A 125,444-nucleotide genomic window follows, 5' to 3' on the forward strand; every position below is an offset into this window, starting at 1 on the left:
ACATCATAGCATGCGCATCTCCTGTGACTGTCACTTGGTACACACAGACAGACTGGCACAGAAAAGTGTGGCAGGTCTGATTTGTGGTGGCAGATTTAAGAGTGTACATGTGTGACCCAACAGAGGAAAGGCAAACGTAGTGCTGGCTGGCAGAGAAGAGCTGGTGTACTCACAGTCTAGAAGCTTTCTGTGAGATAGGGCTTCAAGGAGAAGCACAGCACCAGGGAATTCACAGCTATCGCAGTCCGTGCGGCAGGTTAAGGGTACGTATTGCAGACATCTCTGCAGACACTGCTGCAACAGTAGAATCTAACAGGGTGGTTCAATAGCAATGTGACCTGTCATTGACAGATGCTTTTCCTCTTGCGTCTGACACATTAATCAACGCTTACAAACTTACGTAAACTGCATTTTTTTTATTGCTTCTATCTGAATGGTGGCGTGGCCCTTCTGGAGCATGGGAATGAATATAAAGCATCTCTTACTTGCTCTGATTTGAGCTCTGCTATTGCATTTAGGGCATCTCCTGCTGAGCTCACCATTCTGCAGTCTGGAGGAGTGGGTGTCTGTGGATCTGATATAACCACCAGCAACAGAAGAAACATCTCCTGAGGCTTGTGGAGTTGTTCCTGTTTATGGTAGGACCGAGTTTGCCCAACAAGGGACCAGTCAGTATGCACAAAACCCCTTGATGGTGGAACATTTTGTTACACTTCTTGTGACGTATTTTAAGGGGAATATTGCATAGAGCTATGTGTATTGGTTAAAGTTTATTTCAGCTCATTCACATGTCTCTGACTCACAATTCATTCCATTCGTACAGGCTTTTGAGTCTTACATATCCCTAAGCCCTGCAAGTGGAACTTGTGCCTTAGGTATACCCCACACTGTACCAACATTAACTCAAAGAAGTAATAATTCATAAAATAATTTTCCCAGGTAAGTCTTGTAAAAAACTTCCTCATGAGAGATAAGAGATGAGGTCATTCTACATGAGGCAACCCACTGGAATGGCTTTTTAGACACTGATTGTCCTGGAACTTCCTATTCATCCTTCTCCTTGTCCAGATATTTTGTTCTCTAGTTGCAAGAGGACTTTCTGTGGGCAAAACAGATGGAAACGGGTAAGTTCTATTGGTATTGTGCCGGCTCTGCAACAAATTCCTCCTAGCTCCCTGATATTTCTCAAATTATTACTAGTAGTCTTGTGATACATTCTGATAAAACCAGAAATGGCAAATAACTAGAGGCACCCAAAAGTTCTGTTGCCAGACCATGCCACTAACCCTAAAATGGCCATGTCTCTTCCAGAGAGAACAGACAGAAATGTCTTCTGTCTCTGACTTTGAATTGCTGAATCAGTCACCTCGTACTTTAACTGATGACAACCAAGGATAGCTTGGATCCAAACTCCTTTTTATTGGGGCCAGGATTATGTGAGGATTTGGTAAAGAGGTTCTTCTGGCTTTGATGCTTTTGTGGCTTTTGTGGGAAATAGCAACTGTGAAGTTAAAAACGGACAGCTTAGAAATAAACATTTCTGCTGTTGTAATGCATCCCTTTATTTTCTAAGAATGCTCGCTGGATTCTGTCATTGCATACAAGGATATTCCCACAAATTATTGATAACTGAAGTACCTTTGATAAGAGAAACCTCTGCCTTGCTATGCTAGGCAGGATGAGTCTGTCAGTGTTGGCAGTTCAATTGAAATTGATTCAGTGATTTCTCTGGTAAACACATGTGGACTTTTTTTGGGGGGGTGGGGGTGGGAGGGAAGGGTATGTGTAGAATGTTCCTTCCTATAATTGGCAGCTCTCAGGAAACAAGCACCACCAGATAAGTTTTCACCTGGGCAGAGGATCTCCAAGAATAATCCTGCAAGCTGCAGGAAGTAGGGTTCGATTCATCTGTGGTACTTTCCCTTCTGAATCAGCACTAACCCTTATGCCGCTATGATATCACAGGCTATCTGCCTTTGGAAGCGCTGAGTATTTTTAAGCATTCTATCAGCAAAGTGCTGACTATTGCTGGGGATTACAGATTCTGTGAAACATTTTGTAAGATAACTTCTGGCATCTTGCCACTTGTTATATGGAAAATATGTTGTATTATCTTCCATGTGTGTGTGGGTGTAAGGGTGCTCCCAGTGTCCTGGCCCCCAGCCTGCAAAGACTAACACATATTTTATTCAGAATGAAGTTAAGCAATACATAATGAACTTGTTCAGGCGCAGAGCCGAGATCTGTCACTCTAGACATGTTCCATATCCTCTAGGACTTCTTGAAAGACAGCATCTTTCTCGACGTTCAGAGTACGCTACTATGAAAACTGCACTGCAAGTTGACTGTGTGAGACTTTTATATATATATATATAATGTTATTTTTTTCTGCAGTAAGTTTTTGCTGAAGGGCTGGTCCTGCCCTAGGAGTCTGAAGTCCTTTGACTGGGACTGGGGTGGTCAAACCAGGGTGGTCAAACTGGTCCCAGACCCACGTATGCACACAGGATATGGAGGGGCTGCTGCCTGCCACATATCAGATATTTGATGTAACCCTTCTTCCTTCCCTTCTTAACCAGCCCTGGAAAGCTCTGCAGAGGCACCGAGTGAAGGATGGGGTGTAGCAGGTTGGGGTTAAGGCTGTCAGGGCACCAGGAGTAGCAGAGAAAGGTCCTGGTAGTTGGAGGTTTGGGTGTAACACGTCAAGTAAGGAGAGAGCCCTTGAGACAATCCACTTCCCATCACCATGCCCGGGAAGGATGGGGGTATTGCCAGGGAAACCAGAGCACACGTCCTCTTGTGACTGAGCAGATTTCCATGGCACAAAGAGAGATAAGACAGTGAAGGGCACATCCTCCCACATCCAGCCTGGAAGAAGCCAGGATGGATGGTGCAGACAAGGCTCTCTCCTTCACCACCCTCGCCAGCAATGAGACTGGGACTGACGGCCACCTCTGAGCAGAGAGGTCTGTGGCCCCATGGGGCTCCTCCTGCCACAACCCCGAGGGGAGCTCTGTGCGGAGCTGCGAGGGGAGCAATGGAGCAATCTGAGCATCCCTGAGGGGAGCCCTGCAGGAAGCCATGAGATGATCCCCAAGGTAAGCTCTGAGGTAAGCTGCGAGGTGATCCCTGAGGGAGGATTCTTGCGGGGACAATCGGGGGAAGCCAAGAGGGGATTCCTGAGGGGAGCCTTATGGGGAGAAAGGTGAGCATCCCTGATGGGCGCCTAAGGTGGAGTCAACGGAGGATCACCAAGAGCAGCCCTACAGGGACCCATAAGGGGAATCCTGTGGGGAGCCATTCCCTCGGGGAGCCCTGTAGGGAGCCCGGCAAGGATCCCCAAGGGCAGCCTCCAGGGGAGCCAAGAGAGAAGCCATGAGGCGATCCCCAAGGAGAGCACCATGGGGAGCGTTGAGGACAGCCCTGCGAGGAGCCACAGGGGGGTCCCTGTAGAGAGACCCCAGCCCTGTAGCCAATGGGAGCATGGGCGGGGTAGGGCGAGGCCTGGGCTGCAGCCAATGGGAGCGGGGGTGGGGCAGGGGGCGGGGCGAGGTGCGGGCTGCAGCCAATGGGAGCGCGGGTGGGGCAGGGGGCGGGGCGGGGCGCGGGCTGCAGCCAATGGGGGCGGGCGGCGGCGGCGGCGCGCGCCGCTCTTAAGGCGTCCCCGCGCGCTGTCAGCGGCAGAGCGGGCGCGGGCTCGAGGCGCGGGTATGGCCGCCCTCAACGGCGCTGTGGAGAACGGGCAGCCCGACAGGAAGGTGCCTCTGCCTCTGCCGCGGCCGCTGCGGGGCTTGGAGGTGAAGTACGTTAAGGTGAGCTGGTGAGGGGAGGTGGGCAGCGGGCTGTGCTTGGTGCAGGCAGAGTGCTGGTGGGGTGTTATTCTTTCTAACAGAGAATTTTTTCTCTTATTGTCATTTTTCTTATATTTTCTCTTTTTCTGCACCCCATGACAATAAGTGTGTGGGGTGTAATTGCGGCTGGGTGACTGCAGTGGGCAGGCGATGTGACACTTCTAGGGAAGCTGCAGGTGCCCTGAACCCTAAAGTCCAAGGAACCAACTTTTAGGAAAAAAGAAATGGAAATATTTGTGGAGCTGCTCATTTCATTTCTCAATGGCTGTGTGGTGGCAGACCTGTAAGAGCTGTGGTTCTGTGGTGGCCTGTCCCCTCCCGCACACCCTGCTGCTCCCCAGCACTCGTAGACCTGCGTGGTAAATGTTTTTGGCATCACATTAGTGCCCAGCAAAGTTGGCTTTGGATGGAGGCAGAGGCAGAAAGAAGCTTATTGATGTAGAAGCCACTTGCCTGGGTTTTGCTTGTGTCCTGGATGTGGTGTGAAGCTCCCTTGTAGCAGGAGGGGGCTCGGCACCAAGGGCTGGATTTGTGCCCTGGTGATGCAGGGAGCATGGAGGAGATGCTGTGTCCTGCAGGACTGGGCCTTGTGAAAGGGCTCTGTGATAAGAATGAGGCCACCTCACAGCTCCTGAAGAGGAGTGGTGGTCACACAGGTCTTGCTGTCCCAATAGAGCTCCTCCATGGCCACCCTGCAGGAAGAGAAATCAGTCAGTAAGCCCGTGCAAACATGCAACTCTGCTATCCATTGAGCTTCTCTTTAAACAACCTTTAAACAGTTGCCCCTTACCTTTTGGGTTTAACTGAAGGCTCCTGAACCTGGTAACTGTGTCCCAGAGGTGAGGCTGGTGTTGGTGCAGTGCTGAGTGCTGCTGCAGAAATCCCTGATCCCTAACGCAGCCATAGCTCTGCAATAGTGGAGTCTTTTTGTCCTGCAACAGCCTGACCCACTGTCTTGTGCAGTAGGGAAAATATCCCAGCTGGTTACGCTGCTAGGCAGCCTTGACTGCCATAATTTGAAGTATGTGGCTAGACTAAAAGAGCTGGAGGGACTGGATGAGCATATTGATTACTGTTAGATTTCTGAATTCAGTATTAAAGAAAAATGCAAAGCTCAAAGTTCACTCTCTTGCCGTGAGGAGGAAACAGCGATAGCTTATCCAGTGAGGGATTGATTTGAATTATGCATCTGAAGTACTAAAACAGATTAGTAATTAGTAGTAATCACTGGACTAGATTAACTTTTAACATCCCTATTTTATCTACTTTTTCTTCATAAGATAAACTTCTCATTTAGCTGCAAATTGGATCTGCAGCCGCTGATTGCGGAATGGCGTAATGCTGCACAAGCAGCACTTCGCTGTGTCCAAAATGGACACGGCCATTCGAGTTCTTAAACATCCAAATGTTCTGGGGTTTGTTATTTTTTATTGTTGTGAACAGTTTTAAATACTCCTTTGGGATCCGATCCTGCAGCCGTGTGTGCTAAAACATGTGTGTTTTTATTCTCTGGTTTTTCCAGAGACTCTGTGCACTAAAGGTATTGAGGTAGTCTCTTAAAAGTGGAAACCAATGTTAAAGGTGTGAATTTGACACTTGATCTGATGCTCCCAGTGCATCTGAGAAAATGAGCAGCAGTTTTCATGAAAATGTGAGGGGGTTTCTACAAGCTCTGAGTTTCACCAGATGTTTACAGCTGACGGCACAGTTTCCTCTGCTTAGTGGAGATTTCTGTTTTCAGTTCTACCAGTTACGGGGAAGAGGAAGAATTCTCAACAAAGATCTTATATAGAGCAGCTTAGTGTTTGTCATGGATGTGTGATGGAAATGATCTGTCCACAATCCGGTGTCTAGAATGCTGGGTATGAAGCATGAATGGCTGATATGCTTTTCTGTGTGATTTCAACTCCTGGCACCAAAGGCTCGGGCTTTGTGGTGTGATTCTCAGAATTGTGCCAGCGTATATGTTACATTTAAAACAGCTTGATCCTGTCACTCTTGTGTTTTACTGCTGCTTACAGGAACATTGCTTTCCCATCCCAAACCTTTTGCATAGTGTTAATGTTGAATGTGGAGGGAAAACAGTATCTTTCCCCAGTCCTTAGTTTGTGACCATATACCTGATGCTGTAGTTTTAAAGGTCCTGTTGTATCTCCCACATTTATAATGTGACTTTCTTTGTTAGTGAAACAAAGGAAAACTGAAGTTAAAATGTGTAAATGTTAAAATGCAGTGCTTGGATAACAGATTTTGAGGATATTAGTGTCAGGTTAATCTTTCTAATGTTATATCTTCTTGGGATTTCACATGGCAACATTTTTGGCAAAATTTTCTTTTCGTGGCCTCTTTGAAACAGGTGGGTCCAAAAGTTCAGCTTCTATGCCAACTACATCTGCTTTTTGCAGAAATAGCAAGGAGAGAAAACTATGACCCAAAGCAGTGGGAATTCCAAATGCAAGGGATGCAACATTAATCTCCTCGTGGTGTGTAGACACTCATAAACAAGATTGCAAGTGTGGATGACTTCCAAGTACAAGAACTAGCTTCCAGCCGCTAACGGGCTACTAATAAAGATTACTTCATCTAATCTTACTTAAAGTATGTTTATAAAATATAACACTGCCAAGTTAGATCAGTGTGGATAAGATGCATGTTGAATCAATTAATTGTATATAGGTATTAATGCTCTGTTTACAGTGAGTAACAACACTCTAGTATTTAATGCATTTTCAGTTACGCAACACTGGGACTGTTTGTTCTTGCTCTGGAAATGCAGTATTTTGAAACACTTTAAATCTTGTCACAGACAACTCCAAGTGACATGGGAGGTTTGATCTGGCCTGTGACAAGCCATGATGTGGTGGGACTGAGCCAGCTCTTGCCCTCCTCTGGTCACGGCTTGGGGGGAAGTCATGAAAGTAGCCCAGGGCAGGATATGAATAACCAAGTAATATTGTACACTGATGTTTCATTTGTAGCCTGTAACAAGAGGCTCCTTTTGCCTGAACCATAGAAGTTTCTCTTGGTGTCTGCTTGCTGTTCCCATGGAGATGTTTTTTAGACTATCTGTTTCTCATTGCCAGATTATGGTGTTATAGTGTGTGGGCCCCATCCTCTGTCATCTTGGTCAAAACTGACTGGGTGTATGAAGGCTGTTTTGTCTTTTCTCTGGCTGTACTGCTAGTTTGGATACTGTCTGTATCGCAAACAGTCTTGCTGGGAGAGGGACTGAACATGCTGGACTCTGTCATCAGTGGTAACAGAAAAGCCTCAGGGTCTTTGAGGAGTACTTGTGGCTTTTTGCTTTGTCTCCATCACTTTTTTTTCTCCACCCCATCCCACTCCCCTTGCTATCTCTTCAGATATTTATCAACAATGAATGGCATGAGTCTACAAGTGGAAAGAAGTTTGCCACCTACAACCCTTCAACACTAGAGAAAATTTGTGACATTGAGGAAGGAGACAAGGTAAGTGTCATTGGAAAGGCAATGTGAAAGATAGGAAGTCACTTGGAAACTGTTGTAGAGAAGCACACAGAGGGAAAGCTGGCTTTTTAATGATAACATGCATCTCGCCAGGCTGTGAGCTGGAGGTTCAGGACACTAGATGTGCTGCTCAGGCATTACAAGGGTGGGTGTAGTCAACTCTGTATGATTCATCAGAGTCGCTTTCCCTGGTAGGAACTGCCTACAAATGCTGGAAGAGGAATGTTCCTTTCTTACAACTGGAAAGAAGCGGGTGCTCTGAGGAAATATGGTATATGCACATTGCTGATAGAACTTGGTCCTTCTATTGGGAAGGCTTATATATGAGCTGCTTGGCAGCCTATTGGAGATGCTGAACTGAAATTTACCCTTTTTTAAACACAATCCGTAAATTTAAGTTCAGTCATGCAAACACTAACCACTTTCTGCTGGAGATGTGGTGCTGCTTCTACCTGGTATCATGGGTTCTGGCCCCCTGCACAAATGTGGCATCTCTGCTAAAAACAAAATAGCATCTCAGAACTTCAGTAGCTCCTGTCCCTGATGTGCTGTAGATTAGCCTGGGACATAACTATTTTGGTAACAATCCAAGGTGAGGAACAATCGGGCATGATGCCTTTTGTCCAAAACAGCTCATGTATGGGCCAACTGGCCTGATCTGTAGGAAGGAGCTGGCCCAAGAGCTGGCTTTCTGCAACGTATCATGGGGAGGTGATTCACAGCTTCTCTGCTGTATCAGGGCTTTGCCTGTTCTTTGCTGTGGGCAGTAAGTGACAGGCAGTATGGGCATTTCTCCTTGTACTGTGATATCTTTTTCTTGGCATCTAAGCTTGTCCAACACTTCTGAGGCTGAATGCCCGATTTCCAGACAGGTTGCTGCCTTGAGGGTCCTTTCCTAATAGGTGTGATGCTAGTTGAGCTGGGGCAACGTGGTGTTATACAGTGTAGAGAGTGAAGCCTGACCATTCTGGAGATGGAAGAAAAATTGCTTGGCAGTGCAAGTCTCCGGCCTGCATCCAAATAGTGTGTAAGGCAGCAGTTCTTTTTGGATGATGCTAAAGCAGCCAGCCTCTGAGACCTATTGCCACGGGGGATCTATGCATTCGTCAGACAATTACAGATTGAGGCAGAACCAAACATTATGTGTGATTTCTTTTTACTAACTGAGTAGGACACAACTGTGTTTAATTGCAGTGGCATGTAAACAGTGGAATTGAAGCTAACTCTGATGCAACTGTATTTTGCTAGGCAGAAACCATGACGTTGTTATTGTTCCCTGGGCTAAGAGTCTCTTCAAGCAGTTACAGAGCATTACATGAGTATTCCAAGCCTGCTTCTTAATGACTTGGTTAAAAAAAAATGTTATGCAGAACTAAAAGGCCAATTTTGCGGCTTACCTCCTTGAGGCTTGTCCCTGCCTGAATTCAAGGATGGCTTTCAGCTTCCAGCTTGCAAGAGAGTCACTGTAAACCCTTCCTTGGGGCCAATCAATGGAGATTTCTGCCCATGGATAGTCAGTGTAAGTAGCTGACTCCTTGGTGCATAGAATAATTGCAGGCAGGAATGTAAGTTAGCTGTGTCTTGGGTGATGAGAGCCACTTCCACCCTTTTACATGACTTTTTTTTTTAAAAAAAAAAAGGCTTTCTTTTGCTGTGAGTAGGTTTTTGCAGGGGATGGAGCGGGGTCAGACCTGGATCTGAGTCTGGATTAGTTAGGAGGCAGAATAATGTGTGAGAAGCATCCTAAACTAGCTGTTTGCCTACTGGTGACACTTGACCATGTCCCACTGTGCTCTGGCAAACTGAGTCCCTGACACTTCCTCTGTTCTGGCTGAATATTCCCAAATAGGTCAGTAATTCCAGTCTGGTGGAGTTACTACAGAAAGTGGTGAGTTTTCCAGTGTCTTGTCCCCATATGCCATTATGCTTGTTTGTGCTGGTTGGTACCACTACAGGAGTGGCAGTTTCTGGTACTGGCTCTGGCTTCAGCTGTGCTGTGCCAGGTTTGTCTCTGCCTTCAGAGCAGGCTGGGAGCAGGACTCCACTTCCCTAGCCCTGAACAAAAACTTGCCCCTCCCTGGCTGTGCAGAGTGTTTTGCTTAGGCTGCACGTGAGGGGTGGGAATTTGGCAGCTGGTATCTTGGCGATGACAATTTAGTCTAGTGCTGAAACTTGGCCAAATCTTTGAGGCTAGGAGCAAAGGTTTTGTTGTTTGTTCTTTAGCTACAGAATTTAAGACAGAATTGCCCTTGATGCTTTATCCCACAACTATCCCAGTCTTGTGTGGAAAAAGCACTGAAAATAAAACGGCAAATGCTTCCACTGTATGCCTGAAGGCTTTTTGCCTCCCCAATAATGGCTTAGCATCTGAGTCTTTGCCAAGTTTGTAACAGAAGGAATAACTTCCTTCATTGGACTTCTGCCCCCAGTGAATAGTGCAGCCCCGGCATGTCCTCCCTGGTGTCTTGGTGTTACTAGGTGAAGGCAAAAATACTTTGGCATCATTGCTATTTCTCTGGTGTCGTTGGTAACACTTGAAGATGGGCTTTTATTCTTCTAGGAGCTTGCTAATATTCGGCAAGGACAAGCAGGGCTTTTTTTGCAGGTATCTTTTCTAATCACAGATCCAGTGGCATGATGGTCTCCACTGTGCTCTACAGCTGAGGGAGGAGAGAGGAAAAGGGGCAGGGCGGATATGAAGCAGTGATGAGCAGGACTTGAGGCAGGTGAGGAAGGTGGTGGAGGTAGCTTAGAACAAAGAGCAGTGTGAGTTTGTTCAGGGGAAAATGGTATGTGGTTGTGTAACTGGGGGTTGTATCATAATGCAAACAGCCAGGGTGGGTATGAAGGTTTGCAGGCATTTCCCAATGCTGCAGTGCTTGACTTTACAATCTTAATATTCTGTTAGCAGAGCTTTTTATATAATAGTCAATAAATCTGTATAGAGCAGAACTGAGCACCAGGATACACAGGCATCCTTGTGGTTTTGTATACCAGTGTCCCTGGCACCTTGACAGTTACGAGTCTGTCACGCATTGTGCCTACCTATTGCAACATGCCTGCAATGAACATGCCATTCAGACTCCCCTAATGCCTAGTCATAACAGGATGGATTAAGAATGGCATTTCAGCCTTCCTGAAGAATTTCCTTGTTTTTGCTGGTCTCTCAGGCCTGTTGAGGCTGTGCAGGCTCACAAGATCTCACTTGGTGCTGCTACCTCTGAGGGTGTTCTGGGAAAGCCTTTATTTTTATGTGATAATGACTGCAGTCTCCAAGCCACTGTGTGTACTCAGCATCTCTGAGAAAAGAGACAAGACAACATGTATTTCCATGAGCCTGCAACAGAGCTTAGATGCCTCTGTTTAGTGGATGGGGAAGGTCTAGAAATGCACTGAAGTCCTCTGCCTGCACAGCCATCTGATCCCTGTTCCTGTGGGTGCCAGGGTGGTGGGAGGTCCCTTGGTACCAAGGGCATGCTGTGTTGCGGCCTCCACCACTGCAGACCCAATGCTCTGCACATCAGTGCTGCCAACCTCATCACAGAAGATAACTGAGGGAAGACTTGTTTAAATCTGACACTTCCTGTTTGTTTTTGTTTACTTTGTTGCCTGAAATATTACCTTCTTTCAGCTTGAGTCTTCATTCCATTGGGCAGGATGGGGAGGACCTAAGTGAGCAGTGGTTTGTGGTGCCTTCTGGTCTTTGTGATGTGCCAGGTTGAATCCAGATGAACTCGACCAAAGCAAACCATTCTGAAGGCCCGTTCTGCCTTTGGGTGATGGGCCAGGCAGGGATGTGCCTGCCTAAGCACAGTGGCTGCTCATTACCTCTGCCTCACCAGCACCCTTCCTTGACCAGAGCCATTCATAACCCCTTGTAATGGTACAAGTTATCTTCCAATGGCTTCCCCATCAATGCCTTTCCAAAAGGGTGGGGCTCTCTTCCTGGCAGCATAGGTCAAACTGTTTTAAAGTTTTGAAATCTTGTGAGGAAAACAATCCAAATTCAGTGTTAGGTGCCATTTCAGTGGATAATAACTTGCCTTTTCTCCATGAACTTTTGTAAGAAGGCAATGTGTCTTCCCATAATGTTTTCTTGTTTAAGCACCATACATTCCCCATGAGGGGAGAATGGCCAAACCTGGATCAGTGCTGACACTTAACTTGTAATTGTACCTGGACACAGCTTGAGATAAGACCTAAATGAGAGCAACTGGTGAAGTGCTATAGGGAACAATCAAGGCCCAAAACCCTCCCTCCTTTTCTACTCCCCTTGATCCACATATTGTGGTGAGGTGCAAGCTCTCCCGTAAGCTGAAACGAGGCATGGGCTGTGCCAAACATTACATAGCGCAGGATTCTGTCCAAAGCCTGGGCAAAGTATGCTTTATGCATGCTTGGGGTATGGTCTTGGCCTTGTGGGTGCTGATGGCAATGTTCCCGTTGACTTCACTGGGTCAGATGGTTGCCTTGGCTTCACTTTTTTTTTTTAATCAATGTATGTGGGAAGAAGGGAGGGGTGAGGACATACTGTGGCCAGTGCAAATGCATGAAGCTTCTCTGGGGTTGGTGGTGTGGGAATAGAGGGAGTTCTTTGCCCATCTGAATAGTGACTTGAGTAAGCAGAGAGTTAGATTTGGCCCAGAGCATGATAAAGCAGTTGGGAGAGGAAAGGAGAGTGGAACTAAGTCTGTAGGTGAAATGCCTTTTTTCACCTCTTTCAAACTCTTCCCGTCTGGCAGAAATGTTCTGGAAGTGTGATCCAGGGTCCAAGGGAGCTTTTTTAGTATTAACTGTTACTGGCACAGGTTCCAATGGGACTTAATGGTGGGATCTGAGCTGTGATTGTTCCCCTGGATAAAATGGTGATCTCTCTCGTGGGGGACTTTCCTTCCCACTCTTGTCAGAGGAGGGTGATTCATGTGGGCCAACGGCCTGTCCCACGTAGCAAAGCTGTAATGGGAACAGGATTGGGATTCTGTTTCTCCATCCTACCCCAGTGTCCTTTACATCCTGTATCAGCAGGAATGTGATTCTGGGTTATCTTATAAACAAATCAGTTGTATAAAATTACCTTTGAAAGACCCTATTGGTACTCTGACCTCAAGGTTGTTTGTCACCCCAGGCTTAACCCAGAACTTATTGCAGACTTGGATCCAAATCCAGGAGTAAAATGGAAGTGGTTTTGTCAGACAACTTGGGTTTTAGCCACCATAGCATCATCAAGAAGCAGCCCGATGGGATTTCTGTGCTGCTGTCCTTGTGATCCAAGGTTTTCTTGTGTGCCTGTGTGTTCTAGCCTGATGTGGATAAAGCAGTGGAAGCAGCAAAGGCAGCGTTCCAGAGGGGGTCTCCATGGAGACAGATGGATGCCCTAAGCAGAGGACGACTCCTACACAAACTGGCTGATCTTCTTGAGCGAGACAGAGTCATACTGGCGGTAAGTCCTGTATGCAGTGGTAAACCAGCGATGGCTGGCTGATAATTTGGCTTCATCCCTCCTATTTTGCTGTATCCAAATCTACCTAATGTTTTTCTTTTCTTTCCACTTACAAAGGGCAGAAGAGTCTGTACAGGAGTCCTAGCTTATTTTTCTCCTTCTGCAGGATGATTTTAGAGGTCTTGGAAGAAGGCTGCTAATTCTTCTTTATAGTTGACTTCTAAACCTTTAGTTATTGAAGTGGTTACAGGTATTAAACTTACATTTTCAAAGCAATAAATATTCTTAGTTTAACAGTCATCATTGTTCATAACTGTCTCCCAGCTCTTACCTTAAAAAAACAAACACACACCAAAACAACCAACCAAGCCATCAACAGACAAACCTAATGCCATCAACAAAACCCAAACCAAACAGCAACAAAAAGAACCCACAAATGGCCCTCGCCCCCTCCCCCTGACCCACCACAACTATCTCAGTCCTTCTTTGTTGCGAAAATGTAAGGCCAATTCAACTTATTTGCAAATAGCTTCCCCTGAAATGGGGGGCTGGAAAGAGTGTTTCTCTTGCTGGATGTCATCCAAAGTTTAAAATGTGTGTGAAGGAGAACTGTTTCTTTCCCTACTGAATGTACTGCCTCAGGAAAATCTCTTTATAGCCATGAAGCTGTGTTAACTTAGACTTCTACACTGAAGAACCATTCCTAATGATTCCCCATCCTGTCCTGAAGGAGTCCTTCTGGTGCAGAACAAGGGGAGTAGGACCCCAGCTGAAATGTGCTGCAGCTGGTGGAAGCCTTTAACTCTATGGGCCTTGATCATCTTTCTAAGCTGTATGCCCACAGATCCTAGCATCTCTTGGCTTAGAGCTATTGTCCATCCATACCAAAGTTCTTGGACCTGAGCACTCACCAGTTCAGCACTGCACTTCTGCTCTGCTTGTCTTCAGGGCAATGGCATTTATGACATTTGGAGCTGTTAGATGTGTAAGGTCCTGAGCTAATGTCCCACTAGAGTCAGTAGGACTAAACATACATGGGATGTGCTTAGGACACTGTACTTGCATGACTATTTTGAGCTTGGTCTCTTTCCCCAACAGTGTCTCTTAACCACATGACAAGTCCAGTTTCAGCAGGACAAAACCAAAACATTCAGGTCTGAAGGCAGTTCTGGCCAGCAAATAAAAGGAAAAATATATGTGTGTATGTGAATACACCCTGTTCATTTTCTGCTCATTTTGATGTGACTTCAGAGGACCCTCCTTTTTCTATAAACCAGGACACTCATTTCAAGCTTACTGCTGTCCCTCTGATCTGGGAGGGCTTGTTTGGCATTGTTGTTTTCACTGCAGAAAACCAGCCATAGCTGCCTTGGCTGCATGCTAAGTAATGACTTATAAAAATCAGTCATGTTAGCAGACACTGTGGATAACAATTCTAGCCATTCCAAGGGGAATGTCTGTTCAAGCGCTGTTTGGACACTGATGTCTGTGGAAGATGACAGGGTATGACTTCATATATAAACAAAGATGTTTCAATCTACCAAGGGATAGTACTTCCTTTATGGATGTGCTGGCCATTTGCACCACTATCCCATTTAATGACCTGAGTACAGAACAAAGCATTCACTGAGCTAATGTCCAGAACAGTGGGAAGGACACAGGCTGAGACTGGACTTCATTTAGAGCTGCTTAGCATCAGTGCAGCTTTAGTGAAGCAACTTCTCCCTTGTTTTAGTCTCGGTGCAGATCTGAGCCCAAAGGTTACTTTACCAGAACTCTGTAAAAAATGTGTTTTCTATCATCCCGTGGACAAAAGAAGCTTTTCAGAGGTTGGTTTTAGGGCTATGAAGTAAAAAAAAAAATAGATTTCCAAATAAAAGGAAAGTGGGTCTTACTGATTTCAGTTACGCCATCTGGAATCCACAACATCTGTGTCTGAGGGTCAGTTATGGTGAAGTCATGACACTTGCATCATTTCTGAAGAGTGCCCCAGACCGCAGCCCTGTTTCCCATCTTCTAGGGGCTTCCAGAAGATGCACTTCCATTGCAGTCACGGAAGAAGGCAACTTGTTGTATGCATCTGGGTTATCCGGTCTAGGCTCCCTCCTACCTTATTTGTATTAACAAGCTCTCATTCCTTAACTATAGGGGGAGAGACGGAAACTCCAAGGCAAAATAAAATTGAGAAGGAGTTTCTCTGAAAGTTTTTGTTGTTGTTGTTGTTGTTTTTTAAGAAAAAAAGCATTAACTTGTCTGACAGTGCATGCAATTTGTTTTTTCAGACTCTGGAAACAATGGACACAGGAAAACCTTTTCTGCAGGCATATTTCATTGACCTGGAAGGTTGTATAAAGACACTCCGATATTATGCTGGATGGGCTGACAAAATTCAGGGGAGAACTATCCCAGTGGGTAAGTTACTTCAGGTGCAGTCTCAGAGTTGAGATGGGATCAGCCTCGAGGGGGGCAGGAGGGAGGCTGATTGGAAAAAGGTGAATGGAAAGGCCAGTTTCCGAAGCACTCCAGAACAGCCTGCATTTCCTTTCTGTCTCAGAATGCATTTTAATTAGACGTGTCTAGGAATGGGGCATCCAGAGCTTCTCTGGGAAACCTGTTCCAGTGCCTCACCATCCTCATAGTCTGGAATTATTTCCTTCTAGCTAATCTAAATCTATTCTCTTTCAGTTTGAAACCATTACCCCTTGTCCCATTGCTACATGTCCCTACAAAAAGTCCTTCTCCAGCTTTCTTCTTGGCCTCCTTTAGGGTAACGTGAAGCTTTTTCTTGCCTGGATGCTTCTCATTGGTCCTGATTTGAGATCACTTCCAAAAACTGTAATTGGAAATATTTGTGTTTTCTGTCAGGTCTTCCCAATCAAGCTAGGATTTTGGCAAGAATGACTTTGTAAGGAAAACATCCTTCCCGCTTTCTCTTCATAAGAGTGATAGTAGTATTTTAAGATTAATGGCATTACTCTGCTCTCAGAGTTTCATCTTTTTGTGATTTCTTACAAGTAATTCCTGTTACACTAAATATGGTTCCTGCACAAAATGGTTTTAAAAACTTTCCCCCTCAGGGAAAGATTCTTTCCGTGAGACATAATCTGAATTAAATTTGTGCTTGTTCTTCAAGTGTGGAAGGGAGTTATCTTCCACCTTAGCCTGACACAGGCTAAGACGAAATTGCAGAAGATATTGAACCACTGGTTTTAAAATGCTCCATTGTGAATGTGAGCAGTGTTTGGCTTTTATGCTAACACCAGGCCTATTCTCAAACAGCTCTTCATCCACCTGGAATGTCCCAGAGACATGAGTTAAGATGAACAGCTATAGGGTTCTTTGTCTAACGTGGTTTTAGCCATGTCCGCCAACCTGTTACAGTGTAATTGTCTTACACTCTTTCTGTGGAAACAAGGATTTTTGACTGTTTAGTCTTCCTTTATTCTTTTGTCTTGCAGATGAAAACTTCGTCTGTTTCACCAGGCACGAACCGATGGGTGTCTGTGGAGCTATAACTCCAGTAAGTAGTGGTGATGGTTCTCTGCATCTCCCTCAGAGCTGAAGTGTGTGTGCACTCCACATCTTACACTGCAGCCATTTGCTTCCTACTTAAGGACAGCTGTTCTGCAGGGAACTCCCATCTCAGTTGCCTTTTGTAGTTTCTTGTTTTACCCCCATGCCAATTGCCCTTAGCAACATAAAGTCCTCTGCAATAGAAGGGTGGGTCTCCTAATCAGATGCTCGGTTCCTCTGTAAGGCTGACCAGTCACCAGGGATCAGTCAGAGCTCTCTAACTCCTGCACTGCTGGGACAATCATCTTGTCCTTATGCGTGCTAGTTTTTTGCTGCCTAGTGCTGATACACAGTTTTGAGTTTTAAGTCATATCCATTATTAATAACTCCTGGCTGCTCTGTGATTAAATTTCACTGAATAGAGTTTTCTTTTCCTCGAGGTCTCATTCTCTGCTGAAGGGACAGTGTGGCTAGTTCTTGGAATACCTCCAGTTTTAGTGTGTGTTCCTTGCTCTGTTTAAACAGACAGCCAGGAAGGCTTTACAGCTGTATGGGAGACATAGTTTGTTCCTGTCTGGTTGTAAAATGCTTTGAATGTGGTATGCTGCAGGCCATGAGGCAAATGGAGCTGTGCCAAAATAGTCTGTTTGGATACTTGGATCAATAAGAGTCTGAAAGAAATGCATGTAGGGTATTGTATTTGCTGGACCCTACAAATAGCCAGTCTGAACCAATTCCCAAAGATACCTGGGGAAATTTTGCTTTTTCCTTCAGCAGGACTGAGCTTATATCCCTATGATAGTCTATTTAGCAATGTCAGAGTCAGGCGAAGTCAGATGTGGTCGGTACTAGTTATCAGGTGCTTGGCTTGATGACTTCTGCACAACTTTTCTGGCTAAACAAGCAATGTGACTGCTTGTGTGCAACTCAAATTTGTGTCTTAAGATCAAAACACCAGGTTCCTCGCACTGATCACCAATTAAAAGATATCTCCCTGTCACACTTAAGCCATCTTTGGCACTCAGCAATCCTCTTGGAAAACCTACATATAGAACTCTTTGAGGGGCCACTATAAAAGAAAATAGTGGGACTTCTAATATTTCAGGTTTACCCTACTTCAGCAACAAATATGACAGAAAGTACAGAACCAAATTTGACTCAAGTTCAACACTGTGTTTGTAAAAAGCATGATTGGGGTCAACAAAACCACATCTGTTGTCAGTTCGCTTCAGGACATGGTCTAGTAGGCACGGTGGTGTTGGGCTGATGGTTGGATTTGATGATCTTAGAGGTCTTTTCCAACCTTAACGATTCTATGATTCATGTAGAACAAATCTCCTCCAATTTTTTTTCCAGTTTGATCTCTACCACCAGCAGTCTGTGGGTTTATATATTCCTACTCGATTTAAAGAGATTCTGTCACTATTCTGCATGTCTTTCTAGACCAATTAACAGTCCTGTATTTTTCCTGTGACTTGACTATATTTAAACCAATGTTCTTAGTAAGGGAAGTTCTGAACGAAGTGCAGCATATGATTTAGTTTTATCACAAGGTGCTAGCGTGAGACAGCCCTGGAATCCTTTACTATTACTTTCTCCAGCCGTCCTGCAACAGGAAGCTCCTCATGGAGTTATGTCATGCTCTGGAAGTGTAGAAAAGTAGTGCAGGTGTGGATGGCTCAAGCTGCAAAGGCAGGCCTTCAAGAAGGATTAGGAGAAAAAGACAAATGGGCAAATCATGGGATGTGGCCATTTGAGAAGATCACTGAAACAAAACAGGTCTAGGAAAGAGGGAGAAGCATGTTGAAAAATAGCGCATTACCCTAAATTCTTTGTCTCAGGGCTGCTGGGTTAGAACAAAACCCATCTCCTAAAAGCAACACTGCTAATTTATTTGTAAGTGTGAATTTGTGGATTCCTAACATATTTGGCTTCTCTGTTGATGGCCGAAGGCCCTTGGCTTGAATCTTGACAAGAAGTCTCCTCACTGTTGGCTTGCTTCCATTATCCCTAAAGCAGCATTAATTATTTTTAATGAAGAAATCCTTTCTGCTGCCAAATGACCTTTCCGAGATTCAGTGTGAGCTAGATTTTCCACTTCTTGCTTAGTCTCCAAGATCTACAAATAATGCATGACTATGAAAGAGATTAGCACAGAGGAAACTGATGTGGACTGGTTTCTAATTCCAAATAAGAAAACTAATTGGAAAGGAGCAATTTACAATTTGAAGAGAGTGTAAGACCTCCCTTGGATTTCCATGACTGAAAAACCCACTGCTGTTTCCTAGTTATAAACCTGGAATTGAATGATATTGTATAACTCCTAATTACTCAGCCAATACCTAACACAGAAAAATTAGTTTTTTCAGTGAGGAACTGCATCCTCTTAATTCCCACACATAAGGACATTGTGCAAAAGTGATGTATCAGAACGCTGCCTCCAACGCGTTTTCTCCGAGTACCCAAAATTCTGTACCAAGTGTGAATGAGGTCACATCATGCACAGGTTTGTCCAACTTGCAGGATTAGCTTGAGGACTGCCAGCAATATTTGGGATCTCGGGGGGAAAATCAAGGTAGTGATATTCCATAGTCCAAGCAAATGTGGGATCATAAGCAGTCACTTATGTTTGTGGCTGTCCTCCCAGTTGCTTCTTTCTCCCTAAGCTCTGTGAAGGTGGAGGTAGTGCTGTGTGGAAGTAAGTAGGTGACTGTGCTGGGTTGATCTGACCACCCTTGTGTTCTTGCAGTGGAACTTCCCATTGCTAATGCTGGTTTGGAAGATGGCACCAGCGCTGTGCTGTGGAAACACTTTGGTTATTAAGCCAGCTGAACAGACTCCTCTCACGTCATTGTACATTGGCTCGCTGATCAAGGAGGTAAGGAAATCTGAACACCATATCTAGGTACTGTTCTTTAAAGTCACAAGCAAGACTGTATTTTGGATCGGCTGTGTAGGTTTTTAGGTTTTAAAAATGTTAAAGCCTCACAGAGGAAAGGGGGAACAACCTCTTCAATCTTCTCTTTCAAAGGCTTTCATGACTGGAAGTGGCTAGCTGGGAGGTAGCTTTCCCAGGAAGCAGCAGAGAGGAAAAACGGTGCTTTATTCTTCTGACTTGTCTTCCCCTCTCCCAAACAAGGAAAAGTGTACAGCTCAGTTTTATTAGACAATGGGACAAAAAAGAGTGCAATCAGATGGCAGTGTTGTGTTTATACCATTTTTAAGTGGCATAATTCAACCAAGATAGAGTGCCACGGGAAACAATTCTTCATGATTTATGCGGTTTGTGGAATAATTTAGCGATATACGGTTTTTAAAGCCAACTCAGTAGTGACATAAAAGGAAGATGACAGGCCGGGATTTCAAAACACTGGTTTAGGGCTTGTCGGGTAGGACCTATTAATCATGCAGAAGTGGTGGAAGATACTGTGCATCTTCCAGGATGGGTCAGAATGTCAGCTTCCTATATAGGTATGCGACTAGTTGTGAGGAAAACTAAAAGGATTGTAGATAAGCTTTTGCCTCTCAGCTAGAAAAGTCTGTTTGCTAGGCTCAGTCTAATGAAAATGACAGTTTTGTCTGTTCTTGTCTTAGTCTGGAAGAAAATAGAAGGTTATGTTAATAATTGACAGGGCTCCTCCATCAGAAAAGGCAGTGCAAAAATACTGCCAGTTATGTATCTCCTGCAGTTAATTGTTTTAATAAAATTACACGAGATGAGTGAGCATAGAGTCCAGTTTTCATGACTTGTAGTTAGCCCTGCCACAGCACTGCTTTTTTCACTCTGTCTGACATATGGCTCCCCAAACACAGGATAGTATTCCATCCAAAAAACATTTCAGTTCTGGTGAAATTTATTTTTGAGCTGATATTCTAAGCTGCCTGTTTCTCACAGTTGTCCTTCAAGGAAGCAGTGTAATTAGAGCAGAATTATTTTATTTTATGATACTCCTTTCTCCACTCAAAATCAGCTAAATTCTTTGCAGTTTTTCAGAAGAATAGGTTAAACTTTTTTCTTTATTTTTTTTTTTACATCTTTAAAAGAATGCAGAAGATGTTAAGACACAAACAAAGCTATATGTTAGGCTCAATGAAAAAACTTTGGGCCAACCAAAATATTTTGGCTTTCATTTTTGCTGAAAAACAAAAAACTTTTCAACTCAGGGTGATCTAAACCAATTTTTTCCTTCCCTGTGGCTTTGCTGCTGACTCCAAGCACCATTACTGGCGTGCAGTGTTTTCTTGAGAACTCATTAGCCAAAATGCAAACTCTATTAAACTCACTTTTATCATTGTCATGTCCGTAGAAAAAAATCAGACTGCCATTCTAATTTATGAGAAGAAAAAAAATATTATTAAGATAATTTTTTGCAAGATAGTACATGAGCAATTACCTCCATTTTTTCCCTATCAGGAAGGAGCAACTGTATTTATGAAGATTTTGTATTAAAAAGCCACAAGAATTGAAGTGCACGTTTAATATGAGGGACTTCCATTGTTAGAAATGGCAGAGAAAACAACCTTGTGCAATCAGTAGTAGGGGAGGGATGACCTAGAAGAGCATAATCCTTGAAACTCTTGTTGCGGGAAGTAAAAACAGACCTGTAAGTCCCACACTTCTCCTCACACTAGAATTTCACCTAAAGTTTTGCCATTTGTCTCTTTTGGCAAAATTATTGGTTGGCTAATCTAGATTGTAAATGTGGTGGAAACTGGCATAAGTCTGTTACCATCTGCTCCTGTACTCCCATTTTATTAGCCCCATCATCTAGTGAGCTTTTACTGACTTCTTAATCCATCTGGCCCCTGAAGAACCACAAATGTCAACCTTTGTTCAAAACAAACTTTCATTCAGTTCCACCTTGGCTCCAGCTGCACTGCAGTAGCCGGGGGCCAAGTTTGGCCAAAAGACTCACTCTCATTTGACTTGAATCTGGGACTTCTCCAAGAATTCTTACTGAAACTCGGCATTTCCTAAGCATGGCTATTAGTTTCACCCACGTCTACTCCAGCTGGTAGCACACAGACGTGTTACTGGAGAGTCTGGAAAACAATGATGTATCTGGTATGGGCTCCTTGTCTGCGACTTGAAATTCTTAATTGCAAGGAACATAGTGCAACTATTTCAAGCCTCCTGAGAACTGAACTGCACTTTCAGGAGTGCAGATCAGCTCCAGAGTACTCTAAATCTCTCTACAGAGCTGTATTTAACCTCTCTTTAGGTGGGTTTCCCTCCAGGTGTGGTGAACATTGTGCCAGGCTACGGCCCCACAGCTGGAGCTGCAATTTCTACCCATCACAACATTGATAAAATTGCTTTTACTGGATCAACAAAGGTAAGAGATGGATTTCTACTAAAACACCTCCTGTTCTTCTTTGCATTGTCTTCTAAAACTGTCATTCACATAAGACTGGACCAATGAAACGTCAGTAGTTTCTGTAGTGCAAACACTGTTTTCCATCACATTCCATGTGACAGGATTTGTCAGAAGTGTTTGGGATTTGTCTAATTCAGGTCCTTGCGCTTGTGATAATCCTACATCTCTGTAAGCTGGGTTTTGCCAAACCACCAGGTTTCTGTAAGAATTGTAAGTAATAGATGCTCTGACTTAAGGTAAGACAGTCTCCAGGAGGGGCTGACAGTGACTTTACATCAGGTCATTGACCTGGTCGAGCTTCTGGGCAAGTTTGCCCGCCAGTCCTGCCCTGCAGACGTGTGCAACTAGAAAACATGTCAGTCAGAGCCCTGAACAATTCTTCCTCAGCTTTAGTTACCTCTGAGGAAGGAGGACTTAAATAAAAACATGGCCCTTGCCCGAGGCTTCCTCTGCTGACGTGGATGAGATTAACATTTGAGCTTCTTTTGCGACTTGCACCTTCTATTCATTTTTTTCCTGTAAACAGCTGCAGCTGCCTTGATAAGGAGAGGGGTGGAAGCGAGACTTCTGCAGTAACAGAAACCTACACCTGCCCTCTTCTGTACCTACATGGGTGAAAGGAGGGCATGGCTTGGCTGTGTCCACTGAATTGAGCACAGCTGTGCCATGCAGACAAATTTGCCTCAAGCAATCACTGCTGCAAATCCTCAAACAAAAGCTTGTCTAGAAATGGGAATGGCTTTCCACTCACTGCTCTAGACTTTTCTTGCAGTGTCTGTGCCTCCCCCTGAAAAGGGGCAGTATCTAAAGAACAGAATTGCAGACACCAGTGGGTGAAATGTAATCTCTTCCATTTTATCTCCTTGAGTAACATTATTCTTGCTGGGCATTTGCCAAGTTCGTCCATTCTCATACATATCCTTATAATTACAGTGTAATCTAATTGCATAATGATGACAAATTACCTTGAATGGTATTCTTGGTCATAAAGGTAACTTGCTGGACCCTCAAGAGCTGCTGAATTTAACAACAGTACCATCTAGTGGCTTTGTGTACATACTAACTGCTTCCCTTATCCCGTAGGAAAAGGTCTGTTAAGCCTCCTTTTCTGTATAGGATCATGGGAACAAACATGAACTCAATTAAAAGTTCACAATGAGGTCCTACTCTCCTGATAGTTGGTCTAATCTAGGAGTTTTCCCAGATACATGCTTGTCTCCAAATCCTAGATCAGAAACTTGTAGCCCAGATTAGGTGCTGGCTGTGTGAAAACAATAGAAGTTACAGACTCATCCAGCCCACATGGAACTGTTTGGGTTTTTAATGAAAAAGGAGTATCCAGTGGATTAGGGGCAGAAGGAAAATCTCAGCTGCTGGAGCCTGTAGGCAAAAAACTCCTGTAGGCAAAAAAAACACTGTAATTGTCTTCCTGATCCATGGGTGTGCAGGAAACACCAAGGGAGACAGATTCTTTGCTAATGCATATGTAATTTAGAAGTGTTTTCTTCCCCCTCCACCCATCTGTGAGTTCAGCTGCATCTCTGCAGTATTTGCAGCATAATGCTACTGTTTCTGATCCAGGAAGTGAAGCTAATTCAAAATACATTTTGACTTAGTTTTTAAGCCCCAGCTTGGGCTCGGTGCCAGCCTGGTAATACTCATCTTAAACTCCATGAGAATTTTCCCATTTAGATTTCTTCCTTTCCCTTAGTTTGTTAACTTACTCCTCTTTGGCCAACTAGTGTGTAGTAGAGCTTCTTGTGAAGTTATGTGTGTCTGCAGAATCACTTATTTCTGTTGTCTCTAGGACGAGGTCACTGAGTGAGTAGAGGTGATCTGTACTGCTGGGTTCAGGAATCTCATTGGAGTTACAAAGGCAAACCCTGACAAATGCAGACCTATACCTACCAGCCAGCTGCCACACACTTTCCTTGCTCACACCTCCACCACAGAGCAACAGTATTTTTAGGTAGAAATGAAGTTAAGATTGCCATGTGCAAAGGTAAAATACAAGAAAACCAGTTACAAAATGAGGACATTCAAATGTTAGGTCACACTTACAAAAACAAAAATAACCCCCAAAACCTGCCTTAACAATTGAAACTCCTAAATAGTTTTATCACTTACTGTTTCTAACACAATTAGATTACTAAATGATCCTGAACCTTGATTAATGCTCTTGTGAGGAATTCTGTTTTTTAAAATGGGAAGAGAAATCACTGGTTTGGTGTTACCAGTATAAAAAAGAAATAGAAGAGTCAGTCAGAATTGAGGAAAAACATTTAATATGAAGTAATTTTTTTGGGGGGAAGGGGAACTCTTAGGTTGACATGACTTTGATTAAATTCTGGAAGCAAAGTAAGTCCTTCCCTTGGGTGGCCAGATAAATCCCACCAGATGGTCAGAGCAGGTTCCTGGGCAGAAAGTGCCACAGCAGAGCTGGACAGAGTTTGTTGACACCCTCAGGTATTGCCTTGGAAGGAACGTGTCTCAGCTACTCCTGCATGTGGAGCACCTCAACCTAGGCTGCTAGAAAGAAGTAGTTTTCTCACAAATGTTAAAAATCTCTGTATGGCTTTCTGGTATGATAATGGTAACAGTTAGGAGCCTGTCTTGGAAAGGTCTACTCTAAGAAGTTGAATTCCCAGTTGTTAAAACTCGTAAACCTTGGAACCCTCATTGATTGCCCCTGTTGCTCACTAGCCTGCACTTGGTGGGAAGTGTCTTGTTCTGCAGCTCTGGGTAGCAGATAACTTCATGATATGGTTTCTGTAGCTCTCTCACACAGCCCTTTCGATCTGACTAAACCAGATGTTAATTCTGGACCTGGTTTTAACCCAACACTTCTCAGTACTTGGAAACTCTAACCATTTAAGAAAGTTATCCCAGACTTCTACCTGCTTCAGCCACCCACCAGGCTCTTCCGCCACTGTTAGCATCACATTTGACACACTGAGTGAAGACTTTCAGAGGAAACAGCTCATGTCCTCTTTGTCTCTCAATGCTACAGGTTGGAAAACTGATCAAGGAAGCTGCTTCTAAAAGCAACCTCAAAAGGGTGACGTTAGAGCTTGGAGGGAAAAACCCTTGCATTGTGTGTGCAGATGCCGACTGTAAGTATTGATTGCTGTGTTTGTCTGCTGTAAGATGCTGAGTATGGTGCTTTTGTGTGCCTCTGCTGTCCTTTGGCAGCTGACAGGACTGGTGTTTGTCACTACATCTACCCCAAAGGCTGGAGGAACCCCCCTGTCCAAGAGCAGGATGCCATTCTGCTTCACTGGAGCTCTTGCCCAGCACAGGGACCATTCCCATTGCAAAAGAGGATACCATTATAGTGTTGCCTTCCCTGGGGATGGCTGCAGTTGCAGCATTGTTTGTTTTTTTTTACTGAAACTGGTCTTCAGGTACCAGTGCGTGGTATCTAGGAATCCACATCTGAATTCCCACAGCAAGAAAAACTGGTTACTGCCCTCAGTGAGTCCTTGTGGAGGAAAGTATCAGCGGCTATGGCAAGCTAGAGCTTAAGACAAGAGGCAGGAAGTGTGGTGGAAGTAATAAGAAATCTGGTTTGGGGGTGGTATGAGGCCTTCTGGGTATCTTCAGTGGGTGTGGACCCCTGTCAGCATTATTTAGTCTTTCAAAAGAGAAAGGAAAAAACAAGTCTGGAAATGCTGGAAGGCTGAAACTGTGCATGTGGTAATGCTTTTCCCTCCTGGGCCATGTTGCAGTGGACTTGGCAGTGGAATGTGCCCATCAAGGCGTGTTCTTCAACCAAGGGCAGTGCTGCACAGCTGCCTCGCGAGTGTTTGTGGAGGAGCAGATATATCCAGAGTTTGTTAAGCGCAGCGTGGAGTATGCCAAGAAGCGACTCGTTGGAGACCCCTTTGATGCCAGAACTGAACAAGGGCCGCAGGTAACTGTGTGCCTGAGAACAGTTGTTGTTTGATTTTTGGTTATGTTCTTGTTTAACTTTTCTTGTCTAAATATTAGTGTGAATGTGGTTCCAGCAGAAGTGCCGACGGGTGAGTAATGCATCATGGCTTTATTTTTTTTTCTCTATTTTAAATACCAATTCATCACAACTGTTGAAATGTTGCGTTGTAATTTTTTTTAAACATAAATGTATTTAATTCACTTCTTATCCAGTTTTATGGAAGGGGCTGTCTCCCTGGTACAGTAATATGAAGCATATTGCAGTGAGCAATAGCAATGCATAGGAGTGCAGCTGCAGAAACAGCCGTTAAGCTACTTGGCTGCGTTGGTGATGACAAGTAGTTAGAGCCCAGGGACTCCTGAGTCCCCACTTTCCCTTTCTTTCTCTGTCCCTTTTCTGATTATTTGGAGAGGTTTCAGCTGAATTAGGAGGAAGAACTGTGCCAAGCCGCTGTCACGACCAGTTTTGTCAATGCTTCCAGAGCCTTCCTCTTATTTTTAACTTTCAAAGCAATCGAAGTTGTAGTGGAGAGCTCCGGAGGAAGACAATCCTTGCATCAGATCTTGTAACAGGGCCACTGTTTGCTTCCAAAAGTAAAGGGGAAATCCCAAAAATCTATAGCCTGTGTCTCCCGTTCTTAGTATTGCACTGTGAGTTTTCCTACTAGCCCTCAGAGAAGGGATGTCTGTGGGGACATCTGCCTCCCCTTATCTGGATCTAGGCCCATTTACACATCATTCATACATGGCAAAACCTCATTGCATGTTCTCGTGCATGGGGAATAAGATGATGTTCATGCTGGGGCTACATCTATCCCTGTAACTTGCCTAGAAAGAGATTTCAAACTGCTCAGCAGTTTTAGTACAATAATCCCATGCTGGAACTTGCTTCAGCAGAAATAAGATGGCCCTCAAACTGCTTCAGAGTTGGCACTTAGTTTCTGTTAAATGCTCTCAGTTTTTCAGGTTGGTTTGTATTAAGGTAATACCACCCTAAACCTTATCCACCAATAGCAGTAAATGAGCTGCATATATAGTTAGTCTCACTAACTATATGAGATCACGTCACTTGGATCACGTTCACTTGGCTGCTCTGACAGTGACCACTGATACCATGAGAAGAGCCTCTGAAATCATAGGGAGTCATGAGGTTTTAAAGGGTGAAACACTGCAGAGAGCAGAACACGTAGAACTGGGCTGCGTGTTTCAGTTTATCCATGCTCCCAGCTCTTGCCATGCTGTCAGAGCACAGTATTCTGGTGTCGCTGCTGTGGCTTAAGGGAGACTTTTTGCATACAGAGCTATAATCAAGGGTAAAAGTAAGTAGGAGTAGTAGTGTCTGGTCAGATTTTAAATATGGCCTATCTGCCCTCTTTCCCTCTCCTGGTTTACCTGTTACACTTGCAGGAGAGATAGCATACCCGCACACACACACCTGAACTTCTCTGCATGCAACTGTCAAACCCAGGATGGGAAGGTGTTGAGAGAGTGGGAGGAAGCTGTTAATCCCAAAGCTTTCATGTGGCTGCCAGTGCAAAGGAACAACCAGTTCCTCTGCAACTATCGTTGCTTTTTCTCTGGAACCTGTGCCGTTAAGATGCAACACACAGGACTTCAAGCAAAAGAGAGAAATGATGCAGTTTCACAAGGGCTTAAAATACCTCCAAAAGTAGCAAAGATTCACACCTGCCCACAAGTTACTGTTCAAATGTGAAGCTTCCAGATAAAATTTTTCCTCTGTTCCTGAAGTAACCTGCTCTGCTGTGAGAGTTTATTTTATCTTGAACTGATGGTTAAGGGAAGAATCACTGAGAAAAAATAATCTTTCATCCTCTTCTTCATCTCCCCCCATCAGGCCTCAATTGCTCAGTCCCAGGTCATTGCTTTCTTTCTCCTTCTGTGTGGGTCAGGGTGAACATACAGAACAATGTTGCAAAAATGGCCACATGCTGCTGTTCTGAGATGATCGCTGGCTAAGAGGCAAATGCGTGGGAAGGAGTTGGAGCCAGCCTCTAGGCTGACAGTGATTGTAGCCCATGATATTTTTGGTCCTACATCAGCTCCAAACACTTGTAGCCAGACAACAGGACCTGCAAGAGTTCAGGAAGTGTGAACTAGAAGAGCCTCTGCAGTCCAGGCTTTGAGCTACTGCCCCATGAAACTTGAGCTGCACCATGGCTGAGCGTAGTGCTCTAAAGTAGCTGCTGGGACAGCCTGGAGCAGGACACAATGAGGGGACATACAACAGTCTTCCACAAGAACTTAAAATTGATGTAAGCTACTACTGGAAAAGTGTTTCTATCTGATGTTGCTTGTTCCTGTATTCCACTGCACTTATGAACTGGATTTGGGGATCTGACTTTTTCAGGTTGAATGCAGTGTTTTTGGAAGTGAGAAAGAAAGGTTTTACTCAGGCCGGTTCCCTGATGTGGGCTACTGTGCACTTGCATGGATGCTTATGGCCTGGGTGTGGGGAAAAGACTGTCAGCTGCAGTACTGAGTTACGCTGAGTATATATGAGTAACTGCACTTCTCTCATCAAAATTGGGTCAAATTTAAACAGTATTAAATTTAAACAGGAACAAGGCGTGCTTCTGATGAGACTTCTCCAAAACTCACATGTGTCTGACTATTGGCTGGCTGGAATTCAAAGGACACCACAAGTAACCCGAGGGGTGATCAGTACTGTCTGAGTAAGGTGCCAACCTCAAATGCAGATCAAGGGCATTTCTTCAACTTTAGATTCCTGTGAGCTGTATCACAGGAAGTAATAAAGTAAATCTGCACGTATGGCAAACTGGTTAACCCATGCATTGTACAACTGTGAGCAGCAAACTGCATTAGATAAACATTAAGAACCTGGTGGGCTAGAACAAGATTTAGATTATAACAAGACCAGACTCATCATGTCACTATGAACGACAAATACTGGCATCTGGGGTCTCTAAGGCCTGATCTACAGAAAGAAAATAAGCACTAAGACTGCCCTGTGGCTCGTGCTAGACAGAAGTTATTCAGCCTCAAACCTATTCTTTGATTTTTAAAATGGTGAATATTTTCCTTAAACTGTAGATGTTTGTGTACTTTAAGATTAAAGCATGAAAGTAAAATACGTAAGTAGGAAGAGTTTGTGTCCAACAGTGTGTTGGACACAGTTGTGGGGCTATTACATAGGATTACAAATGCTAGGCTTGGAAGAAGAAAAAATGCTTCTTGCAGTCTTGACTTGAAGCAAGATGTGAAGATCTGGGGGTTCTCAGATTTTCAGCATTGTGGTGATCCTTAGAAGCTTTCCTCTCCTTTGAATTAGATAGACAAATAGTAGAATTTGCCCTGCCAGATCATGTGTTTTTAATAGAAGTCAATGCTTGAACCATAAATAATAGTAGAGTAGGGGACAGAATTTAAACAAGCCTTGCAAGCTCTAGTTACAATGACAAACAGTTCCACCCTTGCATGTCATTTTTACAAATGTTTTCTTTCCCCAGTGTCTTTTCATCTAACTATAGTTTGCCTTGCAACAAGTTACAGCTGTATAAATATCCTTGTTTTGTTTTCTGTGATGTGAAGTGGATGAACTAGATTAGTCTGGATCACAGACGTGCCAGGATGGAAAGCACTTGCAGATATTTTCAAATTATTTACATTTGGCAACTAAGCAACCAGACAAATAGACGATATGTGTGACACCTGCCAAACTTAGTATGTGACACCATATCCTACATTTCCTCGTGCAGTAACGTATATCAAGTGTTTTCTTGGGTAGCATCTTAATGATGCTACCCAATGAGAAAATATGAGTTCTTAGTACAAGCTGTCCATGGTGCATGTGATACGCACATCTGTGTGGCAGGAGATGTACTGTTCTCTCTTTTCACTGTGTACCAGAAGTACTCCAAGGACACCTTCCTGAAGCTTTGATATTTGTCTAAAAGCATGAAAACTTGGATTGCGTGTGGCCAGGATTAACTAGGGACAGGATATAGTCTGTAATCTGGAGGAGTCAAGTATGGAACACTCCACGTAAACAGTCCCGACTGGCAACTGGCCTTGCTGAAATAAAAACAGATGCTTAAGGAAGGGTACGGAACCAGTACAAGCATCTGGAGATACCTGGCATTCAGAATAACCTTCCAGGCTGCCAGGGTACCTTGAACCAGTGGGAGGAGTCTTCTATTTGATTTTATGAATTCGTCAAGGTTTTTGTTAGTTTTACTTTTCTAAAACGTCCCTGTAGGCCTTTTACCATCTGTAGTTTGCTGTGATGTGATGCTTTGTCGCTTAATTATGCATCAAGCAAATAGCCACATCTGTCTGTTTGAAACCTCGTAGTATCTGCAGTACACGGCTGTATGTGGAGCACAAAAGAAGGATCGTCACTGATCAGAAGTGCTATGGCCTTCTGCACCTCCTCCCAGCACTGTGCCTGTCGTGTATGTGATTTCTCCTCCAAGTCCTGGTGCAGGGCTGCACAGCTGTGTGACTGCAGGGTCCTGTGTCTGGACAGGCCTTTCCCCACCTCTACTGAAACCCCTAGTTTAAAGGCTACTAATGCAACAGTACTTACTGTTTGAGATTACTGCATATTTAGATGTGAGTGGGGAGTAGTTGGACAAGGCTGATAGTTAAAAGAGAGGATATGGCTCTCAGTCCAGAGAACCAAAAAATGCTGGGATGGTACCAGTCTTTAAGATGTGTGAAAAGCAATTCTGATTTTAAAAGTATGGCTTCAGTGCAGTTGTTGTTCCAAAGTTGTTGTTTGAGGCTGTTCATGCATGGATGTGTGGAAAGAGATGGAGGCACAGAGCCCTCTAGGTTCCTCCAGCTGTTTTCTGATAGCTGAGGGTGAAGCTGCACATAACAGCGAGGTCAACTTAATAGTTTATGTACTGTGAGTCTCCCTCCCTTGCTCTGACTCTCTTGCTGGTCACATCCCTTGCCGAGCTGTTTGAGGTTGCTAGCCCAGCAAAACTCTTCTGAAGCTGTTCTCATGGTGCTCCTGAGCTAAATCAGTGCAGAGATCAAACTGTCACATGTAACTTCACCTCTGTTTTGTGTAGCTCAGGGCTATACCCACATCCTGTCTTTCAGCCTGCTTATTGCTTGACTGTTATATCATAGGATGAGATATAAACTTACTTAGTCTGACAGCGCCCTGCAAAGATGCCTCCAGGCCACATACCGTGATTCTGTTCTCTAGAGCAGTGGTAGTAAAGGTGCTGCTGGCTTTCTTTTACTTTTGTATCTGACAGATTGACCAAAAGCAGTTTGATAAAATCCTGGAGCTGATAGAAAGTGGGAAGAAAGAAGGGGCTAAGCTGGAGTGTGGGGGTCTTGCCATTGAAGACAGAGGCCTGTTTATAAAACCCACTGTGTTTTCGGAGGTCACGGACAACATGCGTATCGCCAAAGAAGAGGTACGGTACAAGTCACCTGAACATTTATATGTGCTTACTGCTGTAAATGGGAAAGAAAAGAAGTGTGGTTGTGGTTTGAAGTGAAAGCTTGAGAGGAGAAAAGAAATTTCACTAATTTCACTTATTTCAGTGTCATAACAATTGCCTAATGCTGAAATCCATTCCACCAATGAGTTATCTGCAAGGTGAGCTTCAATTTGGAGTGTATGTGCATAGTGGGCATGGGGGGAGATTGTGAGAGAAGGAGGAGAGCAGAGCAGGCAAAAAAAACCTGTCAAAATGTTTTAGCAGCAATTTCTGTGCAATTCACTGGTGTCTGTTTGTCAGCCCTTTCAAAGCCTTGCTGCTTTTCCCCATTTTATTTGGTTTTCCAAAAGGGAAGTAGCCCTGCGAGTGTAGTCAGTGAACAATAACAAACCCAGATGAAAACCTAGTAGATAATGCTACCTTAAAGCTTTTGCGTCTTATTTCAGGACAACCTGATTTAATGCAAAATACAAGCACGTGCTGTCATGGCTCAGCCTGGACAATCCAGTTATAACTGGGGTAAGACTCTGGGTCTCCCCATAAAATTTATGAGTTCAGTACCCACTGGGCTAAGTGAAGGCAAAACAATGCCAAACGATTGGTCCAAAAAGGACTTTATTTGTACAGGTGTTCTTAGGAATAAGATTGACACTGGCTTGCTAAATCTGTGTTAAGGGAAAAGAAAGAATGTGAGGAAAAGGGGAGAGAAAAGTGCAAGGACACCACCTGGTCTCCTGTCCTCCTTTCTCCCAGGATTCCTTACCTAGATACAGCTGCTATTAACGCTGCTTCTGAATAAGAAGCAGTGGTGATCGAGAGGTTTCTCTCTGAATCCTTGACTTTAAATATAAATAACAATAAAAATAACTGAAACTGTGGCAGGCTGGAACAGTCCTATGTATACATGTTTGAAGGTTTTCTGAAGATGGAGTTAAGCTCTCCGTCAGAGAGGGATAGTTGTGGGTGCTTTTACACACCTCCAATTGAGAGGACTTGAAATTGCACACGTGTGGAACACGCTGATGCAGAGTGGCAGAGGACAGTATAATGTATGTTCTAGCTCCACTACTCTGTAAAAAAGGAGTTGTTTTATCACGAGAAGGTGGGTCAAGAACTCTAAGACCTAGAGATGGTGAGAAGGGAAGGAGTGGCACTGCTATACTGCCACTGAAGATCTTCTGTCATGTAACTTTTGCACTTGAAATAATCCCAGATTCTGTTCTCATGGTGAAATCCCCTGGGGCTGACCTTTTTTTTCCCTATACGAGAACAGAGTTGAAGCCAGCAAAATGCAGATCTATTACTCTGGCTTTCATTATTCATATGCAGGAAAATTGAACGAGCTGCATGTGATTAGATCCTGTGATATTCCTTTGAAATACAAGTTAATCTACTTTTCATCATGTTCTGTAATGGAAAATAAGTAGTTGCCAAAGTCCAGCTGGCATTTGTATTCTATAATTTAGTCTAGTGCTTTTTATGGGTTTGCTTACTGTTCACTCCTGGCAAAATGTTTAGATGTCTCAGATCTGCCACAGAATCTCTAAGGAACCTGGGAAAGATATCAGTCAGTCTGGCATGAGTTACATTCTAAAAATAGAGGGAATAAGCAGAAAAATCCCATGACAGGCACTTATTTAATGAATGGACTCCAAATCCCAAGTCATGATTCACAAAGCTTATCCAGTTTCATTAATTTGCAGTTTTGTTGCAAATACATGTTCATCCTTTGCCTGGGATCAAGGCTTCAGTTCAGTACCTGGATATTCCAGACCCAAGAAAGTTAGAAACACTTGCATGAACTTAAAGGCCAGGCAAAGTGCTTAGCCTGGTCCTCAGGGTGGCACAAGTGACATCGTGTCTCAGCTTTGGTGGGGGTTTATTGTGCTGCAAGACCACGCAGGCCAGGAAAGTGCCTCACCTCTGGTACTGGATTTGATGAGAGACTCCATCAGAAGGCATTGTGTGTGCCAGCTGCCTTTGTCCTGGCCACCTGGGAAACCAAGGTTGTGGTCAAACACATGCATGGTACATGCACTGCATACAATGACCAAATTGGAGTAAAAACCAAGGAAGAAAACTTGCAAGGCTTGGAATTTATTATTTCTTGAGTACACTCGACTTCTGAGGCCAAAAGGAGAGTCATAAATGGAGTAAGGATGAATCATTGGAAACTTGTCCAAATCTAACTCTGCTTATTTTGATTGTTATAAATGATGCGTTAGTTTCTGGAGCTTAGCCTGTATTAACTACTCCAGCACATCACCGTGCTTCCTTTGAAGTCTCTGTAATTATTATTTTTTATGAGACACTATCAGTGACTTCTATAAGGCTCAGATATAGCATTTTACATATTGATTTCAAACAAAGCATCTGAATCTGATTACTTAAAAAGTACCATCATTAGCAAAAGCTTTCCTGTTACTAATTTTAAATTGATATGTGCAGATTTTTGGGCCAGTTCAGCCAATTATGAAGTTCAAGAGTATCGAAGAGGTCATAAAAAGAGCAAACAGTACTGAGTATGGACTCACGGCTGCCGTGTTCACAAAGAATCTGGACAGAGCACTAACGCTAGCTTCTGCGTTGCAATCAGGAACTGTCTGGTAAGCAGCGTGGGACCTGAGCGTAGGCTGGGATTTTGCTTCATGGGAGGGGGAAGAGACATATGATTTGGAATAGCTTTTAAGTGCTGGAGGTAAGATGTATTAGTAGTCTGTTTAATTCTTGATATTCTGCTCAGAAGCAACATCCATTCAGCAAAATAAGGTGGTAAAGACCATACAGTCTGGTGCAAAATGGACTGTTTATTCTGTTGGTGTAGTTCTTTATCTGCAAAACTCGGAAAACGTAGGGGTTATAGTAAGCAGAAAACCACAATTCTTAAGATCTTTAGGTGGCACCAGATGGGGTTTTAGCTGCACAAATCAGTATGGACAGTAGATGGCATCACACCACTGACAGAAAAATCAGTAGCTGGGTTTGTTTACAATATTTCTTACATTAGAATAATTTTAAAGATGGAATCCTGATTTTTTTTTCCCCAATAAAGATGAGAATTTGATCTGATGTCTTATTTTGATGGATAAAGAATTGATTTCAAGAGTTGACGCTCGAAGAATCTGTCTCTGAGTAATACTTCAGGAAAATGGGATGATAGGCTGTGTTGTAGATACATGAAGGAGCAGCCCTTCAGCACCCAGCCACACCTGTCTCAACTCAGCCACTTGATCTTACTGAGAGGCTGAGGAGTTATCTACATTAGCTTTTCCTACTTAGTGTCTACAGAAATGGGGCTAGTGCTTTTGATTTACTGTGACGCAATAGTCTAATGCAGTCTAACTTTTTTTTACACCTTGAAGTGCATGGTGGGGCCTGCTTGTGAGCATTTAGATGGCTTTCTGAGTAAACATGTTCATTTCAGAATGGGATTCATTAAACCAGGGAATAAGTTGGACTGTTTATTTTAGGCACGTCTCTGAACACTGCATAAATTCCAGCCCAAGCATGAATGTCTTAGTCATCAGAGACTATGAAGTGAGATGTGGCTCTGACTAAGTACTACTCAAATGTTTTCTGTTTCTGTAGCAGAATAAGATTTTATTGCTAAAATCTGATTTCTCAAGTGAGTGAACTGTTTAAAAAGGAAACTGACAGATTTCAGCCTTTTTTGTACTGTTGTTCTTGTCATCATCTTGCTTCTCCTTGGTTTTGAATTGTCTTTTTACAATTGATGTTTTTATTGCAGGATCAACTGTTACAATGCGCTCTATGCACAGGCTCCTTTTGGTGGCTTTAAAATGTCAGGCAATGGCAGAGAACTGTAAGTTTTGCTCAATATTTTGTTTATATGTGCATGGTGAATGCAATAACAATTGTGAATGTCAAAATACTGTTGTATTTGCTTTTAAACTACCAGGCTTCAGTACGCTGCACAGGGCGGTGCTGAGCCAGTACAGCGTGGATGTAAAGCACAGATGTGAGAACGTGAGCAGTGCCTTCAGGAATACTTTCATCTGCTTTATAAGCTCTTAATAACTCCAGTTCAGTCAGTTCCACTTGCAAGCATTCCGCCTGACTGGTTAGGTTTTTAGATCAAGGGGGAAGTAAGGCATCTTGGCTGGGGACAGTGGTATCCACCCTAAACCTCCATCTTTATATGCTGGTATCTGGGCCTCCCTTGTCTGCTGTATCATTGTGCCTAGTTGGACCTCTTACCGCCTCTGACTTTCTAATGTTGGAGCTAGAACAACAAGAACAACCTCCAAGATAATTCTACCTCCCACCTTCCAAGCTTGCTACTAACTTGCAGAAAGACCCTCTGTCCCTTTTCCCCAGTCTGACCTGTTGCAAGGCTTCCAGCTCTCATTAGTTATTAACCCAGCAATTTTTAAACCAAGGTCACCGTATAAGTTAGAAGTAGAGCTGAGAAATTAGCTTAAATCTTTTTTACACCATTCAGAAGACTCTTCAGAGGATTCTAGTGCATGTTTTCTTTCATAAGCCAGATTTATTTCCAGGGACTATTTCGAGTAGCTGTTCTAGTACATCTGCTGCTCTGAGACATTCAGATGCCTCACTTGCTAAGCATGGCAAATGAATGAATCCTCAAATAGGGCACATATATTGAGACCTTATCGTTTACTTTGCGTGACTGCCTGGCTAATTAAAGGATGTCAGGGGCTTATCCCTTGGGCAAGGCATGGGAATAGAGCCAGTTTCCACCAACCAAGACAATGCAGTGGTAGGATTTGTCATCAGTATGCATTTCTGGAGCAATTGTGCCCTCTTGATTATATGGTATCTTGTAGATAGAAGCTTACCTTCAGTAAAAAAGTAACTTTAATTACTGCCTAAGCACTGATAATTATTTTTATGTGGATGTTTCTTCTATGGGTTCTCACAATAGCACTCAGTTTTCACGAGGCAGAGTGTCTCAAGGTGTCATCTCATGGGTTACTGTGACCAGAAGCATTCCTTGTTTCTTTTACAACAGGGTGTAGTTGTGTGTACTTATGTGCATGTATTTAGCGATTATTAGAAGTGGTGGGCCAAACTGATAGCTGGTCTAAATTATTTCAGATCTGTTTTTAATGGCCTGATGTCATCTACAGCAACTGTCAATCAGTAGCTAACATCGAAATCTCTTATCTCAGGAAAGTACACATTAACGTGTTAATATTGTTTGTCCCTTTCCCTTATCTTTCTTCTTTTCCAGCGGTGAATATGCTTTGGCAGAATATACCGAAGTGAAAACAGTCACCATTAAACTCTCCCAGAAGAGTGCGTGAAAACAGAAGGCCTAAAATGCTGACACTCTGAATGTGACATATGGGGGACGTGTTCAGAGCGAGGGGGAGGGAAGGGATAGGAAGGAAAATGGAAATACCTAACTTTATTCCTCTAGAAACATTGAATCTCCTGGATTTCATTTTGTCAACTGGCTCTTCAAAAACTGATGTAACCGACCCTTCTGGCAGCATAGTACATGCTTGTACTGTGCAAGTGTTTGGCTGTACATCTGTCTGCTGCCTGTGACTAAAATGCTGGTTAGTCACAGTGTTTGCAGGACATCTGCTTTCAAATTGTACTGCTGAAGAACATGGACATCGGTGGCATGTCAGAGAGGCTTCTGGTCTGGCCTGTTAAACACCTTCAGAGGCATATGGGTTTCACTTGGCATAAATGGACTTGAGTGGCAGGGCTAATACAACTCGACTGAAGTTGGTGGAATTTGGGTGAAGACTGCAGCTGCAGTTTGGGATGGGAGTGCAAGCTTCCATGGAAGGATCCGTAAAGAAATTCTCTTTGAAAGAGCTATCTTGGTCTCTCTAAAGATACATGCATTTTCCATGTTGGTGATATTCTAGCCCTGAATGAGATTTATGGGAGTTTCCCAGAGGACTCCTTTGGGGCCAGTATTTCACCCAGCAGAGCTAGACTTTAAAGTGTCCTTTGAACCTGATGTTTTGGGGTGTGTATATTACAAGTGCTGCAAATGCAGGTTACTGACTTGCTAACCCTTCTGGCTCCAAATGAGTCACAATTGTATCTCAGACCTTCACTATAGCACTTTTCACAAGAGGATTTTGCACTGTATTTACCGTGATGACACAGAGTTGAATGCTAAGCATGTAGCATGGTAGATACCCCACAGAAAACATCCCACGCCGGTCCTTCTGTTCTGGAGGAGGGAGCAGAAGAGCTGCAAGAAGCTGTCCTGCTCTCTCTTTCTCTGTAACTTTCAGGCTGTGTGAACATCTCTTAATTTTTTCAAGCCAGAGCTATTATTATGAGCATAACTTAAAACCACTTCTCACTGCTTCTTTATTCCTTATGAATGTAGCTTAAAACAAATTTCTGGAAGTACAGTATGAAAAGGCAGGTGCTCCCTAGCACACGCTGAGTGCTAAAGATGTGGGTGTACAAACCAGTTATCATGGAATAAGCTGCGGCTGGACGTAAATGCATCAGCAGCTTTGCAGTGATTGTCCTCGTGAGTGCTGTCATCTTGTGGCAAGCAAAGAGTAGCTGATTCTTCACTGAGGAATGAACTGGCTTGAACTGGCTCTTGCTTAACGTTGTATAAGCAATACATGAAGAGCATCTATGAGGTGGCTGTCACACCAAGTTCATGCCTTAGTATCTCCTGCAGTAACTTCTTTGCATGCCCGGACATTACTATGGGATTAATGACAAGCCACATGCTATCTTCTGCTCCTGGGTTCACTACTTTCCCTCCTCCTCCCAGTTGTGTACTGGAGAACCACTGGCAGTCATATGGGAAGTTCCATATCTGCAGGAGCTGTAAGTATGCAGGAATCGGTGGTGTCAAGTTGTTAGGAAGTTTAGCTGATCTTGCTGGGATTGTCCTCTGAGAGCAAACTGATTGAAGTCCCTCATGGCCTACCAGCAGATCTCCATGGAGCACTGGTAAAGACTGCTGCCTGGAGTTTTCAAGATATCAGGTCTTGAAGCAGAAATGCAGGTCTAACATCTATTCTGTGATGCAAGCATAGATTTAACCAGTACCTTCCTTTGCTCAGAGATAAACCCCAGTCAGTTATGAGTTCTGTTGCATGACTCAACCTTTTTTGGAGGGGGAAGGAAGGTGGGTGGTGATAAGGAAAAAGTTTGCATGAGCCTAAACTTCCTTATTAGTGAACATTGAAAACGCACTTCCAACACTGCTTAACTTCTGAAGTGACATACCTCCGACAGCGGTGTGTAACTAGGTGCCTGTCCTCCCATAGGTATGGGAGACGGGTAAATCTCCCCATCCAGTGAAGCAAATGTCCTTCCTTCCCCATGAAAGGCCAAATGGGAACATTGTAAATAATTTTCTATTTTTGTAAAACACTTAAGAGTGTGAACATCTTCTCAGACAAACGCTTTACTTCTGCCTGCTTGAGGGTCTTCTAGGGCTGCAGTCAGACAGTACGGAGGTAAGGCAAACAGTAAAAGGCTGGTTATCTTGATGTATCTCTGTATTAATTTTTTATAAACAGTGGTTGAAACTGAAATCATCCAAAACTTTTAAATTCCTAGTTTTCTGGCTTTATATATATGATATATATTTCGCTTCTTTATTTTCCCATATCAAGTTTTTAAAAAGTCAGTGTATCTCTTATTGTATAAATCAGGGTTTGACTCAACACACTGAATTTTCTAAATTATGTAACACTAGACACTAACTTTAAAATAACCCCTTAGAGGGTGTATATTCTTTCATTGCACAATAAGGCTTTCATACAAAATACTACTTTTTTTTTTTAAAAAAAAAAGAACTATATTTATAAATCAGGATACAGTTAATCTAATGTATTTTTATAGCTACAGGTACATGAAAATGCTATGTTTAAACCTCATGTATATATCTAGACTCTGGGTATCTTTTTGTAATAGTTCTTGTTCCTAATAAATGTTAAACTTTATGAAATAGTTTCTAAATGCTACGTATTGTTACGCTCAGAGAGGAAGGTGGGGGAGCAGGAAACTTCTATTGACTTTACTCCTTTTAACAGAGAAGTAACTCAAATACTTTTTTTTTTTACACCGATTAGTGCCTTAAGATAATTCCAGCTGCTCTAATGCACGTGTTAAGGCCCCTTTGCTCAGCAAGCAACTTCCCACTCAGCTCAATCCTCCTGTCACTGTATTTTATTTTGCTCTGAATTTGGTCCATTGTGTCGATAAAAGTAAACACTGGGAAGGGTTATGGTTTCACGCTTCTAAAACAAAATGGCCTTGTATTGCTCTAGTTGCAGGGGGCTTTTCCTCGAACAGCGTTGTGTCTGTTCCCCGATTCTGTGACCCAGTGGTGCTCCCCAGGTGGGAACGTGCGCTGGGATCACAAGAGATAATACGTTGTAGTTCCAACATACTATTTCCACGTTGCAGAACTGCATGCAGAGTGTGTGTTTGTGTGTGTGTCTGGGGATTCAATATCTCACAGGGGACTGTGAAGGAATCTGAACTTCTGTTCATTTCTGCAGTTTCCGAAGAAAAGCCTCTTTTAAAAAAGTAAAGTTCCAAAGCCTGGTCAGTGCTCTACATGTAAATGCTGGAGCATGTGTCTGATAGCTTACCCTTTAGGCAGTTGCTTTTATAAGTTGTGCCATTTACAGCAAGTGGGGGGAAGGACACCAGAGCTGCAGCTGACAGGGGCAAAAAGCACAGCTTCTTCCAGTAGATGGATCCATTCTGCCATCTGAGGTGAGCCTCAAAATCAAGACTTTGAAGGGACCATGGACCATGCTGTCAGACGGGGCTTCCTGCCTTGGTCTGCCTGCTGAGACACATCCATCACTAGTGAGACTTTGCTAGGTGTGTTCCCCTTCCTGTCTTTGCCTCGCCTGCAGTGTGGATTGAGAGCAAGAACACCAATATCATTGTCTTTTTAACTCTCCTCCCATCCACTACACATATGAGAAATGCCTGACGTGTCCCTACACAGGCCAAGCCAAACTCCTTGAATTTTCCATGTGCTAATAGCATCACTCAGAAACTTTTACACTTTAGAAGGGGGAAGGCTGGAGAGAGAAAGGAATTAATGAGTGACATAATCAATGGAGACCTCATAAGCCAAGAAAAATGGAAAGAAGTTTTGGGGGGAAAAAAAGAAAAAGAAACAAAAATTTAGCTCAAATATCTGGAGAAATTCTTGCTAGGGGAAGTCGCTATCAAAATAAAGGAAAAAAAAAGTTATTTTAGTGGGTTTTCAAACAATTGTGCTAAAAAAAGCTGTAAGAAAGGCCTGGGCAAGAGCCAGGCTGTGAGGCACGAAAGACAGCAGTCTGGCAGAAAGTGGAAAGGGTGGTTAACAGGGGAAACTACTGTGGCTGCAGCTAAAAGCAGATTAGTGAGGACCTGGACACTGGCAAAAGCACCAGTGAAGACCCATCCTCTCTATGTCTCCATAATCACATCAAAGGAATGCCCTAGGCAAATCTCAGCCTGCAGCAGCAGTTCAGTGAATGGATATGGCTTTTTCCATCCTCAAGCAGCCTTCAGAGACTCATTTCTTGGTATGGGCCAGGAAAAAAAGAAAATGTGTACGTAATTTACTAATCATCATGAAAAACAACACAAAAGGCATGCAGAAATGGTCTTCTCTTAGTAGGTTTAGTGGGTGGGGAAAATAAAGTAGTACCAGGCTTGTTAGGGGTTCCTGATACCTGGATATTTGTTTGTGATGGGAAAAAGATGTGTGCAACACCAGTGTAGCAGTAGGAGCACACATGCCTGGCACCTGCAGAAGTATCATAGAATCATTAAGATTGGAAAAGACCTCTAAGATTATCCAGTCCAGTCATCAGCCCAACACCACCATGCCTGCTAAACCACCTCCTGCAGTGCCATGCCTACATGCTTTTTGAGCACCTCCAGGGATGGTGACTCCACTGCTTCCCTGGGCAGCCTGTTCCAATGCTTGACAACCCCTTTGGTGAAGAAATCTTTCCTAATATCCAGTCTAAACTTCCCCTGGCAACAACTTGAGGCCATTTCCTCTCCTCCTATCACTTGTTACTTGGGAGAAGAAACCAGCACCCACCTCGTTACAACCTCCTTTCAGGGAGCTGCACATGGCAATGAGGTCTCCCTTCAGCCTTCTCTTCTCCAGACTAAACAACCTCAGTTTCCTCAGCCACTCCCATAACCCCTGGGCTCAAGACCCTTCCCCAACTCTTCACCCCTTTTCTGGACATGTTCCAACAACTCATTGTCCATCTTGTAGTGAGGTGCGTGAAACTGAACAAAGGATTCAAGGAAGAGAGGGAGCAATCTCACTTTGCTTTTCCAGAGAGGAGCAAACTCACCTGGCCTTTATCATGGGAATCGGCAACTTTCAACGAAAGAGATCTCAGCTCAGGTCTGTGATGGGTAAGGCCATCTCTGTGGAGATGCAATGGAGGGAGATGGGTAGCAATGCTTGGTCCCTCTGTGCCAGCCTGGTGCCATGCCGGGGGACAACCCAGCACCAGGCTGGCACGGAGGGACCGAGCACTGCCACCCTTCTCCCTCCGTCGTGCCGCTGCAGAGGCTCACCCATCAGAGCTCATCGGAGAGCTCTTCCTTTGAAAGCTGCCAATTCCCATGATCGCGGTTCCTTCCCTTTGGAAAAGCAAAGTGAGATTGCCTCCTCTCTTCCGTAAATCCTTCGTTCAGTCTCACGCCACTTGCTAGAAGATGGACGATGAGTTGCTGGAGCGTCCTGCTTCATCCCCTAACTCCCACACCCTGGTTTGTCCTGTAAAAAACAAACATCCCAAGAGCCGAAGCCCACGTAGGGAACGCCTGGGGAGTGGGTGGATGCGGGTGGGGAAGGAGCCCAGCAGCAGGGCTGCCCTGGGCCCTCACAGAATCACCAGGTTGGAGAAGACCTTTGAGATCATCACGCCCACCCGTGCCAGTCCCTATGAACCCAACTCCCTGAGCAACTCAGCTACCCAGCTTCGAAACCCCTCCAGGGACGGGGACTCCACCGCCTCCCCGGGCAGCCTCTGACGGTGCCTGAAAACCTTTCGGTGAAGAACGCTTTCCTGAAGGCCGAGCGGACCCCCCGCCCCGTCCCATCTCCGCTCTCCCCCCCTGTCCCGCGGGGGAGGCACCGCTCCCTCTCCTCCGCCGTGCGCAGCGGGGCGGGCGGTGCCGGAGGGGAGGAGGAGGAGAAGAAGAAGGAGGAGGAGGAGAAAGAGGAGGCGGCAGGCACCGCACCGGCCCCGGGACGCAGGAGGTACCGGGGTTTCGCTGCCCCGCAGGGAGGGCAGGCGGCGGGGCGGGGGGAGGCTGGGGCACCGCGGGGAGTTTCGAGTGGAAAAACGGGGGGAAAGGAGCGTTTTGCTTAAAAAAATAAAAGTTGGGAGGGAACTTTGTAGGGCGGCGGCGGGCGGTGCCCTCCCAGCTGTCCCGGCTCGGCTCTCCCTGTCCCGGTCCAGCTGTCCCTGTTCAGCTGTCCTGGCTCGGCTCTCAGCTGTCCCAGTACAACAGTCCTGGCTGTCCCAGCTTGGTGGTCCCGGCTGTCCCGCTCAGCTCTTGGGACCCCAGCATGACCCCAGCCCTGTGGCCAAGCTGGCAGACAGGCAGGAACCAAAAAAAAAAGCAACCAGGAAGGCTTTATGGGACACCCAGGATCAGGGTGTGATGCTGTGTTTCTCCTGGGCTGTGGGGTGGGGAGAAGGGGGTAGTTTGCCCCTTTCTGCCAAAGCCTGTCCAGGGATGCAGAGGAGCTCTTCTCCCAAGCGCTAGGACAGGAGAAAATGGCCTCAAATTGCACCAGGGAAGGTTTAGATTGGATAATAGGACAAATTTCTTCACTGAAAGGGCTCTCAGGCACTGGAAGAGGCTGCCCTGGGGAAGTGGTTGAGTCATTATCCCTGGAGGGATTTAAAAGCCATGTAGACAAGGTGCTCAGGGATCTGGTTTAGTTGGACTCGATGATCTCAAAGGTCTTTTCTACCCAAACAATTCTAGGGTTCTTTGGGTGTTCCCTGGGTGGCAGTGGGCAGGCTGCCTCAGTTCCAGGTCTGCCTCCACCCTGCCATGTGCAGTGGCAAGGAGGGGAGCCCAGCACCCTTTCCATCCCAGGGGTTTCATCCACCTCTCCAAGTGCACGGTGACACCCATCACAGCCCCAGATGGGCTTCTCGGAAGCAGCACGTGGTTTGGGCAAAGAACTGAAGTATTGACAGGTCTCATGGGAATTGGGAAAACTGAGATGTTTCTGGGCGGCTTGTGGCATTGAGGCACGCTGTGAGACCAGACAGGCTGGCAAATGGAGAGGAGGTGCTCGGGACAGGTCAGGTGTGCTGGGACACTGACAGCCAGCAGCAGCACGTCACAGGAGATAAACTGGGAATGTGTGGAATGGGATGAAAATCAGTATTCAGGTGTGCTGTGCATGATCCTCCTGAATGAGATTCTGCAGAGCCCGCAGGATACCTCTCTCTAAATCAAATTAAAGGATGGTGTTCACATGTCACAGTTGAGCATATCTTGCTGAAGGTAAAAGCACTGTATGGGTCTATTATATACACAGAGATCCCAAAATGTGGAGTTGGGGCCGATGTGGGTGCTGTGTGGCAGTAATACACATGGCTACAGCATTTTGTGTCCTACTTGCATTTAACAGAACTGACTATCGAAACCACGCTATTATTTTTCCTCAAAAGTTTTTTCTTTTTATTATACATGAGGAAAGTTTCAGTTTGAGGAATAAACTGAGTAAAAAAGCTAAGAAGTGGGACTGGGATGGTTTTCAGGCCTCTGTGGTCCACACTGACCCCCGTTTGGTGTTTCTTGTGCAGTTGCTGTGGTGTACCCCTGTCATACAGCAAGGAAAAGCCTCAGAAACCAGCATCTACTGATAAGAGCTGGTCTGTTGGTCTTCGCATGGGAAAGTGTTTATTCTAACTGTAACTGCTTGGTGCATTTGTAGCAAGAGTGCAGGGGAGGCCACTCCTGGAAGCATCACATCCCCTCAATTTTCGGAGTTAAGAACCTAGGCTGCTTTTAGGAGGCAGGAGGGCCTCCCCGACGCCTCTGCCTGGGGTATCGCACCCACGATGTGGCAGAGGTTTGGGGTCCTGGCACAGCAGCCAGGCTTGCTGGCATGGCTGAAGGAAGCTCAGCCCAGGAGCCAAGCTGACTGTGGTGGGAACTCGGCACATTCCAGGCAGAATCCCGTCCTCCACCAACATGGCCCAGTTCACCAGTTTGTGGGATGGATCTGGAAGTACAGACCACCTCTATCTCAGCCTCCTGCAGCAGCTCATGGCCTCCCCTCCTTGCGTGGGTGAAAGGCGCCAAAGCCAGCCTCTTACTTGTGCCCGACTGCTGCTGTGTCAGTGTGAGACCTGCAAGGGGCTGGCCTGGGAGATGAGCTGGACAGGGAGGAACTGATGCTCAACAACCCAGACATCTGCATCCAGCTGGAGCTGCAGCCATCCTTCTGCACAGGAGATGTTCAGCTAGGGGGAGGTGTGGGGCGGGCTGTGAAAGTGCTTGCGTGTAGCCTGGTCCTGGTCTCTCAGTCCACATCATTATTTGCCGTATGGTACCCAAATTATTTTTCCCACCTCTGAAAAACACATAAGAACCAAAGTGCAATCTGTGGCAGCACCCGTTGCCCAGACTGCAGGATGCAGGGGCATGTGCAGTGCTGGGGGTGTAAGTTTTGGTTCCTTTTGCCAGGCACCACAAAATAGGGGTTATCAGAAGCTGAGTTTTGCTATAAGAGCACCAAAACCTCAAATATTTGCCTAGAAACAACTGATGTAGCATGCAGTAATTTTTAACTGTCAGCTGGTGGTTAAAACTCTACGTAGTAAGAGAGGAGCAGAAAGCTTACTGCAGATCGGTGATGGATCAGGGTATTTCTGAACTCTCCTTGGCCTTTGATTCTAACTCAGGAAGCCACCTGTACTGGAGGAGACTTAACGGATATTCTCGGGTCTTGCTGGCTGAAGTGGGAGGCAGGTTACGTGCTTTGCCAAATCAGAGCCTCAAATCAAAACTTTGGCATCATGGCTCCAGACATGAGCAAAACTAAGAGTCAAAGGTGAGGGGCATCATGTTACATCTAAGAGGCCTTCACTGACTGAAACTGAAAACAGAAAATGAAGGAGTGCTGATGCTGTTTGGGCACACGCTGTAAATTCACCTTTAGTTTTAACCTCTTCGGAAGATTCATTAAAAGAGAGAAAATTACAGGTGTGCTGCTTTGAAGAGGTAAGGAGTTGGAAATGCCCTGGGAGAGTAAGCTGTGTAGCTTTCTGCTGGCTGTTGTGCAAGACAGTTCATAAGAAGCCAAGCTTTAAGAGCTCCTAAGGGCCTGATTTGCTTCCGTGAACATGTTTGAAGAAGCCTGATGCTTCTTGGGTAGTAGAGCTCTATAAAGGACCAGGGAAAGGAGCTGGTGTGTTTCTCTCAACCTGCTTTTCTACAAAGGATTGTCTCTGTAACCACATCAGTTATCTTCCAGTTTCTCACAGTGGAGTCTTATAGGAGCCACAGTCTTCTTGGATGGGAATGGTTTTGTGGTTGCATTTAGGATTTTTCCAGCTGCACTGCATGGTTTCAATGCTCTGCCTTTACCCCAGCCTGTGGAGAATTTGAATCTGCAGCTGTGACCCCTGCCCCCCCACCCCCATCTGCCCGAAGACTGAGCTGCTTTGGTGGAGAAAAATTGCGAACACTATCTTTTCTGTAGTGGAGACATTATTAGTCTCCTCTGTTAATTCATATTGTGTTCTTAACAAAGCTATTAAGAAAGTAGTTGTGTTTGTATTTGCATAGGATGATGAGTGCCTTTCTGCAAGGTAATATTTAGACAGCTGTGTTGTAGTGCAGAGGAGTAAGCATCTTACACTACCTATACTAGAACAATTAATTTGGTTTACTATTTATTTTTAAACAGAGTAAATGATGTTTCTTCAGGATGGTGCTTACGAGCAGTTGCTCCACTCCTGCGTTCGCTTGATGGAGATCATTCAGCTTTGACAACACTACTCAATTTGAAGTGCTGCAGAAAGTTTGTCTGTTGGATCTTCACAACTGTGACCCAGAATGTACTGGTGTGTGGGAACTGAGGACTCCGCTATTTCCAGAGAGAGCGACATGGATCCACAAAATGGTAACCAGGATGATTTCTTTCCTGTTGAGATTGGGAGTGAAAGGTTTTAAGAGAACTCAGTAGACAGCTGCCACTGAATTTCAATGGCATTTAAGTATATGAAAGATCTTTGAGTGATTTGAGCCTCAATGTTTCAAAATTTATGGTATAGAATAAAGAATTTTACTTCCAAGGAGAATGATATTGAGCTGCTCAGGTGATAAGAATAGCATTCCTCTGAAGATCGATTTTTCTCTGCAGGCCTACGGAATTAGTCAATATATGTGTCACGTCTCGCCAGTTCCTAAATATGTTTTACAAGATCTGTGCTTTTTCAGCGTGCGAATGCAAATATGTTCCCAGCCACTGATGCAATGTGTGTTCAGGGTACGAAAGCTGCTGAAATCAGAGCATCTTTTCTCAGGCTGAACAGATATTAACCTGCTCCAGGTTTACTGTCAGCTTTGATCCAGTGGCTTACCGGGATGTCTTGTTGGGCTAGATTAGATCTGCATTTAGGCAATGTAATAACTCCAGAGGTGGAGATTTCTCTTTTAGGAGGGCCATGTGCTTCAGGTGGCTTCCTTTTACATTCTTTTCTGAACAGCCAAATTATTTTTGGATGATTTTTATCGCTGAAACCCTCAGCTGCTAGGCACTGCTGCAGTTCTCTGAGTCAAAACCCAGTTATGTTTCTGCATCGAGAATTAGCCTTCTGGTTGTTGTATAACGGTATTCCCCCCTTCCAACAAGCAGTTCATTAGGAGGCAGCATCTGCGTTTCAAGTGTAGGATGAAGGTGTGTTTGACACTTTATAGTGAGTAAGCAGGCTTCAGTAGAAGCTAATGTTTTTACAGTCTTTTTTTGGATTTTATCATCAACTATGAAGCAAACCCTGATACTTTATTCAGAGTCCACCTTAGCTTGCTTGGAGACGTTTCTCATCACCGTCACAGGGACATCTGGGAACTCTTTCCTTTCGCTGTATGTATTCTGCTTATTCTGTGATACTGTTTTTTTCTGTTTGTTTTTGCTTTTTTTATTTAGCTTTGCATCTTTCTATAATAATCAGGAGCATTGGATTACTGTATGTTCTTAAAATTCTTAAATGCTGTCTTCTCAGTTTCTCTCTGGAAGAAATTATCTCCAGTTGAATACTTAGCTACAAACCGTGAGAATAATTTTAATCTGCGCTAGTGATTCACAAGTGCTAAGAATTGTTGAATTTTTCTGCAATAGTAATTTGACAAGTTTTTCTACTGTTTAAAGATACAGTAAATAAGCATATTAGTTTATGAGTGAATAATGAAGTGAGAAGTGAAAAAGGTGTATTTACTACATTGCGAGTTCAGTCTTTCTTCTGAGGACTTTATTGCATCTTTGTGTTATGTAAATACGTTGAGTTAAACTGGTTATCTGGAAGCATACAAATACTTCTGTACTTAAATGTCTGGGTTATTTTATTTGATAAACAGTGCTGGAAGACTGGCAAAGGGATCCTAGAGAAAATTTAAGATCCAGTACTGCCCTGGTGGATTTGTTCCTTATAAGCATATTGTACATGTTTAAACTCATTTTTATTTTGGGATTGTTTGAGTCCTTCCAAGAACAATTGTCATTAGCTAGCTGGTCCACTCCCTAAGTAAGCTGGTCCTTGTTCTGCATTTGGATCCTATTACACGGCTTAAACACAAGAACGTGGTGACTCATTCAGTCTCCACATTTGAACCTATTGTTTACACGTTTTTATTAACAATCTAGATGCAGCCCCCTGCTTCCATTCAGTGGGAACCTCTTGGAAGTGGAGTGAGATCACAGGTAATTCTTTAATACCAACAACCTCAATAGTGCTCACAAATCTTGGAGGGTTTTTTTTGTTTTTTTTTTTTAATCTAGGCGGGAAGGACAGACGTGTGGATGTGAGGGGTTTAACAAACAGTGCTGTGGTGCTTGTGGCTTCCTGATCAGTGCAGCGCTATGGCCAGCACAGTGCTGGAAGCACCTTCCAGCAGGTACCATGTGCACCCAGTGCTTCAGTGCTTTGGTAATTTAAAAGCCTTAAGTTTTTTAGGGCTTTTTTTTTTTTTCCTGACAGCTCTACATTTGGCCAGCTCTTCACGTGGACAACAGGTTCACAGCATCATTAACTGTAGTTAGCAAATGTAGCATATGATGCAAAGGCTCACCTTACTTATGGTGTCTCCTCTGCTCTTCCTTTTGGCTGCGGCAGTGATCTTGCCTGTATCCCAGCAGGACGCCCACTTACCCTGAGAGCAGGGGAGCTGTGTTTCAGAACTGGACCCTGTCTGCCCTCCAGAGATGGTGCTGGGCTTGACTTGGCGATGCCAGTGAGCACCCACTGGTCCACAGAGAGGATTTGTCACTGGAGTGCAGAATAACGCTCTGTTTCGGGTGCAGCCAGCATCTCCCTTGCCTCCTTAAACCCTGCTTCCCCTCTCCTAGGTTTCTTCGACTTGTCCTAATTAAAAGAAAGAAAGCGAGCAGAGATACGGGGGCGGCTGCAGTCTCTCATGAAGCACAGCGTTTGTTTTTTTAAAAACTTGATTAAAGAGCATAATTTAATGGAGGTGACATAAAATGAATCTTGTAGGAAATACAATGGGAGCCTGGAGATATTACTGTACAAATGCCTAGAACGGAACAGAGATTAATCTCTATTCTACAGGCTGGTTGGTTTCTTTGAATCTTGTGAAATTTTACAGCTAGGATTTAATTCTCATATGAGTTTCTAGGAGACAGTTCAGGAAAGATGTAGAAACACAATCACTATCTTCTGAGATGCAAGGGTACTTTTGTTAAAGATCTTATTGCTTTCTTATTGAGAATTCAAAGTTGCAGAGTGTTCGTATGCCACTTGTGTGTGTCTTGGAGGCGGAATTGGATTATCTTTTGAACACGCCAGAGGGTGTCTCTTCTCTCCTGCTAAATCTAGAAATGTGCATTGAAAAGGGGTGATATTTGGTAATGTATATAATATCACATAATTAGGGGCAAGGATGCCAATTATAGTTGTTTGAAATTTTATTGTAGCTTTACAGATATTAACTAAATGAACCTTCACAACTTCTTTTGAGGCACATCTGTTGTAGGCTGGTGACTTTCAGCTGTTCAGGGAAGCACAGGTAGGCATGGGCAGTATGCCTGGAAAAGAGACCTAAATATTAAAATGAGGGAGAAAGCACGTAACTGGAGTATATTGACCTAAATTGGTCTTTGGAGTGGACCAGAGGGTCTTACAGCTGCACTTCAGAAGTGCTGTGGTGACCTGCAGCTCACAGGGCTTTATATTTTAATCAGAAAGAAGCTACCCTTCATGGTAGTGACTTTTGCAGCCCCATCTGCACTGCGGCTCAGCTCAGAACTGACTCAGAGGGAAAGCTGCTGTCTGCACCACGGCTTCCTGAATCGTAGAGGAATTTCCAGTGCAAGTGAGAGAAGTTTAACTGGAAGAGTTAAAGAGTCCTTTTAACAAGAGGGACTGCTCAGGACCTAGTGCAGTTTTATGTGGAAAGTTTCACAATGGGTTGAACAGTGACAGCTTGAGGTTAGCTAATAGCAAATGAAACGGCTTCTTCTCCAGAGCCATCACTTTGTGCGGGCAGCATCGCTCCCCTGTTTGCATGTGCGCAGGGCATTTGCAAATGTGTCCAAGGCCTTCATCGTAGGGTGGCAGTTTGAGGCAGTGGTGGGACTGTAGGTGGAGGGATGGAAACTTTCATAGTTTTCATCTCTGCCCTTCCTCTCCGTTTTGTACTTATCGAATAACCCCAGCCTTCCAAGCTGCCAGCCTGGCAGTATGACTTAAAAGTCTACAGGAAGAACCTGACTTCTTTTTAGCAATAAAAGCAAGCAGTGTTCACCTGCTCCTGGGTGTGCGTATATTAATACATGAGCCCCAGATGAGATCTTTGCTGTCATTCCCTTTTAGTCCTGCTCAGTTGATTTTGTTGCCTTAAATATAAAGGGCAGGAACTCGCATTTAGTAGTGTGAATACTGTTGCTTGTAGATCTTTCCTGCTCAATAGAGGAGGAAGGGAAGATTAGGGTTGGCAGCACCACTGATACCCCTTTGTTCCTCATAAAATCCCTGTGTAGACCTTAAAATCTTTTCATCAGCGCACGGGGCTCAGGCTAGCAGTTAGGTCTCGGGGCACGTTAACTTAGCCACATTGTGCTGTATAACAGGGGAAAAGTACACAATGCTCTCTGTCCTGCTTTTTCCATTCACGGAGTGGAGATAGTAACATTACCCTGACTGCTGAGACAGTGTGGTGACGAGGACAAGGAGAACATCTGGGAGGTGATCTGAGCACACAGAGCACTAGAGACCTGCAAAGCGTGTTGATTGCTTAAAGTTCTGTATAATAACGAGCCTTCAAAGTTTTCTGGTTTTTTGGGTTTTTTTTTCCCCCTGCTCGTTAAGCCGCAGGATCATTTGAGTCCAAACTGCAAATTGAAAATATTAATACATGCAAAAAAAAAGCCAAAAAATGAAACGGGTATCTTACGTGGGTTGGTCTTACTGCATAGTGCCCTGCAGAAGGCAAAGTAGGAAATGCAAGGCAGGAATAGGAAGTACCCTGGTAAAGCAGTGATAGGCTCGTATTTTTAAACATATTTAAATACACACTTCACAGAGAAGTGGGGCAATCTCACATGGGGCCAAAAGCTAATGCGGAAGGCCAGTCTGCAGCAGAAAATGTGTGTGGTTAAGCCTGCTCTCCTGTGCAGACTGAACAGAGCGTGTATTGCACAATCTCACTGAAGTGAGTCTGGATTTCCTAAAAGGACAACAAACGCTGGGGCATTTATGATTAGTTGCCTGATTTTCAGAGTCTGGACACTAAGCACTATTCTTCAGACACACCCTTGGAAGATATCCCTTGTATTTTGAAACAGAGACACCGGGAAGAACCGTTTGTCTTTGAAAATGTCATCTTGTGCACATGGAAAGTAGGAGTTTGGCTTGTGGGTGCTGCACCCCTTTGGATTCAAGGAGATATAAAAGAGCACTTAGGCCTCAGTAGTGGCAGGACCAGCTTTTTCCTGATAAATGCCATCAAAGCCAGGCTGCTCTTGAACTTGAGGGCTGTAGCAAGCGGGGCAGAGCTGCTGGGAGTGCCAGCAGTGTGGTGCAGGCTTTGTGGAGCTAATCAAGCAGAGAGTCCAACCTGAGGGCTAATTTGATTTATAGAGTAGTAAAACATTAATCTTTATTTGAGCTGTATCTGGCATTATCTACTGCTATACAGCTTTATTTTTCCACTTTTCAGTTAAAATGTATTTGTGGTGTATTATGTTAAAATGTAACTTAGGACAAGTCTGTCAAGAAGCCTAGGAAAAAACAAAGATGAGGTGATGAGGTAATAAAGAAAATTCTTACCCCTTAGAACCTGTACATAGACTCCTTAATGATGTTACTAATGTGTGATTATAAGGTAACTCTCAAGAGAGGGTTGACACAGTGGTCATGGAACCCTTGTCCCCCATTTCAGTGGGAACAAGCAATTGGCAGCGTTCACACTAGGGCTGTAATTGATTTATTGCTTTGTTTTGTCAGTGACGTAGCAGGTGATTTTACACTTGCATTAAAGGAAGTGCTATGAACTTCTTTATTTGTTTGTATCCTCTCTAAAGTTGGGGAGGACCTTATCCAAAACCCATTAAAGTCTTTGCACTAACATAACAGGCTTGGGGTCAGATCTTCAGGGATCCTTAGAGCATTAAGTCTGTGGTTTGTTTGTTTTTCATTTCTGTGATCAATAACAGGGCTGCCAAGGCTCTGCTTGGCAGGAGGCAGCTAACTGAGAGGAGATGTTTGCATTGCAGATGAGGGTATGGGAGATGCATTTTATATCATTCAACTCCCAGCATGCTGTATAGGTGAAGCCTGTCCCTTAATAGGTTCTATTGCATATTTTACATCAAGTTAGGGTAATATTTAATTCCTTTCCTTAATCCAAGTCTGTGTGCTCATTAGTGGGTCAGCAATTGCTTGTTTGCATCATTATGTATCACCGCAGCAGCAGCCCTTTTATGTAAGCTGCTGATAGCTTCACAACAGAACTGTGTCCATGCTTTGAATTTGTGCCTTGCTCTTACTTAAAGGCAGGGCTTATAAAAGAAGCCTTTAAGTATTAGTGGGGGGCCCTCAACTTTCAAGAAGCCCTCCTGCAGTCAGAGGGGATCTGTCAGAGGGCTGGCAGTTTCTGGTTTAAAAATAAAAACAAGTGCGCTTTCAGAAATTGCAAATACAACTGCGTGTGGGTGAACTTGGTGAGGCTGATCATGAACCCGAAATGAAGTCAGCAGGGACATATTCAGACCATGTTAAAATATAGCAGTTGAAAAAGGTTCTCATTGAACAGCAGCGAATTTGATATAAACTCTTGGGAGTTGGCTGCAGCTTTTGCAAATACTCAGTCCTTCCCTGTGTGCTCAAAGAGAGGGTGAAACCCAGCAACGACTTTGTAGATCATGTATTTTTTGGAGGGTCATGTTTACCTGTGGGTGAAGGAGCCTCGACAGCCTTCCCTTGCCTGAGCGCCCCTGGCATGGGTACTCATGGTAGTGGGATGTGTTGCTCTGGATGGAGTGGCAGGACTTGGAGTCTACCATGGAGCTACACAGAGCAATGGGAATTCTGGTGCAGGTCCTCTCTTGTTTGGCTCACCATCTGCAGCTGTGGACGGCGGCAGATCTGTGGTGAGCTTCAGGAACTTCTTGCAAAGCCAAGCCCCGTGTTGTGTCACCCAAGGGTCAGTCTGCTGCAGGAGGGGTGGGAGGAAGGCGAAGGGTGGAAGGAGCGGAGTCTTGGGGTTGAGAGCTGTACAAACAGCTTAGTTTCATTTCTAATAGTGAATATGTGGCTCCCAAGTGTAAAGTTATGCATTTCAGATACTGCTGGATAAACCTCAGTCCCAGGCTGTCCGCAACTTTTCTGTGCAGAGTTGAAAATCATGGAAAAATAATGAACCAGAGCAATGATTCAAACGAGAAGTCTGGATAAATTTAGCTCAAATATTCTTGGTATGTTTGTGGTTGTTGTGGAAATTACATCACCGCTTTTTTTTAATGATCAGAATATTGCTTGGAAAACTGGCATGGCTACCTGAGAAGAGCTCAAAGAGAGATCTTATAAAAGCGTGTATGTCTTTGGAATTGCTTCACCTGCAGTTAGCTGGTTTTGGAGTTATTTGTTTTACTCCTATCTTGGTTAAGGGGTATTTTGATTAGAGGTTATTGCTGCTTAATTGAGAAGCCACAAAGTTTAGAGCTGATACGCTCTGCAGATTGATTATCTACTTCACATAAAAATTCTGTCTGGGGAGTAAGATTCAAAGAGTGCTGGTAATTGCTGAAGACAAGGCCTCCTCCAGAATCTGCCTGCATGTTTGTCTTGCACATCAAAGAGCCTTTGAAACTGCTTTTATTTTTGCATCAAACAGGAACTTTCTTTCTTTTCTTTTCTTTTTTTTTTTTTTTTTAAACACTAATGGACAAGATCTCAAATGTAGCTTGAAAAACAAACCAATGTGGCACCTTAAGTGGGCTTGTAATCACGGTCACAGTTGTGCAATGTTTTGCACCTTGGACCTTTCGCACAATGGCGAGATGGGAATAAAAGCTGTCAAATCAAAGTCATTTGCATTGATTGGACCACGTTCTCGGATGCAATGGATCAGAGTTCATCATAGGTTGATGGGAAGGGGATGAAACGTGCCTTACCTAATTTTGACATCTATACCTTGGAGCAGCCATCTAAAAATGCTGTGGGCTGCAGTGGGTTCTCAGCACTGTCCCTTCATTTGAACATAGCTTCTCCCCAGGCAGAGTCATTGTCTTCCCTCTACTGAAATGAGTGCTGATAATCCCAGACATCAGGAAAACAAAAGGTTGATATCTGCCCATTCCGCCTGTCTGGAAATGCAGGCACTTCTACCTGTAGGTTTTGTCTCAAGTGAGGCGAGGTTGGAGTTTTTTTGTTAGCTTCCATTAAAGCTTTGGCAGCACATCCCTACGCAGCCTGATTCAGGACCAACCGACACTGTCTTGGCCAGCAGCAGAGGTCTTTCCGTCAGGCTTTCTCTTCTGCTCCAGACACAGCTGTTAAGGTGATCTTCCCTCTGAGATATTCTGTCCCAGAAACCGGCATCTCGAAAGATCTGCTCCTGCTCGCATGGCAGCTGGTGGAAATGCTCACATTGTGTTCAGTAGAAGCTGGAGTGAAGCTTCACTTTCTCCACTCTTTAGGGTTTTTTTCTTTTCCAGACTATCATATTAATCTCTTTCCTCTGGTGCTTTTTTCCAGCTCTGCACTTCCTTTGGCTCTGCTGTTGCCAAATTGCTTGTTCAAGTCTCTTGATGCCAACCATATCCAATACCTTAATTGCATTTTCTTTTCCTCTGCATGCAACACTTCTATCTAAGCTAATCTGCAGTTATTGTTGTCTTGGTGATAAAGGAGAAGTGAGGATAGCAAATTAAGGTATTTTATTACTTTAGCAGACACAGTTAAAGAAGCACATTGAACTGTGTCTAACGTACTAAGCTTGGATTTTGCTGTGTGGGATGTTTACGCCCTCAAATCTCTTGAAAGGCTTCTTCCCTTAGATGTGTCTGCTTTTTCCTACGTCTATCATTATGTTTAATAAAAGATATTCTCTCTTTCTACAAAATTCTCTCAAAAGTAGCCTGTGAAGCTGCTATGTCTCATGTGTTATGACTTGGCGTTTGGTAGCTGGATTATCTTCTGTACATGCGTAATGTAGGAACACAGGATTTCGGACTGGAGGGAGTGTGGGGGTCGGTGTCCTGATGTCACACCCCTAAACATTACATAACGCCTGTTTTAAGTTAGTTGACTTCTCTGTTGCTTCTGCTTTTTCTAGAAGACTGTTCCAAAGCCTCATTTGTCCAATGTTTTAAACTTTCTTCTAATTGGCAGACAAAATGTATTCATACCCTGTACATAAATAGCTCTTTTCCTTCCCTGGTGTCTCCCTCTGGATATATTTATAGACAATATTCTCATCCTCGTTCAGTCTTCATTTTTTCAGGCTCAACAAGCTCTTTTAATCTCTTAGTCTTGTAATTGATCGTCCATTTCTTTGATTTGTCTTTTCCACCTCTTCCAGATTGTCCTTCCTTGAACATGATGAATGGGAGTCATGGAAGGCATTTTACATATCTCTTTAATGTTATTTTCCCAGTTGTTTCCTCCTTTCTGGCCAGCCTTTCCAAAACATCATACATCCAGGGTCTATAAGAGACCTGCTCTGCTCCATGGGGAAGGGAGGAGGGATATTGGTGGCCCCACAGATGACAGCAAATACACGGGACTCCTGCCATGTAATGGAGGAAAGGAGAACTGGGCTTGCTGCTGTGGCCCAAGGGGACCTGATGGAAGAGCTATGAGCTTCATCCTGCTGCTTCCATCAGCTTTCTCTGAAAGCCCCACTGAGGCTTCAGTTTCCCAGTAGCATCCATGAAGTGTCATGAGGCTGGAGAGATGGATGTTGGCTGCTTCTGTGCTGTTATTTCTGACCATTGGGTTGGAGTGTTGTAAACTGACTTTCCATTTGAGGGAGGTTTTACTGGGTTATTAAAATGAAACAGAAGCATTGGAGCTACTTTTCTCAACTTGGACAGACTGTGGAATTGCTGGAAGTGTCTTTGATGGAGCTAGTAGAGGTCTTGGACTCACAAGTGACCTGAGAAGAGACCTTGAGCCTGTCCTTCCCTTGCGTGCACACAGGGAGTCCCTCCCTGAGCTCTTCCGAACCTAACCTCTCACAGCTGGGGCTAAAAGCATGTGTGCCTCTCTAAAGCTAACTTTAAATATATCTCTCGGGAGCATGTACAGAAAGGGCCTGGCCATGACTTGGTGATTCCCCAATGTGAATAATTAATGACTTTCTTTAGAAGGATGTCGAGCAAATTATTTCCTTGAAAGAGAGAAAACATTGACGTGTGGAATTTTTTCACTTCTGATGAAAGCTTGAGCATTGGGGAAAAGGAAAAGTCTTAAAAGAAACTAAAGTTAGGCATGAAATTTTATTTTATGAAGTTTCAAATGAAATCCAATTTTGGTTTGGTTTCATGGCTATAGTATTTGATTCAGCTGGACAGGAAGGGTCTCGCTAGAGACACTTTTCGTTATTTAATAATACTGTCTTTGCAGCCATGCCTGGAAACGAACATGAAGAAAATCCAAAAGCGCAGTCATACTTCTGCATGCTTAATGTATATCTTCCAATTTAAAATTTGGAAAGCAAGAGTGGCATAGCTGGCCTTGCATGCAAAAGCATATTACTGAATGATTCAAGCTGTAGGACTGGAACCAAATCACTGAGGCCAAAAGACAAAAATAGCAATTTTCGCTTAGAGCTGAGTCATTTGTATTTTCATTATGGCAATAGGCTCTCTGGCCATTTGGAGCTTTCTTGGTTCCCTCCATCTCTTTCCCTTAGGGGTGGAAATTAGCACCATCATTATTTTCCATGATCTTTGCTGATCCTTTGCACCCCAGAGAGCATTACAGGAGGATGTGGGGCATCTCTCTTCACGGTGAGAGCCAGCCTTTGCGCTTTGCTTGTCAGAGGTCAGCCTTGTCCCAGAGGCTTGTCTACCAGGGATGACGTTGCCTTCATGAAACAAGCTGTCCGCTGAGAAATGTGTCGAGGCCACTGATGCTCTGAGTGCTCCTACAGTTCAAAAGGGATGGACTGACACGTGTAGTCAGGAGAGAGTAAACCCATCACTGTCTTCAAGAGTGTCCGAGTTTGTCCTTCTCGTAAGCTGGGCATGGCAGTGTCAGTGAAGGGTTGCCTACTTGTGTTCAGTATCCAGCCGCTTGGTGACAAGTCGGAAGGAGGAGAAGGAGGAGGCAGTGGCTCATGTTTGCTATGAGCTGCTGCCATTCATTCAAGATGTGAAAGTTATCTTGGCATTATCTATTGCAGCTAAGGAAGCTTTATAAACAGAGAGGGTGAAACTAAAGGTGAGGAGCAATGAGAGCGTTGTGTGGTGGTATGCACAGCGGGCTGGGGATTTGTGTTGGATTTATCAGTACCTGAGAGGCTGGTTACAGCCCCCGGAGCCCGGGTGGGAGCAGGGGATGCCCATACATAGTGCTGATGAGCTACCTCTGCTTTGACTCAGCAATGAGGATCGCACTCCTGCTGTCCTTCTTCTATCAAGTATGGCTCAGGGCAGTGGAATTGGTCCCCATAAGGAGTGGGGAGCGTCATGTCTAAGGTAGAGCTGTCCTCTTGCAGACCGCAAGAGTAGAGATATGTCCCAGGCCATCACATGTAGTAGCCTTTGTATCCTTTTTTTTTTGTATCCTTTTCCCTGGATAGCTGCAGGTATTGTTAGTGACCCAGAGAGCTATCTTGTGGTTTCCAATGTGATTTGCATGCTGACACTTATTCCAGTGTGTAATTCTTTGTGCTCTCTCTCACTTCATTGGCTTGTAATGGCTTTGTGTAGCCTCTTTTGTACTTCATCAAAGTAAGAATAACCTCGGTTTCATTTGAACTTTTTGGACAACACAAATAATTTCCAGAGTCCTGGGGATCCGGGAGGTGCACACACAATTGCAGGAGCCTGCTTGGATTTGGTAGAGCTTTCCAGCCCTGGCTCAGTGCTGGCTCTGGCAGACAGGCAGACAGACAGCTTCACGCAGCTCTTCAGGCATCTGCCATACTGCCCACTAAAGACTGCTTAGTCCCTGCGTTACTGGTGTTTGAGGCTTTCTGTCCCTTCTTCCCCACTATCTGGGATGATGGAGAAACGATTGTGTAAGTGTAGAGCTAAAGCCTTTGGAGGCGTCTGTTTTTCATAATTCAGTTCTGGAGTCCCTTAAAAAGGCAGCAGTCCAGAGCATTTTTCCATCCTGGACTTAATATTTTCCTTTCAGGTTTGCTTTAGCAAATGCTTTTTTCCTCGCAGGTTAAGAGTGTTTCTAAATAGAAAATTTCCAACGGCCCTGGTGATAATTGGTCACTTTGCATGGCTGTACCTAAAATTGTCATTATGCCCTTTACAGGATCCTGTATGCTCGCTAGAGGATGTTTAATGCAGATCAGCACTTTGCGTGCGTGGTACTGGCACATAAACAATTTAAAAATAATTCCAGATTATGCAATAGTAGTGAAAAATATCCCTTCACTACTGCATTTTTGTCTTTGAAGCATTCTTCTGTGTTTCTTTTCTGGTCGTTTGTGGGGCTATAGGTTTGCTTTTGGAGCAGGGAACATTGATTATAAGCTACGTTGTAGATGTGGGTCTTTTGTACTCAATACATCATCTTTTCCACTGTCTTGGCAGGCAGATCTTGGTGTAGAGCCACTCCTTTAATTAGCAGAAATAATGGATGTTTGGGTCAAATGGAATCACAAAAAAATAGGCGGAAAAAGCATGTGGAGGGTTCCCACTGCTCTGAGAAGCCGGCACATCTCACTTGTTGTGAAGAGAAATTAATCAGGGTGAGAGAGACAAGGCCCAATTCTGATGTAGTCCCTCCAGCAGGGACGTGGAAGTCCCAGATAAACCATCCTGTTATCTCTCAGTTGGATTTATCATTGCTTTCTCTCCTTGTCTTCTCACAGGGGGATTTATAAGTGGTTCTGACCACTTTTTAAACCAGCTAGGAATGTTGATATCAGAGTTGCTTGGGCCATATGTATTTTGCCTAAATCTGAGAACAAAGTGAAATGCATTGTAGGCTTCTTGCTGCAGGACCCTCTTGTGCCTGTTCTGGGTTAGGTCCTGGCTGTGGGGCCACTTGGACCAAGCGCATGTGGGCAGGTGAGGGGGACAGCTTCCCTCCTGGGGACAGACCTCAGTCCACAATTGTATCTTTTAAGGATTGAAATAAATGAACAAAACATTTTAAGTTTTTAAAACCATAAATGAAAGCTTGTTTTTAAGTGTCAGCTGATTTTAGAAGGAACATAAGAGGTGTCTTTGTTTCTTACGGTATTTTGACTGACCTGGGCTGATTCACAAAAGTTTGGGGATTGTTTTTCAACTGAAGAACCCAAGGTTTTGTTTTTTCTTCCTGGATTGGGATGGGAATTATTTTTCAGTATCTCAAAGATTTCTAGAAGATTGAGTAGTTTTTCTTACCCATTTAACTGGAAAGCACAATGTAGGAGAGATCCATCATCCTTTGAAATCACTGAGGCTTCCTGTTGGCTGTTGTTCAGTTTATTAGTCTGAACTTTTTCAAAGCAAAAGAAGACTCATGTGTCTGTTACAGAGGCTCAGAAATAACATGGCTTTCCCTTATTTTTGCAAACCAGCTGGCCAAAGCTTATGTAGAGTACAATTGAAAAATGTTCAGTGATGCTTGTGAGTTCTAAGCGTTGGAGGGGGGTGGCTTTAAATATTCAGCACATCTTAAACCTCATCTCTGCACCATTTTTTATTTGCTCTGTGGCGGCGCTCAGAAGTCAAAATGGCACAAGATTAAGCTGATAAAGGTTAGCTGTAGCCATCTGGTGCTGTTGAGGAATTATGCCTGAGCTCAGCCCGGAGAGGCGGCCTCCCTGCCCACCCCCATCTCGAGATCCTCTCTGAACTAGAGGCTTGGATTTCGCTGTAATGGGACATGGAGATGAAAATAACTGTCAAGGCTAAAATGTAGTAGTTAATTCAAACAAAGGAGCAGCCAGTCAGCCGTTACATCCAGTGGCTGCTGCAAGAGCTGCTTGTGCTGAAGCAGAGGTGGGTGGCTAACAGTTAATAGCTTAATTGAGCATCGCTGAATGGGATGCTGTGTTAAAGTCATCATCTTGATTTGCTTCTGTCTCTGGAAATACCTGCACACACTATGACAAGGTCAGTAGCAGTTTTGAAGTTTTATAATTATTGTAATTCTGTTTTGGGGTGAGTTAGCTTCCTGCCCTATTTTGTGTTAAGCATCTTATTTATATCTTTCTCTGCTGAATAAAAATATCCTAGTTGGTTGCCAAAGAACTCCTGCCTTATCAAAGGGACTAATAGGGCAATTACAGACTCTGTGAGTGTGTGTCTCAGAGCCAGGAATGCGGTGGTTTGGGGTATAAAGATAGTAATTGTCTATACGATGCACTGTTTTGTTCTGCAGCTGTTTGCTGATTTACAGCATTGACCTGCAAACCCTCACCTTTTTGCTAATAGTGGTATATTGTCAATTTGGAAATTGTAGGGGTTTTTTTTCCGCCTGCTTTAATACTAAGGCCTGAGATGGGATATAACTACAAATATATTTGAAATTCTCATGTTACCCTTTATTATTAATAAGACTTATCTTGGATTTGTTTCTCGGTGCTGGGAGACAGCAGTCTGTTGCACTTTGAAAGTGATGCTCTCGTAACCTTTAAATGGCAATAAAATAACACTGGTTTTTTTATTGATAACCTCAGTTTCCATTGAAATATTGTTTTAAAAGAAAATTGATCTTACTCCAAGCTTTCGTAAAAGGCTGTTACTGCAAAGCCAGACTTAACAGGTACTTCCAAAGAATAAACCATTAAAATCGAAAGCAGGAAGTGTTTCAAAAGTTAGTTTCGATAAAAGCATTTAAGTGTTGTGAGGAACAGATGAAGGATGCTTTTTTAATGTTGGCAAATACCTCCTGTTTTCCCCTCACAAACAGCACTTGGTTTTCTTACAGTCACTAGTTGAAAGCAAGCAAAGGAAAGAAGTCGTGGATCTACAGAGAAGTTGAACAAATACAATGCGGACTCAATGATAGGGAGTGAACCCTAAAGCCTTATTTTCATTGACATTCAAACATATTGGAGAAAAGAACCCTCACCTTACCACCTCAGTGCGAATAGACTTCACTTATCTGCTTTCCTGCTGCAAGCTCAGAAGAGAGGAGCTGGTTTGGGACAGTGGTTCGTGAGGAACCTGTGCCAATGCAGGAACTCTGTCCCAGATCTGTATGCAATAAAGCAAAAACTAAAGGAAATCGCAATGGGTGTGTAAGTGTTTCTGGAGTTTCTAGTAGTCTTTTAGTACACGAATATCCAAAAAGTACTGCTAGAATATCATGACTTGCTATGCTATTTTGATTTTAGCAGTATTCATTGTCAAACAGTAATGTAGACCCTATTGTGCGAAGTGCAGAAGCCAGTTCCTAAAAACGTGCAATCTAAGAGTTAAAAGCACATCCAGGCTTGTTACATCCAAGCTTAAATGCTCAGTATGTTGTATGATCAAGTCCTAAAAAAGAGGTGCAATGTTGTTTAATTTCAGTATTGCTCTCATATCATGTTGTTCAAGGCTATATGCAAGTGAGGTGACCCTATTCGGAAAGCCACAAAGAGCTCAAGTAAAGAGCGTGAGATTTGTCAGGTTAAAAACTCGACAGAATTTCTTTGGATTTTGGCCCAGGTTTTTGCTAAAAATGGCTGATGCATGTATTGGCAAAACTTTATTCCCAGCCTACACGAATGCCAGTACTGATGATGGTTCAGTCGTGCATCTTGTAGAAATAAACCAGTCTTTAGTCAGTAGAATGTAGTTTTCTTCATTTTTTTCCTACTGATGAGTGTAAATTAAGATTATAAAACGTGCTGCTTATTTTCCATTTGTATTTCAAGAGTCGGTATAGCATTTACTAAGTCACCAGGAAGTCTTCTGTGAATTGGGTGATTGAGTTGGTGAGATGCATAGCTTTGCAATGAATGGGTTCTGTGGTTTTGAGGAACTAAGAATGGATGTCCCGCCTTCTGTCTTTTAACCTTTGAAAGCTCAGGTTAACTTTGACATAATCGTGTGAGTACAGCTATTGGTTGAGGGCAAGCTTTTTTATCACTCTGTATCTCACCAGTTTTGCTCTTGCCGGGGTAGTAATTATTTCAATTGCAAGGCTGGTTTTTTTTTGCTGCTTTTTGGCAGCTTTTTTGCTCACGTCTTAGGCAGTAGGTAAATTTACGCTGAAGAATGCAGCTGTAGGAAGAAGTTTTGGCAGCAGTTAGCTAAGAAACTTGAATGATGAGCAGCATTATCTTTCTGGCAAGAATATTTAGATATAGATGTATTGTTTTCAAACAGTAGAATTTCACAGTTTTCTTACATTCAGTGAAGCTTTTATTGACTTCTACTTGATGGATGTTCAGATGTTCAAAACTGGGCAGTTTTGGTTAGATCAATAAACAGTTCTTATTTGCCCAAGACAAGACTAAAATTGAATTTAGGGACTAAAATTGATATCGCAAAGACTTTGTTTAAACTGCGAGCTAACTCTGGGAGTGAGTAAGCTCCATGAAGCCAGCCGTTTCTGACCTTCATGTTCCTGAAGTGCCCAGGAAGTCTGTATCTAACAATCATGAGCAGACCATGGTGGCTGATGTCCTGCCTCTGTTCTCCAAACAGTTGTGATGGTAGCAGCGGTTGTAACTAAGCTATTACACTACAAAGAACTTAAGAACTCTTGAGGGGGCCAAAAATGTAGGAGGAAGCGTGACACATTAGCCAAAGAGTTTCATGAAGTAGTCATTCATTAAAACACAGAAGTGATCTTGGGATTAAGGTCTGGCTTGCAGAGTTCCTCCTTCCCTCAGTTACAAAATTGTGGTCCTTCTTGTGCTCCCTGACCAACCAGTTTGGTAGTCCTCCCCGCATGTGGGGCAGTTCTAATAGGAGAGGTGGAAAATGCTCTTGTAAGAAGAGCTCTGGTTGTGCAGATGCATGGGAGGTTGGCTGGAGATCTCTCTAATAGATGAGGGAGTGACACCAGGATCTCCCAGATTCCGAATTAATCTCTAACCATGATATACTTCTACCTCTACCTTCCCTGGCTATGATTTGAAAAGAAAGAAAGATGGATGGCTGTGTTCAGTTCTTGGGCAGAAGGGATGTGCATTTACATGTGGAATGGCTGCAGATGGGGGTCTTGAGTGATAGTTCACAAAACCTGGATTGAGGCTGGAAGGAAGTAAAATTTGTCCTGCCTTTCAGCATTTCTTTTAGTAACCAGATTAAAGTTGCTGTGCTCTGTCAGCCCTGATTTGCAAAGCTTCCTGCTCAGCTTTCCAGCTGTTTTGTATCTCCGATGTGAGGCGTTTTTTTCCTCCAAGGGGAATTCCAGTGTTTCTCTCTAGGTTAGGGATTTCATCACAGTGCTCTGAGCGCAGGGAGCCTGCATGTTCCAGTAACTACAATGTTTGCTTGGATTTGTACTTTTCAATTTTACTTAGTCCAGTTCTGAGTTGTTTAGATTGAAGAACTATTTTGCTTTAAAGTTCTCTCTTCTATCACTCTTTAAACAGTTACTTGCCTAAGGAATGTTTGCATTTCCTGCCGTGGTGTCCATTATAAAGGGAATTAAATCATATGCAGTATTCTTAGGGATGCCTTACAGGTGAGTGGTCTGCTCTGAAAGACTGGACCGAATGCTGGATGTATTTCTTTTCCCGGATACCCCCTAAACTACAGAATTATGAAGGCACTGCACCCATTAACATGAACTCAAAGATGCTGTTTACTATGCTGTAATTTGACACCACATTCATCTGCCTTGATTTCTGCTGCTTGTCCTTCACACATTCTGCATCATCTGAGAAAGGTTATTGATGTGGGCACATTTTTAATGGCATGAATCTCTGGAGCCGTCTCTGATGTCTGAGTGATTTGAGCTTCATTTGAATAATTGATGAGAAGTGTTAGTCAGTATATAGTGGTGATTCAGACTGCATTATTCAACGATATTTACTGATGATTATAGATTGGTCCAAATTTATTTCTTTTTTCCAGGCTGCATTAAACCAGGCCCTGCATGTCAGATGTGTCTGTTAGAAAAAAATCCTGGTTAACATATGTGAAAACCTGTGGGCTTCAGGGCTTTATTTAGCTATTTGCGAATAAGCAATAACAATTAATTATGTTTAGTAGGGAAAAGTGAGTATGAAATCATCTCTTTTCAAGTGAATAGTGTTTCTTCTCTCTCTCATGCATGCCATTCAGGAGAAGATCTGAACTTCTTACTCGTAGTTCAGGGACTTTCCTGCAGCTTTCCTTGTCCTGGTAGCTGGGAGGGTGGGCGGATGTGAGAAGTCATGGCTGTCTCATCCTTACCCACCCACCGCAAGCATCCTCTCTAATGGTTTGCAGCTTTTAATCTTTGACATGTAAAAACTCTTCTGGCTCCTGATGACATTTCAAAAAAAAAAAAAAAAGTCTAGCCTAGAAGACTCTTCAGGATTGATCAGGGTGACACTGGGCATTTTACATAATCTCATTTACTCTATATTCCTGGTGTAAAAATATTCCTAATTTCTCTTCTGTAACATTCATTGAGTGTATGAAGTCCTTGTTGAAAGTGCTGGAGAAGTATGGTGGGGTTTTATTAGACTGTTGTCAGGAGGTGAATGAAGGGTGATTGAAGCAAGGCTAATAATACAAAAATTGCTTTGAAGGTCCTGCAGACACTTGACTTCTTCAGAAGAATCGCAGGTGCCAGTCTCGTATTTGTTCCCTTCCCTTTTCCTGCAGCAGGAGGTCGAGCGTGGCAGGGTGCCGCAGAGCGGACGTGTCTGTGTGTGTATGAGCTTTCACACCGTCCTTTGGAAACCACCTCTGAGAGCAGTTGGGGAACTCGCTGTCCCTTTAGTTTCATGTCCCTGTTGGAAAGTACTTTAATATGTTATCACTTTCTTTTATCAGGCAACTGAGTGTTGAGGTTTCTCCTTCATTTTTTAATTGTGTGCAGTAAATACTCCACTAAAAATAGTTCACCCCCTTTTTTGTGGTTTCCAGGATGCATTGACATTGCAGCTGTGCATGAGCAATGAAAAGGTACTTCTTCCTGACCCCTTTTTTCTATTTTTACTGCAGGAACTGTGGACATGGGTGGCAAACAGTCCACAGTTGGCGATGTCTCCATAATTCAGACACCCGTGACAGAAAGCATCCAAGATGCTTACAAAGCTGGTGACACCAGCAAGGCCCAAGAGTTGATTAAGTTGTCATGCGAGGAGACTGCACTGCAAGTGGAAAAGGTAGGGTTAGATTGCTACCCTTTCTTGAATTTTATTGGGAAAGAAACCAGAATGCCAAACTGCTGTCTTCCACCACTTCTCATGCAGGAAGTCCATTCCATTATATACCTTGTGCTGGTGCCGTAGGGTCCCAGACATGGCCGGTTGTGTGGGGCACTTCAAAAACACATGCTCAAGGGAAGTACTTGCCCTTGAAAGCGCTGATCAGAAAGACGAGACAGACCACAGGGAAGCGCAGGACGACAGCAGGCTGCACGAGGAGGGATTCTGGTGCTGTGGCCTCTAAAACAGGGAAATAAAATTTTCCCCGTCAAAAGGAAGACATTTATAAACTTAACAAAAAAATGTATTCCTCAGTCAGTGAAAAGGTGGTTAATGACCCTCAGCAACATTTTGTTGCTTGTTTTTGGAACTGTATCCTCTGTGCACTACTCTGCCTTCAGAGCCCTCATTCGGAGCCTGCTCTTTGCACAGAGCTTATCTTAGCATTTGGGAGGCTACCTACGTGCCAAGTCCAGGCATACTCCAAAAGAGTAAATACGGCATCTTGTAGCAGAGCTGTGCAAGTGCTTTTTCCATTGGTCCATGAAAAATGGATTTCACTCACCTTTCTGTTCCTTGGAACTTTTGTGGTAAAGCCATCCAAAAAACTTTAAAGCAAACCCCCCAGAATTAATATAATTATATTGACAGGAATTATTATAATAGCTGCTAGTGTTTGTGACATCCTCAGTTAACCACAGTGACAGTGGGTGTGCATTTGCACAGTAAATATGGCACAATACATGGCTTGAGAACCGCTCTCTTTTTCTGCCCAATCCCTTTATGGAGAATTTATTTTTCTGTGTTTTCTTTGCCAGTGCCAACTTTTAGGTATTGCAGCAGCGTATGGAGATCTTCAGGCGGTGAGGTATTTACTGAAGGAAGCGTTAGTGGTGTTGCCAACAGAACCTAATGATGACAATGCAGCTGTGGTGGCTGCATATTTTGGACATAAGGATGTTGTGAAAGAGCTGCTGGATTCCTTGCATGGTAAGCACAGTAGGTTGCCTCTGCTGTTCCTCAGGCTTTTTGGTAGCTGTGTGCTATAGCTTTAAGCAGGCTTTTTTTCACATGGCTTGAAAAAGGAGGCACATAGTCATGGGAAAGTGTGTGGAGGGATCTAATCTCTGCTGTGTTTGAAGAAAACTTCCCTGATGGGGGGTAAACCACATGCATAAAGATATTCCATGTTTGCAAATTGGAAGTGGAGGAAGATGCCATTTAGACGATTCATTCCTGTTAGCCCTCACAGCTGAATAACGTCCCAGACCTCACAGAGAAAATAAGGAATTTTCAGGAAGCAGCATCATCCCACTCTGCTGATCTGGCAGACACAGTGGTGCTGGGAGTGAGAGAGCAGCACGACTGTCTGGCAAGTAACGGTTTGGGTGCACAGCTGGCAGCATGTTCTGTGCTCTCTTGTTAGTGTTTTGATTTGACTTTAGGGGAATTTTTTGTTTAGAACCATTGTATTTTTATTTACATTTTATATTTAAAAGTATTTTAGAGCAGAACAGAGGTATTTTTAGTACCATGCAATTTTTAAGACAGCTGAGGAGAGAGGAAGGCACAGGAAGGATCATTACTGTGAGTCAGGGCCAGGAACTTGTATTTGAGTCTTGCTCTCTTATCATGCTGGGGGCCTGCCAGCTCTCTTCTTGCTGGGACCCTCTATGGATTCAGTCTGGTGGTCCTGCACAGCAGCCAAGGCAAATCAGTCTCGACCTCAGACACACTGCAGTAACCACAACAGCTAAGCTAGCCGTCTGCAATATTTGGCCTGAATATAGCTCCTCACTGGAGCTAAATACCTGCTAGTGACCTCAGTGAGAACAGGAATAACCTGCTGGGAAACCTGTTTGTTTGATGTTCTTAAACTGTTAGAGCACTAATAAGTAAAAGAAATGTTCTAGTGTGGGGGATGCACTTAAACCTAGTATTTCCTTCCACCAGAACAAAGGCTGATAATGCTGGTTTTGTAACCTAGTAGCAAAAATTAGATTATATTAATGTAAGACTCTCACTAATGAAAAGTGACTTAAGTGTTTCTGGAAACTTAGCTCGGTTTAGAACTAACTGATTTCCCTTAAACCCTTGCTTCGAGGGGTCAGGAGAGATGCACTACCCAACTGCAGCTTTCACAAGATTGTATGCAGGACTTTCCCATTGTTTTCCTGTGAATTCAGATAGAAACCGATCACGGGGATTAGGAATAAATTGCATGAATTGGCAGTTTGGCTGGGGCACTGCAGTGATTCTGTCTGGCTCAGTATAAACTTCTTGTGGCTTACAGCTGAAGTAGTGCCTGTTTTGTGCAGCATGAAGGTGAGTGCTACAATCAGGTTGTTAGGAGCGCAAACAGCAACCTAATTTCCACGTGAAGAAGCTGCAAAAAAAAGTTGACATGTAGATTGTGGACGTTTCTGTAAGCATTTCAAAGGGGGTGTGAATTTGTAAAGTAAATGGAGGTGATACTGTGAATCTGGGGAGATTTGAGGGCTGCTTACTGGTGGCAGAAATAATCCTGTCCTGGGAATTTATTTACATGCGCAGAATCATGCACACCTAGAGGAAGCAGTGTCCTACAGGCAAAACATTAATTCAGAAAAAAAAGCTTTTTTGGGATGACTAAAACATTAGCAAATTCATGCAGAAACCAGAACATGGTATTTTAGCTTTTACCCTTAAACAACTGTTGTCTAACTTTGATATGTACCCGAAATGAAACATTTCAAGGGGAAATGATCTTTTTTTGTGTAGCATGAAAAGTCAGCTGGTTTTCCCAGTTCTTTGGATCCCCTCTCATGAACTTGGAAGAAGTAGCCTATCTTGGAGTTTTGGATCTAACAGCTGTTGGATCAGGCCTGTTGTCTCTGGATGCAAAGACAGTCCTGGTCCTCCCCTGCCACTTATGTTTGGGATTAGATGTTTGTTTTTTCTGCTGGCAGCCTAGCAGACGTCCTTGAATCCTTCCACTCTTGTCAGCTTATGCATGATTAGATCAGGGACAGTCAAAAAGTTCGCCCGTTAGCTGGATAGGTAATGGAAGAACAGTTCAGCAAAGCTAAAAGTTTGTGCGTGGCCAGCTCAGGGCTCTACTGTAACACACTTTTGCAGTGCAGTCTGCTCCTTCGTCCTCAGGGGCTTCACCCTGTACTCTTTCCACAGCCATTATTCCTGGATGACCGTTGCACGTCACAGCCTGGTGGCATCAATTAAGTCAAATGCTGTATCTTTTTGGTAGGTCCTAGTAGTTGCCAACAACTCTTGAACTGGATGCTGGCCATTGCCTGCCAGCAGGGACATTTGGACATAGTAAAGCTCCTAATTCGTGCATACAGTGCCGACCCAGAGAGCTGTGCAGTCAGGAAGAATGAGTTTCCGGTTCTTATACGGTTGCCCCTGTATGCTGCTATAAAGGCAGGTATGTATTTGCATGCTTCAAAACTTTGCCCCTTTTCTGCAATGCCTTTTAAAGAATGGGCTACAGAGGAACAGTTGTTCCTCTGTGGAAGGTATCTCTATGGACTCACTTGCCTGGAATTGTTCTGGATTTTCAGGTGGAAAAACTAAAATATAATTGGCTCTGAATCTTTTGTCTTAGCCAAATTTAAGTCAGGGCCTTCCTAAGCTACATTACTGTAAATGCTAAGAGGCTGACCTTTCCTCTTTCAACTCCTAGGAAAAAGACCCTTCAAAAATAGGGGGGAAGACAAAAAAGAAAGATCTTGGGCCAGTGGTTTTACATAGTGTCTTTGCTGTCTCAGTTTGACCCAACTAAATCCTGTCATTGGAGGAGACAGTCTTTATACAGTTCAGTTCCCTTTTTGCACACCCCCATGTTTTTTTTCAGAAGTGGTTATTTCCCAGGATTTCTGTTCAGCTCCTGGCTGGTTCATTTACATGGGAAGAAGAGAGCAGACAATCTGTCTTTTCTCTAAAGGGAATGAAGATGTAGCTGTGTTTTTGTTACGGAACGGAGCTTTCTTTTGTTCCTACATCCTGATGGACAGTCCTGAATCCAGCAAACACCTTCTGAGGAAGTATTTCATTGAGACGAGCCTGCTACCAGGTAGTGCTCCAGCAAAACCAGTAAGTAACCACTTATATTTCTCAAGAGACATTCTTCTAAAGGAGCATCAAGTTAATAATTAATATTTGTCTTTGTATACCATGTGGCTGGTGACTCTTCTTCTCAACTAAGAGCCTTGTGGTTTGCTACATTTAGAGAACAAGCTGTGAAAGTGGCTTTCATGCCAGCGCTGAATTGCAAGGTGTAAAACATGGGCCATCATTGTGCAAGACGCTGTCTGTGGCAGCTTCTGCTTGGCAATTTTAACTTCAGCGTGTGAACCAGGCATATGCTGTGGAAAAGAGGCATTGACTTTGTGCTCACAATCTTCCAGAGAAATAAGCACTACCACAGATTTCTTCTGTGACTCCAGGATAATCACTTCATTTAGGTTTCTATTGTGCATTCTGGTTGCAAGGTAATGCCACAAGCTCTGTAGTGTTCCAGAGTGTTAGCGTGGCACAGAGCTGAGCACGCAAACCTCTTCCCATATGTCTGATAGCTTCGGTAGAGCCCATACAAATAGGCTCATGTGGCTTTTTGTTAACATGGAGCATAAGTAGAGCAAGCTCACATCTGCTCAAAACATCTTCCCTACTTCAGATCCTCCTTAGTAAAAGATGTCTGGTAGCCTTTACTGTCGCTCCCTTGGGACAGATCTGGCTTTCTGGGGCAGCATGGAGAGTCTTGTGTGTGGTCAGATGATATTAGTTGAGCTGCGCTTGTCCCACAGAAAGGGTTTTTGATAGGACACAGAGGCTGACAAAAAGCAGTTGAAGCCTTTTCAGGTTGGCAAGAACTCAGTTCACTACTTGGCCATTGACAGCAATTTGACAATTTTGGTAGTTCATTTGCATCCCTGTTTCTTCTACTGTAAAATGGGGAGATTTAAATTCCTCGCATCTCACAGCTGCTGGAAGGCTTAATACATGAGAACTACAAATGAATGGCATTGTTTTTATGCAGAGTATTATTACATTTCATTATTATCCCATATCTTTGTATAACTAGGCTGTATTCTTCGTTCCCTTTATTTCCATTATCCAAGTCTCCTTTATTCAGAACTGAAAAATGTCTCGCAGCACACACAGTGTTGCTGCTTTGTAGGGAAGCATACAGTATTGAATATTATTTCTACTCTTATCCAGCAAGTTAGTGATCAGGCATTTTCTGGTTTTCCACTCAGATTCGCCGCTGTTGAATAGGAACGTCAGAGCCCTGAGCTTTAAATAGTTACAGTTTTCATCAGGTCATAAAAACTGTGCAGTGAAAACTTGTGAGGGCATTTTTTCGATCAAGGCTCTTTCTGCATGAATCCCATTGCCTGTTGAGTATCTGTTTGCTCAGCTCATAATGTTGTGGAGTGTTGATTCTGCTTTGGTGTTAAGTAAAAATAAGCAGAGAGGTTTTCATAGTGTTACAAACCTCTCCGTTCTGTTTTCCTGCCAAAACCCTGCCTCACTGGATTCCTGACAATACTGTGCATGTTAGGGGCTGCAGTTCACACATATGAGCTTGACTTCATTAGGTTCAACCAGCAGATTTAGAGGCCTCCCTGTGGGATTCATAGTTTTGTTGACAGGTGTACAAAAAGAAACTAAATCCTAGATGTTTCTGGATAAGATTTGATAAAACTACATGCCTTTCCGAAGTTAAAAAAAAATGCAACTAACTGGATAATTCAGCTTGAGTAAACTTGGAATGAATATTTGAATCACAGGGAAGAGGTCTGTTTTTCATGTGAATTTGCTGGCAGTATTTAACTTAGCTGCTGTAAAAATGAATCAGCTTTGCTGCTGTCACACCCTGAGTGAAGAAGAGAGCAGTTTTAAAACATCAGCTAATTGCCAGAAAGGCCTGGTTTAAACGAAAAAGGAAAACCAAAAAATCAGACCCAGAAATGTGACCTTGATTCTTCTCGTAGCTGTTTATTTTTAATATGTTTGCTTATTTCATGCTTTTGCTTTGAATTCATTTTGGCTGACTGGGCCAAAGTCGGGAAAATTTGTCCTAGTTTGTCTGCAGAGCTGAGGTGTCTGGAAAGTGATAGTCACATACCTTAATCATTTTTTAACACACAACTTCATGGCAGCTGCAAACAAGCTGCCTCAGTGCTTTCTTCACATCTCACACGGTTCGTGAATATAAGTCTCCTTATGTAAGTAAGGTGATGCATTTTGCACTGTGAAGAAGCAAAAGAGGATTGTGTGGAGACTGCGATGTGTATGGCAGCCAGCTGGATGTTAGAAAGTCTCTCATCTTGGACAGGGCAGACCAAGCACCAGTCATTTCAGAATGACTCCAGAACTTCGAAAGGTTTTGTCCTGTCTGTGATCTCTTTAAGTGAAAACACTGCACAGTTGACCTCCAGTTGATTTTACAATGGTGAATGCTACCAGCTATGCGTAAAATGTCGTTGGAGAGCTTGATTTAGGTGCCACACCTTCCAGGCAGCTATTGCTCTGCACGTAGTGCTGCATTTCTGAGAAAAGAGGAGTTACATCTCATTTTTCTAATATCTGTTTCTCCTTTTTTTCCCCTTTTCTGGCATAAATTCATCCCCACAGCAAACCACTGTCTTACTAAAGAGAGGAAGTGTTCCCTTTTTACAGGAACAGGTAACAGATGCCAAAAAGAGCCCCTGCAGTAAGGTGGCTGGGCACAGATTCCAGACTTTGATAGGTGTAGCCAGCATGTAACTTTCCAGTGTGCAGTGTGAGATATATTTTTTCCCCATTACAGACTAGAAAAGAGCTTAAACTGCTGCATTTTCCCCATACAAATATATGTGTGCATGTGTGATCTGATTCTTTTATCCATTGCCTGGCTAATCTCAGTTGCGTCACCATCAGTAAAGAAATCTGCAGCAGTTTCATTCAAGATTCACAGCAACTTTATTGATGGAGGAATTAGATCACTGTCCTCAGAATATCTCGTCTACAGCAAGAGTGAGGCTCTGTTGGGGAATGTCATATCATTTAGTAGAAATGCACAGCAGCCTTTTTTAATCACCTTACCAAAAGGTCTCAAATCTAAGTAAGTACTTCTTGTATTTATAGTTCATCTTTTTCCCCAAGAGCAGCTGGGTTTCTTGCTTCTGCACAGTTTCCAATCCCTTGTCTTCCTTAGTGCATCCCTTGACATCGCTGCAGTAGATTTCCACTTATTTTTCAGGACTCATAATAAGAAATTCTTCCCTTGGCAGGAGAGAGGAGTCTGCAGAGGCTTTCTGAAGAGCAGTAAGCTGCCCAGAGTCAGGTCATGCCCAGGAGCTAAGAGCCTGTGTGGGAACACTGTCCCTCTCTCCTTCGAGCTCAGGGCTCGCCAGGCAGTGCCAGAGGGGTGAGCTGATCACTGAACTCTGCCAGTTCAGCATCGCAGACCTTTGGCGTTGAAGAAACAGACTTTTCTGGGAAGACAGTGGAGATGATTAAGTATGAGCTGGGAAGGAAATCCTCTTTCTACGTGGCGTTGCTGTCAGGCTTTCTTTTACTTAATTACGTTTTCACTGCAGGGTGCTGAGCCAAGTAAAGCCCTAAGGTAACTCCACTGACATCAGGTTAGGAGCACCAAGGTGAATTTGATCCAGTGTCCTAAGAGGTGAAGGGGCTTGGCTGATCCTCCAGTTTGCAGTACTCGGGTGGAAGAGACACTGTCGGTCCTTGGCTCTGGATGGGGAAAAGGACTGAGGGCAAGGCACTTACTGCTGAGATTCAAAAAGCTGCTGAGGAGTTGAAGGCACTTACCCTGTGGCGTTCATAGCAGGTGTTGGATTTCATAATCCTGTCTGTGGTTTTAGAAGTCACTATCTGAATTCTGCAGGTATCTTTCTATCACATTAAGTACCCTGAGGCCATGGCTCTGCAGTTCTGAGGTAAATGATACACAGCAATCTAGATGCAAAACAGCAATGAGTATCAGTTGGAAATGAGGAGCAGCAGAGATGCATGGTCCTTGCGCCTACTAAAGGCAGGCTGTAGATCTTCTTATTACTGTATTGGTCAGTGTGCTAAAAGATAAATACTTTTCTGTATTGAAATAAGAGCATGGGTCCATTGTAAAGAGCATCATCTTGAAACGGAGCAGGAACTGAGGGAGGGGATGAGCACCATCAGTTCTTGTTTTCTGGTTTATTATATTTTTATTGCAGTTTTGTTGACTGCAGTTTAATTAAGCAGGAAGAGAAAAGAGGGAGCTGGAGTCTGTAGTGTATTTTTGCTCCTGGTTCCCCTGGGAGAAGAGGAAATGTTACTGTCCCATTATATGGTCTGGGAAACAGAGCCTAGGGAGCCCAAGATGGTGACTCAAATAGGCATCTGAGATAGACCTTTCTCTCCCTTTTCTTTCTCTCCCTTTTCTTTCTCTCCCTTTTCTTTCTCTCCCTTTTCTTTCTCTCCCTTTTCTTTCTCTCCCTTTTCTTTCTCTCCCTTTTCTTTCTCTCCCTTTTCTTTCTCTCCCTTTTCTTTCTCTCCCTTCCCAGAATATATTCCTTTTAATTTTGTTTGGGGTTAAAAATCTTGAATACTGGGAACTAGAAAGGAAATTAAATTTGCTGTGGAGTCCTTGCTGCCTCCTGGTGGAGAATCTCACTTCATTGAGTCTGTCTCTGGGATGAGTAATGTCAAAAACACTGAGCTTATGAAAACGTTTTGGGACTAATGTTTTAAATATTAGTGTATTTTGTAACATAGATCTCATTGGAATGCAATGAGATGATCTTGAAAATGAAGCCTTGGGTTGTTTACTTGCATTGGTGACCATTATGTGTTCATGTTTACTTTTGTCTGATGTGGGGCCTGAAACAAGTAGTTATGTCTTTCACAACAACTTCTGTTTTTCTTCCAGAATAGGATAAAACTACTTCCTCATCCTACTGTCAAAAGCAGCAGAATGTTGTCTAGAAAAGAGGCAACTGCCAAAATCCCGTCTCTCAGATACTAAAATGTCTTGCTAAATGATACTGAGGAAACTCCGGGTGTTTAGAAATAAATGATTTACAAGAGACCATTTGCCTTTCTTTGCCTTTCTCCGATGTTCCCTTGCAAAACCTAAAATCAACAGGAATATAAAATTAATACAATTACTGAAATTAATGGTTTGGCTGCTTGTGATTGGAAGGTTGAAGGTGGAAGAGCAGTGCCCGAGTGTATCTTAATTATTACAGTTACGGGCCTCCTCATAAGACATCAATAAAAGACTCATCAGGTCTGTCCCTGTCCTCTCTGCAGATACACAAGCAATGATCAACAAGTGTTCCAGAGATCGACTGCTCTGCAGGGGTTGCTCTGGAGCAGTCTGGTCTCCACTGGTGTTCAGAGTCCCTTGGAGGTCTGAACAGCAGTGCAAGCCCTGTCCAAGGGTGAAATTTGGGCTGCAAAGTCTAGGTTTAAGATGGATTTCCATGATCTGCTCCTAGTGTAGCGTGCAAATGCGTCTTGGAAGGCAGGGAGCCCAGCCCCGTAGAAACTCGCGGCACATTGTTGGATGAACAAACCATTAGAGTCTGTCCAGCTCTCAGAGAGGAGCACTGGTTTCAGGCAAGGGCAGCTCACCCTTAGTGGGGCACACTGGAGCTGCTTTATGGAGTGATGAAGGAGTCCAGGTCCTGTGCTTGTACTTGCTCATGGTCTTTGGAGTGAGATCATGGAGCTGCTGATATCCAGGCATGATTTCAGCTGAGTCAGTTCCTAGAAGCAAATTGGAAAGTGAGCAAAATGTTTATGGTCTGTGCTTTGATCTGCCAGATTCCAAACAGTGTGACACAGGCTGAGAGTGATTGGGATTTCACTAACGTGGTTTTGTCTTTGACATCTCCAGGCTTTGTGTGTGAACTGGTCAAACCTCAAACTTCCCTGGGTGGATCTAGACTGGCTGATTGATATCTCCTGTCAGATAACAGAGCTTGATCTCTCTGCCAACTGCCTGGTCTCCCTTCCATCCGTGATACCATGGGGCCTGATAAACCTCAGGAAGCTCAGCCTGGCTGACAATCGGCTGACAGAGTTACCCAGTGTACAGTCATCTGATGAGATTATATGTACAAGGTGTGTGCGCTGGATGCTTACAGCAAACTGAACCCGCAGGTGCAAATGAGTCAGTTGTGCTAGTGTGAAACTGCGTAAGTGAAGAGCATATGCAGGAACTTCTTGGTTTATTTTCTGTCTGCTGCAAGGTTTAACTTAAGATTTGGTCTTTTCATTCCCAGTGTTTCCAAGTTAGTTGTGAGGTCAGTTGTAGGGACTTTTAATTCTGTATTGTCTCATGTTGCTTCTGCTTTTCTCCAGTTCTGGTGAGCCCTGCTCCTCCAAGTGTAACCCCTGAGTTGACTCAGATTGACATTTGCTAGCTCATATCTATTACATGTTGTGCTGTCTATCCAGATCTCCCTGGAAGGGTTAATTTTATAAATAGGATTTTTTGCTTTGCCTTGTGAAAGTGCTTTCCAGCTGCTTTCATTCAGAGCTATAGATGTCCAGGTAAAGAGATGACTATGGCAACAGGAATCTGCTAGCATTTTATCAGCGCCTGACTGATCGTCTTCTGTACTCACAGGTTACTTGAGGTCGACGTATCCAGCAACAGGCTCTCTACTCTCCCTTCTGGATTCCTACATCTTAAAAACCTTAAAAAACTCATCGCTTCCAAAAACTATATGGAGAAGTTATTTGACGAGGAAAACAGTATGTACAGTCCAGTGCTATGCTTATCTTTCAAGGCCTGATCTATAAGGGAGAACCCCAAATTGTTATAATAATGACTTAAAGGCAATACTAGCTAGAGATGCTTAGCACCTCTCAATCCTCTGTCCAAAGGATGTGTAAGGACCTGGTTCTTCTTTAGCACTCATTAAGTCCTTTGGCTCTTATCAAGCAAGTATGCATCATCTTGCTGGGTCAGACTGCTGTCATGCTTACACTAAGTCCACAACGTTTCATGTTTTCTAGCAACTAATTGGATTGGTTTAAGGAAGCTGCAGGAGCTTGACATCTCTGACAACAGGTTGGTGGAACTTCCAACGGTTTTTCTATACTGCTTCAAGTCCCTAAACATACTGAATGCTTCCAGAAATCAGCTGAAAGTGTTTCCAGATCCCTGGGCCTGCCCCTTGGTAAGTCATACTGCTCTAACAGAGTCAGAGGCTGAAAAAGCTGTTGAAATGATGCAAAAAAAATATACTGTGATATTTATAAAGCTGTCAGGCCTCTTAGACTAAAATGCTGTTCTGTTTCTGTATGAGTGCCCCTGCCTGATTCAGTTTATGGATCTCGGATCAATCTTTCTGAGGTTCTACCCTGTTCTCACCATGTTGATGATATTGGTGGGAAACTTCTAGAAGCGTCTTATACGGATGTATGTGTTTCCTCCATAGCTCATACGAGCAAAAGTATTGTTAGGATCATTTCACAGAGGACTCAGCCTTTATTCAGAGTTAACTTTGCCCAAACCCATGTCTGACTAGGGCATTTATGTCCACCTGTCACTGTGACTTTATCCTTCCTTGTTGCAGGAACAGCGGGAGAACAGTATGTTTTGGTGGAGCGTTTGTTTATGGTTGAAAAGCAAATGAGGATAATTCTCAAAATAACTTTCGAAATATTTTTTGACCACCAAAGAATTTGCCCATCAATTAAGAGAGTGCATCCCCTCAACAAATCCTAGGTGCCTGCGTGCATGTTAATTTATCTAGATCAAAATAGTGAAAGAGAATTAATTTATTTATGTCTTAAACATGTGACAGCTGATCTACCTCATTATTTAAAAAGATGATTAATACTGTGTGGATTTTGTTTATTTTATGTTTTCCAGAAATGTTGTAAGGCATCTAGAAACGCGCTGGAATTCCTGCCTGATGCATTTACTGTTTTCTGGAAAAATCACCTCAGAGAAGTGGATTTTTCTGAAAACTCCCTAAAAGAAGTGCCACCAGGACTCTTCCAGCTTGAAGTAAGTTTCTTCCTACTTCACAATACTTCTCTTAATACCTACTCAGCCCTTGAAGTCATAGCAGTGGCTGCCTGGTTAAGGTAGGAGACTACCTGTTGTTTCAAGTTGATGAACACAGCAATTGCACAGAGCCTCTGAGCAGCCCATAACCCCCGTATGACTACATTCAGGCCCTTGTCCAGTGTGATATGGTATTTATCTTTTGACCCAAGTCTTCTGAGAGCTCTTTGGATGTCTGTGGTTATCAGATTTTGGGAGCACCGTTTGGAAGACACCACCTGTATCGTACCTGCAAGCTGTAATCATTGAAATACAGCTGTGCTCACAAATAGCTTGTTTTTTCTTAATCTAGCACACCAGTGTTATGTAATTAGTCTTTCTATGCTGAAAAGCCCTAAACAATGCTAGTTGGCACCTCTCTTATCTTTAAGCTTGTGCAGATTAAATAATACTTTCCAGTCAGCATCAGAAATCCATAGAATTCTTCAGAATTTGTGGTTTCACGTGGTTTGACATGAAATGAAGCAGAACTTGGAGGTTTCCTCCTAGCTTCCTTTCCAGATTCATACTCAGAGTCATGAAGATAGAAACAGTAAATCTTTGTGCAGAAGTTTCATGATTTGCACTGCTGGCCTCTGTGGGGAGGATGCTGAAGTGATGGTTCATACTCATGTCCAGTTTGGATCTTGCAGATCTGCTGCCAGAGTGCTAATGGTTGTTTGCTCCTCAGTTTTTTTTAAGGATCCCTGCACATTTGGTTTTGCTTTCTGGTAGCCATTTGTTTTCAATTGGTATTTCTCCTGAAACAGAATTGGTCCTATGGACTGTTGTCTCTGGAATTTTTTTCTTCTGAATGGAGTAAACATAATCGCGGTGGATGGGAGCTACCATGACAGACATTAAACACTAGATGGTGCTTCAAGGGCACATTTCTTTGGATGCTGCTGTGCTGCAGGGAATCAGAGAAGACCTCAGTGCAATCTCTGCTGATGGTCTGTCTTCAAAGTTAGTAAGCTTTGGCTGCCTTAAATGATGCTGATTCTTATCTATATATCTTCCACCTTACCTTCATAAAAGAAATAAACTGTAATTTTATTCCTCCAAGGACTAGAGTGTGGTGAGTAAGTAGAAGGTGAAAGCCCGTGCCTAGATCAGCTCTGGCTCCGGTTGCTGCTTGGCTATAGAGTTTGTGTCAGTGAATAGGGCTTCACTCATGCTCCAGCCCTCTCCAGAAATAGATGTGGGAAATGGGCAATAACATATTCCTACAGATAATGTGGGAAGCATATTATGTTTCCTGCATTATCATGTAGGAACAGCAGTGAACTGTCTTTTCCCTGGGAAGAGCTGGAAGCAGAGGAGGCCTGTGACTCGACAACATGTCTCTGACTTAGGCTGGTGGGAAAATCCTGGAAAAGAGAAGGCTGAGGAGAGGATTTTATCAATATCTAAATGGAGGGTGTCAGAAGGATAAGGCTAGACTCTTCTCAGTGATGCCCAGCGACAGGACAAGGGGCAAAGGGTACAAACTGTGGCACAGGAAGTTCCTCCTGAACATTAGGAAAAACGTTTTTATTGTGAGAGTGGTGGAACACTGAACAGAGAGGTTGTAGAATCTCCTTCTCTGGAGACATTCAAAACTCACTCGGGTGTGTTCCTGTGTGACCTGCTCTGGGCTTTAGCAGAGGGTTGGACTCCTTGATCTCCAGAGGTGCCTTCCAGCCTCCACCATTCTGTGATTCTGTGACATGCAGTTTATCACTGGCTTTTGCTTGGAAGGGTCTGAAGTCCAGGATGAGCTCAGTCATTAATATGATGTATGTACTAGAAATGTGATATTGAGGAAAGTGGAGGCCTTCTCAACCTTCCTGTTTTTTGCCATCTAAGGGAACCAACTGCACATGCTCCAAGCCTTTTCTTAGTTCTCTAGACTAGTTTGCTTCTCTTGAAGAGACCTGAAACCCTCTGGGTGGAAGTATTCAAGTTAGACTCTGGTCAGCCTTTCCACGTCACAGGTGACGAAGGTAGTCTAATCTGGATGCTGTAGTTCTTCCTCTGGTATAATTTAACACAGCGGAGCCCTTTTCACATGCTGTGGTGGTAATTTTGAAGGAAGCTGTCTGCTGCTACCATTGTTTCACTTCTGGAGGCACTCATTCTCTTCTGAAAGGCAGCAAAAATGGAGAAGTTAGAGAAGAGAGAGAAGGCAATTGCAAAACGAGGAGTAGCGATCTACAGAATTATAGTCATGAAGAGCCGCAGCCAGCTGAAAGTCACTAATTTTCCCCCTGTGGAGCAGGCGCATAGGCATTGCATATAATCTCACCAGGCTTTCTCCTCTCCTGGAGAGTGGCCTTTGTCAGCATTTGTGGGACATGTAACATGGATACAGTTGACTGAAAATTAAGCACCCCAGCTAGACCACACAGAACAAAGTTTGTGCTAATTCTGGAACGTTTAGCCTCTCTTTCCTCCCGCCCGTGCTGAGGGATATTTTAGGGGAGAAGTCTGAAGCATTGTCATTGAACAGCCCCCATGCTGGTACTTGGAGAGAGCTCAACACCAGGCGCCAAGGGAGGACCGGGTCTTCCTTCCAGCGGGAGGTTCGAGCCAGTGGAAGACTGATGATGATAAAAGCGTTGCCTGTCAAGACTCGAGTGACAGGAAGGGGGTTTATAGTTTGCACGGTTTTCCAGCCCTTTCCTCTAGCGCGTGGCTCTGCGTATCTGCAGTGTTGTATTTCACTTTACCTTGCCCAGGCCCCAGCAATGCCCACTGCTGCCCCTCTCATATCACTAGAGGGAGCGTTTGGCGTGAGAATTGCCATTCCAGCAACTGCTTGTTGTCCATCGTTTATGTCACGTGGATACCTCCTATTTTTCCAGTCTGAGAAAAGGGGAGGAAGGCCAACAGACTGGCTTCGTGAGACATTGTTAATCCTGCTTGATGAAAAGGGGCATAAACCTTTTATATTATGTGGGGCGGATAAAACATTTGACACACTTGAAGCTGAAGTCTCTGCTGGTAAAACATGATAATTCATTAATAGTGCTGTACTTGTGGCACAAGATAATTCAGCTGACATTCTGCTTATCTTGGTTTTCGGGGGGCGGGGGGGCTTGCAGAATGAACCTGGTTGAACATTCTACATAGAAGTATTTTCAGTGGAAAATTGGATTTTTAAGCAAATGAAAATGATTGTTTGAGCCTTGACATTACTTTTCAGCAGATGGAAGAGCATAAACTTTACAAATCTAAATGAGAACTGCATTTTTTTCCTTTTATGTTTCAGTTAAATTTAAAGTAGAGCTTGCGTTTGACCTTACTCATGGTATTTGCAGCTGAGTCCTCTCTGCATAGTGTTAACTGTACAAATCAGCTTCATTTCTTGTTTCTAAAATTTCCAGCTCTGGTGTGAGGGGAAAAAAGTACATAGGTAACTTCTATAAATCTTGGAAAGTTAATACAAATCCTTTCTATTTTAATAGACATGTAATAACACAGCAATTAAAAGTTTTCCTGTGTGAAATAGTTCACGTTTACATGTTGATCCTATGCATATACAAAAGGTGTAAGCCCACTCTCAACACTAGCCTGCACACGCATACAAGACTTCTCATCCGTATGTGGCATACTGTGTAGATAAATCATACTGTTCTTTTCCATTTGGAAAGGTTTCATCACTGAAAGTAAAATGTCCTCTTAAATGGGTTGTTTCCAATTGAATCTGTCAGCAAGTAGACTAATAATGTCACAGAACTAATAATGGTGTTGCTTTGTGCAGGAAATATACTTGCAGGAGACAAAAAGGAAATGTTTGCATGCTAGGCAGCATGGACAGGATGTTCTGATGAATAAGATGTACTTTCTTCATGTTTCTGTTACTTAATAGCCGTGCTAAAAAAACTCTTTCTGTGTGTGTGATAGATTCTGTCTTCTACCTCTTTTAGGCTTTAGTGTCCCTGAAGCTGCTGGGAAACCAGCTAGGTACATTGCCTTCACAAGATAAGTGGAATTGCAAACAACTTAAATCACTGGATCTTTCAAAAAACCAACTTGGAAAGTAAGTGTTTCTTTCAAATTTTGTTGAGAAAACAATAGCTGAAGAAATAATAGCAAACCCAATCCCTCGTGTGATACAAAGGGTGTCAGTAGTGAATTAATTACCTGCATAGAAGGCATTGATATCCACATACCGTGTCTCTAAGTATATTGTGTGTCTGTGACAGTGATGAATTATCCTTTACTGATTCTTTGGGCATTCAGCATGCTATCATTTATTAAGTGGATAGACTACTGATAATGGCAGTTTAATTTCAGAGCATGTAGAAATTTCTTTAACCCAGTGTGTGGTTCATCACTACAAAAAACTAGTTTGTGGGGAGCAAATCTTAACCATAAACCATCTGGCTGGAGTGCAGTTTGTAGTGAGTGTGGGAGTAATGTTTTGGAAAAAATGAAAGATCTTTGTTTTTTAAATGGAAGTGTAACCAGCTGCAAGCTTGTAGAGAAGAGTGACATTAATAAGGTCATCCAAAAAAAGAGTGGTATTCTTCAGTTTAGAAATTACAATAGGGGTGCTTATCATAAAGAGTTAAAGGTCCCTTATCTTTTCCAGAACTGCATGGAATTGTCATATTTCTGTCTTCTCATTTTGATGCCTGTCCAGCAAATTTTCTGGAGTCCTTGTGAGTTGCTGTGTTAGTTGCAGAAGACAAATTACTGAGTTTTGAATGTCTCAGTGCATTTCCAGAGTTGTGTTGTTGGGTCCTCGTGTCAGAAACTCTTTGGTTGGAGCAGGGAATGTCAGCAGGTCGGTTCTCCAGCATTTCTGCTGAAGCTTGAGCTTGTTCAGTTTGCTGTTTGACAGCCTACTTAACCCTGACACCCATACAGCCGGGGGTTAAGTGCTCTCACCCTGAAAGCACTGCCTTGCAGAGCTCTGTTAATTTGCCAGAAGAAAACCATAGGGCCTGGACAAGTGTTGGTGGCGTCTAGCTCTGTGATAGCGCAGCGGGTTTCGATCCCATCTCTCAAACACAGACAGGAACTCGTAAAGAGCTGTGCCTTGAGTGAAGCCAAACTCTGCACCCATGCAGTATCCTGGGCATGTGGTTCTCAACTGCTGCATCCGAGCTCTTTTCTCCACATGTCCCCATTTTGTTTGACCCGCAGGAGTGACGAGGGATTTAAAACAAAGCGGATTCCCTTTTTCACCACGAAGAGCAGGGTGCGCTGTGGCCCAGAGGCAGGTAAGGCACGCAGCAGTGCAAATGTGGGGAAGCAAGTGCTGAGAGTGTCGGGTGAGCTATGAAGGAGCAGGAGTCTGTGGAGTTTGGCTGGAGGGAAATCAGTGTAAATTCATCTGCAATTTTAAGTGCAACAGCGTTTAAATTAAAAGGAAATATGTTTAGATAAAATGTTTCTAAAGAAATGGTGCAGCTGGTTGGTACCATCAATATAGAAAGATGAAGAATAAGCGAAACCTGATTCTTTCCCTGAGTGTTTTTTCTCTCCATGAAGTTTATTCTTTTTAACCAGAGTACTAACTGCTATGTTGAATGGAAATTAACCCATAATTAGTCTTATTACTCTTAGGATTGTTCCCATTGCTGAATTTGTTAATTGCCTGTTTTCCCCTGTCTCTGTGATTCGTACCCATGATTTGGGGCAGAGCAGAAGAGATGTCCTGGATTAAGGCATGTAAAATCCCAGAGAGAACAAAGGAATATCTGAAGATATTTGCACTGCTTCCTGCTCTCTGTGGGATTCATCTGCATTTCTTTTTGTTTGTTTGTTTTATTTTAAAGCACTTGGAGAGCTTTCTCATTCTCGGCTGCCTGAAGAATGGCTTGCTCTAAAGCATTCTTTGCAAATCGCAGAGTAGAATAAAGCTGGCGTCTTTGTGACGCACATCCAAGCAGCCCTCAGCTGCTCGTGGGAGGGAGAGGCCCTCCTGCAGCAAAATCGTTCTTCAGTTTCCCTGAAAACTGAATACATGAATAGGTAGAAGTGGCAAATGCACCAAGCAGGGCCATAGGTAGAGGTTAGGACTGGAAGTCCTCACCTCCACTCTGCTTATCTGGGAGGCAGAGGCTCTACCTGGGCCTCCTGGCAAGGCTAATCCTCATTTTTCTGTCTGTGGAAGTAGGTGCTGCTATGCAGCAAGTCCTGTATCTGCACCTTATGGAGCACAAAGGATTGGTTTGCATTGTTTTGCAAGCAGGAAGTGGAATACCATGACATGTGTGAAATCCTGGATGAACTGGAAAAAGAGTCTGAATCTTGTGAATCTGTGAAGTCTGACATATTCTCAGAGCTTCTTGGTGAAATGCTGCAGCAGCATTTCCCAACAGGGAGAGAAGGGCAGGAGTAGAGGGCAAAGGCGGCTAAAACCAGCTATAAAAGGGAATTGCTGCCCTAATGGAAATTTCTGCATGCTGCGAACCCAACATAACCCCTCCACATAAAAGAGGAAAGGATGGACTCTGCATTAGTGCCATTTGAAAAGCCTTGGCACATTGTATTCTGATGCAATTTCAACCTCCGTGAGGTTGTTTCAGGTTGCAGAAGGGTGCAGAGTAGCCCACCTGGCTAGTGCCACAGTAGAATTTCCACAGAGACATAGCAAGGTGAGCTCATCTTTTTCTCTCTGTGCCTCTGCCAAGTATAGTTTGGTGATACTAAAGGATATGGCCAAGAATTTGAAGAACATCAAGAGAAAACAGAAGCTGGAGTACATCAGCTGCTCATAGAAGTCTTCTAGTGAGGTGGGGGACAGGTTTCCATATGATTTTACCAACAAAGCTCTTTACTCAAGTCTAGATTATTTGAATGGAATAATTTATGGACAATCATATACATGATTGATAAATCTCAGAATAACTTCTTGCACACACATGTGGTGTTGGTGGCATTTAGGCATCAAAAAATATGTTTTCTAGATGGGATTAGTTTTAATTTTTCTACATTTTTCAAAAAGAAAACTTGAGCTCGAGCCAGAGAAATCATAAATAACTCATGAATAAATAATTGCAATTCATAAACACCTCAACCTTGCTTCCAATATAGTACACTCCTTTCTGCCTGGGACTCTTTGGTGGATTGAGAAAATTGCTACTATTTTAGGTGTTTGCTCCTGTGTGCCCAGGAGTGACTAAATCTGTCTGTACCTAGGTGCATACTGAAGAGGAACAATGAAAAGTTTTAAGTCCAGCGATGAGCCAGAAAGGAAGTCAATTGAATCCATGAATAAGCCTGCTGTTCTAAAATAATCCCAAAGACGATTTTTTTATTTGAAAACTCAAAGGCGGACTGTGACACTCTGCCCACACCATGCAGTCCTGTCACGTATATAAAACACCCACACAGACAGTGGGGCTCTATCTTATTCCTTTTCTGATCATAACTCGGGCTCAAAGTGCTGTTAATATTAGAACTGGGGATTTTTCTCCTGAGAAAACCTCTTCCATTTTCTTTTGTTTATTTTATTCTTTTTCAGCTAAGTCTAGGTACAGTTCCTCAAGTCTTTTCTGTAAGTGAAGATCTTGGTAGAAGTGCTACTGTCCTATCCTTCAGGGAGAGTGTGTCTCACATCTCAGGGAGCTGCTTTTATTGACCATGGAGGCAGCAGATGGTGCTGGTTGTATTTTCCTAATCAGAGACTCAGAATCTGCTTGTCCCTGTGTGGCCTAGTTTTCCTTGACTTCAGGATGCTTTTTGGTAGATATATGTGACGCTCTTAAGACAGCAGCACAATTCATGGCAGCTTTTCATGCCACTGTCCTGGGAGTAATTTGTGGAGTGAAATGATGCTCTTTGAAACTAGCTGAATTTGCTTTTGTTTGAACTTCTCCAGCAGCAGCAACTCAGTCATGCAGTTGTTGCTATTATTGCTTGGGTTGCTCCCAAAATATGCTAGCCGCTGCTCGCTTATAGGGAGTCTGAAGTGCCCTGAGACCTTGCAGTCTAAAACAGAACAGAGGGGCAAATACCAGCAGCGTTTTAGACGAATCATAGGTTTGCAGTCTGTCAGCTGCAGTTTGGGTTTCCTTCTCTGTTGTTATTGACTTTGATTCACCATAAATCGCTCCAGGATATAATCTAGGGACCCTGAGCATAAATTCTGACTGGTTTCTGGCTTTTCTCAGGCAACATAAAAAAACTTGTTGAGAACCGTGCCCTTGATACGCCCTTTCATTGCCAGCTCTTAGTCTGGAATAGGCCAGTTCACAAGGTATTACCAGCAAAAAATATAATGCCTCTCATCCTGTGATGTAATAGCATCTTGGCAGGCCTGGAGTTACTCCCTCAGCACCCCAGAAGTCCTGGAGAACGTCACCTTCAAAAACGCATCACCATGGTTTTAAAAAATTGAGATGTGAGCATTGATTTTTGGTCACCATTGAAGGTCATTTGCTTTTCTGCTGTTGCTTCGTGATGGTTTCTGCCAAGGAACATGACCTCATGTCCTGCCTACAACGTTAAGATGAAGGCTCTTTGTTCAAAGCCTTGATGCCTGTTATGTTTTAAAGGTGCAATTTGTTTCCTGTCTTGTTCTAGGTCCATTTCTGGAGTTTCCAGCATTTCTGAGTGATTCTCTGGAAGTCCTTTATCTGAATGACAATCAGCTGGACTCTGTCCCACAATCCGTTTGCCTTCTGAAAGGTTTAACAGAACTTTATTTAGGAAAGTAAGTCCGTGTCCTGGAAAAGCTGTGCAGGATTTTTTCCATGTTGTTTTAGTGACCAGTCTTCTGCGGAGCCCCACCCCAGATGTCCAGTGTGCTTTTGAAGTCAAAAAGCTGGAAAGAGTCAGCCCCTTGTTAAAACAGTGCCCATCAGTTGCTTTAGATAAGGAGGAGGCCAGCCTTTTGAATAGGGGAAGATGATCTAATGCTTTGAACACAGGCCTGGGAATCTAATGTGCTTCTAGTTCATTCTGGCTTTTTGTTGTCAGCTTCTAGAGCATTAGAGTCAATAACTCATCATTTTTCCCTTTATTTCCCCAACTATCCAGTAAAGATGATTACGCTTGTCTGCCTCAGAGGATAAACTGAGGTTATACATCACTTTTAGGACGCAGATTACTACTAAAGTGTTGAGTAGACTTATTAAAATGTTAATGGAAGATTTCTGCAAGGAGAGAATAGTGTAATCTGAGAGTCCATGAGAGCAGCTACTTACACACAAAGCCTGGTTGTTGGTAGATTTATTTGTTTTTGTACAGTAACCCTGGTATCCGAGAGCTTCCTCCAGAACTTGGACAGCTGGCTAATCTCTGGCAGCTGGATATCGAGGAACTAAATATCAATAACGTTCCTGCAGAGATCAGAAAAGAGGGTAAGGCCGATCCTGTGTTTTCTTTATAAAATTGACTGAACATATAATGAAAATCGCTTCCTTTTAATGGTCCTGAACAGGAACAGACAGTGTGCACCCAAGCCCTAGTTGCGGCTTACTTGACTTGCATAGGGAAACCTCCTGCGCTTACTTGCAAGTTTGATAATCAGTGCTAAGCTCTGGCTATGTGATCAATTTAAGATAGCTCACATGTTAAAATGATGACTTTAAAATGCAATATTTCATTTGCAGTATGCATGCTGGATAAATTCCAGGGCTTGCTTCCTGAATATGTATGTTTTAGGGTACTTAGATGGTCTTTCTAAAGCCTGAAGTGTTTAGGATCAATAGTCACAGTCACGTTGAAGTGACTTTATTGTAAGTTGCTACGTTTTTGGATCTATTACAATACTGTCTTCTTTTTTGTGTGTTTTAATAATAAAATCCTGTGGGAACGGAGTTATTAGGAATTATTCCTTCTCCAGCACACTATTCAAGCCTAAATCTAATTTTAACTGGAAACATAAAAGTAGAAGGAAAAACTGAGTATTTTCCAATACTAAATTAGTATTTTATGTTTCCTTTGCGCTTCTGAAGCATACGAGCCACAGCATTTGTTTCTTCTCACAGTGCTCCATTGTAAAGTCTCAGAGCAATGACCTTTTTCTGGGCTCTCTGTCTCAGGTTTGTCCACTAGAGGTTTCTTTGTTTATTCTCTGGATTGTCTCGACCCACAGTGAAACTGCAGGGAAAATACTAATTCAGCTGATGTGTCTGCAAGCAGTAGGTTTTATGCAGTCCTGCTGTACATGTGGACATTCGTAACTGCTAACCAGAGATAAAGCCTATTTGCTTCCCCCCCCAGGCCCTAAAACAGTGCTGGCATACTTACGAGCACAGCTGCGCAAAGCGGAAAAGTGTAAGCTAATGAAGATGATCATCATCGGTCCTCCACGACAGGGAAAGTCAACACTGGTTGAGATCCTACAGACAGGAAAAGTCCCTCAGATGATGCACAGCGATGCCACCATACGTACAACCAAATGGGAGCTTCCCAAGCCAGTGGGTCACAAGGCAAAGGTGAAAAACAATTGAAGATCCTTAGTCCCAGTGGGATGTCAGCCCCACGGTGTCCTTTTCTGGCTGAAATTGCCTGACCTTTTACAAAGCATGGTTTCCATTACCTCTGAGCCAGACCTTACAAGTGATGTCTTTAGACCCATCACAATTCCTCTGTTTCATTTCCAGTTGGTACTAGAGGGCAATTCTGTTTTCCTGGGCACTCAACTTTGTATCCTAAAGAGGGAGAGAACCATGTGTAGACTGACTAAATTCAGGCTCTTCCAGCTTGGGTGGTTTTTGGACACTGACTCTGAGAGAATGTTTTAAATTAGCTTCTGTAAAGCAGACAGTCCTTTCATTTGAGGCCAGAAAATGGGACATCATTACCTAAAGCTGGACTCCTTTGATGTCAGAACTTCCCTCGGTGGGGAATGTGGGTAGAACGTAGGATGCCTGACTTTTGATGTGATACAGAGGTGTCTAAGGTGGACCTTAAACACCCAAATCTCAGATGGCTCATTCAGGGAGTGTGTCAACCCATACCGAAGTCATTTGGACAGCATTTAATTTGTTCAAGCATTTGTAGGTGGCCTAGTCTGCTGCCTGCATAATAACGCAGGGGTTAGAGCATGCAGAATTAATCTTTATGTCTTGTCAGAGCTGAGGGTGTGCAAACGCATGGCTCTGGCTTCCCGGATGAGAGCCATGACCACCAGACTGTTTTGGAAGGAGTGGAGGAGCCTGCTGAGTTCAGCTATTCTACAGTGAAGAGTGCCAGGCCAGAGATAAAGAGCAAGCACAGCCTGACTTTCTAAAGAGAAGACTTAGATTGGAGAACGGATTTCTGTGTTCTGTGCTGAAGAGCAACTGAATAAAATAAAAACCTAGACAGTATCAGAAACCTGGAGTGTGATCAAGATGCTGAAAGGGCTTTTTTCTCTAGTCTCTGTCTCTCCATACAAGCACCCACAGCTGAAGGTCATTTGGATGAACAAAGCAATCCTGGTGCTTGTTAGGGCTTGGTTTAAACAATATGGAAGTTCTTTCAGCTGTTTCTGGGAGACTCAAACTGGGACTATGGTCAGAGCCCTACTGAGATACTTAGCTCCTTGCTGAAATCTCGTAGAGTAACTTGTCGTGTGGGATCTGTCAGAACTTGGATCTAGACCGGTAAACAGAGCCTACTCAGTGTTACATGGTGCTCTGAGGGTGGTGGCTGAAGCAGGTTTTTGTTTTCTGCTCAGTCACAGCCTTCTTGCCTCCCCCTGGCCAAGTGATTTAGGGACAAAGCCTCCAAGGTATTTCCTACTGCAATGGGGAGCCTGGATGCCATTTAAGCAGACAGCCACGCTCCTCCTTAGTGCTCTTGTGAGCTGCATGGAGAAATGGATGCTGAGATACTTGGAAGAGAGCCAGAGCTAGAGAGGACTCCATTCACACATTCGCCGCTGAAAATCAGTGAGTCTGATTACAGTGACTGTAGTGCTGGCCCATCTCTGGTGTGAAATACACGTCAGAAGCCTCTGAGTAATGTGCAGGAGGTGTCTATGAAAGGCTTGAGAAGTTTCTCATCTCCTAAGCATCTATATTCTGTTTGGCTCAGTTAGGACTGAGCTCAGTGGAAGTGATTTCAGCAGGGGGTTTCCTGTTCCCCATAACAGTGGCAGATAAGTAGCTTCAACGGTCCTGTCCTGTCGAGCGTGGCACAGACAAGGGCGAAACAGTTTCTATTCAAGAAGCAATGAAATACAGGGCTCAGAATGAGACCCTTGTTTGTACTGAAGAATCCACGGCATTAACTGGAGATTTACCAGCATCAAGGGCACCTCTATCGTTTTAGCAGCGAGTAATTAGTCTTGATTTCCTGTGGGGAAGTGGTAGCCATTCTTAACAATTGCTTGTTGATTTTGCTTTCCTGGAGGCACAATTAGGACATTGAAATCCTTCTTGTGTCATACATTATGCAGGCGTAGGTTTATACTTCAACTATTATCTCCTCGTGATTTACTGCAGCCCATTTGATTTGAACACTTCTCTTTGTCTAAGTAGGTTGATTCAGTGGAGTTCAATGTCTGGGATATCGGAGGCCCAGCAAGCATGTCTACAGTCAATCAGTGTTTCTTCACAGACAAAGCATTGTACATAGTGGTATGGAACTTGGCACTGGGGGAAGAAGCTGTGGCAAACTTACAGTTCTGGTTGCTGAACATTGAGGTAAGAAGTCACTGGTGGACTCTGGGGTATCTGTTTATCAAGTAGTAGCTCAGCACACAAATATGTGATGTTACAGATTCTTTTGGTCTGCTTTTAAAAATGCCGCAAGCATGAATTTTGCAGAGCTTTTGGAATTAATTTTCCATTATGCTGTAGGCATATCACTATATTTAATGGTTTAAATTTATCATTTGCTTTGTTCTCCCTCACACACATCAGAGAAGGAAACAAAAGCTGATTTATAAGATCTTGCTAAGTAAAGCTGAACATACTTATTTTAGAATTAGTGTTTGACCACACTGTGCTCCAAGGGGGGTGTGAAGCATTTTCTTTCTTCTGTGGGTTAGACCCATGTTAGTCTTGAGGTTATATTTTTAACATTTTAGATTCAAGTAAGCTAGAGAATATCTGCCAGACGGCTCTCAGCTGAGACTCAGAGCTGCAGTGAATTCGTTGGTGTAATTCGATGTTAATAAGTTTTTTAAGTGTTTATTATTTGATATCTATTTTAACCTTCCATACACAAAAATGAGCTCTAAGCCGGTGCCTCTCAAAAATGAAACATCTTGATATTACAGAAGTATTAGCTTAATGGCCAGCAGTAATCAAAAACCCAAACTAAGTAACAAAGCTGAAAGCATAAGTCTGAAAAAATGTATGATGTGCCTGTGTCCTTAATACATCCCTGAAAGCACATAGGAGCATCAGAAAAGACAGAGAGAAAGATGAACATGATGGTTAGGAGTTTCTGAGTGCACAGCAATTAAATATATTAAGCCAGTTCATCTTGGGAACAAGACAGATGAGGAGGGCTGCATGTAGACGTACCAGGGGTAAGGAGAAAGCCGCAAGGGAGTCTTTATGCATGAGCTTTTACAATACAAGAGCTAAGAGAAATCAAATGAGATAATGAGGTGGTATCTTTGGAACAGACAACACAAAGTATCCTAAACGCAACAGATAGTTAACCTGTGGAACTACAACGTGCTCTGAGTTTCAGAAGTTGAAAAAAGAAACCCAGAAAGATGGAAGAAAAATCCATCAAGTGCTACTAATTCAGACATTCTCTCTCATGCTCAGGAAGCTGATGAGCTGCAGGCTGCTGGGTACTAGGAGAACACACCAGAGAAAATCTCTGTATGCTTATCTTGTACCTATACTCTTCATTAGCCTCCAGGCAGAATATTGGGTCAAGTGAGCCCTTTGATGTGACTTGGTAGAGCCGTTACCCCTCTGTCTGTGCAGGGTTCAAGTTTGATGTCATTCAAGTTTGAGATTTCAGTGGGTATCACAAGAGAAAAATGGATTGTTTGCAAATAAGCATATAGGTGCATCTGAGTTTTCTTCTGTGGTTGAAGTTATTTGGATCAGCAAGCTGATCCCTGCTTAAGCCAGTGTAATCCCAGTATATTTGTCAGCACGTTCCCTGAAATGAGGATACGTTCCAGTTGTGTAATCAAATCATGGAAGGGATGGAGGAAACCACAAGATCATCTAATCCATTCCTTTGCACTGATTCAGGATTAAATAGATTCCGACATTTCTAGCAGTTTATCTCGCCTCTCCATATACCTGCAATGAAAAAGTTTGTATAACTTTGCCAGGTATCCATTCTGAAGTGTATGTGGCCTTTTTCAGAATATCAAAGTTAGATCTAGCTAGAGGTTAAGCTATCTTCTTTTCGTTTCTCAAGGTGGACATAGCTCCCATCATTTTGCTGACTTGTAGGAACTTGATACCACATGGCAACTCCCTTTGTTAAGCTCTGATGTAATAAACCCAAACTGACAGTTCCCTGCTCTGCAGTAGCAGCAGATGATTAAGCCACATTCTGCAGGAGAAATTCTGTAATACCCAGATCGCCTGTTGCTGTTGTCAAGCTGTCACAACAAGTTGCCTCTATTTTGTACTTATATGTATTCCATTTTATTAATGTATATGACTACCACCTCTATAAACGTTATACTTTTCACATGAAAATTTACCATGACGTAATCTGGATGAGATCACTGTCACTGTTTCCTCTTACAGGCCAAAGCTCCAAATTCCGTGGTGTTAGTGGTAGGAACACACCTTGATTTAATTGAAACTAAATTCCGCGTTGAGAGGATAGCAACTCTGAGGGCATACGTCTTGGCTCTCTGTCGGTCTCCCTCTGGAGCCAGAGCAACCGGCTTCCCAGACATCACATTCAAGCACCTGCAGTAAGTACTTTTGCCTTTATGAAGCACAGTCCCTCTTTTTTATATCACTTTAAATAATTTTGTGATACTTGATCTCCTTGGCAACAGAACTGATTTAAAGACTTGTTGGCGTTGCATTTCATCTATTTTTGACTGAGATAATGTCGCATAATCAGAGAGAAGTTCAATGTTGCGTAAGGGTCTGATCATGAGCTGGAAGCTCTGAAGTCATGACCTTGGCCAGCCTGTTTTAGTGTTCTTCCTCCACTTAGGTTTCTCCCCATTAAATGGTGATAAAGTTTATTAATCACATGGAGAGAAATTACAGACTGAGTAATTAATGCAGCAGTGCTTGAGAGCCTAACTCTTACAGGATGGATTCTGTGGGGTTTGTTAAGGGGAGGCTGCGTGGGAACACATTGCTACCTGATGTAAGCACACAGCTTATGTGGCAGTGTTGGCGCAGCAAGGAGTGGGTCGGCTGTGTGAGCCCTTGGCAGCCCAAACCTGTGCCGTTTGAGTTCTCTGGGTGTGATAACAGGGAGGTGGTGTTATCTGGGAGAACGATGCCAGTCAGGTCGTGGAGTCTTGATTCTGCTCCCTTCCTTCAGCTGTTGGAGAATGCCCTTGGGGAGAGAAGGCTTCTCCAGCTGGGAAAGAAGGGAGTCTGTCAGCCAAGGGAATGCACAGCACGGATGGGAGCGTGGATGCAGCAGGCTGGCACTAAACACTGTGAAATCACCAGTGCCTGAGGCAAGAGCAGGTGGCAGCTGACAAGTAAAGAAGGGTGCTGCCATGTCCCCAGTGCCTTGCATCTGCTGCCTGGCAAAGTCATCAGGAGACTTCCCACGCTCGGTTCTGCAGACACAAGTGCTGAATCGGGCATCCCAGCTGGCTCTTCCCAGTTAGGACGAGTACCAGGGACACAGTGTGAAGCACAGAGGCTTACCGTGAAGAAGAGAAAGCTTCATGGTTCAGTGTTCTCAAATATCTTTTCCCATCACCACAGAACATGCTAACATGATCTCAATCATTCTTTCTCAAGAAAGGGGACTTTCACTCTGCCACAATCCTGCATATTCCCCTGCTTCACCTTCCCTTCCCCCTGCATTTCCTTCCAGTCAGAGTTGTGCCTGATTTCCTACCTCCTCCCTCCCGTGCCTCTCTGTCACGCCACATTGTTCACCTGGATGGGGCTCCCCAAAGCAGTGCTCCAGGGGAGTATGGGGGTTGTGTGCTGTGAAAGTCTTGTGTGTGTGAGTCCAGCTCGTCCCCCAGCACCCCAGTGAGTGCACGCTTCCCAGTGCCACTCATGTCTGAGGTTTAATCTAAAGCATATTGCTGAGGAAAAGGATTTTCTTTCTGCCGTAGGAACATGTGTAGGATCAGTTAGAAAGACCCTTTGTTGAAGAAAGTGGAAAGAGAACTGTTCTTATCCAACCCACTAAAAGGCAAAAAATAGTAGGAGCTGGACAGAGCAGGTTTTTAGCTGTTAAAGAGATAATGAAGGCCAGCTTTCAGGATCTGAGCGTCAATTCCCAGATCACAGGATCCAGCTGAGCCAGGGCCGGAATGAGAGTGGGAAAAGGTGTCTGGTAGTCATCATTGTGCCTCTTTGATCTGAGGCAGGGGGAACTGGAATTGTCTCCAGTGATTACCAGAGCAAAGTGGTTTTGTCCTTCCTGCAGTCCCTTCCAGGATGTGTGCAGCACTGAAGGGAAAAAGGGTGATGACTTCGATTGGTGAGCCAGGGAAGTCCCCAGAGGCCACGGTGCACAGGAGACTGCAGAGCAGTGCACAGCGAATGAAGCAAGAGGTTGGCCTAATATATCTTTTCCAGGCTCCTTAATATTATTCTCCAAAGCTAAAAATGCCCACTGACAGCCTTCCTCCCATTCATCTGACACAGGAAATTTAAAGTCACTGATAAGTGAGCCTGGAAAGGAAGCCAGTGTGCTGATAAGGTTTGATAATCCTCACCCTTGAATGACTTTTGCAGTGAGCTCTCATGTAAGACTCTGGAAGGTCTCGATGGACTCCGGCAGCTGATTTTTCATGTCACGTGTAACATGAAGGACGTCGGCAGCTCAATTTGCTCACAGAAACTTGCAGGGAGATTGGTGAGAACTCAGCTTTCTAGGGGTGATCTTTACCAAAATGGGGGCTTCTGGGTGGCTTGATTTTGGATTGGGAGATGAACTTTAGGGGTTATTGCTGATGCAAGGGGCCTGTGAAGTATGTAGGATGGCTGTCTGGCTTTGGGAAAAGTCATCACTGTAGGATCGCAGTAAAGAGGAGATAGTTCATCACCAGCAGAGTGACTGCTATCTGATATTGATCCTGCTGTTTTTCTCATGTGGCTTGCAGATACCAAGAAGTTACCTTAGTCTTCAAGAAGCTGTCCTTGCAGAACAGCATAGAAGAAATCAGAATGATGATGTACAGTATTTAACAGACAGACAAATAGAACTGATCATTGAGCAAACCCCTGGAAATGATATCAAAGACTATGAAGACTTACAAACTGGTAGGTCAGAGCAAGCCAGTAATTTCTTGGAAATCAATATATGTGATTGGAATGTTCCACAAATAACAAAACTGGGGGAAAAAAATCCCCCCCAGATAACAGCTGTGCAAAAAAAACCATTACAGAGTGCTCTATGCCTGTGTAGAGGTCACTTTGGAAACTGGTAAGGTACAGAATTAGTAACAAGACTTTGGGAAGGTTCTAGGGTGGTCTAAGGCTACTGTTTTTTTCTAACAAGTTTTGTCTGATTTTATTTCTGCTCTGTGAAGAATGAGCGTTGCCATGGTTTCAAGGCTGTCTCTTCTTTAGGGCTCCAGTCCTGTCATCTTTATGGAGGCCTTGCTCTGCACAAGCCAGAGAGAGCCCTTCCCTGTTAGGATGGGTAAAGGGGAGGTGTGATGGGGATAGAAATACTGATACGAGACATAGGTTTCACAAGTGGAATGCCGACAGCAACACTGCTCAGATAAATGGTATTCTCTTGGCTTGGTACACGCTGGCTATATCTGGTATGCATAACACTGTGCGGGCTGCCTTATAATCTTATTCAAATGCACAGTGGCTTTCTAATGCTGGTCTATTGCTAATCTGCAGTTCTCTGGTTTTTGCAGCAATTAATTTTCTCATAGAAACGGGTACACTACTGCACTTCCCAGACACAAGCCATGGCCTGAGAAACCTCTACTTCCTTGACCCCGTCTGGCTTTCGGAGTGTCTACAGAGGATTTTCAACATCAAGAGCTCCAAGTCTGTAGCTAAAAATGGCGTCATCAGAGCAGAGGACCTCAGGATGCTGCTGGTTGGGACGGGCTTCACTGAGCAAACTGAAGAGCAGTACTTCCAGTTCTTGGCCAAGTTTGAAATTGCACTGCCTGTGGCAAATAACAGGTATGTTGATAATTAGACAGACTTAGCCAGGCTGGAGGAAAATGGCCATTTAATCAGCGGATATTAACAGGCTTTGTCGCTATAAGTGGTTGTCTTGACTGAGATCTTACTGTGAGAAAATATTTGAGTGTGTTAAACAGTGTAATGGAAGGCACCCATCCATTTGGGCTGTTTTTCCTGGCACAAGCATCCTTTGGTCCTACCAAGCTAGGCTAGTTTGAAAATGTTCCAAAGCAGGTCTTTGTCCGCTCAATGCATTGAGGCTGGTGGCAGGTGACACCACCAGGGATGTGGTGATGAGCAGGTGGAAGCTGCAAGCACTCAGCCGGCACAGCTGCAGCTGAGAGAGGGTGTGAGACTTGTGGCTGCTGAGCCTGACGTATAGATGGGCTGGAGTCATCTGTTTCCAGGAAAAGATCTTCACTCCAGAGTATGGCAGAAAACTTTGGGCAATCAATAATTCTTTCAGCCTTGAAAGTAGTAGTTGTTTATTTCTGGTGAAATCAGGAGAGTGTAGCTTCGGTAGCAATGTGATTTTCTTACTTTCTAGCCACTATAGGTTTTCATCAATAGTTTTTCAAGAAATGGTCTAGGAAACCTCATTCTCTGTAAATGTTAATGAGTGCTCCTCCCCCCTTCTCCCTGGTTTCTTTTCCTCTGGGCAGACTTCCCTGCTATTTTTCTCTCTCCCATCTGCTTGGCGACAGCCTGTTGTTGCGTTAACGGTGAAACCATAGTTGTATTGCACTTTTGATGTGGCATTTGCATTTCACTTCCTTGCCCTTCCAGGACAGCACGGCTGCATCGCCCTGAGCCTCTTGGGAGCTCTGAATGCCAGCACAAGTGCAGCATTCTCTGTGCTGTCATTATGCCTGTCACTTATCCAGTCCCGGATGCCAGCAAATTTTCTCAGGCTTAACACAGATAAAGCAGCAATGTTTCTGCTTAGTCCAAAGTGCCTTTTCGACTCCTTGTCACTATCTGCCATTTTTCTCCAAGGCAATTACATTGTCTGTGCCTCGGGAACAAGGAAACTGCTTTTTCATGGCCTGCCCAATCTTTTTTAGAGCGATCCAAGCCACATTAGCAGAATATTCTTCCCATTGATGGACTGTAGCTGTAGCAGGTTGGATTAATTTAATGTACTAGCCAGACACAGAGCAGTTATTTGTTACTGTGCTTCTCCAATTATTGTCTAGATTGCCAGATAGGGTTTCTGTGCAGTCAGTAGAGAAAGCAGCTGCCAGTTTCTGTTCTGAAAGGGTGGATGGGGGCATGTCTCACATATTTTCAAAATTTGCATTGGCTCTTGTTCAAGAGCATCGAATTGCCATCTGTATTATATTCCACTATACAGTTGTGGTGCAGGAAGGCCTCACTGTCCTTCTTGTACTCCTAGACCGTTTCTTGGGTGTGCTGAGGAAAATTTATTGGCCGTCATACGATGCACCCACTACCTTTATAGAACCAGAACTTTTAGTGTGATTCACTCCACTTCTCTGCCTAAGGTTCATGGAGTTTAGCTTTGTTCTGCTTGTTAGAACAGGGTCAAAAGTATGATCATTCTTATTGTAGTATATAAATAAAGAGAAATTTTCATCGATTTTACATTCCAAAGATAATTCAATCATGTAAAATGTCATCAGTTGCTATGGGCTGTGACATATGGAGAGAACTGTTGTTTGGTGGTGGCTGTTTTTTCTGAGCTGATGTTTCGAATTTTACAGAATACTGCAGCTGCCAAAGGGAAAACGTGATAGGCTTAAAGCATTGGATTTGGACCCAGCATTAGTTCTAGTTGTGCATCTCGTCCCTCCTGCTGTTATTTTGGTCAAGTCCCTTGGCCATGTGCCTCATTGCTGTCATTATGCCTATCAATGGTGAGCCCCACATGCCGACACGTTTTCTCAGGCTCAACACTGATAAAACAGCAGTGTTTCTGCTAATAAGCAAATAAGATTTTTGATCATGTAGGCTCACCTGGAATCTATTTGGTACAGAAGAGTATCACTGTAAAGAGATTTATTGGTAGGTATTGAAAGCCATAAGCTCACTGTTTTCTAATCAGTTCTAATCTTCCAAAAGGGTTTAGCTTCCCGAATACTAAAGATCAGGACAAAATAATTTGTGCCTACTGGGAGATCCAAAAATAATGCTTGTGGTCCTGTTACTTCTGACTGATCCTACTCGGATAGCACTGAGCCACCTCCCAACTTGGACAAAGACCCTAATAACCTGGTTGCAGGGGGAGCCTGAGTAAGACAAGGGATATCTCTGCTGGCATCAGTCTGGCAAAATGAGCTCTTGCCCTAGGAGTTTGTCAAGGATGTGACATCGGCTGCAGTGTGGTGCGGTGGGAAACCTTGTCATGTTGACACATAAGATGCTCTCATTCTGGGATTGTGATGACAGCCAGAGCAGTCCAGTCCCCGCAGCCTGTAACTGCCTCCCTCCCACGACACCTGCTTTCCCCACCTTCTGGGCTTACTGAAGCTGAGATGCTGTAGGCTGCTTTTGCAACTACCTTCTGTTCCACGTAGGAGCACAGCTGTAATTCTCCACTTAATGCCATAGCAGAGTAGTGAAGATAAAATAAAGAGTCCAAACATCAGAGGCATTCTAATGACTCTTATATTTTAATGCATTTAATTTGTGATTACACAAATGTCCTGCTCATTACATCAGTTGTAGCCCTGTCCAATAGCTTTGACTGGATTATGTAATGTCTGTTTTGCCTGTACTTGCTTCCATAGTGTAAATGAATTTCTCCATGTATTGCTGCAGTGCCTTTAGTCTAAAAGCTTTTTTATATGCAGTAGGCTGTGCCATTAAAAATCTCTTCGGAGACTGAATCAGCTTATTATCCAGTAACAATGTACTCACTGTTACAAGCTGTAGCTAAAATTTGAGCTGTTGAATTTGATGTGTTTCAGCTACCTCCTCCCTCATCTGCTTCCTACCAAGCCAGCATTAGATATCCACGGGCTCTGCCACCAGACCACAAACACAGTGCAAAGGGTCTTCAAGATGAGTTTTGTCCCAGTTGGTTTTTGGCAAAGGTTCATAGCTCGAATGTTAATTAGCCTGGCGGAAATGGACCTCCAGGTAGGTTAATGTATCTCTCTGCAAGCAAAAGAAGACAGCTAAAATTATTATTCAATTTAAGTGTAAGTGGGTGTCTCTTCACATCCAGCTTTCTTCAGTAACAGACTTCAATAACATAATTTGGGTAAATAGGGAGAGATCAGACTCTGCAATCAAAATCTGATTCTGTTTTCACAGTAGGTGTCATTTAGAACAACAAATTGGCATTGGGGGAAAAAAGTCTGAGTTCTCCACAGCCTTTTTATGACATGATCCACTGGAGGGTCTCAGTACCTCCGATGTCTTCCAATTACAAATAATTGGAGTTCTGCCTGCAGCTCTCATCCATGACTGTTCCACTGGGCCAGACTCTGCTCACGTCGTTTGCCAGTGGAGCTGGAATAGCTCCACCAAGTCAGCTATCTGAATCTATATGGGTTTAAATGAGAAGAAGGTTACAGGACTGTTGCCTTAATGGCTTAATGAGTGCAAGCAGGCACCATATTAGAGCAAGCGGTATGCATATCATGTAAGTAGTGTTTGTAAGGTTCTGAAATCTAAGTGAATTTTGATGTTGTTACAGGCATATTTTTGCAGAAGCTTATATCTGAAAACATAGCCCTGCTGGAAACCATCTTAAATACCTGCAAAATATTTTTACTACTGCTGTGGTATCTTCTTAACAGCTATCCATTTAAACTGTGTTCTGCCATTGATGTAGAGAACATGGAAAACATGATACCTGTTTTTGGAAGGTTCTTTGTGTTCCAGGCTTCTCAAGCCATGTAATAACTTTACCTGTTTTAACGGGCTGTCTTGGCAACCCCGTGCTTGCATCCTCATGGGCACTACATAACCCCAGAGCACCTTTGCCAGGAGTCTCATCCAGTCCTTGCTGAAGTGAGCGGAAAGGATCACAGGCGTCAGACTGGTCTGCAGACATATAAGCGTTAGAGCAGTGAGCACAGTGGAGTTCAGCAGATTAAGTCTTTGGTTTTAAAACAAAAATACATTTTGCTCTAAGCACTAGTTTGAAGTGTCTTGGAGAAAAGCCATCTTCCTCCCACTGAAACAGGTGGAAAAGTTAACTCTCTACATTTAGGGCAGACGTAATTCACTAAACCCCAATTCTTCGGGTTTATAAGACTTTTGCGAATGTAGAAATCATATAACAAATGTCACAGTTATAGAATTAACTTTGTTGACTGGTAGGAAATTGTTCCTTTTTGATTGGCATGAAAGATACTTCTATGGCTGCAAAATTAACTTTTACTGCACGTATTTTTATTCCCTCGCAAAATATTTTTATGAGCACAAGTCACTCTTTAATGAAAAAGGTATTATAGCACTTGTGAAGGCTAAAACCAAAAAGTCATCTTATTGCTGGATTAGAAGAAGATGTTTATAAGAAATTTTGATAATTTAATGATTTTCATACTTGTCTGCTTATTTCAGCTTTTTGAAAATAAGAAGAACACCAAGACAAGGAACAAAAAGGTGACCATCTACAGCTTCACAGGCACCCAAAGGAACCGCTGCAGCACGTTTCGAGTCAAAAGGACTCACACTGTTTACTGGCAGGAAGGTCTGTTCGTTACCTTTGATGGAGGCTATCTTAGGTAATTTGTGTTCGAAATGCAGCATGCGTGACAGGGGACTAATGGAATATATGAAACGCATCATCTGAATGGAGATGAATGGGCCTGACTCATGCTATGTGTTCACTCATCAGTAGAAGAGGAGGCTCTTTTTAATATACATAACTCATCTGGTAATAACTGGTGACAACAATGACAAATAACTGATTGTTTGGTGGTTCTGAATATATCAACCTCATGTGTTATTACAGCCACAGATATAAAGAGGCCTGAACCTCCTCCACCAAGGGAGGTTCAAGCTGGACATCAGGAAAATATTTTTCAGAGAAAGGGTCATTGGGCACTGGCAGAGGCTGCACAGGGAGGCGGTTGAGTCACCTTCCCTGGAGGTGTTTAAGGGATGGGTGGATGAGGTGCTGAGGGGCATGGTTTAGGAATTGTTAGGAACGGTTGGACTTGATGATCCAGTGGGTCCTTTCCAACCTAGTGATTCTATGATTCCATGAAAGCAGAAAGCAATACTCAGAGAAGAACTCTTTGCCAGGGTAAAATCATGCATTTTCACATGCAAAGATTTCCTTCTGTCAATGAGTTTTCCACTGAACCCAATCAATGGAGGTGCTTCTCTGCTATCAGACTGCATACAACAGGGACTGTGGACAACTAGTTTAAGTTGTCCAAGACAGAGTGAGTGCCTGCTGGCTGCGAGTCTGGAGAAAACCTGCTGTCCATGTTCTTTCACAAATTCAGACAGTAGGTGGCCACTTAAAAACTTTTTTTTCTCTCTGTGGTATCTTCAGATGCGTTTGCTCTTCCAGTCCCTGGCAAGATAGGGAGGAACCATTGGTGCTATTGCATGCTTGGAGACCAGAAGGGCACAGTGACTTTCCTGAGTTCCTCTAGGCAGTCTGTGGCTGAGTAGAGATTTGGACCGAGACAGTGCAAATCACAGGCTGGAATCCTTAATTGTGGTGGTCATACCCTTATGTCCACGTGTACTTTGGGGAGTTACAGGGTTCATCTTTTTGTATTAAAGTGTTGGGGGGGGGGGCGGTTTATGTGGGAATTGCACAAGAATTGTTATATCCATAAATTTTTCCATACAGTTTTTGGAAGTTTTATTATTATCACCACCATTATTATTAGGCCACAGGAGTGTTATTAATGATTTGCTCCTAACCCTGCATCACTCTGTATGGGGCATTTCTGTCAAACTCTCTATCTTACACAGTTCTCTTAGGCCAGAGTTTTCTCTGGTCTGACCTTCTGCAGCATTTGCCCATTGTGAGCAACCAGCATTTCTGTGCAATAATTCCCTTCTGAAAGTCATTTCCAGAATAGACTGAATTGAAAAATCATCCTCAAAACTAGATGGCTTTTTGTTTTGATTACTTATGGACTACGTATTAGTATGTCACCCAGGCTTCCTCTGAGAAAGGAAGTTAGTTGACACTGGTACTTCAAAAGAGCTTCATGTGGCTGTCTTTTGGCTTTCTTACAGTGTCGAGTCCTCCGATGTGAACTGGAAGAAGAAAAAAAGTGGTGGAATTAAAATCATTTGCCAGTCAGAAGTGAGAGACTTTTCAGCAATGGCTTTCATCACAGATCACGTCAACTCTTTGATAGACCAGTGGTTTCCTGGTAAGAGAACTACTGTAGTTTTCTGTGCAGTATTATGTCTTCTTAACAGCAGGTTCTTTGACAGAGCTCTCCGGGCGCACAATATTGTCTGTTAATTGAAGACCCCTCGGGCTCTGACAGCCTCCAGCCAATAAAGCTTGAGAAGAGCTGATAACCTGCAGACAGATCAAGATTCTTTGCCAGAACACCTTGGTCTAGACATAGTGTCTTTCAGTCCGTCAGTCACCACAAGCACAGCTGAAACATTACAGTCCAAACAGGGCCTGCTTCTGTAGGAGCTGAAGAGAGTCTTCCAGTGCTCATAGCAGGGACAGGATTTGGCCCAGACTACTTGGCACTGTCCCTTGATGGCAGAACCCGTGTTGTCATCAGCTAGAATCAGCATTTGCCTGCTGTTTCTAGCACCCTATAGTTTATAAAATTGTGATGTGAGAGGCATGATTGAATATGATACCAAGGACTCTGTGCCAAGGTAATTTCCTTGACTCCAGCAGCTGCTTTTTCTCTGATCAGCACAGATCCTGCTGTTACCCGGTGAGCTGCTCACAACCCCAATACACTTTGTTTCAAACCAAAACAAAACCTGAAGTGTTCTTTGTCATCCCACACTGGTGTACAAAGCAATGCCAAAAATCTCTTAATTGGAGGCTCTCTGGAGGAGGCAGCGTGCACTCTCACATGTTCATGTTCTTCTTGTTATGAACATAAAAGCAGGTTTTATTTGAGTTTGGATTAAAATAATGGTAACATTAATCCCTGAAGCATGAGAGGAATCATGACGTCAAAGCCTACAGCCTGTATTCACCCTGCCTAATTGTAGGCATTTAATAGAGCCTGTCACCACAAAATCCCTCTGTAGTCAATGGGAGAGGTGCGAACCTCCCAGAGGTTTAGGCTTGGTAGAATCCACGTTTCTCCTGCAGGGGCTGAAAACCTTGCCTGTGAGGGAGCTCACAGTGACAGTGTACCTATTTGGGTGCTGCACGTGAATGCTTACGCCTAGCCTGCACGTGTAGTGCTCAGCGTGCCATGCCTCCCCAGTGCACTCCCATTCCCATCGCCATGCCTGTCTCCATCTGAAGCCACCTGGCAGCTCTCAGTCTATGAAGCAGAGATTGGTGGCGTTCTTGGGCAGCCTTGCAGCTGCCATTCTACTGCACGGTCACGCTCTTTAGGGTATGCCATGATCCCTACAGGCTACACCCAGTAAGTATGAGGTTCTCTCCAAGGTTTTAGTCACGTACTTGTGATTTCTACTGATCCTGAGTATATTTTTTTCACAAGCCTGTGTGTTACCTGTGACCAAGTAACAATGTAGCTGTTATGTCGACAGCCCTGTCTCCTCATTACTGTCCCTGCTATCTCTGCATACTTTGCAGAAAGCGATTTGCTTATTCCTGTCAAGACAGTGGAATAAACTGCTGCTTTTAGGAGTGTGACCAGTTTCAGCCGGTGAACCAAGTAGTGACTGTAGGTGATTGAATGCACTAGGAGTTGTTGTTTCTTCTCAGTTTGTGGTTACGTTGTTTTTCCTTTGCTTGCTTTGAAGCACTCACAGCCACTGAGAGTGATGGCACACTGCTGATGGAGCAGTATGTGCCCTGCCACATCTGTGCAGCTTCCAAGCCAGAGGAGAATGAATGTGGTGAGAAGGCAGAGGACGTGCAGTACTTTAACATGGAGGACTGTGTGCTGACTGCCATTGAACTGGACTACATCACTTGCCCTAATCACCCTGACATCCCCGTTTCTCTTCAAGAGCTGGTCCCAGAGCTTTTCATGACCGATTTTCCTGCCAGGTAATGTTATTTAGTAGCCTTTGGTTAAGTTTCATTGTACTAATATAAATGGGTTGGATTTTTTCCCTAAGTTATCGCTGCTAAAGGCACATGCTGACCACAGGAAACAAATTCATCTGCTCTCAATCCCTGCTCTGGCAATTCATCCTAAACTGCACTCCTGGTGGTCAGCGCACTTGCTTAGACAATCAGTGTGTGCTGGCCCGAGTCATCACTTCAGGGGGTCCTTTGAGATAGCTGTGATGCAATGTGAAAGTCCCTTTTTAAAGCCACAGCTGTCCTGCATTGTCCGGTTCTCTGGCCAGAGCTTTCTGTAGTTGGAGTCTTTCTGGGGTCCCAGGAAGGGGATTTTAATATGGCAAAAACAAAAGGAACTGCAGCTGCATCACACGATTGACACTGAAATCAGCTTTAGTTTTGAAGAGTCTGTAAGTGAGTGAATTTATGTAGACATCGCTAGAGAATTCACATCGAGTTGAGGCTCCTGCTCGGCTGCGGGCTGTTAGCTGTGTTGCAGTAGTACTGTGGCAGTCCTGAACAGCTGAAATAGCTCTTCCCTACCCATAGCAGCACTGCCAAATCTTCAGGCTGCTTAACTGCCTTCCCAGATGGGTTCAGTCTTACACCCCTTATTAGTGTGTAGAGCAAGAGACCTCCTGACAGCAGGCAGGACAGGAGACCGATGTCTCTTGCGGTTCACACTCACTTAGATCTTTCTGTGCCCTGTGCAGAACCATGAGACCTCTTGACCAAACTGTCCTGTGGGCTGCTGTTGGAGCTTTCTGTGCTCCCACTGCCCCTTGTTCCTTTCTTAAGGGCAATTTACTGGGCAAACATCCCATTGACTTGTCACGACAGTCCTCCTTGCAGTGCTATCTCCTAGAGATTTATTTGACGGGTGTGAGGTGAGTGGAGATGTTTGAAGTGTGAACAGCTGTAAAAGTAGTCTCTGGAAGAGTGGGGACATGATGAATTGCAGCCTGGGAACAGTTAAGCTGATTTGAATAATCAGGTTTCAGAGTGTGGGGCTGTTGATAAACATCCTGTCCTGCCTCAGCAAAGAGAAGAGGAACAGGAGGTAAATGAAGCAAAATTGTTAATACAGATAAGTGGTACAAATATCTGTACCTGTGTCATCTGCTTGGAAAAGAAGCTTACATGCTTTCCATGTCGTTTTTATTCTTGTGGGATAAATTAGTAAAAAGCCTTTTTTGCCTGTTTGCCTGAATTACTTTTTTTCTGCAAGAAATCTGTGGTACAACACAAGCCAGCACAGAGTACATTCAGATGACCGAGGTAGTTTAGATGATCCAGTCCTCTCAGTAGATAAAGACAAGAGCCTGTTAGGGATTTGTGAAAATGAAAATCACATTAAAGACATGAATTTACGATGTCTTTGAGACTTTTAATTAAAAAGACCCAATCTCTTTTTGGCAGGCTGTTCCTGGAAAATAGCAAACTGGAATGCAGTGAAAATGAAAACAATGTTCTTGGCCAGGGTGGAAGTGGAACTGTTATATATCGGGCACGATACCAAGGAAAACCAGTGGCTGTGAAGAGATTTCAGATTAAAAAATGCAAGGGTTCTCCCACTTCAGCTGCAGGTACAGTACACAGAACCCGCGTTGGGAATTGGCTCTTGCAGTCTGCAATCCCAAGCTAAGACCAAAGAGCCTTCGCTCTCCAAAGTGCTGGCAGCACCTGTTTAAATACAGCTTGGAAATGTATAGCAGAATTGATGTGTTTCCTTGGAGGAGGATGCATCTTAAAAGAGTCCTTCACGAAAGCACTTGTAGCGATGAAAATCATCAGTGCTGCAGAAAGCTTCTCTCCTCCAGGTCAGTGGGTGAACTCATAAAGTGCCAAGGCAGAGCACTTGACTGGGGTGGGAGGCAAGATTTCATCTCCTGCTTCCAAGCTATTTGGCAATGAGAAGTGTGGATTTGCATGGGTTTGCACTAAGGACTTGTGGGTCTCTATCTCCGAGTAAGTGGTGTACTCCATCTGTGCCAGTAGCTAAGAAAGGAAAGGAAACTGGAAAGCTGCCTCAGCCTGCCAGCTTTTCCAGGCAGAGACAGGCTCTCGTACTGCACGTGCTGGCTGTCGAGCTCCAGTTTCCAGCAGAGCATGCTTGTCTGTGGGCACGAGGAAGGGGAGAGTGCCTCATTTCCCTGATTTTTGTCAGGGAAGGATGCAGTGAACCCTTGGGCTGTGGAGAAGGTCAGATGCTGTCCAAGTGATGGATAACCTTGGGAAAGACCAGACCTGCCTGAACAGCCTGTGGTGTCCCGTGGCAGAAGGACAGTTACTGTGAAGGGTCCTTCTTCTGCAGGGCAACCGAGAAAGGGTAGGGAAGATTCCTTCCACCAGAGGATCTGCAACCTACACCCAGAGAGTCCCTGCTTTAAAAAGCACAGCATGAGTTTTACAAAATCATCGAAGTGATATATGAGAACAATGTGTGCCAGACACACTCGAGGTTGGTGTTAAAGGACCAAGGGAGCACTTACTTCCTCAGGCAGTCATGTATATCCTGCTTATAGTCAATGTCTGGTAGCAGCTTGTGCATCAACATGAGGATGCAACTTGAAGCCCTGCTGTTGGCATAACTCCATAGGCTGTCTTCTTCCTGTGGCATTTACTCAGTGATTAACACTTTCCAAAGAGTTTCTGACTTGATCTCTCAGCTGGGGAGTGAGAAAGGGGTTGTGTGTCTTGCCAGATACCATGCTGAAACACCTGAGAGCCATGGATGCCATGAAGAACTTCTCGGAGTTCCGCCAGGAAGCCAGCATGCTCCACTCGCTGCAACACCCCTGCATTGTCTCCCTCATTGGCATCAGCATCCATCCTCTCTGCTTTGCCCTAGAGCTGGCTCCTCTGGGCAGCCTCACCACTGTATTGTCTGAAAACTCCAAAGGTAAAAGCAGGGCCTCTCTTTCCCGGGAGAACTCACTGTCTGAGTCATGGTAGTGACAAATGGTCAACAACATTTAAATTACTGCTTGATTTACTGAAGAAGATTTTTTTCCAGAGTAGGGGAAGTGGGAGGGATGAAATTGGTTTTAAACTATGCTTTTGGGAACCTAGTAAACATGGATGCTCAGGATTTTCAAAATTACTTCGGGGACCTGGATTTTCAATTTTTCTGCAAATGAATAAAAAGTGCATCTCACTTCAGTGCTGCGTGGGAGGTGCTGTGTCCTTCCCCCGTGCAGATGAGTGTCTCATAATTATCTGTATTTCTGTCACTGTCAAATGAATTACGCTAATTCCATGATAGGTTGAGTCCATCTGACTTCCTTGGCACCTTGGCTTTGTGTCAACTTTCAGTCAAATGCTAATTTTCAACAGAAGGTTTAGCAGTCTAAAAGTGGAAGGACTTGAAAAAAGAATCTAATGGAACTGTCAGACATATATAGTAATACAAACAGTGTCATTTCAAATCATGGCATTGAGTGATGCTTTAAAAGTTTGTTAGTTATTGCTCTGGATTATAAGAGACAAAGGAATAAAAAAAAAAGTAGTTATTACAATTATAAGAACTGAAGACAGGCTGTTCCTTTGTGCCAGGATCTTCCTTTGTGCCTCTGGGACACATGCTGACACACAAAATAGCGTATCAGATTGTAACAGGCCTTGCCTACCTGCATAAGAAAAACATCATCTTCTGTGATCTGAAGTCAGACAATATTTTGGTGTGGTCCCTGGATGTCAAAGAGCACATCAACATCAAACTCTCTGACTACGGGATCTCCCGGCAGTCATTCCACGAAGGTGCACTTGGTGTGGAAGGCACACCAGGCTACCAAGCTCCTGAGATTAGACCTCGCATCGTCTATGATGAGAAGGTAACTGTGATGTATCGGTGGGGACAGCTGCTGGGTGTCAGCTGTGTGTGGCTGACTTCATGCATGGGGCTGAATTCCGCTCTACATACATGGTGTGCAGCACCAGCTTTCCCACCATAGCCTTCCTTGCTCTCCTCTCCACCCACCAAGGGAGGTTTTCCCTTGTTTTTTCTTTCCTCTCCTGCTGCCTCTAGGTTGACATGTTCTCTTATGGGATGGTCCTGTATGAGCTACTGTCTGGTCAGCGGCCTGTGCTAGGACAACATCAGCTCCAGATTGCAAAGAAGCTGTCTAAAGGGATCCGTCCTGTTCTTGGGCAGCCAGAAGAGGTGCAGCTATATAGGATGCAGGCACTCATGATGGAGTGCTGGGACACTAAGCCAGAAAAGGTACAAAAGGACCCTCGTGTTTTCTGATCTTGTAGCTACAGGGATCTGGTAGCCTGCTTTATGCAGGAAAGCTGAGCTTGCTCTCAGTACAGCTCTCAGTTCAGTTGCTCATTTGTCTCTCTTGCTGATTTGGCCCGGAACTTATTTTGACTTAAATAAGAGCTTCATGAATGAAACAATGGTGGATTGGTGGCCTTAAGACACCTGCGATGCCATGAAGGTCCCTTGATGTCAGTGGCAGTTAGGCTGTTAATTTCACTAGGGTAAGACATTACCCATAATTTCTAGAAACAGCTACAGTATCATGCTGTGAATATAACTACAAAAACTTCAAGCCCTCCAAGTTTATGAAAGGCAGTATCAGGAAGGAAAAGGTTCAAAGTGCAAGAAAAGGATTATGGTGCAAAAATTATGTTTTTTCATTAATTGCAAGTTGCTGTTTCAGAGCTGCTGTCCTTCAAACAAAGGTCAGCTTGACTCACAAACAGCCATGACAACAGGTCAGCTTCCAAAATGTATAAACCTGCAGAATTTCATCAATAGCGTCTGTAAGAGAATTACAGACCAAACCAGGGAAGTACAGAAGAGTTTTGGCTTCACTGACTGGGATATAGAGGATGCTAAGAACCAATGAGGTGGGTGGGATTTATAAGGAGAATTTCATTCAGATTTGAGAAAACAGCAGAATTGTTTATTAAAGAAGTCCTACTTCTTGGTCTCTAGCTTTTACAAATAATCATTATTGATTATTATGGTTCTTTTGTTTCATCTGGACCTCCGGCTGTCTTATGTGACTGTCTTCCTCTTTTCCTTTCCCCACAGCGTCCACTGGCCGTTTCTGTGGTAGGACAGATGAAAGATCCTACCTTTGCAACATTCATGTACCTGCTGTCCTGTGGGAAGCAGTCTTCCTTCTTCTGCTCCCAAGGACAGGAGTACACTGTGGTGTTCTGGGATGGAAAGGAAGACACCAGGTGAGGAGGCTCATACTAGTATTTGCTTGCTTTTTTCTTTTTAAGTAAAAATCCTTCAGCGTCTTCACTTATGCCTCTAGGAGGGAGGTAAAGAAGGTGAAAGTGAATTTGGGTGTTTGCCAAGGATACGGTGAACACTGTTTTCCCAAACTCTTTTAATTGGGAACAGTGGTTGCTTTATAAAGGATATTTAATGAGCTTAACTCTGCTTCAGTTAATATGAGGAGAAGATTAGGGCGGTGTAATGATTCACACACACAGGATGAAGCATTTGCACATGAGAACAGACGTGTTCTGCCTTTCCTAATGAGGCCATTTAACACTAAACCTTTCCTAATGAGACTGCAGTTCCATCCCTGTTCTGCAAAGCAATTAAGCACATGCTTAAATCCTATTGAAATCATCGGGAGTTAACCACATGCCTGAAGCTGTGTGTGCATCCAAGTGTATACTTCCAGTAAAATGTGTGCTATACTGAATGAGCATGTGCTTTAAATGTTATTAAATTGTGAGTGAGATGATGGTATTTTGCTCAGCTACATGACCCACGGCTAGTTAGGATTATTTTTATGGATGTTAGTGATTTTTATAGCCTAAATCTTATTTGGAAACATTCACAAAATGGTCTGAAATTTATATTAATGTGTTCGTTATTTGTAAGCATTAACCTAATGGGAAAGGTACATGATATGTTCATGAACTATTTACTTTGCTGTTTGTGGTGCCTGGCCAGTCGTTCAGTGCAGACAGTATAACTATTCCTGCTAAAACTGGTGAAACACATGGGACTCACAGATGTATTTTGAATACATGGATGTTGTCCAAATATTCACAGCAATATATCTCAGTGAATCCGTTTCCTGACTGGACAATCCACTTGCTGGAGCCTGCTGAATAACAAATTGCTTATAAGTGATGGATTTCAGGATGTGTAATTGCTTGTGCCACAGTTGGTAAAACATCTGGGGCTCACAGATGTGGTTGTGAATATCCAGTTATTGTTCAAACACTCAAAACCCTATAACCTTTCCCAAACAAATGAAATTGTTTTAGTTACAAAATATTAATTACTTATATTTACAAATTACTTTATCAGGTTACGGATCTTTGCTCTTATTTGTAAGAATCGTGGTCTTTTGCTTATGTAGTAGAATAAGAAATGAAGCCAGATAATATTGAGGCAGTGAATTTGGAGAGCAAACACGTATTCTCTTGAGAACCTAGCAGGCAAGATGGGCTAAGACCTCCCAGCTATTAATTACTGCTATTCAGTTGGAGCTATTTGTCTCACAGCTGAATTATAGTAACAAACCACGTAAGTTCTCCTAATCCATTTCTAAGCAAAGTCGGATAGCTGAGTTTAAATCTTCACAGAACCAATTGCATATCTGCCCCCTGAGGAAGAGCCATGGCACATCTGCATTTCTCTTCCTTTGAGGTGATTATTCAGAGGGCTGTAGATCCTTGCAGCAGCATCTACATCTGGACGGTCATGTTAGGGCTTGGCCAAAAGCGCCACTACTATCCTGCAGCAGGCTGAATGTTGGCTATAGGAAATTGTTATTTGCTCCTTTCAGAAACTACACAGTGGTGAATCCGGAGAAAGGAGTCATAGAAGTGGAGAGGATGAGCTGCCCAGGAATGAAGCTATGCTGCCAACTAAAATTTCAGAACGCCCTCTGGGCTGCCACCGAGGTGAGCGTTGCTTGCTCTTCAGTGCCCTGCTCAAGAGGGGCCTCATTAGAAGAGACACAAATGAAGAGAAAGAGCCTATTAAATTAGTAAAGCTAAGAGTGTTTGAGACAATGGGTGGCTCAGATGAGCAGCGTGACTTTGCTGTCTCGGGGTGTATTGTTTCTGCCTGTTACTTAGCTGATACCTAGATCAAAATCATACCTCCTGGTGTTCAAAGCGATCGTGGGAACCTCGCCTTTCTGAGGCAAAACTTGCCGGATTATAGCCTATCTGTACCCAGGGCTGCATCTGGGAAATGTCCTTATCTGTAAGCGATAAAGGGAAACAGTGAAAGAAACCATGCGTTTAAGGGTGGGGTTTTGAAAGAGGCCTGAGGGATTTGAAAGCTGGTGGGAAATGGGTACCCAAGTCTTGTGTTCACCACAGCTGAAAAGATAAGAGTGAGAGAGCATGGCTGGTTTATCCCTCAGAGCCCCTGTCCTCCCATCAAAAAGGGCCGTGTATGGGTCAACCGGGTCTGACACAATCGTTTGACAGAAAACAAACAAAAAATAGCTGAAACAAACCAAAATGTTCCTGAAGTTCAGTGTTTCAGAAAGGGGAAAAGAGGGCATGCTTGCTGAATAAATATTTTACGTTGCTTAATTCACTCCACCCTAGCATGGATGCTGGAACTAACTGAGAATATAGATCTTTTTTTTCCCCTATAGGAAAATAAGGTATTTAGACTTTTTTTTTTGTTCCCAAATTGAGGTAAAGTTCAAATATTCCTATTTTTTTCATAACAAGAAGTATAGAAAAATTACAATTAAATAATTTTACTGCATTTTGCATCCCGTCTTTTTTATCAAAATGAAAGGTGTTGCAGTTTCCCAAAACAAGTGCTCTGTGTTAGTTTAGTAGATTTGCGCATTGTGGAGCAGGTGTAATCCCACATGCAATGTAACACTAGCTTTTCTTGAATAGACAGATTAATGCAAAATAACATACAACATGTTGCAATTGTCTTGACATGTTTCAGATTGGAGGAAGAGCAGAACTGGTCCCTTTAGTTTATTTTTGGAAGAGTTTAAAAAATTATTACAAAACCCAGATTTGGGGTTGTCAAATGCTACTTTTAGATGTGGCGATAAAGCACTCATAGTACACTTTATAGTGGTGATTTTGGTGGCTTTTGGATAGCGCATCTACTGCCCACAGCTCATTCCGGGTAAGGCAGTACCTGCTTTCTACCCACAGACAAACGAATGCTCTCCAGGGAAAACAAAGGGAGAGCCAGGCTTTGGACATCAAAAAATACAAGTGAAAATTGGGTTTGGAGCCAATTTGGTCTTGTTCAGGTGTCAAAATACGAAAAGCATGGAAGATGATTGAAAGTTATAGAATTTTATGTGCTCTTTCACAGGACCAGAAGATTTCTGTGTATGGGTTGCAGGGCATGTGTCCTCTGAAGACTCCACAGAAGGGTTTAGACACTCCCGCTACTGTGAGCTGCTTCCTAGTAATGCCTGTTGTCAAAAAGGTAAGGAGGAACCTAAAGGAAAAGGGGCATTTAATGAGACTAAGCCATCTGCTGCCAGGCCAAGCTGCCAGGGTTTGCGTGGCTTGTCATTAGCCAGCGTTGAAGGACTTTCAATGCCCAGGAACATTTTGGCAGTGTGAGGAGAAGTTTCCAGGTCCTTGTGCCTCTGCCAGAAGACGGAGGTGTGGGCAAGAACCTGAGTCAGGGGACTAAAGCTGGCACTTCCGAGCCTGCTGGGCAAATAGTCAAAATAGATCAAATTCCTCGGCGAGGAAGTTTTCCAGCTGCGTTTCCACATCACTGGAACACAGGGTTTAAGCTGATCAAGCAAAGTAGAAGAGACATGAAACAATAATTAGAATAAAGATTTGTTAGCTGCTGAAAACAGATGGGTATTTCCTAGCTGTGGTACCTGCTCTTTTCCTGGTGTGTGTGCATGCTGTCATTTGCGTGCACAGTCATCTTTAAAATATTATCTGGGCTCGGCCACACTTCGTTTTGGTTTTGAATGAGAACAGTTAGATAATACGGACAGTCTAAGAGCTGCCTCTTATGGGTAATAACGGAAGTTATATAGTATCTGTGTAGTTCTGGAATTGCTAACATTCAGTTACGGGCAAGAGAAACCTGACATGACTGCCTATTGCGGGTAGGTCTTGGGAGATGTATAAAAACTGGTTTCGGGCTAAATTACCTCCGGTTTTGCTTACAGTCACCTCAAGTAAAAACATATAATTATGTCCCAACCTTATTGTTATCTGTGTAGTTTTTCCAAATGCCAGCAGACTGGTATGTGTCCAAAAGCTCGATACAGAGCAGCTCTCAGAGCAACAGTGGAGCTGTTTTATACCAGATGCCCGTTCTGCGTTACTGTCCATTTCTGACTCGTTTGCTCAGACCGCTGCATCACTGCAAACTGAATCGGAGGCAGATGGTTAGTGTAAGGTGTACTGCTTCACTTCCAAACATGGTGTAAGTAGGACTAAAGTAGGGCATAGATCTAAAGTTGGCACAAGGATGAATTTCACCCGCCGGGAGGCTACATCTGTCGGCTTTCTTTGGCTCCCAGACCTCTGCAGCATTTCTCCACCGTGGAGTTTCATTTCTGGTCTGTAGGGCAAATTTCTTTTTCATGCTGCCTGAGGTTTTTGTCCAGGGCAGTCGAACGAATCTTTCACTTTCAGCTTTTCCACTGTCGTACAGCTTGCAAAGCCATTCCTCAGGGGTTACGAGTGGCTTTATGTCTCCTGGTTTCTATTTTCAGTTTGTGGCTTGCCTAGAAAATGTCATAAATAATGCCAGGCCCTACAATAGTAATATTGAGTCTAGACACCTCCCTTCCTCCCTCGACCCTACCCAACCTTTCAGAAATCCACTTCCCTTCGGCACAGTCCTTCTTACTTTATTGGACTTAGTTTTTTCCTCTCTCCTTTCTATGAATGAGTTTGGCAGTGAAATAGCCAGAGCAGCATCCATAGGGATGTGCAGACCAGGTTGGCGAGAAAGTAAAGTGTTTTTCGAAACAGCCAGTTCTTCCAGCAAAGCTAAATGGAAAGCTTACACTTGTCAAACTCACTGTACGCCACAGTGAGCTGTATCAAAGTTATCACACAATCATTATTGTCCAGCAGAGAAAAGAATTGCTCATGTTTCCCTGGGAAGAAAGCCTTTAACTGATGAGATGTGAGGTAACTTGCAGTCGGAGAATTGCTGAGGGATGTTGCTGGGAAGGGGAATTCTTTATGACTGCCTTGGGAAGACTGATCCAAAAGAAATAGTTTCCAAAACTTGGTTTCTCATCCAAAGGAAGCATCATGGAAATTTAGAAGCAGCAGAGAGGGGCCTGGAATCCAAAACTCACCCGCCAAGGAAAAGTCTTGTACAATTTAAGCTGTTTTGTTGCATGCTTTCTATCACCAATATCCTTGTTTGTGGCAAACAATAAAATTTTTGGTAAATTTCGTTTAACCCAAAATAAGCAAACAGGTTAAGAAGAGCAAAACAAGATGCTTTCTGAAACAGTTTGCAGCATTCTTACAGAAAAACCTGAATGGGCGCAAGCCTCTGGCCTCTTGCAAAAACCTGGAACTCACAAAAACAAAAGCGTCATTTAAAGGCTGCAGCCTGCTGCGGCGTTTGCTGCCAGCAGTGCCAGACCCTGTGGGGAAGAGAGGAGGAGGTGACCCAGGCTGTGGTGTCAGGGGCTGTATTTTTTTTTTAACCTGCTCGCAGCAGCCGTCCTGGCGGCTCAGAGCCTTGCGCTGTCCTTAGCTGCGAGGACAGGACGTCTGGAGCCAGCTCATCTCCTGCACATCACATACCGTCACAGCCCCACTCCGCAGCTTTCCTCCCTGGCACAGCGGGACTTCTGGCAGGATGGAGACTTCAAATGCAGTTTTGTTGCTGTGTGTTTTTATTGGCTCTTTGCGGAGCCCAAATGTTGAAAATGAATTCTGAGAAAGTTACTTAAGGTTTCTGGAGGCTGCTGCTCCGCCTGCCTTTGGTCACTGTTGGAATACTCTGACTGGTAGAGTTTTGCCTCGCTGTCCGGGTGCACCGGCACCTAATAAAGTCTAATGAGTCAGTGACACTCGAAGTTGGGTGGCCTTTGCTGTGGTCTGCCGTGAAATGGGTCACACCCTCATCTGGGTCAGGTGAGGGTTGGCAGGTTGAGGGCATTTCTCAGCGCTTAAATCCCAACTCCTTGTTTCCTAAATGGAGAGATAGCAACAATAGTTGTATAGAAAGGGGTCCCGATAGCCAAGGCTCTGAGTAATAAGTGCCCCAAAGCATAAAATACCTTCCAAATTTGCTTCCACCATTGTGGTATTCCAGACAGGATAGAATTTGGCAGAGTCGGTATTACCAGTAAAGCTGGGTGGGGATCGCTGACGCAGCTCTGCCCCATTATGGTGCCAGTAGCCCAGTGCAGGGGAAATTTTGCCGATGGAACCCAGAAGGGAATTTGGATTCTCTTCTGCAGTAGCTGACACTAATCAAAATATTTTTGATGAAAACGATGCTTGGATAATTCAGCATTTTCAATTCAAATGTGACAAAATAGACATCTCTGAAGACTTTATTAGTGTCCTGTATCACACTAGGAGCAGTTCAGGTTGCCATACCCACGTTATGGTTAATTTTGGATATTCCCATTACAATTGAAATTTTCCATTTTTAGTAAAAAATACCTATTGTACAGATTCCTTCGGATTGAAAGAAGCTGGATCATTTTCACTAGAGAAATGTGGGCTGTTCTGCTTTGTTTTGTTCTGTATAAAATAATTTAACTCCTTTCCAAAAAAAAAAAAGTAACCCAAAACCCAGCTTGTGCAAAGCATCGTGCCATGTTCCAACCTTTTGATGGAACTCCCTGGCAAACCCATATCCAGGAGCCTCTGCACCAGATCCACATGGCAGCAGGGACATGGCACCAAACACTGCAGGCTATTTGGGTTTATTTTAATAAGTGGTTGGAGAATAGGGACTGGGCTGAGTTGAAGTCCAAGTCCCATTTCACAACTTTCCACTTGCTTCCCTAGTTTTTCCCATTACAGTAAAATTCTGCCGTGATTTGGATTAGTCATACAGGCTCAGCACACTCATGATTTTACTCATACTTTGTATGCAGAGAGCATCTTTTTGTCCAAGACTCTTAATGAGCCTTGCTATCAATTAAATGAATAGTTATCATTATTGTATCTGCCCTTTGGTATCTGGGAGCGATTCAAGGTACTGATTTTGGCCTCTACAGGTTTAAGCAGCCTGGGAGCTGTCTGCCAGGGCTGGCATGGCCAGGATCCCCAGAAGGGCACAGGATTTCCCTTGATTTATGAGCAGCACAGGGTGACGTGGAGTCCGTGTCCCATCTCGCAAAGGCGGGCAGCATCGCTGGCGTCCCAGGCACGCCGGGAAGCAGGGCTCCCTGCCACGGTGGGGCTGCCGAGGGGTGAGGTTGTGTCGGTTCAGCTGGCGGTGCTCTGTCTGGTTCTGTTCGCTTTGCTTTAGTCCAACCAGATTGTAACAACAGCAAAAAAAGCCCTGGGCAAAGGGTCTTTTTTTAGAATTTATTGCTTCTCAGGGAGGAAATACAAAGGCCTTTGAGGTAGGTATTGTTTTCTCTGCTTCACAGATGGGGAAGTTTCTGGTGCAGACCCAAAGTCATGGGGAGTTTTGCTCCCGAGAGATCCATTTCCCAGTCTGTTTAACAGTATTTTGCACTACTGTGATGAGCTGGAGGAGTCAAAGACTCAGCGAGCCATGGGCTCCTCACTGTCTCCCATCCGTGGGACCCATCGCAGCAGTGCGGCAGAGCACTGCACCGGTGCTCGATGCTGGCCATGGCTCCTGCAGCCAACACATCTCTTCATTTAGGAGCAGGTTTTTAACTACCTGCAGAGTTGTTCATGGCACTTGACAGTCACTTTGCTGAACTGCTGCTACTTCTGTGCCCTCTGTTGGGATGTCTCTGAGCTGTGAGGGACCCCAGGCCCAGAGCACATCCCTGGGAGGAGTGGCACTGTTAAAGCAGCAGGCATTAGATACGGAGCGATCAGTGTATGTTTGTTTGTCTCCCTATTTTTCCATTTTCACTGCATTTCTTCCATTCCTCTCCTACCTACACTGATAGCAATAGCTTTACTCCTTTTTGGAAATGAGCTGGGTTTCTACAGCTGGATTCCTAGGATTGTGGTGGCTGTCTGAACATACCTCAGCTTGAATTTGTTAACCTTCAGGGAAAGTTGCCAGGTCTGTCTGTCCTCCCTTGCCAATAAAGAGAGGTAATACTGGGTGAGAGGAGTATGGCTCTTCAGCAGCTTCTATGTAATTACTGCTTTTTATGTTGCTGTTATCACTGAGTGATTTGGGGTAGTTACTTGTATATTTGCAGAATTGTGAGAGGCAGCCAAAGAAGGCTCTTGTGTTGCAGAGAAGTAAAGAATCCAGATAGTGAATCTGTTCTCTTTCTTGCAGAACTCGTATATGGTGCTGGCCGGCTTGTCAGATGGACTTGTAGCAGTGTTTTCAGTGTCCCAGGGCATCCCAGAGGACAGCTGCTCCTACCTGTGCTCCCACACAGCAAACAGGTCCAAATTCAACATTTCTGATGATGACCCCCGGCAGAATCCATACCCTGTGAAGGCCATGGAGATCACCAACAGTGGAGCAGAGGTCTGGTACAGCAACGGCCCTGGCATCCTCGTCATAGACTGTGACACAATGGAGATCAGCAGGAGGCTGGAGCCCTTCAGCCCACCATCAGTGATCACATCGATTGCCTGCAACTCTGAGTGTCACGGGGAAGAGGTGGTGTGGTGTCTAGACAATAAAAGCAATTTCCTAGTGATGTATCACGCTACCACCTACCAGGTCTGTGCACGCTACTTCTGCGGAGACTGCAGCCCTCTCAGAGACATGTTTACAATCCAGCAGCCTTCGACAGCCATCCCAGCTACAGCACCTATAAACCACAATGCCATGGAGAATAATGCACTGCTGGATGTGAGCATTATCTATAGCCCAGAGGTTGGCACACAGATACTAAACCACCAGGACTCACTCACAGATTATTGCTCTGTGTCTTCCTACTCCTCCTCACCTCCTAACAGGATAGCCCGGTGCCCCTCCAGCCTACCTAGCTCGCCCATGAGCTCTTCCAGTGCACCACTCTCTACAGATTTTGAGGATTCTGACAAATTTCATGAGTTGAAGCCTTCCCTGGATCACGATGCTATGTCTGCAGGTGACAACATGCAGCACCTCCAGGCCGTCAAGATTCTTCCAGTGAAAGACCTCATATGGATCCCCAGGTATGTGGGTTGCTTCTCAAAGCAACTTCATCAGAATCCCTCCTGGGCTGAACGTTATTAGCTATGACTAATTCAGGAGCTTTTGCATCCCCAGTATGATTCATCTGGCCAGAAAGTTAAGTTACCATTAAGAAATGTTGTTCCCAGTACAATGGTACATTGATTTTCTACCCCTTTCTAAAGATATCTGATGTTGAGCAGAATGGCCACATCTGAGGTCTTGCTGGATTCATTTCAGCAGAATGAGAAGGTGGGTAGTAGTACTCAAAGCCCTGTTTTCCCTGGTCCTGAGGAAGCAAAGAACAGCCAGCAGCCTCCTTTCTCAGACAAACCCTGACAAGTCCTGTTGCCTCCTGCTGAGCTGGCAGAAGCCCTGGGAATCTAATTTTGCCTGTTCTGGGAGGCTCTCTCTGTAGTGGATTCAGGATCACGGTGCCCCTTCCCTGCAAAGGTCGCGTAACTGCAGGAGGGTTGGCAGCAGAGAGGATGGATACCCAACATGGATCTTACTCAGCTGCCAGCAATCCTCTTTGCTGAACACACATGACATCAATCCTATTTCTCTTTTAGGAGAGGAGGGGATATCATCGTTATCGGACTGGAGAAGGAATCCGGCACCCAGCGGGGCAGAGTGATGGCTGTGCTGAAGGCTGGGGAGCTGGCTCCCTACGGGTGAGGCTGATCAGGCAGTGCCCAAACACCAGTTTGCAGGGACAGAAGGGGACTGGGTGGCACAGGTTAGCTCTGCAGGGTCCTGGGGCTCTCAGGAGCTTCCTCTTGGCTTCAAGAAGCATTTGAGAAGGTCCCAGCTGGAGGAGACACAGTTGCTGGTTGCACATCAGGGCATGTGAATGGTCTTATAGCATGACAGATGGTGAGGGGCAGGTACCATAACCACAGTCTGGTCTCCAAAAGCCAAAGAGACCAAGTACCCCTGTAGTGAGACAGACAAGACCATCTTGCGCAAGGCAACGAACATCGGTCTGATCCTGCCTGGTGCTGCCTCCCGGTGCTCTGAGGGCACCTGGCAGAAGATCGGTGGAGCTTGGCAGACTCAGGCCCTGCGTTAAGAACAAGAGGAGTATTTATGCAGAGTGCAGCGCTTGTCTGTGGCTGCATTCACGTGGATCAGGTTGACGTTCTGGCTCTAAATGAGCACCTTTGTGCTGTTGGCAGTGACGGACGGGGGAAGGCTCCTGGAGCACAGGGGAGAGCAGTTATATACATTAATTTAAAATGTTTCATACAGCGAACGAGAGTCCAAGTAAATAAATAGCTGCTAGGGAGATGGGAGTGTTCCTGCTGATCACTTAAATACCAGTCTGGGATTGTACTAGCTATGTCCAAACAAATGGAGGTTAAGCAGTGCTAAGGATTATAAACGATCATTTATTACCACTGAGCAAACACAACAAATTATCAAAGTGCTGCTGCCATTCCCTCTGCTTGATAACAGTGTCTTTATCAGTGACTAGGGGTTGGCGTATTGTCTTTATATTCACAGATAACTGTTAGGTTGATTTTGCTTGCCTCAAATGAAGCGTGGCATTAAGGCAGAGTGACACAGCCATCTCAGACTTGTCCTGCTTTGCTGTCTTTCAGCCTGGCTGGTTCAGGCATGAGGGCTATTGACTCACCCTGTTTTACCAGCAGGATAAAGACGAGCTGATAGTGCCTGCCTCCTCCCAGCCCTTCCAAGTGCAGAGTGAGGTGGGGAGGTGAGGGAGTGGAATGACTTCTTAGGGATAGTCTGTGATGAAAGCCAGCTGCCAAGACAGCCCTGGTTGCCAGTGCTCTCCATCAAGGGGCCTTTCAGGGGGGAAACAGTTTCAGGCTGGTCTTCCCCCACCTGCTATCAGAGCAGTAGAATGAGGCCAGGAAGGGCTGGACTCCTGTCCCTTGAACCCTGCAAGCACAAAAGTGTCATCTTCTCTCTGGCCACCTTCCTGTAGGCTATCTTCAGGGTCAGCTTCAACCACTGTTGATTGGTAAGGTAAGATGCTCAGAGACCATGGAGGGAAGTACATGCAACATGATGCTGTCGTGCAAGGCTCATCCTATGCCAACTATGTGTGTTCCTTGGCTGTTGTTGTAGCCATGCCTGCTGGTCCAGACTGAAGACTCGTACCCTGAGAAGGCAGAGCTGGGCTCCATCCTGTTCCCACATCTCATTTCAGGCTGTAGAGGCTCTCGGCAGCCTGCTAGCTGTGGCATGATGCAGGCTGTTTTGAAAATGCACAGCTGGCAGCAGGCGAAAGAGTCTGTGGATTTAGCAAATCGGGAGATTAACAGCAACTTCAAAATGTCACAGCAGACTTAAACACCCACCTGCATGTTTAGGCACCTGGATTCCTTTAAGAAGCTTTTCCAGTGTCACTGAGCCACTTGCTTTTGCCGTGACATAGTTTCTGATCCCTGTCTTTGTTACCTTCTCCTTTCTCAAGGATTCACAACTTATAAAAGGAGATTTAGTAGCTGGAAAGGAAAGCTTGTGAGTCAGTGCCTCCCAGATGGGTGTTGGTGCGCTGTGTTAGCAGCACTGCTCTCTGCCGTAATGCCCTTCTCTGCTCTGTTCTTCCTTTCCCAGGACGCTGGTGGATGCTGCTCTCATAGCAAAGGACACAGTTGTGTGCTGCTTTGAGAACGAAAACATGGAGTGGTGCCTGGCTGTCTGGAGGGGCTGGAGTGCCAGAGACTTTGACGTTTTCTACCAGGCCTACGAAGAGCTGGGAAGGCTTGAAACCTGCATGCGAAAAAGAAGGTAGTGCTTGTGGCACTGGGAACCGAGGCTCGACGGAAGGCAAAGGTGTCCTGCTCTGAGCATGCCTGGAGTTCAAGACACAGCCCTGGAGAGGCAGGGGATGAGGGGTGCATGGGGGGAGCATGCATCTGGTTTGCTGCTAATGAGTGCCACGGGATTCCTGTGGCTGGAGCCCCATCAGGGCTTTCGGGGACTGATGTGAGCAGGGCAGGGATGAGCTCAGGAGCTGGACTGCCTCTCCACGCTCTTGTTCTGTCACACTCTCCTGCAGTAGTCAAGAGCAGAAGGTGGAGGTGGCTCCTCATGCCTCCATTTCCAATTCCTTCTTCCCCATTTTTCATTCCGTCCTCCCATTCAGCATGCCCTGGCTGCTGCTGCTGTTGCTTTTGTACTGTATATTGTCAGCCAGGAGAGCTCCGTTAACCTCAGCGGGCTCTTTCCTGGGAGCCTGAGCATATTACAGTCCTCGCTGCCGGCTGGCTGGCGGTGTGGGTCACTGTGCGCTGATCCACCCTCCTCTGGGGGAAAATGCATCTGCAGGAAGCCCTGCCCTGGAGCACTGCTACCCACATCCCTGCGAGTTTGTCAGAGGCTACTTCAGGTGTAGCCCCTGTTGTGACTGCGTGACTGCTGTGTAGAGACATCCAGGAGTAAGGACCAGCAATAAGCTTTGGCTGGCCACAGCGTTTCTGGTCCCTAAAAGCTATTGTGGTACAGCGTTACTGTGAGAGAGACCAAAATAATCTGACAACAATATCGCACAATCTCAGTGAGTGAGCAATTTAATTGCACTTTTACAAAGTCAATTGTAAATACAGCTGATTGATACAAAGCAAAGCCACTAGATTTGACAGATAGTTCCCAGTGTAAGAAAGGGAAGCCCTGTGGCCGGGAAGGTTTATAAACTGTCTTTCCTCCACTCCTCTTTCTTTTGATAAATGCACTCTGGAGTATCAGGAACACAATAAGCTTAGTTTGCCTGTGTATCTGTGCAGCTTCCGCTCACCACAGCTTTTATTTTATCTTCATTAGTGGCCTGGGATGATGTTTTGGCTCTGAATACAATTGCACTTAGTTGTCCCAAGCATGTACAGCAGTGTAAAAAGTGAACCCGCCTAAGCACCCTGTAAAAAGGTGTACAGTTTGCATTTTGGACCTTTTTTTTTTCCTATTCCAAGAAACTTGTGTGAGCATCGGCAAGGCTGGCCAAGGCCGAACGGGCAGGTTAACCCTCTGGTTCACATTTCTGTTGCAGGCTGCTAGAACATCATTCTTCAGAAACAGTGTGTATGTTAAAATAAACAGATTCCTTCCCACAATGACACTGCCTTGGTGGCACTTTTTATTGGCAGCCTGTGCCTGCATCAGCTCCAAGGTGTTTGGTGTTTGCAGCATCTGATTAAAATGCATGTCCTCCTGATGAGCGTAGCTGGAATCAGGTTTACAGGTACCATCAATCTTCTTACCCAGCCTGGCCTGTCCCCTGCGGCTCCTCCAGCAGCTGGTGAAGCAGGTACAGCGGCACCGCAGAGCCCTGGTTTGCTCTCCGTCGCTAGGACGAGCCCTCCTGCCTGTGGGCTCAGAGATGGGGAAGGGACGGCTCAGCCTGTCACTGCTGCCGTGGTTTGACAGGCATTTGCAGAGCTGCCCCAAGAGCTTGCCCTGACTCAAGCTGGGCTGTGGAATGGCTGTATCAACATCAAGGCTAATTAACTGCCGTTCCCTGACAGAGTCTCACCTACCTCTCATCCTGCTGCACAGCCTGAAAGCTGCACCTGCCTGCTGCACGCACCCCATCACCTGAGCTGGGCTTCATCCATCTCACATCGCCTTTCCAGGTGCCAGAGCACGCTTGTGCTATTTCGTGATCCTTGAAGCCCCAAGAGGGGCTATAAAACAGTTTGTACTTTCACTCAGCTTTGCGTGTTTTCCTGGAGAAAGCAGTCTCTGGAACAGCCACAGCCGTTCCTTATCATCACTCTCGAGCAGAACATTGCATTGTCTCCAAAGCCGGCGTGGGGCCATGCTCCCCACAGGCTCCCCAGCGCCCACAGGGGTCAGCTGGAGCCTCTCCCAACCTTCGGTGGGCACTGGCTGAGTCCCACCACAAAAGGGGCTTTGTTCTGCTCGCCGCCGCGCGCTCTGGAGCTGTTATTGCACACAGTCAAGGCGCATACGCTCCCCCAGACACACCGAAACGTCGCTGCTCCAAAACCCCTGCTGGCAGCCTCACCAGCTGGGTTGGAATGGTTAGGGAAGGGAATGGGAGAGAGGCAAAGGACACTGCGTGGTGGCGTGAGAGCTCACTGCCGCAAGGACAGGAGTGAATGTGTCCCAAAAGCTCCTGGGGACAGGGGTTGGTTCCCAAAAGCGCCTGAGAGCCTGAATATCCCCGCCTTCCGCAAACCTGAAACCTCATTAACACAAGGCTCCATTAAGTAAGCAACACACATGCTGAGGGAATAAATCCCCAGGGGCAAAAATAAACAGAAATTAGAAACAAAATTGAAAGAACTCCATCAGTTCAGGCAGTTTAATTGATATTTCAATACGTATTTCCAACCCTTCCACTAGTGAATCCTGTCCTTCTCCCAGCGGGACTGACAGCAGGTACAGGTGAGGGGTGTCATACGTCCCCTGTCATCCATCCCTGGGGATGGGATTGAGGCCAAAGGCAGGAAAAGCCCCCAAAACCCTGGAGCAAGGAGCTGCCTGAGCTCCAGGCGCTGGTGACAAAAGTCCTGGATACCGGCAGTTGGGCCACAACAGTGCAGATACAGGAGCCTTTGCTGTTTCTTTTCAGCCTCTAAAAATAAGCTGTTGCAGGAGCCTGGAGGGATTTGTTCCTTTAGCCAACCGAGGAGAGACAAGAAAACAGCTTAGTTTTATTTTGTCAATGTCAAGTTTCCCCCAGCCCACTTTGGAGCAGTGGGAGCGCACGGAGAGGGCTCGGCACTGGGAGGAAAGCGGATGCTCTCAGATGAGATTAACCCCGGCTCTGGCAGCAGGAGGGAGGCGGGTGCTGAGGCCATTAATTACTCACTGAGAAAGCAGTGAGATGCGCAGGACCTGCTGCCACCAGGATTAATTGAGCTGTCGGAGCTGGAGCACCCGCTCCACTGCAGCTCCCAAACCCGGCTTCCATGCCTCTCCCAGCTGCCGGCTGTGAACAGGGAGCTGCACACTGCAGTCAGGGTTCTTCCCCAACATCCTCCCCTGTCCTCTACCTGCTTTGGAAGAAAAAGGAGATAATTGCCATCTGGACCGGGATTACTGTTCCTGGTTTCAGCTGTTTCGTTGCTGGTGCAGTGAGCAGGGTGCGGGGTCAGGTGCTGGGATGGAAACACCTGCTGGACCCAACACCCGGGTCTCCTGGTGGGGCTCAGGGCACAGCCTGAACAGTGTGGGAAGGGCAGGTGTGACATGGATGCGAACAGCTGGTTGCTCCCCATCTCTGGTGCTCACTCAGGGTGTTTGTGGGAACTGGAGTGCTTCAAGTGCACCAGCCCCACGCTGTCCAAAGCCAAACAGCTCCTCTGTCTGCAGGAAAATGGGGCACCATTAAAGCTAATTCTGCTAGCAGAGGAAAGAAGGGCCCTTTCTTTGCCCTTTTGCTCATGCTGCCTTGGGCAACAGTGCAGGATCAGGCCCAAACGCCTGCAGCAGCTCCCAGAGCAGCTCAGCCCCATCCCGCTGCTCACCTGAGGAGGTTACACCCCACTGGTCTCATTGCTGGGCACATCCCTCTCTCTAATCCAGGCACTGCCTGGGAAGAAATCCATGGAAAGGGCAATTTAATGGTATTAAAAGTTTCCCCAGTCCTGGACAGATAACCTTGGCAGAAAGCAGGTGCCCTGCCTGGCGCTGCCCGGGTCGCACTGACAGTTCCCAACCCCACAGCATCTCAGGTACGGCTCCCATAAAAGCAGCAGCTCTGTAGGATGGGCTCCAGGGACCAAGAGCGGCAGCTGGGCAGCAGACAGAGGAGTAGGAAGGACAGCAAATCCAATCATATTTTTAACTTTGCAGCATGATTAGAAATTAAAAGCAGGACTTTACTTCCCATCCCTTGAACAGGCAGTGAAGGCACAGGAGCTGCTGCCCAAGCTGGTTCCTGCTCCCCTTCACTCCTGCTCTGCCACCACACTGCCACCAAAGCCCAGCAGAAGCATTAAAACACCCTGTGATTGCTTGCGCTCAACCCTGCCCATCAGCCCGGGTGGCTCTGCGTGCTTTTGAGGCTTAAAAAGCCATTTTCAGCTTCATTTTTCCAAGAGCTGGGTGACTCAAATGGTTTTCCTTTCTCTGTTACATTCAACATGCAGAAAAACAAAATCATATTTTCATATATTAGACCAAACCCCACCTCTCGTGTCAAGTGACAAACGTGGGGGCAGGTGGACATTACACCCCTCCCACCCCACACCGCACCAAGGGCTCTTTGCTTTGGTGTAAGGAAAAATAAGGTGATTTTTAAGGGACATGGGGAAAGGGGTAGCACTGACTGCTTTGTATTCTGCTACCGAAAGGACAGAGGAAATTAGTTTTCTTTAAGCGAACTTCAAAAGGACAGGAAATATTGTGGCTCTTTCAGCCTGCCAGCCTGTCCTCGGCTTACCCGGGCTGGTGGCGGTGGGATGGGGAGCAGCGCTGGGCTCCGTGGCCCTGGCTTTGTCCTGCTGTGGGCAGGAGGAGGTTGCTGCTCTGCCAGGGTGAGTGGCTACTCTTCACCACCAGTGCCCATGGAAATGACACCAAGATTTAAAAAAAAAAACAACCCAAAAACAAAACCACAAAACCCCCAGGAAAGACCTGTTCCCAAAGACCTCAGCCAGGTTTACCCAGCCTGGTCCGTCTCCTTCCCAGTCCAGC

General features: G+C 44.3%; 2 protein-coding genes across 8 annotated transcripts; both read left to right on the forward strand.

The window, feature by feature from the left end:
- Positions 1-3,665: 3,665 nt before the first annotated feature.
- Positions 3,666-38,964, forward strand: ALDH1A3 (aldehyde dehydrogenase 1 family member A3). The gene is made up of 13 exons (XM_054077863.1): positions 3,666-3,812; positions 7,214-7,318; positions 12,636-12,776; positions 15,059-15,188; positions 16,235-16,296; positions 19,039-19,167; positions 21,512-21,625; positions 24,678-24,780; positions 25,396-25,580; positions 30,853-31,017; positions 33,493-33,650; positions 34,793-34,867; positions 36,263-38,964. Exons 1-13 carry the CDS (start codon positions 3,711-3,713, stop codon positions 36,333-36,335), a joined length of 1,542 nt encoding a protein of 513 aa, XP_053933838.1. The 5' UTR covers positions 3,666-3,710; the 3' UTR covers positions 36,336-38,964.
- Positions 38,965-42,210: 3,246 nt separating this feature from the next.
- On the forward strand, positions 42,211-120,763 carry LRRK1 (leucine rich repeat kinase 1). Of its 7 annotated transcripts, none has more exons than XM_054077242.1 (34): positions 42,211-42,280; positions 45,962-46,177; positions 65,012-65,175; positions 66,036-66,207; positions 68,462-68,641; positions 69,161-69,309; positions 75,107-75,333; positions 75,842-75,969; positions 76,234-76,397; positions 77,096-77,233; positions 81,184-81,296; positions 82,409-82,485; positions 85,796-85,925; positions 86,462-86,574; positions 87,440-87,654; positions 89,686-89,850; positions 91,882-92,054; positions 94,033-94,153; positions 94,401-94,560; positions 95,172-95,448; positions 98,382-98,553; positions 99,988-100,151; positions 101,632-101,771; positions 103,321-103,570; positions 105,008-105,174; positions 106,293-106,490; positions 107,144-107,421; positions 107,616-107,810; positions 108,633-108,784; positions 110,362-110,479; positions 111,885-112,001; positions 116,976-117,811; positions 118,382-118,483; positions 120,399-120,763. In XM_054077242.1, the coding sequence occupies exons 2-34, from the start codon at positions 46,111-46,113 to the stop codon at positions 120,574-120,576; spliced, it is 6,000 nt and encodes a 1,999-aa protein (XP_053933217.1). In that variant the 5' UTR covers positions 42,211-42,280; positions 45,962-46,110; the 3' UTR covers positions 120,577-120,763. The 7 variants fall into 7 exon arrangements, with proteins under 7 accessions (XP_053933217.1, XP_053933219.1, XP_053933218.1 ...); XM_054077244.1 differs by having other exon boundaries at positions 42,244-42,280; positions 45,982-46,177; XM_054077243.1 differs by lacking the exon at positions 42,211-42,280 and adding an exon at positions 45,258-45,273.
- The last annotated feature ends 4,681 nt before the right edge of the window (positions 120,764-125,444 follow it).

The sequence above is a fragment of the Cuculus canorus genome, chromosome 12, assembly GCF_017976375.1.
Source record: "Cuculus canorus isolate bCucCan1 chromosome 12, bCucCan1.pri, whole genome shotgun sequence".
Taxonomy (NCBI): domain Eukaryota; kingdom Metazoa; phylum Chordata; class Aves; order Cuculiformes; family Cuculidae; genus Cuculus; species Cuculus canorus.

Coding starts and splice junctions, on each gene's coding strand:
- ALDH1A3 (XM_054077863.1), top strand. CDS start 3,711: ATGGCCGCCCTCAACGGCGCTGTGGAGAACGGGCAGCCCGACAGGAAG. Junction 7,319..12,635: donor ACATTGAGGAAGGAGACAAG/GTAAGTGTCATT, acceptor TGTGTGTTCTAG/CCTGATGTGGATAAAGCAGT. Junction 25,581..30,852: donor GAACTGAACAAGGGCCGCAG/GTAACTGTGTGC, acceptor TGTATCTGACAG/ATTGACCAAAAGCAGTTTGA.
- LRRK1 (XM_054077242.1), top strand. CDS start 46,111: ATGTACTGGTGTGTGGGAACTGAGGACTCCGCTATTTCCAGAGAGAGC. Junction 94,561..95,171: donor CTATGAAGACTTACAAACTG/GTAGGTCAGAGC, acceptor TGGTTTTTGCAG/CAATTAATTTTCTCATAGAA. Junction 95,449..98,381: donor CTGCCTGTGGCAAATAACAG/GTATGTTGATAA, acceptor GATGTGTTTCAG/CTACCTCCTCCCTCATCTGC.